General features: G+C 42.1%; 1 protein-coding gene and 4 long non-coding RNA genes across 10 annotated transcripts in view; 3 read left to right on the top strand and 2 right to left on the bottom strand.

The window, feature by feature from the left end:
* The first annotated feature begins 48,039 nt into the window (after positions 1–48,039).
* LOC309689167 lies at positions 48,040–50,614 on the top strand. 2 transcript variants are annotated; one of them, XR_014271282.1, is made up of 5 exons: positions 48,040–48,187; positions 48,293–48,405; positions 50,036–50,130; positions 50,239–50,297; positions 50,461–50,614. It is a non-coding gene; the product is annotated as an uncharacterized lncRNA (long non-coding RNA). The 2 variants fall into 2 exon arrangements; XR_014271283.1 differs by having other exon boundaries at positions 48,045–48,187; positions 50,239–50,614.
* Positions 50,615–54,271: 3,657 nt separating this feature from the next.
* Positions 54,272–94,735, top strand: LOC309688661 (uncharacterized protein; the record flags this gene model as incomplete). Its single annotated transcript, XM_082504533.1, has 3 exons — positions 54,272–54,627; positions 76,940–77,562; positions 94,657–94,735. The coding sequence occupies exons 1-3, from the start codon at positions 54,616–54,618 to the stop codon at positions 94,733–94,735; spliced, it is 714 nt and encodes a 237-aa protein (XP_082360659.1). The 5' UTR covers positions 54,272–54,615.
* A 27,944-nt stretch (positions 94,736–122,679) lies between these two features.
* LOC309689168 lies at positions 122,680–125,455 on the bottom strand. 5 transcript variants are annotated; one of them, XR_014271288.1, is made up of 7 exons: positions 125,024–125,455; positions 124,508–124,547; positions 124,316–124,362; positions 123,959–124,003; positions 123,520–123,588; positions 123,239–123,313; positions 122,680–122,843 (listed from the first exon to the last, which is right to left on the bottom strand). It is a non-coding gene; the product is annotated as an uncharacterized lncRNA (long non-coding RNA). The 5 variants fall into 5 exon arrangements; XR_014271287.1 differs by having other exon boundaries at positions 123,520–124,003; XR_014271285.1 differs by having other exon boundaries at positions 123,959–124,547.
* Positions 125,456–125,482: 27 nt separating this feature from the next.
* Positions 125,483–126,710, top strand: LOC309689178. Its single transcript, XR_014271298.1, has 2 exons — positions 125,483–125,885; positions 126,486–126,710. It is a non-coding gene; the product is annotated as an uncharacterized lncRNA (long non-coding RNA).
* Positions 126,711–143,808: 17,098 nt separating this feature from the next.
* LOC309689850 overlaps positions 143,809–144,179 on the bottom strand; it is a 616-nt gene continuing 245 nt past the window's right edge. Inside the window, exons 2-3 of the long non-coding RNA XR_014271530.1 lie at positions 144,141–144,179; positions 143,809–144,063 (exon numbers count right to left, since the gene is read on the bottom strand). The exon at positions 144,141–144,179 is cut by the window's right edge and continues 51 nt beyond it. This is a non-coding gene — a long non-coding RNA (uncharacterized lncRNA). The remainder of the gene's footprint in view (positions 144,064–144,140) is intronic.

The raw sequence follows: 144,179 nt of genomic DNA, 5'->3' as shown, positions 1-144,179 counted from the left end.
ATTTTTGATTTGTCTTTAGCTTTACTTGGCCCTTTAGTTAAGGCTTTAACACATCATTTGAAGAGCTACATTAATGAATGCGTTGGTGTCTTGCTTCAGAAAAAATCCTACCCTACCACGTTTCATCAGAGTAGATGTGGCACACTTCATCAAAATGATTTTCCAGTGGCCCTGTTTGAGAAAAAAACCCCTCATTGGGTAAAAGATTTCTGTTTGCGATTAATGGCACAACTTGTCAAGTCTAAATCCTTGGAGGAAGCAAGGTCCTAAAATGCAGCATTGCTATTGTGGCATTAAGTGGATTGTGTCAAGCATATGGCATCATTTTTGTGCCTCTATTCTGAGCGCATGTAAAAAAGTTTGCAAATGTACAAAAAGTACAAATGTTGCATTTTGAGGAGAAAATTATTTTGAGATAAGAAAAGTTTAATTTGAGTGAACAACATTAATTGCTGCGTGCAAGAAATGTATTTCAGTGTTTGCTATTATCCATATACACACAATACAGCGCCTCTCGCTCAGTTGTTGGCATTTGCTCTTACACAGATCTCTGCTTTGTGTGCTGACAGTCATCTGCAGACCTGCTCTCAGTGTGTCGCTCCTGCTCTCAGCATCTCTGCTGCCTGCACACTCAACTCTTTCTGTACACCATTAAAAGTTGCCACAAAACCAACCATTCCGATTGGCTGTTTGGTCTCCAATCAGCTCGCTAGCTACTGCATTCCGGAAACACTGTCCAAAGTGTAGCTAAATCCATTTTTGGTTAGTATGTTTAATTATTTTATATTAAAATATATAATTTTTAAGACCATTGTTGGTTTTAATCTAGTTTAAACCAAACCACTCCACTGGACCTAGGTACATTTTGGACTGTGGAAATAATCAACAGCCAGTCAAACTGGGCACAGGACAATACTGTGTCATGAACACCTGTGCCTTTGATGCTTTCTGTCAAAGTTTGTGCTATGCTTTCTGTCACAGTCTCTCAAAATATGTTGAAGAGTGCACAGGAGAATAAAGTATTCCAGCTTGTGAAATCCCTTGCTTCAAAAGGTGTCAACATACCTATTCTTTGAGGGCAGAAGCTCTGAATTCAATATTCTGTCCTGTTCAGTTGAAGACTGGTTTTCACCTTGCACAGTGCCATGTGTCCACAGTAATTCAAAAAACAATGATAGAAAACCCAAGTGTTCACTTCACAAGACAGTGTTCCTCCCAGTCCTGCAAACTTTACACACCAACCACACGGCAAGTACCTTTTGTCTCCATTGATTTGTCAGTCCGTTCAGCTTCTGGCATAGCTCACCTTCAGTCTGCTGTTGAACAAGCGGTCAACCTTGTACCATCTCCATGCCTAAGACCAATCCAAAGTCCAACATGATTTGAAACAGATTCATCAGGAAAGCTACTCTGTGTCAATCTAGACAAGTTCTCCCAAGCTGTAACTGTGACAAACAGTGAGCAAACCTTGGAAAATGCTCTAAAGAAAATCTGGAGCACAGTTTTCCCAATCCAAAATGGTTTTCGCTTAGTGGATTCCCATCCTCTCTGCTACTTCAAGGAGAGAAATTCACACTGAAAGCAGCCATTGCTTTTCAGAAAAGCCCAACACCAGAAACACTTTAATATGGCATCATATGACATTCTGTAAAGGACCCCATGCATCTGGGAGATGTATGATGACCTGAGAAAGAATGTAACCATAGCATCTGAAAACACCAACATATGTCCTCACACTGTGCTTTACACAAAGGAATGATGGCAAGAATTCATGGAAGAAGGTCTTTTTTTATTTTGTGAGTTAGATGATGGAGCTAAGTAAAATATGTTTTAGTCTAATTTAGTTAAATGAGGTGTATATTGATCTTCTGTGTTTTAAGTCATAAAGGCTGCACAGCCATTAGGGATCAAATCAGCTTCTAAAAAAATTTGGTGGTTTTTCTCCCTCGGCTTGCTTTTTGCTTTCTTTGAGCCTCTGGACCAGCACTCCCCACATTACATCAAAATCTTACAAGTCTAGAAATGAAGCTGTTTCGACAGAAAAGCCCCTTTTCCATTACTACCTTGCTTAGATCGACTTGGCACGGTTTGCCACAGTTTTCAGGGTTTTCCATTAGGTCATATTACGTCGTACAGGTCCTTTTTTAGTACCTACTCAAGTCTTTCACAAAAAAGCAACCATTATTATGGACCCCCCCAAGCTCCGTTGTCTTTACATAATTCTGGTCACTGCATCGAAGCCTACACCATCTGGTACAACACAGCAACATAACTACAAAGGTACACAAACTTTATTGTCTATATTTCATTTGACATCTCACAGCAATATTCCTGTAAGCACATGACAAGAGGCAAGAATAATATCATTAACTAGAGCTCAAGTACTTAAGCAGAGCGTCTCATACATGCCTGTTCTGCTCCTCCTCTGTACCTTACTCCACAGCAACCACAGACTCTTGTCCTGCAGCTGCAAGTACATCCCAAGTAGTGCCAAGTCTCTCCATGGTCTTCGCACAGATTATGCAGAACATAGCAAGTCACTGACATAGATTTCCCCAGTTGGACATCACAGTCATTTCTTTTCATGAGACAACGCAAACCAAACACATTTTCCACAACCAACCGTGCTCAATGGATTTTTTTTGATTGAACAACTGCTGTTTTGCTCCTCAGGTACCCAGTGTCATAGGAAGGTTTCAAGCCAGCCCTGCAGTGGATAAGCTGTGTCTCCAAGGATGTAATAGCCAGTATTCAACACACCAATACTCCTAATATGAGCTGGTAGAAAGTTTCCGCAGCTGGCCAATTCCCACAGCGTGGACAGTCTTAGAACACAAGCATCATGCAAGCTCCCTGGCAGTCCAGCAAATACATTCCAGAACATATCCATTCCATCAACAACACTCTGAAGGGTTACGGAGTGCCACCCTTTACAGATGAAATAGTCAGTGCGATAGTGTTGTAATAATCGATATGTGGGAACCATCAATAGCATCCACACAGTGTGGGAGTCCCTTGATGTAGGCAACAACAGTGTCTCAGCTGCAGCACAAACCTGCAAACAGTTGTATTGCTTACTCCAAAAAGATGTCCAATACCTCTGTACTTTGCACTAGTAGCAAGCTTCCACAGCGCAATAGCCACTCTCTTATTCAGGGCCACACACTGGTGGAAGGTCGTGTCTTGTCACTCCATAACATGATGCAGTTTGCTGCACAGGAAGCTTAACATTTCTTCAGACATCCTGAAGTTCTGCAACCACTGCTCGTCCATGAAGGACGGAACAATAACAGATGCCTGGGGCCCATGAAGATATGTGACCTTGGATCTTCAATACTCTTTGGCACTGCCTCTTGGATGCACGCTATTGGAGCTTCTTACCTTCCTAACTAGGTACTAGGTAACTGATGCCCCACAGTGGCACAGATACAGTTATAACATGATATTGGTATTAGTGCTTATGTTTGCATAAACATAAAAACAAGGCTTCAAGCCAAAATTGTTATTAATTTCAACAAAGAGAGATCACTTAAAAGAACTGAAAATGATTTACGAGTTACAGAAATTAATGTACTTGGGGATTAGACTTTAATGACCCAGGAAGGAGAATGGAAGAAGAATGGAATCCCACTGCTGATAGGATTTAGGACAGGACACCCCAGAGTCTAGATGCTAGTGGTAGAGAAGATGAAGACTAGGGTTGACTCGAGTTTTGACTTAGGTATTTGTGAGGTTGAGATTGTGAGGTGGTGGGTTACATGGCTGAGAGTCTAAGAAGATGGAGATTTAAACCATGCTCAAAATAGAAGGCTGCGAAGACGACTGGACTAGGGTAATGATGTCAATATTGATATTGTGAGAAATTGGTAGAGATGTAAAGAACAGAAAGCAGCCCTACACCCAGGAAAGCAGGCAGATGAGTGTTACAGAGCTTCCTTATTTAACTTGAGCATAAGTGTCATTTAAATATTAATCAGATATTCTGCCCCTAAACATGTGAAATCCAATGCTCACCAAGGCAAACATCATCTTTCAATGAATACGTCTTTCAGCGTTGCAACACTCTATTGCCAACTTTCTAGGCATCTAATGCTATACACCTGATCAGCTTTCTGCTGGTTGTCACAATGTTCCTGTGTTAAAGTGACATGACTGAAAGACAAACTGAAGTAAAGAGCATCTTTGTCCTTTTCTTCATACACAGCATGTAAGGTTTGGAACTAATCAGTGTAAAGGCAGCAGGGTACTTTTAATAATTTGGGTATGAGGGGCACCAGTAGAATATTCATGAAAATAAATTAACACTATTTGACCTTAATCTTATTAACTCCACTTGAGTTGGGGAACACTTTAATCACTTCAATTAATTGGTTTCTAGCTATGTTCATGAAGAGAAAAATGTACGGGCTTAATGGAGTGATGGGTTTGAATGGGGCCAATTCCAGCAGGGTTTACAGCTTGACAGGGCACAGGCCAGAGTGCTGGCCTAACCACTCCACTGATGTTTGTTAGTGCTTTTTGCAACAGGAGGTATTGTATTGACCACTTTCTTCAGTATGGATGAGCAGAAGAACCACGTGCCTCAAAGTAAAGAATTGTGTGCTTCAATAATGAATTATGCAATAAACTATGCATTTGTAAATTCAGTTTTAATTACACGTATTTATTTAAACCTTACTAATATATTTTCTTATTTAATAATTTTATTTACACTGCAATTTGTGCCGATTGCTTTACACTGCCAACAAGTGTGTGTGCTTGTACAAAGGACATTCAGCCTCAGTATTTACACTTACATTTACAGTGAAATGGAGAGCATCCCTGTTGAAGGTAATGTGCTAACATGGCTAACTCTAGCATCACTGCACATATGCTCTTCCCTTTTAAGATCACTTTAGCATATGAAAAAAGGCTCCAGCAGTATTAGTTAGCTATCATTTTTAATAAACTAATGTGCTCTTCACAAATAATGCTTGAAGCAGCTCAAACTGTAAGAACCAGGACTCAGCTTTGTTACATTTATACACAATGGCTGCACCCTACAGCCTGATAAAAATGCAGTTTGTAAACGCATCGGTCCAGATGTTACCACGTAGCTTTCTAATACTTTCAGTTACAAGAACTGAGACAGGGTGATTACAGGGTGTAATTTCTGTCATTCCTCACATTACTTAGAGCTAACACTTTTTATTCAATTTAATTTATTTTAATTACACAAGTGCGCCCATTCATTCTCAACTGGACATAGATGACCATCAAGGACCATGTTCACCTAATCCCAACCTCTAATATAGTATGATTAATCTTATGTGAATAAAGCAGAAACTGCACACCTAGCATCAAAGGTTTGGTAAAGTAGCATGAGTAGTGTCAAGTTTTATAGGTTCCTGTTAAAAATCGTGCAAACCACATCTGGTACTGTGTTTAAATTCTAAGCTGTATAACCCAGTCGTTTTTACTTATTGCAGCAGTATTTCAGTAAAGTATGAATGGTGAATTTCACTACTACACTAAAGTTGTTATTGTCCTGGGTCGTTGACCCAGCTTTTTGTGTTTCCTTTTGACTTCATCTTGGGTTTGGTGTTTATTCTGATTTTGTATTAGTTCTTTGGGTTTGGTTGTCGTGTTTATCGTCCCTACCTGTGTCTTCCCTCTATGCTCTGTTCGTGTCCCCGAGTTTGTGTTGTAAAACAGTCTGTGTGTTTCCTGTTTTACTTTGTAGGTCTGCTTCTCGTTATGTCCATTAGTTTCAGCTGTGTCCACCCCTGCGTGTCATCTCCTCATTACCTGGTGTGTATTTATAGTGTGTGTTTGCCTCTGCTCGTCGTTGGATTGTTTGTGTTTCTCTGCGTAAGTCTGCGTAAGTCTGCGTAAGTCTGCGTAAGTCAGTGTGTCCTGCGTCTCGCGTCTCTCTGCATCCTCTGTTCTCAGTCCCCAGTCCCCAGTCCCATGTTCAGGTCTGTTCTTTGGTTTCCTCCAGTTTAGGTCTCAGTTAGCCCCCCACCCTTCTTTGCCTGTTTTTGTCACTGCCACTTCTGTAAATAAACGTCACTCTCATCACCAGTCAACTGCCTGCATTTTGGGTCCTTTTCGTCCTACACCACATGACTTGCCCTGGCAGCCGTGACAAAAGTGCTTATAACAAACTGTTTCTTGTTTTTGTAGAATTCATTAGCATCTGTGGAGAGATGTATCTGAATGTCTTTTGTTCCACTTTTCCTAACCTCGAAGCTGATGATGACTTAATCCTAACAGAGACAAACCTCGGCACTTTACCCAGATGTTACAGCATCTGTCCAGTAATTCAAGAGAGAGATCAACAACTCATTAAGATCAGCCAGAAACCTGCCCCTTTCTACAGCTGTGGCTGAGCAAAGCAAGATCACAGAGAACAGAGAAAATAATAAATACCTCAATTATTAGGTAGATGATGATGAGACCTGTGACAGAGCTAACATCTCCGAGCCGTCCTAGAGAACTGTTAAATGCTTGCATTCTTTGTAAAATAGTATGTATGATTGATCTGAGACTATGTGTCTTCATATTGTAATGTTACATTTTGACTTTTTTGCATCTTCATTCTGCTCAAGTAAGTGCTTTCAATTTGTTTAAATATGGAGGCTTTGTGTTATGTTGTAAAAGAAATAAACCCATTGTCCTCATATGAGCATACCTTTTTATATGACTTTTTAATCAAAGTTGATTCTTAGTTATTATTATACTTACAAGGTCCAAATAATAAGAGGGGGGAAATTGGAAATGTGAATAAACAAGACTTTGAGTGTTTTAGGGTGATGATATGTAATCAGGGAAAGTGGTCAACTTCACATATATTGTAAGCTTCATTCTCCCTATGCTTTAGTGAGGTTTATTTTACCATCTAACAACTATTTCTTTACTCTCAAAAAGTTCAAGATTCAATTCAACTTTCATCAATTCATCACTCATCCACTCAGACTGGACAATACTTAAGTAATCATTTGGATGAGTATCCAAAGGAACTCAGCTTTTGGGCAATAATTCATGCATTGAGATATTTTTGTGTTTCTTCAGTTAGAATTTCTCCTGCCTTAATTTTAGCCTTTGCAAGAAGCAGTTTTCAGAAGAAAACCATTTTAAACTATCTGCAAACCAACAGACAAAAGGACCAGGTGTTATTCTCGGTGGTTTAAGACCAAAACTGAGCTCAAACAGTGAATTTACTTTAGATTGGAATTCATAAGATGGGAAAAGATGCACCTTTAAATTCAGCATGACTAGTGATTACTTTTCTTAAATATAACAAGTAACAGGTAAAACTAAAAATGTGTTTTTAGACTTCTTTATAACTGTACATGACTGTTTTGGAATGTTTTGAATTGTGGGTTATAGGCAGAGTTGACAAAAATACATGCATTATGTAAAGTCTGCACTTCATCCTTCAAAGTAGTCATTTGGAAGATTATTCTATTTTTGTGTAAAGCTAACTGAACCTTGTGCTATATTAACATAATGATATACAGTAATAGTATCGGTAGATGGGAATACAAGCTTTATTCTCATTTTTTTTAAATTTCTAATTATACTCAGCTTGAATTTGAAGAACAAGAAGACAAATAAAAAAATGTACATCTATTTTCTGTTGCCTGCTTTGTATAAGGTGACTTTACCTCTAAACAGGAAAATGTGCCCACTCAAGGGTTAAAGTGGGATTCAGCAGGTGATGGAACCTTAAAATTAATCATAATGGCTCAGTGTGGGGAAAAGAATAACTCACAACAATTTCCATTGAGAGCTCCAGTAGATGCATCGTCAGCTAAAAGTCATATGAATCTCTGCTACACTTGATGTAACCTAACTCTGACCATGAAACCACAGCTACTGTGCACCAGTCAAACACTGTTCTTTATTTTAAATTTATCTGACATTGTGAGCTAGTAGAAACGCTGCATTGAAATTACCTGTCACTGAAAAAAGTCACTCCCTTCATTAGTGTTAGCTAGATGCCAGAGTAACACAACTGCAACTCGTGGTCACTTGGCAAAAGCATTTTAAAATTAAAAAATAATTCCTTTTGACATATTCATTTATAAATGATGCTATTATTTTTAAGTTAAATTATTAAATAATAAATTACTTTAGTAATGTTCAAATAAATCCAAGAATTGAGAAGTGAAATATGAATTTTCAAATACATATTTTATTGCACAATTCATTACTGAAGCGCACAATTCTTTATTTTGATGCACGTGGCTCTTCTGGTCCTTTATAGTTATCAGCTTGATGCTCGCATGTTTCCAAACACAACATCCCTGTTTCTTAACCTTCTTCATTGGTGACTTCAACCACATGTTTCTCTCCTCCATACTTTCCACTTTTCACCACTTTGTCACATGCAACACAAAAGACAATAGAATTCTGGCTCTGCTACAAATGTCAGAGATGTCTGCAGCTCCACTACCCTTCCCCCACTGGGCCGTTCCGATTGCATTCTTGTCCTGTTCACATCAGCATTCAGCAGGAGTACCTACAGAAAGAAGTTAGAGGTAAGATTACAGGGAAATAGGGTCAGGGATGTGTGGAGATGCCTGAGAAAAATCACTGGCTTCCAGAAGAAAAGTGAGGAAAGAATCTGTGGGGGATGTGATGTTACTGAATGAGATAAACCAGTTTTTCAACAGGTTTAACTTCAGCTCCATCTCCTCAAACGTCATCACCACTCCCAGCTGCCTGCCTCCCACTGCCGATCTATGCTCCTGTGACCCCTCCACATTTACCTCTACCCTCACACTCGACACCAGCAAAGCATCAACTTGCACATCCCACTCCACTCAGAAGAGAGCTGGAGAGGCTTAGACTGCGCAAAGCAGCTAGACCCAATGGCATCAGTCCCAGAGTGCTAAGGGCTTGTGATAGCTAGCTGTGTAGGGTACCCCAGAATTTCCCTCTGTGAATAGTAAAGTTTCCCTGATTCTGATGAAGGATCCCAAAAAGGCATGACACCATCAAAATACAGGCAGATTATCAGCCTCTCAACAACATGGAAGTTCCTCCAGGGATTGTAGCATTCAAGGTAAGTAGACACATCAGTCAATGCATGAGCACAGGTCTTAAAAGCATTACAAGATGACCAAAGCAGAGGGCTCATGGTTGATGGAGCAGTGCCCCAGGACTCTAAGACCTCTTTTCCATTAATACCTGCTCGGAGTGACTCAGCACAGTTTGCCATTGTTTTCAGGGTTTTCCATTTGCAAAGGACCACCAGTGTGTCTGCAAATGGCCTTGTACTGGCGCCTGTGTGGGCCACCTCTGGCAAACCAGATCTGGGCCATCGAAGGGCCGTCATTCTTTGTGGTATGTGGGCCATGTGTAAGCACATTGTGTGGGCCAGATCCAGGCCATACCAATTTTGCTATGTGGAGAGAAGTTTAAAACTGTGAAAGACTGGTAATACCAGTAAACAGCAACAACGAGAAGAAGAAGCACAAGAAAATAGAGCAGGGGCTAAAGGAATAAATGGAGAAAGAAGGGAACCTTAAATCCAAAGTGGTCCAACTGTCTTACTCTGCAAAGCCCCCCTGAAATTCCACAGTGGTGAAATGGTCAGTGGATAAACATAAGGGAGATGGCTCAAGATAGTCTACTTGTATGTTTGACTCTATGTAGCATGTAGCATGTAGCTGTAACGATAATGACAAAAGAAATACCAACACTATAGATTCAGGCTGTCATATCATGTAAAGACTAAAAAAATATTTTGTTTTTCCACTGCTGATTTGTGAAAACTGACAGTTGTGGAACACCCAGGGATATCTACTGCTGCTGTCTCTGTCACTGCAGCATGATGAACTTTTGGTACTTGCTCTTATCTTCATTTGGTCCTTCTGGAGAGAGTGATTAAGGGAGCCTCCAAACTGGCTGTGCTTTGGACAGATGAAACAGGCTTGATGAGCAAAGGGGCCAGCAGGTCCTTAGATGTATGGACATTTTTGTCTTCATTATAATCCACACAGGGCTTGGAGGGCAGCATTGTTTAGGGAGGCAGCAGGCATCTCATAAAGCTAATCCGCAGATGCACCAGCAGGAGCCAACTGTCTGAGCACTGCGTCTATGTATTCTCTTGTTACACATCTGTCTTCCTTTGTACGGTGAAGAAAAGAAGACCCTAATCTAAAATTTAAAATAAACAAATGTTCTTTGAAATATATAATTAGTGTCACAGAGAGTAGATAGGATAAAGTGTAACACATTCTTCTATACACTCAGCAAGCTAGATATTAATCATATTCTTTATTACAGGAATCACTCATCTTGGTAAAAGGTATATTCTGTTTGTGTTTGCATTAGTGTTCTGTTTGGCAACAGTGCATGTTAAAAAATGTATGAAGATTTAATGGATACAGTATGCTGCTATCCTGGCAATGCAGTGATGACAGTGCATATTTCCTTTGAAGTAAACTTTTGAACTTTATTAGTGCACAACTTCTTTCTTTGCCACAAAAGACCATCCAAGCCAATTAGTCAGTCTAACCATTTAACATCCTCTTAATGATAGTGTATGTCCAATTTTGAGTATCAGAAAATGGGGATTTATATGTAAGAATGCAGAATTTTTTAAACCCTTTGAACTGAAGTTGAAAAATCTGCATTTCAGTTCATTTTTTGTTTAAGTGGAATTAAAAGTCTACCGTGATAGCGTACAAAGACAAAATTACTAACATTGTCCAAAAGAACAGTTAACCTAACAATATATTGGCTGGTTGCTTTCGACCATGGCTCAGGGGGTTGGGAAGTGCATCTGTAACCGGAAGGTCACCGGTTCAATCCCTGGGCTCTCTATCCTGGTCGTTGTGTCCTTGGGCAAGACACTTCACCTACCGCCTACTGGTGTTAGCTAGGGGGGCCGATGGCACGATATGGCAGTTTCGCTTCTGTCAGTCTGCCCCAGGGCAGTTGTGGCTACAACTGTAGCTTGCCTCCACCAGTGTATGAATGTGAGAGTGAATGAATAGTGGAATTGTAAAAGCACTATATAAATGCAATCCATTATTATTATCACATCACAAGAATCTGTGTTAATGACAATTGGCCCAACATCCTCATGTTTTTAGCAAGGTTACTCCAGGGTTAGACCTTTTCACCATTATTGTTTATGCTGTCATTGACTGTCAATGTATTGCTGAGTCAAGGACATCATCGTTTCAGATCATGCACTTTTTCACTTTCACTTGAGTAAATGTAAAGTACAATTTGTACTGAATGTCTGTACGTTTCCTATCTCTGCTAGTGAGAAAAGCAAATGAGAAACAAAAACAATATGGATCTTCTTCGTTTGCCTTAACGAAGAAGAGACCTTCCCTTCTGCTCTTTTGATTTGTGACCATGACACTAAACTAATCATTTGTATGCTGACAAAGAGAAACTACCAGTTGTAGTCAAAAATAAAGTGGTGAAAATTGAGATTTTTTCACCTTTTTTCATAATTTTTCTACAAGGGTTGACCTTTGGGTAACATTGGAGTTATTTGATTTTGATTGAATACCACGAGGAATATACTGTAAAAGTGTATTCTGTTAAGTGATTGTATTGAAAAATGCAACACTTTGGCATAGCTATGTAAAATTTACAGTGAACAGTGTGTTACAATCCACACAGTACTATTTGCTTTAAACAGGTTGAATTGACATTTTAATTACATAATTTGTGTAATTTGATTGCATTACTGCTTCAATTAGCCAGAAAGTATTTCTGCATAGTACTATTATTTCAAGCATGAACAGCTGATTAAGTGTTATATTCTAAAAGCAGAGTGAGACTGGCAACTATAACTATTACACTTGAAATAGAGCAGCACTGACAACACGTTGTTGCTGACCAGAAACACACACACAATATATCTGCAAATTCCTTCATGGTACTCTGCACTATATTTTGACATAGAGTCACCCCATATATGAAATATTAACTTCAACCAAATGTCCACACTTTACTGAGAATATGAGCATGTTGCTGCCTTTGTGTGTTGATGACTGTGGTGGGAGTTGGACAAAGAGCTGTAAATAAAAGAATCACGTTGCTCACAAATAATATGCAATTATCTTATTATACAGATAAATCTGCTAGCTTACAGTGTCAACATTAGTGTGGACTGGAAAACTGGAAAAATGTGAAGCTTGAAAGGTCAAGCTTTACATTTTTCCAGTCAAAGTACTTACTTGAACATTGACATTATTTTTTTAAGTAAAACATACCACTGCTTTGAATGGGTGAAAACATAGTACAGGCTAAGTTCAACCCAGCCAGAGCTTAAAAAAAAAAAAAGTTATAATTTGACCATCTTGGAATCACACATGGTTTCATGTATGTGACGTATGTTGTTAATGCCACCTCTTTGAATTCAACTGGCTATTTCACATTTGGCTGCATGCACAGTGTGTGTATATTTTTTCTTACATAGAAAAGGATTTCCAGAAGAGAATCAGTGTCTTTTACGATACCTGTGTGTAAATGCTTAACTGGTGTGATGTTTATATAACTTCCAACACACCTTTTTTTTTCTAATTAATTTTGCAAGTGAATGGACATTGTAGAAATGCAGTATGCAGCAGCATACAATTAATATGTTGTGTGAAGTTAACATGTAGCAGCTGGTGAGCAAAACAAGAAATGGAGTACGATTACTGAAAGCAGCAGTTGTGTTCATTAAATTTAAATGTCACTGATACAATGCAAGATTAATAAAAACAGAGGTAATGTAGAAAACAGGATTTATGACTGTTAAACAATCACTGAAAGAGTATACTGAAAAGACATGCCTTAAAAGTAGAACATATTCTGTATCATAAATTAATAAAAAGTCAAAAAAGGAATTCTGTCCAAAGGTCTGAAGACAAAGTTTTTTTTTCCAAAGTAAACCTCTGTGAGAGAATACGACAGCTCTTTATGCCTCGCTGGTAAGCCAGATTTGCAGAGTATGTCAGGCTGGAAATTTGTGGTCTGAAACCTTATCCTCTGCAATCTATGTCAGTCAAATCCATTTGACATGTGGCATTTGAGATAGAGGGCTTATTTCTTCATTTTTGCACAATCACAACACTTTTGTCTGGAGGAAATGGTTTCTGATGACTGAGGTATTTAAGCATGATTACTGAGTCTTTCATCTATCAAAATGGTTTTGCCGTTAAATTGCAACTAAATTTTTTTAAAATAATATTCCGATTGACAAGCTGGTCACTGGAAACATCAAACATAAAGAATGCTAGGAAGCAAAATAAAGAACTGGATTTTGCCAAATGGTTTTCACATTCAAACAAGGGTATCTTTCCCTCAAAGCACAGGCAGACACAGCATTTTATTCATTCTTAAAAATTTTCCAAATCTCACTGTAAAAATCCCAGGTTCCTGCCCTACACACCTGAGGATCATCTCTCACCTTTTCCTGATAAGTTGTTGCTCCCACTATGTAAGGTAGTGGCTGATTTTCCTTCCTTGCTGAATCATTGAAGTATCTCATCAGTGAAACTGTTGTTTCTCGAATTTTGAGAGATTGCTCCGTTTGTTTTTTCCTGGATAACTTTCCGTTTGACTTCCCCTTGTGTGGTGTGTGAGCGTTCCAGAGTCTGAGAGAGAGAGCTTTGTCGTGAACTGGATGTATGGACCTTCTTTACCACCTCGCTTGACCCCTTGGATAACCATTCCCCAGTGTTTTGTTTGGATGAGGTGACTGTAAATGAACCTGTTGAACATTTATGAGAGAGTGAGTATCATGTCTGAGTACTGCCTGCTCCACTGGATGTGACAGACCAATCCAACCTCTATCATGGCCTTAGTGGGCTCAGATCTGGTGCCCCTTTCCCTCTCCACCAAGGAGGTACAACCAACCAGCCAACCAATCCACTATGAGCTCCTCTGCCGCCAGTCATTTTCCATTTGGATCTTCTATTGGATATCAACCTCTGGTCTTCCCCCCAACTGTACTGTACTTTCTCAGGAGGCTGAGGTCTTTTAACATCTGCAGGAAGCTCCTGAGGATGTTTTACCAGTCGGTGGTTGCTGGAGTACTTTTCTATGCTGTGGTGTGCTGGGGGAGCAGCACAGCAAAGAAGGACTCATCCAGGCTGGAGAAACTGATCAGGAAGGCTAGCTCTGTGGTCGGCATGAAGCTGGACACTCTGGTGACAGTGGCAGAGAAAAGGACATTAAAGAAACTGATGGACATTATGAACACTGCTGGGCATCCTCTGCACACGGCCATTAACAACCAGAAGAGTCTGTTCAGTGACAGGTTGCTTCTCCCCAAGACAAGAACTAACAGACTTAAAAACTCCTTTGTCCCACACGCCATCAAACTGTTTAACTCCTCTCTGGAGGGGAGAGGGGGGGGGGGGAACAGGAGGACAAAGGAGGGGGGAACAACTAAGCTGTAGTGCCTCTTCACCTCACTGTACAATACCTTGTGCGATACTTTTTGTAAATAGACAATGGTGCAATAGACCTCAATACTTGAAATGTGCAATTCACTTGTATTTTAATTTTTATTCCTATTTATTCTATTTATCCCCTTCGTATATTTTATTTATATTTGTCTCTGTATTTATATATGTGTGTGTGTATATATATAAAAAAAAAAAAACACCCAGCGCGCCCCTGCGGGCGGTTTATCCTTCAAGCTCGGGTCCTCTACCAGAGGCCTGGGAGCTTGAGGGTCCTGCGCAGTATCTTAGCTGTTCCCAGGACTGCGCTCTTCTGGACAGAGATCTCCGATGTTGTTCCCGGGATCTGCTGGAGCCACTCGCCTAGCTTGGGAGTCACCGCACCTAGTGCTCCGATTACCACGGGGACCACCGTTACCTTCACCCTCCACATCCTCTCGAGCTCTTCTCTGAGCCCTTGGTATTTCTCCAGCTTCTCGTGTTCCTTCTTCCTGATATTGCTGTCATTCGGAACCGCTACATCGATCACTACGGCCGTCTTCTTCTGTCTGTCTACCACCACTATGTCCGGTTGGTTAGCCACCACCATTTTGTCCGTCTGTATCTGGAAGTCCCACAGGATCTTAGCTCGGTCATTCTCCACCACCCTTGGGGGCATCTCCCATTTTGACCTCGGGACTTCTAGGTTATACTCGGCACAGATGTTCCTGTACACTATGCCGGCCACTTGGTTATGGCGTTCCATGTATGCCTTGCCTGCTAGCATCTTGCACCCTGCTGTTATGTGCTGGATTGTCTCTGGGGCATCTTTACACAGCCTGCACCTGGGGTCTTGCCTGGTGTGATAGACCCCAGCCTCTATGGATCTTGTACTCAGAGCTTGTTCTTGTGCTGCCATGATTAGTGCCTCTGTGCTGTCTTTCAGTCCAGCTTTGTCCAGCCACTGGTAGGATTTCTGGATATCAGCCACCTCCTCTATCTGCCGGTGGTACATACCGTGCAGGGGCCTGTCCTTCCATGATGGTTCCTCGTCTCCCTCCTCTTTCTTGGGTTTCTGCTGCCTGAGGTATTCACTGAGCACTCGGTCAGTTGGGGCCATCGTTCCTTGTCTCATCCTGGACTGTGGTGCTGACACTCACCAGTCCCCGGCCCCCTTCCTTCCGCTTAGCGTACAGCCTCAGGGTGCTGGACTTGGGGTGAAACCCTCCATGCATGGTCAGGAGCTTTCTTGTCTTTATGTCAGTGGCTTCTATCTCCTCCTTTGGCCAGCTTATTACCCCAGCAGGGTACCTGATCACGGGCAGGGCGTATGTGTTGATGGCCCGGATCTTGTTCTTACCATTCAGCTGACTCCTCAGGACTTGCCTGACCCTCTGCAGGTACTTGGTGGTTGCAGCCTTTCTAGCGGCCTCTTCATGGTTCCCATTTGCCTGCGGGATCCCCAGGTACTTGTAACTGTCCTCTATGTCTGCAATGTTGCCTTCTGGTAGTTCAATCCCCTCAGTTCTGACTACCTTCCCTCTCTTTGTTACCATCCGACTACACTTCTCCAGTCCGAACGACATTCCAATGTCATTGCTGTATAGCCTGGTAGTGTGGATCAGTGAATCGATGTCTCGTTCACTCTTGGCATACAGCTTGATGTCATCCATGTACAGGAGGTGGCTGACAACTGCTCCGTTCCGTAGTCGGTATCCGTAGCCAGTCTTGTTAATGATCTCACTGAGGGGGTTCAGGCCTATGCAGAACAGCAGTGGGGACAGAGCATCTCCTTGGTAGATCCCGCACTTGATGGTAACTTGTGCTATGGGCTTGGAGTTGGCCTCTAGTGTTGTACGCCACATCCCCATTGAGTTCCTGATGAAGGCTCTTAGGGTCCCATTGATCTTGTACAATTCTAGGCATTCCAGTATCCAGCTGTGGGGCATTGAGTCATAGGCCTTCTTGTAATCAATCCAGGCAGTGCACAGGTTGGTCAGTCTGGTCTTGCAGTCTCGGCTGATTGTTCTGTCTACCAGTAGCTGGTGTTTTGCACCTCTGGTATTCTTGCCAATTCCTTTCTGTGTCCCGCTCATGTATTGACCCATGTGCCTGTTCATCTTAGCCGATATGATGCCTGACAGGAGCTTCCATGTAGTACTGAGGCAGGTTATTGGTCGGTAGTTGGAGGGGACCGGTCCCTTCTTGGGGTCCTTGGGGATCAGGACCGTCCGGCCTTCAGTTAGCCATTCCGGGTGTCTCTCGTTAACTAGCAGCTGGTTCATTTGTGCTGCCAGACGCTCGTGGAGTGCAGTCAGCTTCTTCAGCCAGTAGGCGTGAACCATGTCGGGCCCTGGTGCTGTCCAACTCTTCATACTGGAGACCCTTTCTTGGATATCTGCCACTGTGATGGTTACTGGACCCTGTTCAGGGAGGTCGCTGTGGTCTGCCCTCAGATCCACTAGCCACTGAGCATTGCCGTTATGGGTTGCATCCTTCTCCCATATGCTCTTCCAGTATTGCTCCGTCTCCAGCCTTGGTGGTGCTGTTCTCTTATTGTTCCCTTGCCACTGAGAGTACACCTTTGCTGGTTCTGTGGAGAACAGCTGGTTTATTCTCCTGCCTTCTATCTCTCTGGTGTACCTCCTCAAGCGGCTGGCCAAGGCTGTGAGTCTTTGCTTGGCAGTTTCCAAGGCCTCAGGTATGGACAGCTTGCTGTATTTCTTAGGCACCTTATTTGTCGCACCTTTCTGCAACTCCGTTAGTTGGCTAACCTCCCTCCGTGCTACTTTGATCTTGCCCTCTAGCCTCCTTCTCCATGGAGGGTACTGCCCCTTGTGGCTGTTCAACTTGTAGCCAAGCATCTCACTGATCACTGCTGCCGTATTGTAGATCAGCTTGTTAGTGTCGGTAATCGTGGTTGTAGGTATTGCCCGTAGTGCTGCATTAACATCATCTAGCAGACCTTCTGAGGGTACTTCACGTAATCTTGGTAACCGGCTACGGGGGATCCAGGTTTCAAGCTTGGCCATGATCCTATTTTTCAGGTCAGCTCCTCTCGCACTCAACGATCCTTCTCCTATCGCACTTGGGGCTATGTACCCAATCTCGGGTGGGGGTGATGATATCTCCCCCCTGACCTGGCGTCCTGACTCCTCCTTGCCGTAGCATTTGTGTTGTACCTCGTCAATCTCTAGCTGTGAGAGCAGTCCCTTCTTTCGAATGTTGGAACACTGAGCTACTAGTTGTTTCGCCGTCATTGTGGATGTTGGGTATCGAAGAATCCATAGGTCCCTCATCCTATTCATGTAGCCCCTTCCGCCGGGGTTACTTGCGTAGTAGCATTCCAACAACGCCCTGTTTTCGTCCCTTGCCCACCGATGCCTTCTTGTTCCAGTAGCCCACTTTTCGTCAGGGTGCCCTGGTTCCTCAACACCTGACGCGGACCTTGTTGATCCGGGCGACGTCCGAGCCGGCATGCCTTCATATTTATCTGTCTCGCTCATGTCTGCGGTAGGCTTGCTTAGCATAGGGGGTCTAGCCTTAGGACCCTTACTGGATACAGACGCCCCAGGCAGGAATCGAACTTGCGATCCTCTGTTCCAAAGGCGTGTAGTTTAACCACTACGCTATCCAGCTATATATATATATATATATATATATATATACATATATATAATATTCTGTAACTCTGTAACTTCTGTCGGTGCTGTGCTTTTTTGGAAATCGAATTTCCCAGAGGAACCCACCCGAGGGATTAATAAAGTTCTATCTTATCTTATCTTATCTTATCTTAACTGAAAGTGAGCTACTTGTCCCATCTGTTCAACATCATCGCTGCAGATGCCAGCACCTTTGGAAATCCACCCTTAACTGACACAACATCTGAGACACTGTTTAAGTAAACCTGTCTTTTCTCTACTGTGCAGGCAATTTTATTTTTTTTAAATCAAAGACACAGGTCAGATGATGTCATTTCCTATCAGCAGCGGAAGCAGTTCTTGTTCAAGGTTGCTTTGCACCCCGTGCACTAGTGATGTTCACCACCAATTTCCTCTCTTATCTGATATCAAGTAAAATTCAGCCTGGTGTCGACAATATTGGTCAGATACCTATACAAAAACTTACCTATACAAAAACTTTATGTGTTTGAAAAAACAAAATAAAAAGTATTGTATTTCAAATCACACCTGAATACAAGGCATTAGACTGAAGACAGACTGAAGAAGTCATTTGGATGAGTGATGAAACGTTTCTTCCACTGAAAACATTACATCCAGATGAACAGAATCAACTTTTGGGGACAATAATTAGACTACTTGTGTCACAGTACCAGGTTTGGGGACCCAGAGTTTGTGTTTTCAGTTTTTTGTTTATATTCTCTGATTTAGTGTTAATCATGTCATAGTCTTTTCTTTAGTTTCTAGGATTTCGGTTTTGTCTCTGTGCCTCCCATGTTCCTTGTGTCATGTGTAGTCACCATTGTCTCTATGTTCCCTCTGTCTTCCCAGTCAGTCATGCTCCATGTTTCATGGTCTAGTCTGTGTTTTTGTGAATTTCTCATGGTTCCTGTTTTACTTTGATAGTCTTGCATCCTTTGCTAATGTTTTCAGTTTTGCTTCCTTCCCGTCTCATTATGTGTGATTACTCCCAGCTGTGCTTTCCTCCTGTGTTTCTCGTTTCCTCGCTATCCCTCTGTATATTTAAACCCTGTGTTTTCCACTGCCCGTTGCTCTGTGCGTCATCTGTGCTCCTGGTTTTCTTTGTCCTTTGTCTCCCGTAAACTAGTTTTCTAGCTTCCCACTGTTTAGTTCGTAGTTTGGTTTGATTTTCTCGAGTTTATTTCATGGAATGTTTTTCTCTTTCCCATAAATCTCACATCAATAATCTCACCCGTTCTGCCTACTTCCATCTACGTAACATTAACAGATTGCTTCCTTCTCTTTCCACCCAGTCTATGTCCATTCTTGTCCATAGTCTTGTTACCTCCCGTATTGACTACTGCAATTCTCTTTTGCATGGTCTCCCCCAAAAATCCCTCCATAAGCTTCAACTGGTTCAGAACTCTGCTGCGCGCATTATCACCAGAACCCCCTCCTACCAGCACATCACCCCTGTTCTTTAGGAACTTCACTGGCTCCCTGTGAAATTCTGGATAATTTTCAAACTTCTTCTGCTCACCTTCAAGGCCATTCATAACCTCGCTCCTCCTTACCTTTCTGACCTGTTAACCACCACCTGTTCTGCCCGTTTACTTCGTTCTTCTTCTATCCAGCTTACTGTACTTTCCTTCCGCCTCATCGCCATGGGAAGCAGAGCTATCAGCTGCTCTGCCCCCAGAAATAAGAAACATAGGTTCTCTCCCCCAGTTTAAATCCCAACTCAAAACTCATCTGTTCAAATCTGCATATTCACTGTGAATCCACTGTTTGTTAATTTTATCTTGTGCTTTTATTTTATTGTTCTTATTCTGCCATTGTTTTACTAAGTGTTTTATCCTATTGTAAAGTGTCCTTGGGTGACTTGAAAGGCGCTCATAAATAAAATGTATTAATTCAATTCAATTAAATTTTATTTATATAGCGCCAAATCACATCAAAAGTCGCCTCAAGGCGCTTCATAGATACAGAGAAAAACCCATCAATCATGGGACCCCCTATGAGCAAGCACTTTGGCGACAGTGGGAAGGAAAAACTCCCTTTTAAGAGGAAGAAACCTCCGGCAGAACCAGGCTCAGGGAGGGGCGGCCATCTGCTGCGACCGGTTGGGGTGAGAGAAGGAAGACAGGATAAAAGACATGCTGTGGAAGAGAGACAGAGGTTAATAACAGATATGATTCAATGCAGAGAGGTCTATTAATACATAGTGAGTGAGAAAGGTGACTGGAAAGGAAAAACTCAATGCATCATGGAAATCCCCCGGCAGCCTACATCTATTGCAGCATAACTAAGGGAGGATTCAGGGTCACCTGGTCCAGCCCTAACTATATGCTTTAGCAAAAAGGAAAGTTTTAAGCCTAATCTTGAAAGTAGAGATAGTGTCTGCCTCCCGAATCCAAACTGGAAGCTGGTTTCACAGAAGAGGGGCCTGAAAACTGAAGGCTCTCCCTCCCATTCTACTTTTAAATACTCTAGGAACAACAAGTAGGCCTGCAGAGCGAGAGCGAAGTGCTCTAATAGGGTGATATGGTACTACAAGGTCATTAAGATAAGATGGGGCCTGATTATTTAAGACCTTATATGTGAGGAGCAGGATTTTGAATTCAATTCTGGATTTAACAGGAAGCCAATGAAGGGAAGCCAAAACAGGAGAAATATCCTCTCTCTTTCTAGTCCCTGTCAGGACTCTTGCTGCAGCATTTTGGATTAGCTGAAGGCTTTTCAGTGAGTTTTTTGGACATCCTGATAATAATGAATTACAGTAGTCCAGCCTGGAAGTAATAAATGCATGAACTAGTTTTTCAGCGTCACTATGAGACAGGATATTTCTAATTTTAGAGATGTTGCACAAATGGAAGAACGCAGTCTTACATATTTGTTTAATATGTGCGTTGAAGGACATATCCTGGTCAAAAATGACTCCAAGGTTCCTCACAGCATTACTGGAGGCCAAGGTAATGCCATCCAGAGTAAGAATCTGGTTAAATACTATATTTCTAAGCTTTTCAGGGCCGAGTACAATAACCTCAGTTTTATCTGAATTAAGAAGCAGAAAGTTAGCGGCCATCCAGGTCTTTATGTCTTTAAGACATTCCTGCAGTTTAACTAATTGGTGTGTGTTATCTGGCTTCATGGACAGATAGAGCTGGGTGTCATCTGCATAGCAGTGAAAATGTATGGTATGTCTTCTAATGATGCTGCCTAAGGGAAGCATGTATAATGAAAACAGAATTGGTCCTAGCACTGAACCCTGTGGAACTCCATAATTAACCTCGGTGTGTGAAGAGGACTCTCCATTTACATGCACAAATTGGAATCTATTAGATAGATATGATACAAACCACTGCAGTGCAATACCTGTAATACCTACAGCATGTTCTAATCGCTCTAATAGGATATTATGGTCAACAGTATCGAATGCTGCACTAAGGTCTAGCAGGACAAGCACAGAGATGAGTTCACTGTCAGAGGCCATAAGAAGATCATTTGTAACCTTCACTAAAGCAGTTTCTGTGCTGTGATGAACTCTGAAACCTGACTGAAACTCTTCAAATAAACCATTCCTCTGCAGATGATCTGTTAGCTGTTTGACAACTACTCTTTCAAGGATTTTTGATATGAAAGGAAGGTTGGAAATTGGCCTATAATTAGCTAAGTCTGCTGGGTCTAGAGATGGCTTTTTGAGTAAAGGTTTAACTACAGCCAGCTTGAAGGCCTGTGGTACATAGCCGATTATTAGACATAGGTTGATCATATTTAAGATCGAAGAATTAATTAATGGCAGGACCTCTTTGAGCAGTTTTGTAGGAATGGGGTCTAAAAGACACGTTGATGGTTTGGAGGAAGTAATTATTGAAGTTAACTCAGAATATTACCGCGGAAGCACTAGCTGGTAGTCGGGCCGTACGCATGTCTTAGAGCAGTTGAACATAATCCACAAAGTCCGCTTGTAGTCGAAAAACAAACAGGCAAACATTTATTTCCACAGTTTTGAAATACAGTGATCCATTTGAATGTTCCAGTACACTGCAAACATGGTAAGAAACTGTTTTTCTCCACAGCTAGTTAAAGCCCCCGTTGCTCCACACTGCCTGTCGCCAACCCTCCCCCCGTGCACAGTTACCGTGTGTTAAAGGAACAGTACGTAAAAATTAAATAAGGCAAGAAAAAAATACAATTTAACTGTAAATCTTACACTAAACAAATCATAAAGTAAAAACTGAAATTCCCCATTATCTTACACTTACCTTATCCAAAATGATTCAAATTATTAACAAATATACACTCTGTGCAATCTGAGTAAACTAAGAGATGATTAGACCTTTATCCTATACATTCCTGGCCCCTAATTGTTCTATAAACGTATAAACAATTATTAACAATTTGGCACAATGATCATATTAACAACATAGGCATTCAGTCCTTAGAACATAATTTCTTCTTTCTTCTGATGTCAGAGGTCACCAGTACATGACATACCGTGGGAGTCCAGCCTTTACCACTGACTCATACTGCCTCTAGGAGCAGAGAGACCTTAGTGATTGGTCTATCCAGTTCACTTGTTTTGGTCTTCACACGAACCCTGCGAACAAGGCCATGTTCATCCGGCATGGCTTGAGTGACTCTACCAATGAGCCAAGAGTTTCTCGGTGCTGTTTCGTCCACGAGCAAAACGATGTCTCCAGGCACAAAGTTCCTAGACACCCGTGTCCACTTCTGCCGTGTCTGAAGCTGAGGCAAATACTCTCTCACCCAGCGCTTCCAGAAAACATCTGCCATATATTGAACTTGCCTCCATCGTCGGCGGGCATAGATGTCCTCCCTTTGGAACAGTCCTGGGGGAAGAGATGGCCTTGCTTTTAAGAGCAGGAGATGATTTGGAGTGAGTGCTTCCAAGTCATTAGGGTCATTGGAGGGTGTAGTAATAGGCCGACTGTTGAGGATCGCTTCGGTTTCACAAAGAAATGTCTGAAGGCTCTCCTCATCCAGACTCTGAGTTTTAAGGGTGGCACCAAGGATTTTTCTGACTGATTTAATCAAACGTTCCCATACCCCTCCATGGTGAGAAGCAGCTGGAGTGTTAAAGGTCCACTTAATGCCCTTTTGCGTCAACGTGCTTTCTATTTTACCGGTGTTCCACTCTTGAATAGCCTTCCTAAGTTCTCGTTCTGCACCGACAAAATTGGTCCCGTTATCTGAGCGCAGCTCTACCACTTGTCCTCTTCTTGCGATAAATCTGCGAAGAGCATTGATGAAAGAGTCGGTATCCAAAGATGCTGCCACCTCTAAGTGTACAGCTCGAATGGCCAAACAGGTGAAGATTACACCATATCTCTTCACAGTGCTTCTTTCACGTTTGACTTCAAAGGGCCCAAAATAGTCTACTCCTGTCCTCGTGAATGGCGGTTCGTCAGGTGTAACTCTGTTTTGTTGCAAGTCAGCCATCTGTTGTTGCCCAACGATGCCATGCAGTCGTCGACATACAGTGCATTTGGAAAGAACTTTCCTGATAGCGCTGTTGGCTCCGGGAATCCAGAACCTTTGCCGTAGCTTGGACAGGACATGGTTGCGTCCGCTGTGACCCACCTCCTTGTGTATTTCTTGTAGAATGAGCTCAGACACCCTAGAGCTCTTGTCCAGAATGACGGGGTGTTTGAACTCTTCCGGCAAGGCTGAGCGACTGAGCCTTCCCCCAACTCTCAAGATCCCATCCTGAAGAAGCGGATTGAGCTTGTATATGTGGCTGCTCCTTTTAACAGGCTCACCCTTTAGTAGGGCAGTGATTTCTTCTTGAAATTTTTGTCCTTGGCAGTGGCTTATAATCTCAAGTTCAGCTTCTTTTAAGTCTTCCACTGTGAGGTTTTCTTTGCGATGGCTTAACCTGATGTTTGTCAGGGTTTGACTTTGCCGTGCTTTACTGATGTCTCGTGCAGTGTCAGCAGTCTGTTCTAGCCGTTCTTTGGCTCGAACCAGCAAGATATTCTTTACCTTAAGGATCCATGCCACAGCTTTCTTAAGGCGTATCCATGAGGAGTAGTGTTCTATCAACTGCTGCAGTACATCCGGTCCTTTATTTAATGCAAAGGTGCTTATGGACACATTCTTTTTGATCTCCGGGTCTGCTGGGTTAAGAGCTTCTAGATGATCAAGAGTCTTTGACCAACTGTTGTTTGGTGCCGTGAGAAAGTCTGGTCCAGAAATCCAGATGTGGTTCCGTAGGAAAAGGCCTACGTTCTGTCCTCTTGAGACACAATCAGCCGGATTGAGATGTGAGTTGATGTGTCGCCATTGAGAAGCCACGGACACTTTTAGGATTTGAGAGACGCGGTTGGCGACAAAGGTGCGGAACCTTGTTGTCTCGTTGTTTATGTACTTTAGCACCGCTGTACTATCAGTCCAAAACACCGACTCTGCAAGCTGTAGTTGTAGCTCTTTCCTTAACATCTTGTCCATTCGTCCTGCCATAGTTGCTGCTGTTAATTCCAGGTGTGGAATGGTGGTGTGTTTGAGTGGCGCAACTCTTGCCTTCCCCATAACAAAGGAACAATGGACTTGACCATTCCAGCTTTTCTGCACCAGATAGGTTACAGTACCATAAGCCTCCTCACTAGCATCACAGAAATGATGAAGCTGAGCAAATGAAGTGCCTCCAAAATGTGCTGGCTGGAAGATCGCTCAACTTCAAATCCCCGGAGTAACTCCAAATCGTTAAGCCATTCATGCCACTGCTGAGCAAGATGTTCTGGAATGACGCTATCCCAGCTAATCTTTAGCCTACAGCACTCTTGCAAAATCCTTTTAGCCGGCAGAACCACTGGCGCCAAGATGCCTAGTGGGTCGTAGATGGAACTTGCAATAGAAAGAATGTTCCTCCTTGTGGGCTTTTTCTCCTGAATGGCAATTCGGAATTTGAAGCTATCAGACTGGACACACCACTGTACTCCCAGTGCTCTCTCTATGGGCAGTACATCCTGATCCAAGTCCAGATCTTTAACTTCCTTTGCCCTTTCAGTATCAGGAATGGATGCCAGCACCACGCGACTGTTGCTTATCCATTTCATCAACCTGAATCCTCCTGTTTGACAGGCCGCTTTCACATTGTGGAAAAGCAACACAGCTTCATCCTCAGAGCCAACTGACTTCAGGCAGTCGTCCACGTAAAAGTTCTGCAGTATGGTTTCAATAGCTCTACTGTCAAACTGGTCCCTGTTGTCCTCAGCACACCGTCTCAGAGCATAGCTGGCACAGCTTGGTGATGACGTTGCGCCAAATAGGTGCACAACCATCCTGTATGCCACCAGAGCTCGGTTAATGTCTCCATTTGGCCACCATAAGAACCTTAAGAGGTCTGTGTCTTCTGGTGGAACCTTTACCTGGTGGAACATGGCTTCCACATCGGCCATGACAGCTACAGGTTCTTGGCGAAATCTTGTGAGAACTCCAATCAGAGTACTGGTAAGGTTCGGCCCTTGAAGAAGTTGCCCATTCAACGTGAACCCCTGATAGGCAGCTCCACAGTCGAATACAACACGCATTTTGTGCTTTTTGGGATGGTACACTCCATGGTGTGGGATGTACCAAACCTTTCCATCACTGTGCTTGAGGTCGTTGTCAGGGACCTTCGCGGCATAGCCCTTGGAGATCAGATCCTCCATGAAAGCAATATAGTCCTCACGAAATGTGGGGTTTTTCAAAAGCTTCTTCTTCAAATTTAAGGCGCGCTGTTCTGCTAGCACTCGGTTGTTGGCCATTTGAATCCCTTTGTTCTTAAGAGGTAGACCAATGCAGTAATGTCCGTTAACCAGCCTGGCAGAATGTGTTACATTGTCCATGAATTGGAGATCTTCCCTAGACATTTCCAGTTGCTCTTCCTGGTTGCATTCAGGAAAGTCATATTTGAGCTGCTGTTTCCACAGGTCATCCAGTTTGGCCACAGATATTTGATTTGATGTGATAGTTACTGCTTTGCTCCGTGCAGCTCTGCAATTGCCATCCCGCAGCGGCCCATTCACTGTCCAGCCAAGGCTTGTTTTTACTGCATAGGGTCCGTCGTCTATGCTGTGAATGACTTCCTCTGGCTCCATAGCCCTTGGTACATTAGTTCCGATTAGCAGACCTATTTCTGCATCGATGTAGGGTATTTGAACCCGCTTTAGATAAGGCCATTTGTCCACGTCTGCCTGCAGTGGAATGTTCCTTTTGTCGGCTGGGATTGCCTTCTGAGAAAACACCTTCTGCAGCTCAATGAAGTTGCAATTTTCTAGGCTGCTAACCTCTAGGCCTGTAACAAGATGACTGCTGACCATTTTCTGTTGCCCCATGATTGTCAACAGTATGTCCATTTTCTTTCGACTGAGATTAAGCTCATTCATTAGCCTTTCAGTACAAAACGTTGCAGTGCTGCCTGGGTCTAAGAAAGCATATGTGATAGCCGCCTTGTCGCCTTTCTTTGCCTTAACTTGGACTGGAACAATAGCAAGGATGCTATCTGCGTCTCCGGCCCCAGTACCAGAGCATAGTGTATTAGCTGTCTCTACAAACCCACTGCTCACAGACTGCTTCTCATCATGTTCTGGTGACTCCTCCTTTGGTGCAGGCTTATCCTTGGTCCTGATGTGCAACACGGTTGGATGAGTCAGTGAACAGAGCTCACAGCTCAATTTCTCCTCACAAGACCTACTCATATGGCCCTGTTTTAAGCAGCTGAAGCAAAGTCCCTTCCCTCGAAGAAATTCTAGTTTCTCTTTGTGTAGAGATTTCCTCAGTCTCTTGCATTGTGCCATGGTATGTTCACTGTGGCAAAACAAACATGGTGTTTTGAATGCGGAGATAGGATTAGTGAGTCCCTTTTTGCCTCCCTTTGCCTCTGCATCGATGCTGCCCGAGTGGTTTACAGGTGTGGCTGTTGTTGTGAAAATGGTCTTGCCACTCTTCCTCCCTAAAGTGACATTTGGTGGAGACTTGGTTGGTGCCTTGTTGCTGTCTTTTATATCTCCAAACACTGGGTGTAATGCTACTTCAGCCTGCGTGTTAATAAACTTGACAAGGTCCATAAACTTAGGCCGCCGAGCTTCTGTCTCCTCTATTTCAAAGGCGACACTCCTCCACCTTCCCCTGAGGTTGTACGGTAGCTTATTCACAATGGCACGCATGTTGGCAACATTATCCAACTCCTCCATGTACTCCATGTCTGACATTGCATTCCCACAGCTGGTGAGGAATAGTGCCAATGCGCCGAGGGCTTCACCATCTTCTGCCTTTATTGGAGGCCAGCCTAGAGCCTTGTTTATGTATGCCACAGAAATCCTGTATTCGTTGCCAAAGTGCTCTTTCAGGAGCCTTTTTGCTTCACAGTAGCCCTTTTCTGGATCCATGTGCAGACAACTGCGTATTAGCTCCCTGGGCTGTCCAGAAGTGTATTGCTCCAAGAAGCAAAGACGATCCTTTCTGCTTTCTGTTTTACACTCCACTCCATGCTCAAAGGCTCTGATAAACAGTCTATATTCCAATGGATCCCCACTAAAGATGGAAATGTTCTGAGGACGTAGAGTAGAAAGTCTTTGTTGCGTTGCAAGGACTTCTGCAATGTCGTTCTGTCTTTGCATGACAGCTATCAACGTCTGTGAAGCTTCCACGCCCGTTGAGTGAGCAGAACTGTTGCCTGAAAAACAATGGCTGTTCTTTCTGATAACTGGCTGATTGACCTGTACAGTGTTAGCTGATTGAGGCTGGATGATGGGCATCCTGTTTTGCTCACCACCACAATCCTCAATAGTCACTCTGTGATGATCAGTCTGTACCCTAGCTGGCTGCATTTGGACGAAAGATAATTTGTCATCCCTATGTGACACATCTGATCCCTCAAACCTATGCAAAATCTTAAGTTTAGCATCAGTTGCTGCTAAAGCAGTTCGTAAGTCAAGCTCTTCCTTCTCAGCCTTAAGTTTAGCTTCTTGCTCCTCCAAAGTTCGCCGTTCCTTTAAAGCTGCTGCCTGTGCCAAGAGTGTAGCCTTCTCCAATTCTGCCTTCAAGCGAGCTGAAGATGCTGAAGATTGGCCAGTGCTGCTTTTGGACATTCTAGACTTCCTAGATGCTGCTACTGATATGCTGTCAGTGGGCTGAACACTCTCATCAGCCATTTTTGCTTCCTTCGTACGTTGATGGACTTCCTATATCCAAGCATCCACGTTGTCAACAAGGCTTCTCATTGCATCTGCTTTGGGCTCAAACCAATGCTGTTGATCATTATCCATGTCCTCTCTTGACACAGCTTGCTGAAAGAGCCCCTTTACAGATTTATTCAGTTCACAAAACTCTCCAAAGATGTGATTAAATTCTGTAGACAACTTGGTTTTAACTATTTCCACATTGCCATCATCCTCCATTAACTGCAGCATCTCATTCTTTTTCTCTGTTAGCTGACCCAGCTTAGCCTTTCTTGAGCCTATTTTCCTTTGTAATGCATCCTCCATCACCTTAGCTGTAGGCTTCACCTTCCGCTTTTCCACTGTTGCTGAATCTTTATCATCTTCCATGATTCTCCCATTAGTTTGTTCCACTTAGCTGGGAGCTCAATACAGCTAACTCCCCAATCTCCTCCGTGTCCACGAGTAACTGCACTTACTTTCTGTGCTGAAGGGCTGACTGGTGAATCCTCTCCTCGTATTTCATGTCCATGTGTTGCAGTTACATTTCCAATCCGAAGACTGCGGCCGCGAGGAGACAGTTTCTTACGAATATCACCGCGGAAGCACTAGCTGGTAGTCGGGCCGTACGCGTGTCTTAGTGCAGTTGAACATAATCCACAAAGTCCGCTTGTAGTCGAAAAACAAACAGGCAAACATTTATTTCCACAGTTTTGAAATACAGTGATCCATTTGAATGTTCCAGTACACTGCAAACACGGTAAGAAACTGTTTTTCTCCACAGCTAGTTAAAGCCCCCGTTGCTCCACACTGCCTGTCGCCAACCCTCCCCCCGTGCACAGTTACCGTGTGTTAAAGGAACAGTACGTAAAAATTAAATAAGGCAAGAAAAAAATACAATTTAACTGTAAATCTTACACTAAACAAATTATAAAGTAAAAACTGAAATTCCCCATTATCTTACACTTATCCTTATCCAAAATGATTCAAATTATTAACAAATATACACTCTGTGCAATCTGAGTAAACTAAGAGATGATTAGACCTTTATCCTATACACAGAAAAATCAATTGGAGAAAAAGAGTCTAACTTAACATCAATGGTACTAAGAGTAGCTGTAGATAATATTACATCTGTGGGATGATTATTGGTAATTTTTTCTCTAATGATAAAAATTTTATTTGTGAAGAAGTTCATGAAGTCATTACTAGTTAACGTTAAAGGGATGGTTGGCTCAAAAGAGCTCTGACCTTTTGTCAGCCTGGCGACAGTGCTGAAGAGAAACCTGGGGTTGTTCTTATTTTCTTCAATCAGTGATGAATAGTAAGATGTTCTGGCTTTGCGGAGGGCTTTCTTATAAAGCAGCAAACTATTTCTCCAGGCTAAATGATGATCCTCTAAATTTGTGACACGCGTGTTGCTGCCATGAATAGTGCTATTTACTGGTCAAAGAACAATCGAATGGTTAACGTAACTGCTTTTGAGAGGTCTCACGTGTCATTTCCTGGCTTGGAAACATTCATGGCATTAATCATAACATAGTACCCACCTACAGTGGCTTGCAAAAGTATTCGGCCCCGTTGAACTTTTCCACATTTTGTCACATTACAGCCACAAACATGAATACATTTTATTGGAATTCCACTTGAAAGACCAATACAAAGTGGTGTACACGTGAGAAGTGGAATGAAAATCATACATGATTCCAAACATTTTTTACAAATAAATAACTGAAAAGTGGGGTGTGCATAATTATTCAGCCCCCTTTGGTCTGAGTGCAGTCAGTTGCCCATAGACATTGCCTGATGAGTGCCAATGACTAAATAGAGTGCACCTGTGTGTAATCTAATGTCAGTACAAATACAGCTGCTCTGTGACAGCCTCAGAGGTTGTCTAAGAGAATATTGGGAGCAACAACACTGTGAAGTCCAAAGAACGAACACACACACACACACACACACACACACACACACGTCAGGGATAAAGTTATTGAGAAATTTAAAGCAGGCTTAGGCTACAAAAAGATTTCCCAATCCTTGAACATCCCACGGAGCACTGTTCAAGCGATCATTCAGAAATGGAAGGAGTATGGCACACCTGTAAACCCACCCAGAGAGCGGCCCAGCCAGGCAAGATAAACCTGTCTCTGTCAGTCCCTGCATCCTTAAATGTTGTCTTGAGTTCTCTCTGGCTGTCACTTTGGTGCATTTAAACCCCTGTTCCTCCCTGTCCTCATCATCTGTTGTCTTCGTCTCCATTATCAGTCATCATAATTTTACCATCTCTCTGCAAGTCTGCAAATTTCTTTATTAAATCATAAGATTCTTAAATTCATCAAGTCTCTCTGTGCCTGGGTCCTCGTCACAAAACATGACATCACTGTTTTGTACATTTTAACACAATTTAATCCAACATTTGTGAAAGAAAAGCAAAACACTTTTTTGAAAAGTCTGGAACAAAACCATCAAATCTGATAAAGGTTATTTAAATGCTGCCAAAGAAGAATGGATTGGAATAAAAAAAAAATACATATCCTAACCTTAATTACTGGGGGAGAATAATGAATGATACTCATAGTGAGTAAAAAGTAAACTGAGTGCATTTTTTTGGACAGAGATTCACTTTTAATGTGTATGTATAATATAATACAGATACATAAAAATACACTCCCAAAACAGAATCAATTATTACAAATAAATTATTACAAAATATTAATATAAAAACTATAAAAATGAAGGCAACTTTGCCTGTGGTAGAATGTATACAATGTATGAAAAAATCTTTATTGCAGATACTAATTTTACTAATTTAATAATACTAATTTTGTGTTGTAAGCTTTATGACTTTCATGCTTTCATCGTGGTCCTTGGGAGAGCTTGACATTTTTTTTATCAGGTGGTACACACTGTAAAAAGTTTGAGAAACACTGATAAGTTGAGTGTATGTGTGCTTTTGGAAAACATTTAAAGCTGCAGTACAGAATCTTTGAAACAAGCTTAAAACATTTTTAGAATATAAACAGAGCACTCTGCTTCTCTTTACAGCTCCTCACTCCACCAGGGCTGTTTGGCACTTTCTGATAGTGTGCAAATGTGATGTACGTACTGCGGCAGTCATACAGACAACTGGACGGTCCAAAAGTTGGCCTACCTATTACTGACTGAGGTTTTAGTAGAGTTGTGGCTGAACCACATAAAAATATATCATTAATTTTAATCTCCCCAATCAATTTTAAGTTATGTTGGAATGTTGTTAAAGATGGTCAAAAATGTTTCAACCTAGTTTGTTTTGCAGATTCTGTATAGCAGCTTTAATATCGGGAGAACACAACTTTCAGATTGTGTGAGTAAAATCAGGTTTTTTCTCTTTGTCAGTTTAACAGTTTCTGTTGTGCCTGTCACTATTCCCTGTCTGTTTTCTTACCTGGTTCTTCCTGACCTTCCCCTCTTTCCTCTCTCCCTCTTTGGACTGACAATCATACATAAATAGATTGTATTCAATTAGTTGATTCTATTAAGATCACTAACAAAAAGTCCTCTCTCAGTCTACTTTCAACCAAAAGGCAAATAATCAAACCACATGAACATCTAATAAAAGATATAAACATTGAAACACTGATCCAACATTATTCTTGATTGATGGATCATTTGATCTTACACTTTTACCTGAATGTGGCTCCTTTTTTTGAAAAAAACTTCCTTATATCCATCATGAACCTGGCTGTCTCTCTGTACACAAACACACACACAACAGGAGTTATAAGGTTAATGGGCATTCAGTCAGTTAGCTAGTTAGTATCCATTTCAAACAGGACAGTGGTAACAACAGTAGGCGGCGGACAATTTAAAGTTTTAGATTTTAAATAGGCTGTATACATTTCAATGGGAGCAACAGGACGGTCAAATGTCGCTGAATTTACTACAGAGCAGGACAGATTGTAGGGTAGCAAACATTGTCGGAAAACACGCTTTCAACACTGCAGGTTACCTGGGTGTAATGTTTTTCAGCTAAAAAGAAACATGGTCTGACTCCTACCTAACTATATAAAGAGTAACTGAAGGTTAAATGCAGCTAACATGTCCTGTTTTAAGCCAGGCACCCCCAAAAATGGGGACACAGCAAACATGTGGAAGAAGGTGCTCTGGTCAGATGAGACCAAAATGGAACTTTTTGGCCAAAATGCAAAACGCTATGTGTGGCGGAAAAATAACACTGTACATCACTCTATACACACCTTGGAAGAAAACCTCTTGGAGTCTGCAAAAGACTTGAGACTGGGGCGGAGGTTCACCTTCCAGCAGGACAACGACCCTAAACATAAAGCCAGGGCAACAATGGAATGGTTTAAAACAAACCATAACCATGTGTTAGAATGGGCCAGTCAAAGTCTAGATCTAAATCCAATCGAGAATCTGTGGAAAGATCTGAAAACTGCTGTTCGCAAACGCTGTCCATCTAATCTGACTGAGCTGGAGCTGTTTTGCAAAGAAGAATGGGCAAGGATTTCAGTCTCTAGATGTGCAAAGCTGGTAGAGACATACCCTAAAAGACTGGCAGCTGTAATTGCAGCAAAAGGTGGTTCTACAAAGTATTGACTAAGGGGGCTGAATAATTACACACACCCCACTTTTCATTTATTTATTTGTAAAAAATGTACGATTTTCATTCCACTTCTCACGTGTACACCACTTTGTATTGGTCTTTCAAGTGGAATTCCAATAAAATTGATTCATGTTTGTGGCTGTAATGTGACAAAATGTGGAAAAGTTCAAGGGAGCCGAATACTTTTGCAAGCCACTATATATTTCATTTAGGGATAAATCCACATCTTCTCAGTATTTGAAAGTACTCAAGCTGTTTTCTTTCAAGGGCATGGGATAAAAGAGTGAAGCAGTGTGGCTGCTCACAGTTAATGGACCTTGAATGTGGAACGTTCCAAAGGAACAGCCTCCTCACTCTGAAGAGTGACAGGCCCGGATTACAGAAGTGACAGTCTGGACATCATGAATAATTACTGTGATTGTTCTCCTGTAGTCAAAAGAAAGGAGAGAGCATAAAGGATAAAGCACTCTTTATCTAGTCTATCAGATGATTCCATAGTGGAAAGAGCAATAACAATTTCTCTATGAGGACCCAGAGTATTGTGTGTGTTGCACCCATCAGTTTAAGAACCAGTATAGATAAACACAAGCTTTATTATGGATCTGAATTAGTTTTGAATCTGCTTTCTAAGTTACTTTTACCTGATGATTCAGTAGGCTTAAAAATTCAAAAAGAATACATTTGAATCATTTTGAGGTCTACAAACTGCCAAGCTCACTCCATGAGCTTAATGTGCTGCTTCTTTTGCTAATCCTTTTGTCATGCGCCGTGGTGCGCGGGCACGAAAGGATCCAGGCGCAGACTCCGAGCTAACAAAAAGACACTTTATTAAAACAACGAAAGGCGACCCGGGGAAAGTAGAGAGCAAAACAGAAACTAAAAATCCGGGGAAACAATGACACGAGGAAGGGGGGCTGCAATAGAAAGGGGAGATGATTACTAGGGAGCCAGGAAGCGGGGAGAACATATCAGGACTGAGTTAGAGTAGGGGCTTACGATAGAACGGAACCGTGGGAGCTCGGGAGGGAAGTGTGGCAGTCCGTGGGGGCAGGAAGTCCGTGGAATGGCGAGTGGGCCAGGTGAGCGCCGCGAGATCCAGTTGAGCCGGAGGACAGGCAGGTAGCAGACGCCGAGTAGAAATCTGGACAGAAGTAGGCAGGTTAAACAAAGTTCCAAGCAGAAGAGAATGCACACTTTTCGTGGAAGTCTGGTTACCACTGTGGGGATGACTACGGACTGGCGTGGAGCATCCGTCAGCGCCGGATTAAGTGGATCTCCGTGTAATCACCGGGATGGAGAGCAGGTGTGCTAGTGATGGCCCAGCCCGGGGGTGTGGCTACCCGAGCATCACGCATTCCACAGACCATGACACCTTTATTGCCTTGAGCTTTTGTGACATTGTCAAGGAGAGTAGATGTTCTGTAACATCTAATCCAAGATGTTACAGAATATGGCCCCGTCCATTGTGAAGTCTTCCTGTACCCTTAGCAATAATAATAATAATAATAACAGCCCCAAAACATAATGTTTCCAACTCAGTGCTTGACTGTGGGGATGCTGTTCTTTGTACCCAACATTTCTCTTCCTCTGAACACAGTAGGTTAAGCTGATGCCAAAGAGGTGGATTTGATTTCATCTGACCACAACACTTTCCTCAAGCCTTTTTCAAATCATTTAGATTTTCACTGGCAAACTAAAAGCCAACGGGAAATGATTTTTCAAGTGGCTCATTATGGCATATGGCACATGATAAAACTCTGGAGCAAATAATTGAGCCATTTTATTGGCTGGGCATTAGTGTCAGCTGGTTAACCAGCCAGCCATCCCAAAAGCACCTTTGCAGCCGTTACCCTTAATGGAGGTCATATTTTAGTACATTGACATGGAGATCATCGGGCCATTTCACCAGAGTGCAAGTGAATATTGCTTTGTATTGGTTCTGGTGGATTATGCAATGTGATAACCCAAAGCAGTGCCGCTGAGGACCACTTCTGCAAAGAGTATGGCGCAGGCGCTGTTTCAGGTCATCTCCCAAGTTGGCATTCCAAAAGAGATACTGACTGACAAGGGCACATGGTTCATGTCTTGTATACTAAAGCAGCTATATGAATTTTTTGGGCATTAAATTTGTTCGGATCAGTGTCTACCACCCTCCGGCTTATGGGCTGGTGGAGCAGCTTAATATAACTTTAAAGTCCATGATTCATAACCCCATTCACAAAAATGAACGCAGCTATTTTTTGCAGTACGGGAGGTGCCCAGGCCTCCACAGTTAAGCTGGAGTTATTGCTCAGCAGAAAGTCACAGGGTTTGGACCTGATTAAAGCAAGCTGGGAAGAAGGTCTGAGCCAGGTTAAAAATTAAATTCAATACATTCTTGACCTGAGAGTAAAGCTGCACACTTTTGGGGAGGTTGTTACGAAAAAATTTGCTCGAGACCAGCAATGTCAGCACCACCTGTACAACAGAGGGTCTAGATTCAGGCAATTTTTGCTGGGAGATAAAGTGCTTGTATTACTCCCTTCTTCTAGCTCAAAGTTACTCACCAGTAACTTGCGCTTTTAAATGTCCCCCACGGGTGGCAAGGACCCTTTGCTGTCACACGGTAGGGGGGGGGGGACATGGACTGTGAAGTGGTACAGTCAGACAGGGGAGGCCACACAGATATATCATCTCAATCTCCTTAAAGCAAGGAGAGAGGCTGAAATCACTTCTCTGCTGAGTCTGGTGAAGGCGATAGATGATCTGGGGTCAGAGGTCCTAAATTCCACCATTCCTGCCTCCCTCCATTGTGATGACCATCTCACACAAATCCAGAGAGTGGATGTTGTTGCATTGCAACAAGGTTTTGCAGATGTGTTCTCCCCTCTGCCCAGCTGAACCAGTCTCATAGAACACCATTTTGAGACGCCAGCCATCTTCCAACGGCTCATGGACCAGGTGACTATGTGTCTGGGGTACCACTTTGATGGCAAGCAGGTGGGCCTGTAAATGGATGAAGCACCAGCCATTGCATCCTGCCCACGTCCAATGACCAAAAGGATGCAAGGCGGTTCTTGGGGCTGGTTGGTTACTACCGCCAGGCTTTGTGGACATGATCAGGCCCCTGGGTGATCTCACCCAAAAGGGTTGCCAAGATCAGGTCCACTGGAGTGGATTGAGCAGTGCCACATGGCATTCTTGCAGGTGAAGAAGGCTTTCTGTGGGGAACCCTTGCTCTACACCAGCGGTCCCCAACCTTTTTTGCGCCACGGACCGGTTCATGCCCGACAATATTTTCACGGACCGGCCTTTAAGGTGTCGCGGATAAATACAACAAAATAAAACTAGTACCGGTACCGAAAAAAAGAAGATTTATTCATAACACACGTGAAAAGACCCAGGAAAACCAAGTTAACGATAAAAACGATAATAAAATAACGCTGAAAACCGATAAAAACCCTGAAAACCATACATTTCACACCTGAGCCTCAACTCTCGCGGCCCGGTACCAAACAACTCACGGACCGGTACCGGTCCGAGGGGGTTGGGGACCGCTGCTCTACACACCTAACTTCTTCCTCCTTTTTATTCTGTAGACTGATGCCTTGAACGGAGGGCTGGGGGCCATTTTGTCCCAGCAGGTAAGGGGGGTCGACAACCCACTTGTGTACATTAGCAGGAAACGGTCTTTCACCCTCTGTTCATATCTCTCCAAACAGGGGTGTGGTTTGTGGCTCATCTGCAGGGGAGGGGTGGAGCAGTTAGTTCAAGGTGTGGTGTCAAGGGAGGCTAGCTAACACAGCTGTTCTCCATCACACTTTCATGCCACCCTACTTAAGTATGATGCCAGGACCTGACAAGGTTTACCTTGTTTCAAACCCCTGCGTCCCTCTCTATGTGTTTGTGTTTATAGGGAGTGCAGAATTATTAGGCAAATGAGTATTTTGTCCACATCATCCTCTTCATGCATGTTGTCTTACTCCAAGCTGTATAGGCTCGAAAGCCTACTACCAATTAAGCATATTAGGTGATGTGCATCTCTGTAATGAGAAGGGGTGTGGTCTAATGACATCAACATCCTATATCAGGTGTGCATAATTATTAGGCAACGTCCTTTCCTTTGGCAAAATGGGTCAAAAGAAGGACTTGACAGGCTCAGAAAAGTCAAAAATAGTGAGATATCTTGCAGAGGGATGCAGCAGTCTCAAAATTGCAAAGCTTCTGAAGCGTGATCATCGAACAATCAAGCGTTTCATTCAAAATAGTCAACAGGGTTGCAAAATAACTGCCCATGAACTGAGAAAAGTCAAGCGTGCAGCTGCCAAGATGCCACTTGCCACCAGTTTGGCCATATTTCAGAGCTGCAACATCACTGGAGTGCCCAAAAGCACAAGGTGTGCAATACTCAGAGACATGGCCAAGGTAAGAAAGGCTGAAAGATGACCACCACTGAACAAGACACACAAGCTGAAACGTCAAGACTGGGCCAAGAAATATCTCAAGACTGATTTTTCCAAGGTTTTATGGACTGATGAAATGAGAGTGAGTCTTGATGGGCCAGATGGATGGGCCCGTGGCTGGATTGGTAAAGGGCTTAGAGCTCCAGTCCGACACAGACGCCAGCAAGGTGGAGGTGGAGTACTGGTTTGGGCTGGTATCATCAAAGATGAGCTTGTGGGGCCTATTCGGGTTGAGGATGGAGTCAAGCTCAACTCCCAGTCCTACTGCCAGTTTCTGGAAGACACCTTCTTCAAGCAGTGGTACAGGAAGAAGTCTGCATCCTTCAAGAAAAACATGATTTTCATGCAGGACAATGCTCCATCACACGTGTCCAAGTACTCCACAGCGTGGCTGGCAAGAAAGGGTATAAAAGAAGAAAAACTAATGACATGGCCACCTTGTTCACCTGATCTGAACCCCATTGAGAACCTGTGGTCCATCATCAAATGTGAGATTTACAAGAAGGGAAAACAGTACACCTCTCTGAACAGTGTCTGGGAGGCTGTGGTTGCTGCTGCACGCAATGTTGATGGTGAACAGATCAAAACACTGACAGAATCCATGGATGGCAGGCTTTTGAGTGTCCTTGCAAAGAAAGGTGGCTATATTGGTCGCTGATTTATTTTTGTTTTGTTTTTGAATGTCAGAAATGTTATATTGGTTTCACTGGTAAAAATAAATAATTGAAATGGGCATATATTTGTTTTTTGTTAAGTTGCCTAATAATTATGCACAGTAATAGTCACCTGCACACACAGATATCCCCCTAAAATAGCTAAAACTAAAAACAAACTAAAAACTACTTCCAAAAACATTCAGCTTTGATATTAATGAGTTTTTTTGGGTTCATTGAGAACATGGTTGTTGTTCAATAATAAAATTATTCCTCAAAAATACAACTTGCCTAATAATTCTGCACTCCCTGTATGTGTGTTTGTGTGTCCTTGTGTCTTGTTTCCCTTTTCTGTTCCCATGTTCCCCCTCCTTATGTTAATTCCATTTCGCCCCTGTCTGTCATGTTTTTCCATGTTTCCCCAGCTCATCATTTCTTGCTCCCGCTCTCTCCCTCTTGGTTCTCTGCTCCCTCACTCTCTCTCTGTCTTATTTCCTTCCTTATCTCCCTAGTCCATCTAACTTCCCTGAGTGTTCTTTCCTCCTACCTCCCATGTCATGTTGTATGAATTAGTCTACGTCTCAGTGCATCCTGTTTTACTTTGATAGTCTCCTGTCCGGTGTACATAATGTTCAGTTTTGTTCCCCCTGACTCTTAGTTAGATCACATTCAGCTGTGTTTGATTTTTCTTATGTTTTTTTTTCTTATTTTAAATCAAGTTTCTTTCCTCCTGTGGTTTGTTCCCTTGTTTGCCCTTGTGTGTATTTATCTCTGTGTCTCCCTCTGTCCAGTGTTGCTATCTCCCTCATACCTTGCTGTGTGTTCCATTTGTTGGTTTAGGTTCCTGTAATCTCCAGTTCAGTTTTGTTTCTTTGACATTCCAGCAATAAAGCTGTGCTTTTGTGTTAAGTCCTGCCCACTGAGTCTGCATTTTGGGTCCAATCGTGCCTCCCTCACACACAGTTCATGACAAGCGAGGCAGCAGCACAAGCAATTATCACATTGTAAGTAAAGCATCCATGTACTGTCAACGCTGTGTGCCTTGGGTCTTTCATACCACAATGTACTTTTTCAGCTTTGGTTGAGTAATGAAATTGATTCATTACTTTAACTTTTACTGGAGTATTTTTTTTTAACACAGGTATCTGTACTTCTGGTTCAGTACGGGTATTAACTACAAACCCATACGGTAAAAAAATACATTTTTCCTGGCCAAAATATATTTCAAATATATGGTAAATATATGTTGTATTTGTGATGCTCAAAAATTGAAATTGAAAATATAATTTTTTTCAAACCAAAATACATTTCAAAAGATATTTCAGAGTGAAGAAAATACATTTCCAACCTTACAGTAGAATGTATATCAAAGTATCCTTTATTTAAAATGTATTTAGTGCAATAATGATGATGATGATAACAATAATAATACTAAAAGTAACATGTTTTATGTACATCTGCAAAAAACAGTTGGATTCAAACAAAACAGAGTCAAAGGTTTAGCAAGAATTAGGTTGTTTATTCATTTTCTTACAGTATTTCACATTACACAGTATCTCACGTTCACTGTAGCGTTCACTTGACTTTGAAATTATCTGTCAGTGATACAGTAAACAAGATACAACAACTGCTATGTACACTTTAGTTTTTGACAATATATACAATATAGTACTTAAAGGAACACACTCCACTTTTGTTTTTTTGGAAATAGGCTCATTCTCCATCTCCCTCAGAGTTAAAAAATGCAGCGTCTTCTTTCTAGATCTGTACGTTAATAGGGCTCTGGAGTGTGATCTTACCGGATGGGGCATAGCCAGGATTTTTGGTTGAGGCGCTATATTAGCAGGCCAAACAAATTTGCTGTGTGATCGGTTGTAATGTTAGATTGCACTACCGGCAAGGGAATAAGCTTGAAAATGGGCTCTCTTTTCATTGTTTCCTCACCTGGAAGCATCATGAGGGAGCTTATGTGTTGGATGTTACCAAAAGAAGGTGTCTAGCCTGGATAGCAGCTGTGAGACGAGCTGATATTCAGTTCTCTACCATCCACAGATATCTGTTGGTGTGCTTCAGTATTTTCATTCTGGTAAGTTCTAAATAAGTTCATATTACTCTTTTTATTTTCAATGCACTCTGAGGTCATAGCAAATTAGAACAAACATGCAGAACTACCTTTATTTCTAGAGTTGCTAATTATTTGGCATTATTGCAGGCAAACCAGCCTATGAAATGAATGAAAGAAATCCAACACTACACATGGTTCACTACGAAATCTTTGTACATGCTACATACCAATCAGATTACTTCTTCCATGTGAGGGTGAAAAGGTGACCTTTCTGGATAAAATGGCAAAGGTTTGCTGCGTTTTGGTGAACATGTGCCCCAGTGTGTTGGTAAAACCAGGGAAAATGCCCTTGTTAAATACTCTTAAAAGTCTTGTGCTGTATATGTAGTGATACATTTTCAAAAGACACAGTAAATTACAGAATGCTATTAGTGGGTGATATTATATAAATGCTGTCATGATTTTATGTAAACATTTTGTCATTTGTAAATTATACATGACATTGATTCTACATTATAACTGATGTGATGTTCTATAAAGTGGTTTTAATTAAAAATAGGCAAGCATTTGTTTGTTTCTTTATTCAACTTTTGAACAGTGGTAATTAGTAAGTACATAATCAGTAAATGCAAATTATTTACAGCCCCCCCCCCCCCCCCCCTCCTAAATTAAAACATTATGGGTTATTCAGAACAGAACTATGCTTGGAAAAATATTTTCCTATCAGTTGATCCAACTCCTCCACAGTAGCAGGTGGAATTCTTTTGTTTTGAGGACGGCTTCTTTTACCTATTACTACAGATGGTCTGTTTATGTTTTGATTGAGAGCCTTTTTTTTTGGGCAGCTGAAGAGGAGAAGTCTATCTTATGGCCAACCTCTGACTGTATCTTGGTCATATTACCCAGCAAAATCCAGTATGCAGGTTCATCTGTAACAGTCCTTGTGCCACAGATCAACACTGTTGCTTCTACATTAAACAGAAGAGCAGTGACGTGGGTGCAGGTCTCCACGACTCCGGCCATACAGCTGCAGCGGGCGCCTTCAACCTTCCCTGTGATGCTCACAATGACCCATGGCTGCAATGCTGGTTGATTCAGTCTTTGAGAGTGCAGTACCTGAAACACACACAGACAAAGTTCAAGACACGAACTTTAATAAGCCAAGGCCAACACAAATGTGTTGTATCTACGTTCAAATACATTAATCATAAATGTAACAAATAAAGTGTTTTTATGTATCCATCTATAGAAAGCTGCACGTTATATTTTAAATCTGCATATTTCTTTTTAGAAAGCATAAAGTTTGACTTTAAGTGACAATTGTGGACACCTAATATGATAAGCAGATTCTGCAGGTCATTAACCAATGTATAAAACTAAAATAAAATGTATTTTTAGTGACACAGCACACAAACACGGAAGCAAGATGTGTAATTAGGATTATTTATAATAAATATGAATTAATTAGTGCAATTTCTTTAACCATAGAGAATAACTAAATCCTTCAGAACAATGTCACATCAGTGCACTGAACTCACTATGTTATCCATCTAACAGAGCTTCCACATGTTCTTACTGTAATCTCCCCCTCATGAATGAATTTATGCTTGCACTAATCTGAATGTTCAGAGGGAAATCAAACGCATTTTATTCGCAGTACTCAGGCTGACTTACCTTTGTTTGAATGACGGCGTACTCACAATTGTACCCAGTCCTTGGTGAATTGGATGTGGGCCTCCAGAGATTTATAATGGCGAAATTGGTGCTCCGTGTATGCGCTGACTTTGCAAACAAGGTACAAGAATAGATCATGCTAAGTCAATAGTGGTTTGGTCTTCAGGGTTTCTACTCCACTGCCGGATTTCATACGGGTCCACATTTCCAATGCACGCTATTTTTTTTTTTGCAATTACAGTCTCTTTGCATCTGGACACAACCTGTCTCTATACCGTCCTTTTTCTTTTGAGCTACTTTTCAGAATTGCTCGTCCTTCCAACACAGTGGCTGTGTCCGAATTCAGGGGAAGGATGCTTAAAATGGCATATTTGGATGCAATGATGTCACAGCGACGTGGCGAAGGCTGTCCGAATTCAAAGAGCACTCAAAATGTGGCGACAAATGCGTCCTACCTCTCCGCAAATTTGAGGGTTAGCCGTGTCCGAATTCTGGGGAAGGATGCGCCAATGCCACATTTGGAGGCAATGACGTCACAGCGACGTGGCGAAGGCTGTCCGAATTCAAAGAGTACTCAAAATGTGGCGACAAATGCATCCTACTTTTCCCTGAATTCTAAGGATGGGTCCGATGTATCCTTCATGTCCTACTATATCCCAGGATTCATTGCGGGCCACCTGCCGCATAAATTCCAAACCAGTAGAAGCATTTTGGACCGGAACAATGGCGGGCAAACCGGGCGTGACAGTGGGAGAGGAATCTGCATTCACATGTAAGTACTTGAAAATCTGGTGTTACAAAAGTTAAAGCCCCATAGCGGTTCTGTTGGTAGTCTCTGGGCATATGCCTGTGTTTAGCTTATAATCCATAGAATCCCCGTGATAGATTGCACTTGAACTAGTATGGTGACCCCAGCAGTTTGTCATGCATTGCCACTCTCATACAGCTACGTTATATCTTGCTAATTAATCATTTTGTGATACGTTGCAGGGAACAAAGAGCAAACAACTCTCCTCATCAGATTGCAAGGCGAAAACGACCACCTCTTCACTGCGGTGAAGAATTCTGCCACTGTGGCATGGAGGTACAAGAACAAATCAATTCACACCCATATATGAGTGTAGTTTCATTAACCCTCATGCTGCACAGAACCTGTGATGTCCATTCGGTATCACTCTGGCGTGCTGCTGTGCAAACGTCCGGATGTGGGGATCAACATAGTTGCCAACGTTTCTGTCTGCTCTTATTTTTCAGGTGTGATCAGGACTATACTGGAGAAGATGGGTTTGCAGGGGACAGTCACCCCCTTGCAGGAAAGGAAAAAGTGGGTTAACCTCAAGACAAAATACAAAGTATGTTGTTCTCAAGCAGATAAGTCATGAGGACACAAGTTAGTAAATGTGCACCTACTAAGAATTGTTGTGGTGTTATCATGTGTTAACTGTTGTGTTTTTATTTCCTCTGCCATTAGGACTGCAAGTATCCAGGGTCAGGAGAGGGTGTAAGTGGGAAGCCCACTGCTGCCACTTGGCCCTGGTTTGCCCTCATGGACGAGGTAATAGTACAGAGGCCGTCCATCAGGCTCCCTGTCCTACTGTCCACTCTCCCTGAGGACACTCCAGGGCCAAGTTCAGCAGTGGGTGACCAGAATGTAGCAGAATCTGACACTGATGAGGGAGACAGTCAGCCACCGACAACAGCAAGGAAGAGGAAACGGGATCGGGATGACGAGCTGCTCAACCTCATCAGGGAGGATATGCAGCAACAAAGGGAGGCTGAGGAGAGAAGGGCACAGGAGAGCAAGGAGCGAATGGACAGACTTTTTACAATCCTGGAACGTCTGATCCCAAAATGACTGCTGCGTCCCTCTAATTTCATTTGACAGTTCTGTGACATTTGTGTGTTGAGATGATTTTCCAGGCACCAGACACCTTCTTTTTCCTGCATTGCAAACACTTTCCTTTAAATTATTTTGTTACATTGTGCCCTTTGTGTTGGATGTTACAAGTCTCATTTTCGCAATAAATAAATAAACAACAAAGAAACAAAAACAAAAAACAAATGTGCAATGCATAAGCAGCATTTGAAGACTAAAATATTTGCAGCTATGTACATGTGTTCACACAAGATTAACCTGAGTGTCCTGTTCCCGGATCATTTCTTTCACAACTCCAATACATGCCAGGAAGTCCCTGGCAGTGTTGCTGGATCTGCTGAAGACAGATCAGACATGGATGGGGTGCTGCAACTGTGACCTGCGGTTTGTCTCTTCTAGTCGACGAGTGGAGATTCACACAGGGTGGTCTGCAAAGAGAGCTTAAGGATGCATTCTCCCACTGTCCACTGCAACGTCCATCCACAGGTTTGCAGGGCTGGCTCTATCGACGGCTGCTGCACCACTAAGATATGTAGACAGAGATATGTAAGCAGGAGTGCCATGAAGTGCCATATGCCACCGGAGAAAAGGTTCCTAGACAAATTTGCACTTGCCTGTTAACAGTAGTCGTGGTCTGGTGGTACCTCCTCCAGGGCTGACACCTCAGATGACAGTTGGTCCTGCCAACATATATATATATATATATATATATATATATATATTAGGGGTGCAACGATACACAAAATTCACGGTTCGGTTCGGTTCGATACTTTGGTGTCACGGTTCGATATTTTTTCGATACAAAAAAAATGTTCATGACTTTTTAATTTGCCATTTATTAAAATTATAAATATATATTTTAACTCAAAAGTACAGTTTTTAAATTTAACCCTAACGCTTGTGCGTGTTTTTTATTTTGACAGCGAATGCGCACCTGCGGACCACTTATGTGCAGCCCTGGTTATTTAGCTCGTCATATTGCAGCCACAGAAATTCTTTTGTCCATGAAACCATAAAGCTGCACTTTCTTTTTGCCTTATAGTCTGATTTGTCATAACTTCTCCGTTTTGTGGTAAGCTTTTCTTTGGCTGTCACTTCTTCACCCTGACCTGTCTTATTTGGCTCAGCAGAACTAAAATATATATCTGTCTGTGAAGGTTCTCAGTCATCCAGGTCATCGTAGTCAAATATAAATCCTGCTGCTTTTACACACGCACTCACATAAGCTCAGCGATTCTCTGCGATCAACCTCTCACATGTTTAAGCTGCGGGAGATTTCACTTGTCATGTTTGCACAGTAAGCTAACAATTAATAAGACGATGTCAGAGGAATTGGTGCACAAATTATCATCACTCACAGATCAGTGCTGTCGCTCTCTATACACAGTTCACGCGATTGCAAAGTGAAAGCAAAAAAACAAGCGCAAATTCAAACGCAATTTCAATATGTCACATATTGACAGTGGCTCACCGATGCCAATGACATAATTACCCAGCTACATTTCCGAAAGAATGCAAAAGCATTGACATATATTTTTCCTTCCTACAATAGCCCGACGGGCAGGGCAGAGATAGATTTTGGTACCCTGACTGAAAAAAACGCTAGCCCCGGGACGTTGGGCTAGCGATATTGCGAGCCCTGTATCTGATTGAGGAATCACTCATCTTTGGAAAAGAGAGTTTATTACAGAGAAATGTCTCTTTCCAAAATAAAAGCTATACTATCCACTTCTTCTGGGCTATATTCTCAGCAGCATATTAAACAGCTGTCTAAATGACTCGGCTAAAGTTAGTAGCATGCTTGCTTGTTTTTTTTCTGCTTCCACTTGTCTTTGCACTAGGATGATGTCGGCGTAAATGTGCAGTCATATTCGTTGTGTTCCCACTAGTGCTTTCAGGTTAATCTCGTTGAAATGACCTTAACGCCACAACACGGCAAATCTCCGTTAACGAGCTACCGCCGATCGCCCCGTGCATGGGGCTAGACGGCCAACACGTTAACGAGCTAACTGCGCTAACACACTAGTTCCCACTAGGGTTGCCAACCGTCCCTTAAAATATGGAATCGTCCCGTATTTAGAAACAAAAGTACACGTCCCGTATTGAGCTAATAAGGGACGCACTTTGTCCCGTAATACAGTGAGAATCAAAAGTAGTCTATAAATGTTTATGGAATTAACGCTTTGTTTGAAAACATAATTCCCAGCCCCTCTCCTGCTTTGTGACCAATGAGCTGACAGCACACTTATGACAATTCGAGTATGACAATTCAGATTACCGCTCATCTCATTGGTCGAGGAAAGGTCGCTTACGGAGAAAATACCGGAAGACAACAGATGACCACAACAAGAAGCATGGCCAACAGGGAAACAAACGCCGTCACTGCGGTGCAAGTCTCGGACGACAGTACACCTAAAGCTGGGCAGACACTGTGCGATTTTTTCAGTCGCGTTATTCAGCTCCTGCTCAAACTGCACGATTGACTCGCAGGGGTTAGAAGTTGGTAGGTCACGATGCAGGTCTCACACTATACCGCCCGATGCTCTGATGCGACCTGAGTGCTCACACTGTGCGTCCATAAAATTAAGGTTATAACAGAAAATCTGTCGCTCGCTCTCTCTGTCTCTCACTCACACAGACACACCACTACCATCAACTTTGCTAAATTGCTAATGAAAAACATGATCAGGCAGCTGTGATTTAGCAGCGATGTAGATCCAACTATTTTCACGGTTGTTGTGGTCGTGATAATTTTGTGAGGCCACATCGAAAAGGCTCGGATGAGCTTTTCAAAGTTCTACAAGTTGTGCCTCCATCGCTTGTGTCCAGATCACACGCTGCACAGCCGTGCTGCTCCATCTTTTTCACGGCGTTTACGTGTTTGCGCGCGAGCAGTGTGAGCGGCTCACGAGCGATTGATGATCGGGAGCTGGTCGTGAGGTGTTAATCACTTCTCGTTACCCCACGTATACTACACGACGCACGATGAAGGCCAAAATCGGTCCGATCACTCAAAAATCGGCTCAAAATGGGCCTAAAACCGCACAGTGTGAGCCCAGCGTTAGAGCAGCAATGTTTGTTCCCCTCAGAGAAAGGGAAGAATGGGAAAAGGAAAACACCTGGCTGGAAAAAGTTAATATGGGCATGTGCAGTGAATATCAGCGCTATGTGGCCAGAAGTGTGATAATATAATTTATTTTGTGTAATAAACGACTGCAAGGATAGATGATTACAACAAATAGATGACTAATACATAAAAGTAATACATAGATGAATAATGATGATGAGTTAAGATGCGTAATCATGGGAACAAGCGGGTTTTCAAACGGGAGCAGCTGATTAGCATTAGAAAAGCTGAAATAATACCTCAGCTGAAGCCAATTGTACTAAATGCACTAAATGTGCACTGTTACAAGAATATTTTTCTTTCTATTGTTTTCTATTATTTTAAGTTAAGCAGGACAGAGTTCTTTTAAAGAAAGATTTACTTATATTCTCAAAAGTTAAGCATGACAGGCTTCTGTTTAAGAAAGAGACCTGTTTTATGTGTTAATGTTGTCATTTTGAGCTAAAAATAAATGGCTAAATGATCATTTGTTTCACATGTGTTCATATCACAAAGAATACACATCTACTTAAATCAAATTCAAGTCAAAGGGTTAAAAAAAATAATTTCACACACAAAAAAAGAGCTAGAAAATTCACCACACTGGGAAGGGTGAAGACAACTGGGTCGCCCGGCCCTGGCCACGAGGTGTCCCTTATTTATTTTTCAGGGAGTTGGCAACCCTAGTTCCCACCCATGTAATTGAGCATTGCATGGCACATCCAACATACTGTTTTACTTTAGTCCATGACTCACTTACCTTCAGGGTCATACGTCACATGAAAACCAAAATAATTCCAAACGCCAGATCTGAATGAGGGTGGGGGAGGTCCATGTTGTAAGGAGAGCTTAACTTCTGTCTCGCTAGCTTGCCCTGCGCTCTTCCTTCTGACGATGCTGTCTGTGTTGAGCGCTCAGTGAATCTGCGTTCGACTACTCCGCCTAGGCTGCACTGTCGACCCTAGGCGGAGTAGTCGAACGCAGATTCACTGAGCGCTCAACACAGACAGCATCGTCAGAAGGAAAGTTGATAAAATAAATTACAAATTTTGTATTGTTCGATACATATGCGTACTGAACCGAAAGCACTGTATCGAACGGTTCAATATCGATACGAATATCGTTGCACCCCTAATATATATATATATATATGTATATATATATATATATACACACACACATACATATGTGTGTAATATATGGAAGAAATATAGTATCATCAGAATTCAAGTATTTTTAGACATTGAATTTATGACACTGAATTTTTATCCTCCAAATTTCCCTGCAAAAATATTCACCTGCAAAAATTCACCTGCAAAAAATTCACCTGCAAAAAATTCACCTGCAAAAATTCACCTGAAAAAAATTCACCTGCAAAAATTCACCTGAAAAAAATTCACCTGCAAAAATTCACCTGCAAAAATTCAACTGCAAAAGTGATGAACTTTAATGACCCAAGCCAGAGCAATCAGCACCAGATCGAGTCGAGTGGCTCTCAGCCAATTAAATTACGCTGTTTGATCACATGACACCGTTAGCCAGCAGTGTGTCTCCTAAAAGAGAGCTGTTTAAAGGTGAGTGATTAAGTTTTTCTCCTAAATAGAGATCATTACAGAACGCCTAGTCCTACTTAAAATCCCATTTATTATTATTTTTTTTTATCATCTACTCGAACTAAGGAAAACGTTTGACTAACTCAAAGACAATTTCCACGCCTCCCCTGCCTGACTGCAGAGGCAGTTTTGAATTTAGGAGCGCCAAGATGGCAGCGGCAAACCCTGGCGGCTCTCCGGTGAGTATATATATTTTTTTATCTTCAAGTTTGTCTTTTGAAACCTTAATTTTATTTAAATCCGTTGCTCATGTATAAAGTACACAGACGGGGTCTTTGCTCAACTCGTCTGAGGCGTGTCTCACTAAGCGCTACATGCTAGCATCCTGCTAACCGAGCTACCCTTTACATGCTGTGCTTTAGAAAATGGGATACTCGTTAAAAAAAATACTCCGCAGATATTGATAGATAGACGAACACTGCAAATATAATGTTGGAAACGAGAACGGCCTTTGGTGAAGGGGTAAAATACACCATGAATAGAGCCATAGAGTGAATGGCTGCCATGGTTGCAGAACAGCCTGATTTAATGACAAGAATGGGGAAGAGTGAGGTGAAGTGAACCACAGCCACAAAACACGGTCAGACAAGGCGGCAAAAGGGCAGTGATCTGTCCGTCAGTATGAAGTTGGTGTGCTTTGGTGAACAAAAACTCCAGACTGGTAGCAGGAAGATGGGAGACTCGTGTTTCACTGGAATAGTGGTGAATTAAAACATCCTTTGTTGGGGACATTTCGGTGTAAATGCATCCATACAGGCAAGACAGAGGCAGACTAGACAGTGAAGAAAACAAGGCAAACATTAGAAATATAAAAACGGAAATATAGGATGAGTCGGGGATGAGTTCCTGCCCCAAGTGGAGGAGTTCAAGTATCTCGGGGTCTTGTTCGCGAGTGATGGGAGAAGGGAGCCGGAGATCGACAGACGGATTGGGGCTGCAGCTGCAGTAATGCGGACGCTGCACCGGTCCGTCGTGGTGAAGAGGGAGCTGAGTGTAAAAGCGAAGCTCTCAATTTACCGGTCGATCTACGTCCCTACCCTCACCTATGGCCACGAGCTGTGGGTAGTGACCGAAAGAACGAGATCGCGGATACAAGCGGCAGAAATGAGCTTCCTCCGAAGGGTGACTGGCCTCTCCCTTAGAGATAGGGTGAGAAGGTCGGCCATCCGGGAGGGGCTCAGAGTAGAGCTGCTGCTGCTCCACATCGAAAGGAGCCAGCTGAGGTGGTTCGGGCATCTGACAAGGATGCCCCCTGGGCGCCTCCTGGGTGAGGTGTTCCAGGCATGTCCCACCGGGAGGAGGCCCCGGGGCAGACCCAGGACACGCTGGAGAGATTATATCTCTCGGCTGGCCTGGGAACGCCTTGGTATTCCCCCGGATAAGCTGGAGGAGGTGGCTGGGCAGAGGGAGGTCTGGGCCCCCGCGACCCGGCCTCGGATAAAGCGGATGAAGATGGATGGATGGAAATATAGGATTAATATAACATACAATTAGGGAAAATGTAAGGAACACAATGTAAATGATATTGTAAAGTCATTAAAACGGCATACTCTTGATTAAAAGAAACGCATAATTGGGTAGGATAATAACAATAATAATGTTAAAAAACATGTACAAGATGGGTATGTATACTTGTAGCCAGAATACTATAAAGTTGTAGCATGCCAGACCATCTTGATTGAATGTAACTTCGCTCCACACAAGTTTTATGGTAGACATATTCATATTGGTATCTAATAAATGATTAATTCTTAGATTTTATCGAACGTTAATTTATAAATTGTTTCTGTCTTTATGTGTTTGTTTCAGATTATGCAAGATGAAATTATTCAGTCAGCAAGACACTTGCTGCAGTTGCTGACATCATCCAACTGAACTGCTGCTGTGATGAATCAGAATACAAGGTTTACTTTAGCGAGACTTATGAGTTAATGCTACATTTAACTAAATTGTTATATATTTTGTGTCCAATATTGTCTCCATATGATTTTGTTTTTTGCAACATCTTGCAGAGAACAGAGTCAAGGTACCAGCTTGGTCAACCCTAAAAGACCATCTGTTCAATGACCAGGTGAAAAAGTCATAAACTAAACACTCTGCATGAGCATGGAATTTAGGATGCAACTTTATATCTTACCTGCTCTACACTCAGGGCTTGAATTACAACAACAGTCAATCACATAAAAAAATATACTTTTGGTAGTTCTGTGTCTGTCTCTCTCCTCCAAACCCAGATGGCTGCTGGTACTGAACCGGGTTCTGGTTCTGCTGGAGGTTTCTTCTTGTTAAAGGGGAGTTTTTCCTCTGCACTGTCACTTCATGCTGCTCAGTGTGAGGGATTGTTGAGGTTGAGTCCATATGTCCTGCGAACAACTGCTGGGCAATGACACCATGCAATTTTCTGGGATTCCTTGGATAGAAAACCTGTGAACTGCACTTGTTCTTGGTCTTCACAGCTCACCTTTTCACTGTTTATTGAATCAAAATGCTCCAGTGACATGGATTCTACATTGTAACTGATGTGATGTTCTATAAAGTGGTTTTAATAAAAAAAGGCAAAAATTAGTTTGTTTCTTTATTCAATTTTTGAACAGTGATACTCATTCAGTAAATGCAAATTATTTACATGGCAGTGCACTATAGGCATAAATCTAGACCCCTAGATAAAACATGATGGCATTATAGCAGTGACAACTCCTCCACAGTAGCAGGTGGGATTTCTTTTTTGAGGACGGCTCCTTTTACCTGTCACTACAGATGGTCTGTTTATGTTTTGATCAAGAGCCTTTTTTGGGCAGCTGAAGAGGAGAAGTCTATCTTATGGCCAACCTCTGACTGTATCTTGGTCACATTACCCAGCAAAACCCAGTATGCAGGTTCACCTGTAACAGTCCTTGTGCCACAGATCAACACTGTTGCTTCTACATTAAACAGAAGAGCAGTGACGTGGGTGCAGGTCTCCGTGACTCCGGCCTTACAGCTGCAGTGGGCGGCTTCAACCTTCCCTGTGATGCTCACAATGACCCATGGCTGCAATGCTGGTTGATTCAGTCTTTGAGAGTGCAGTACCTGAAACACACACACAAAGTTCTTGTCTTTAAATGAACTATGAGCCAAGGCTGACATAAATGTTTTATCTACTTAATCATTAATGTAACAGCGTTTAGAAAGTTAGCACATACATGTAATTTTTCATTTCTTTATGTGTCCATCTATAGAACGCTGCATGTTATATTCTAAATCTGCCTGTTCTGTCAGAAACCTGCCTGCAGAAAATGAACCTAAAGGATGTAATCACTTTCAAGATGGAGAAAGCATAAAGTGACAATTATGAATCACTTAATATGATAAGGAGATTCTGCAGGTCATTAATCAATGTATAAAATTAAAATAAAATGCATTTTTAGTGACACAAGATACAAATATGGAAGCAAGATGTATAATCGCTCAGTTTGGGGAAATTGTGGGTAGCCTGCAAGAGCCTCAACTTCTCCATACCCACAATGTGCAACAAATGGGCACAGCTGATCTTCAACAGTGGAACATCGGCCAGTTACTTCCAACTTTAACGCAGCTTGTAGTCTTGGAGAGCAGCACACCAAAACTGCATGCACAACTTCTGCTAACAGTGGAAACGGATTAAGAAATCCATGCAAACAGATTCATAAACCGAAAGAATATTATTTTACAGGATTAATGATCATATCAGCCGCTGGCTGATCACAAACCCTGAGGGTGTATACGAGAAGCAGAAGAAGCAGAGGGAATATCCCGTTTAAGTTTAGATAGTATTTGTAAAGATATTGACCATATCCTTTTCTGAAAGTGTGGATATAATGGATGGGGTAAGGTACTGACATGCTACAACTTTATAGTTGTTAAATTCTGGCTACAAGTATACATACCCATCTTGTACATGTTTTTTTTTCGTTTTTTTAAATTATTATTATTGTTATTATTATTATTATTATCCTACCCAATTATGTGTTTCTTTTAATCAGAGTATGCTGTTTTAATGACTTTACAATATCATTTACATTGTGTTCCTTACATTTTCCCTAATTGTATGTTATATTAATCCTATATTTCCATCCATCCATCTTCATCCGCTTTATCCGAGGCCGGGTCGCGGGGGCAGCAGCCTAAGCAAAGAGGCCCAGACCTCCCTCTCCCACCTCCTCCAGCTTATCCGGGGGAATACCAAGGCGTTCCCAGGCCAGCCGAGAGATATAATCTCTCCAGCGTGTCCTGGGTCTGCCCCGGGGCCTCCTCCCGGTGGGACATGCCTGGAACACCTCACCCAGGAGGCGCCCAGGGGGCATCCTTGTCAGATGCCCGAACCACCTCAGCTGGCTCCTTTCGATGTGGAGCAGCAGCAGCTCTACTCTGAGCCCCTCCCGGATGGCCGACCTTCTCACCCTATCTCTAAGGGAGAGGCCAGTCACCCTTCGGAGGAAGCTCATTTCTGCCGCTTGTATCCGCGATCTCGTTCTTTCGGTCACTACCCACAGCTCGTGGCCATAGGTGAGGGTAGGGACGTAGATCGACCGGTAAATTGAGAGCTTCGCTTTTACACTCAGCTCCCTCTTCACCACGACGGACCGGTGCAGCGTCCGCATTACTGCAGCTGCAGCCCCAATCCGTCTGTCGATCTCCGGCTCCCTTCTCCCATCACTCGCGAACAAGACCCCGAGATACTTGAACTCCTCCACTTGGGGCAGGAACTCATCCCCGACTCATCCTATATTTCCGTTTTTATATTTCTAATGTTTGCCTTGTTTTCTTCACTGTCTAGTCTGCCTCTGTCTTGCCTGTATAGATGCATTTACACCGAAATGTCCCCAACAAAGGATGTTTTAATTCACCACTATTCCAGTGAAACACGAGTCTCCCATCTTCCTGCTACCAGTCTGGAGTTTTTGTTCACCAAAGCACACCAACTTCATACTGACGGACAGATCACTGCCCTTTTGCCGCCTTGTCTGACCGTGTTTTGTGGCTGTGGTTCACTTCACCTCACTCTTCCCCATTCTTGTCATTAAATCAGGCTGTTCTGCAACCATGGCAGCCATTCACTCTATGGCTCTATTCATGGTGTATTTTACCCCTTCACCAAAGGCCGTTCTCGTTTCCAACATTATATTTGCAGTGTTCGTCTATCTATCAATATCTGCGGAGTATTTTTTTTAACGAGTATCCCATTTTCTAAAGCACAGCATGTAAAGGGTAGCTCGGTTAGCAGGATGCTAGCATGTAGCGCTTAGTGAGACACGCCTCAGACGAGTTGAGCAAAGACCCCGTCTGTGTACTTTATACATGAGCAACGGATTTAAATAAAATTAAGGTTTCAAAAGACAAACTTGAAGATAAAAAAATATATATACTCACCGGAGAGCCGCCAGGGTTTGCCGCTGCCATCTTGGCGCTCCTAAATTCAAAACTGCCTCTTCAGTCAGGCAGGGGAGGCGTGGAAATTGTCTTTGAGTTAGTCAAACGTTTTCCTTAGTTCGAGTAGATGATAAAAAAAAATAATAATAAATGGGATTTTAAGTAGGACTAGGCGTTCTGTAATGATCTCTATTTAGGAGAAAAACTTAATCACTCACCTTTAAACAGCTCTCTTTTAGGAGACACACTGCTGGCTAACGGTGTCATGTGATCAAACAGCGTAATTTAATTGGCTGAGAGCCACTCGACTCGATCTGGTGCTGATTGCTCTGGCTTGGGTCATTAAAGTTCATCACTTTTGCAGTTGAATTTTTGCAGGTGAATTTTTGCAGGTGAATTTTTTTCAGGTGAATTTTTGCAGGTGAATTTTTTGCAGGTGAATTTTTTGCAGGTGAATTTTTGCAGGTGAATTTTTGCAGGTGAATATTTTTGCAGGGAAAGTTGGAGGATAAAAATTCAGTGTCATAAATTCAATGTCTAAAAATACTTGAATTCTGATGATACTATATTTCTTCCATATATTACACACATATGTATGTGTGTATATATATATATATATATATATATATATATATATATTAGGGGTGCAACGATATTCGTATCGATATTGAACCGTTCGATACAGTGCTTTCGGTTCAGTACGCATATGTATCGAACAATACAAAATTTGTAATTTATTTTATCAACTTTCCTTCTGACGATGCTGTCTGTGTTGAGCGCTCAGTGAATCTGCGTTCGACTACTCCGCCTAGGGTCGACAGTGCAGCCTAGGCGGAGTAGTCGAACGCAGATTCACTGAGCGCTCAACACAGACAGCATCGTCAGAAGGAAGAGCGCAGGGCAAGCTAGCGAGACAGAAGTTAAGCTCTCCTTACAACATGGACCTCCCCCACCCTCATTCAGATCTGGTGTTTGGAATTATTTTGGTTTTCATGTGACGTATGACCCTGAAGGTAAGCGAGTCATGGACTAAAGTAAAACAGTATGTTGGATGTGCCATGCAATGCTCAATTACATGGGTGGGAACTAGTGTGTTAGCGTAGTTAGCTCGTTAACGTGTTGGCCGTCTAGCCCCATGCACGGGGCGATCGGCGGTAGCTCGTTAACGGAGATTTGCCGTGTTGTGGCGTTAAGGTCATTTCAACGAGATTAACCTGAAAGCACTAGTGGGAACACAACGAATATGACTGCACATTTACGCCGACATCATCCTAGTGCAAAGACAAGTGGAAGCAGAAAAAAAACAAGCAAGCATGCTACTAACTTTAGCCGAGTCATTTAGACAGCTGTTTAATATGCTGCTGAGAATATAGCCCAGAAGAAGTGGATAGTATAGCTTTTATTTTGGAAAGAGACATTTCTCTGTAATAAACTCTCTTTTCCAAAGATGAGTGATTCCTCAATCAGATACAGGGCTCGCAATATCGCTAGCCCAACGTCCCAGGGCTAGCGTTTTTTTCAGTCGGGGTACCAAAATCTATCTCTGCCCTGCCCGTCGGGCTATTGTAGGAAGGAAAAATATATGTCAATGCTTTTGCATTCTTTCGGAAATGTAGCTGGGTAATTATGTCATTGGCATCGGTGAGCCACTGTCAATATGTGACATATTGAAATTGCGTTTGAATTTGCGCTTGTTTTTTTGCTTTCACTTTGCAATCGCGCGAACTGTGTATAGAGAGCGACAGCACTGATCTGTAAGTGATGATAATTTGTGCACCAATTCCTCTGACATCGTCTTATTAATTGTTAGCTTACTATGCAAACATGACAAGTGAAATCTCCCGCAGCTTAAACATGTGAGAGGTTGATCGCAGAGAATCGCTGAGCTTATGTGAGTGCGTGTGTAAAAGCAGCAGGATTTATATTTGACTACGATGACCTGGATGACTGAGAACCTTCACAGACAGATATATATTTTAGTTCTGCTGAGCCAAATAAGACAGGTCAGGGTGAAGAAGTGACAGCCAAAGAAAAGCTTACCACAAAACGGAGAAGTTATGACAAATCAGACTATAAGGCAAAAAGAAAGTGCAGCTTTATGGTTTCATGGACAAAAGAATTTCTGTGGCTGCAATATGACGAGCTAAATAACCAGGGCTGCACATAAGTGGTCCGCAGGTGCGCATTCGCTGTCAAAATAAAAAACACGCACAAGCGTTAGGGTTAAATTTAAAAACTGTACTTTTGAGTTAAAATATATATTTATAATTTTAATAAATGGCAAATTAAAAAGTCATGAACATTTTTTTTGTATCGAAAAAATATCGAACCGTGACACCAAAGTATCGAACCGAACCGAACCGTGAATTTTGTGTATCGTTGCACCCCTAATATATATATATATATATATATATATATATATATATATATATATATGTTGGCAGGACCAACTGTCATCTGAGGTGTCAGCCCTGGAGGAGGTACCACCAGACCACGACTACTGTTAACAGGCAAGTGCAAATTTGTCTAGGAACCTTTTCTCCGGTGGCATATGGCACTTCATGGCACTCCTGCTTACATATCTCTGTCTACATATCTTAGTGGTGCAGCAGCCGTCGATAGAGCCAGCCCTGCAAACCTGTGGATGGACGTTGCAGTGGACAGTGGGAGGATGCATCCTTAAGCTCTCTTTGCAGACCACCCTGTGTGAATCTCCACTCGTCGACTAGAAGAGACAAACCGCAGGTCACAGTTGCAGCACCCCATCCATGTCTGATCTGTCTTCAGCAGATCCAGCAACACTGCCAGGGACTTCCTGGCATGTATTGGAGTTGTGAAAGAAATGATCCGGGAACAGGACACTCAGGTTAATCTTGTGTGAACACATGTACATAGCTGCAAATATTTTAGTCTTCAAATGCTGCTTATGCATTGCACATTTGTTTTTTGTTTTTTTTTCTTTGTTGTTGTTCCTGACATGTACTCTGTTTTTGAGTGAATGTCCATTTGCCATTATGACTTGGCATCATGTCAATACCTGTTGATTAAATGGATTCAGTGACTATTACTATTTGATTCCATTTTATTGCGAAAATGAGACTTGTAACATCCAACACAAAGGGCACAATGCAACAAAATAATTTAAAGGAAAGTGTTTGCAATGCAGGAAAAAGAAGGTGTCTGGTGCCTGGAAAATCATCTCAACACACAAATGTCACAGAACTGTCAAATGAAATTAGAGGGACGCAGCAGTCATTTTGGGATCAGACGTTCCAGGATTGTAAAAAGTCTGTCCATTCGCTCCTTGCTCTCCTGTGCCCTTCTCTCCTCAGCCTCCCTTTGTTGCTGCATGTCCTCCCTGATGAGGTTGAGCAGCTCGTCATCCCGCTCCCGTTTCCTCTTCCTTGCTGTTGTCGGTGGCTGACTGTCTCCCTCATCAGTGTCAGATTCTGCTACATTCTGGTCACCCACTGCTGAACTTGGCCCTGGAGTGTCCTCAGGGAGAGTGGACAGTAGGACAGGGAGCCTGATGGACGGCCTCTGTACTATTACCTCGTCCATGAGGGCAAACCAGGGCCAAGTGGCAGCAGTGGGCTTCCCACTTACACCCTCTCCTGACCCTGGATACTTGCAGTCCTAATGGCAGAGGAAATAAAAACACAACAGTTAACACATGATAACACCACAACAATTCTTAGTAGGTGCACATTTACTAACTTGTGTCCTCATGACTTATCTGCTTGAGAACAACATACTTTGTATTTTGTCTTGAGGTTAACCCAAAGGTGAATTTTTTGCAGGTGAATTTTTGCAGGTGAATTTTTGCAGGTGAACATTTTTGCAGGGAAATTTGGAGGATAAAAATTCAGTGTCATAAATTCAATGTCTAAAAATACTTGAATTCTGATGATACTATATTTCTTCCATAGTAATACACACACACCATTACGCACAAACATTATATGTTGCAATATTCACATGTCATGGGGTGGTCACTTACGTGGGGTACAAAGGTGTGGTGCACCTCCAACGCTTGCAGGAAGATGGCCCTGAACCTCGTTATCATCATTCCAAACACACGCTCTATGATGGAGCGTGCCCTGGAATGGTGGCTGTTGAAGCGCTGGGCTCCCACACCTCGGACTGGCCTCTTGTAGGGTGTGATGAGGGGGAGTGGACGTTGGAGGCATGGGTACCCTCCATCTGCGAGGATGAAATGTTCTGGAGGAGGGTAGACTGACTGTCTGTACAGTGGGCTGTGGCGGAGCACCCTGGCCAGCCCACGCAGGTGTCGATGAAGCAGCCCTGATGGTCACAAATTGCCTGCAAGATGATAGATGGAAACAGTTTCCTGTTTCTGTAGCACTGACCATCAGGGCCGCTTGGACACTTGATGCGGATGTGGCAGCCATCGATTGCACCCACCGCTTTCAGGAAGGCTCTGTGGCGTGCTAGTCCTGCAAACCCAAGGGACACTGCCTCCAGGTCCTCTGGTGTCTTTGGGAGGTGGATGACCTGGTGGCGAATGGCCACCACTTCTTCTGTGACACGGTGGACAATGGTGTGGACAGTAGAACGAGGCATCCCAAACACTCTTGACACCATCCTGTAGGATGCTCCACTTGCCAACCAGAAAATGAACACCAGGATCTCAATTGTGGCACCCCAACCATGGCACCGATCCTGGTCCAGAAGATTTAGCAACACTGCCAGGGACTCCCTGCTTAGCTGAAAATCGGGCCTCGTGTCCTCCTGGTTGAAGAAACGGGCCAGGACGGGAACACTCAGGTTGATCCTGCGGTATACGGTTCTTGTCTGCTTGGATGAAAGGTGGAGAACAACATGAACAGTTATGGTGGAAGGGTATGGTTTCATTTATTTTGAGGGATCCAAGCATTATTCTGATTATTATGCATTAATGTATTTTTAAGTGACATGAATTTTTTTCTTACAGATGTCAAAGTCTCAACCTCATGCTCATACATACATATATGTATATATGTATATATATATATATATATATATATATATATATATATATATATATATATATATATATATAAATAAATAAACACCCAGCACGCCCCTGCGGGCGGTTTATCCTTCAAGCTCGGGTCCTCTACCAAAGGCCTGGGAGCTTGAGGGTCCTGCGCAGTATCTTAGCTGTTCCCAGGACTGCGCTCTTCTGGACAGAGATCTCAGATGTTATTCCCGGGATCTGCTGAAGCCACTCGCCTAGCTTGGGAGTCACCGCACCTAGTGCTCCGATTACCACGGGGACCACCGTTACCTTCACCCTCCACATCCTCTCGAGCTCTTCTCTGAGCCCTTGGTATTTCTCCAGCTTCTCGTGTTCCTTCTTCCTGATATTGCTGTCATTCGAAACCACTACATCGATCACGACGGCCGTCTTCTTCTGTTTGTCTACCACCACTATGTCCGGTTGGTTAGCCACCACTAGGGCTGGGTATCGTCACTGATTTCTAGAATCGATTCAATTCCGATTCACAAGGTCCCGAATCGATTCGATCCACGATTCGATTTAATTCGATTCGATTCGATTTAAATCTGGGAAATTTTGACAGTCAGAAATATTATAATTCAGTTCAGTACATTTACATATTTTTGTATCAATAAAAAGGAAGCTGATACACGCAAGACTTTATCACAGGTGTAAGCGTCACAGCAGATGCCTTTGTGTCAAAGTAGCTGAAGATAAAACACAGAAAAACATGAAGGTTTTCCTGGCCTGGGATTTATAAAAATATTCTGCAGTACATCAAAAACGAAAGAAAACCATTAATCAACATATGAACATCACCTCTGAAGTTACAGCAGTTTTACTAGAGACACGTTAAGCGTTTTGCATTTTGAATAATTTTAAAAAGTTTAAATTTGTTCAGTATTGAACAGCAGAAATGAGGTTTTCTTTTCGGAAGAATGTAAAAGGGAAAAAAAACAGTGTCCGACAGCGCTGTAAACGACAGTAGACTTGTGCGTAACAAGCAAGCGAATAATGAAGAAAGGGAAACTGTTCTTGAAGTACAGAGAGAGAGAGAGGGAGAGAGGGAGAGAGAGAGCTGTGCATCGCGGTGGAAGCAAAACAGTAAAAGTCAGAGTGAATTCATGACGATTTTGTGTGAAGCGTTTGGATCTTCTTTTGCTGCTGGTTCGGTCAATATTGTTTGGAGAGAGATCAAACTAACAGCTTTAGAATCGGCGCATAAAGGGCGTGAACACAAAGCGCGGACCCGTCGACAGATCAGAATCAGCGAGCTGTCGGCTTTCAGCCCCGACTGTGAGAAAGGCGACATCTAACTGATTCTGATCCGCGGGTCGCGCTGTGTGTTTAAGTCTATGTGCAGAATCCGTGTACCTGCTCTCATTTACTGTCTTAACTGTTTGGTGGTTCTTGAAATTTTGTGAGATGTCACCAGAGATTCTGGCATTTTGGGCAAAATAAATTTATATTAAAAAATCGATTCAGGATTTTAATGAATCGATTTTACGTTATCCAAGCCAGAATCGATTTTAATCGATGAATCGATTATAAAAACCCACCCCTAGCCACCACCATTTTGTCCGTCTGTATCTGGAAGTCCCACAGGATCTTAGCTCGGTCATTCTCCACCACCCTTGGGGGCATCTCCCATTTTGACCTCGGGACTTCCAGGTTATACTCGGCACAGATGTTCCTGTACACTATGCCGGCCACTTGGTTATGGCGTTCCATGTATGCCTTGCCTGCTAGCATCTTGCACCCTGCTGTTATGTGCTGGATTGTCTCTGGGGCATCTTTACACAGCCTGCACCTGGGGTCTTGCCTGGTGTGATAGACCCCAGCCTCTATGGATCTTGTACTCAGAACTTGTTCTTGTGCTGCCATGATTAGTGCCTCTGTGCTGTCTTTCAGTCCAGCTTTGTCCAGCCACTGGTAGGATTTCTGGATATCAGCCACCTCCTCTATCTGTCGGTGGTACATACCGTGCAGGGGCCTGTCCTTCCATGATGGTTCCTCGTCTCCCTCCTCTTTCTTGGGTTTCTGCTGCCTGAGGTATTCACTGAGCACTCGGTCTGTTGGGGCCATCTTCCCAATGTGTTCTTGGATGTTCGTTGTCTCATCCTGGACTGTGGTGCTGACACTCACCAGTCCCCGGCCCCCTTCCTTCCACTTAGCGTACAGCCTCAGGGTGCTGGACTTGGGGTGAAACCCTCCATGCATGGTAAGGAGCTTTCTTGTCTTTATGTCAGTGGCTTCTATCTCCTCCTTTGGCCAGCCTATTACCCCAGCAGGGTACCTGATCACGGGCAGGGCGTACGTGTTGATGGCCCGGATCTTGTTCTTACCATTCAGCTGACTCCTCAGGACTTGCCTGACCCTCTGCAGGTACTTGGTGGTTGCAGCTTTTCTAGTGGCCTCTTCATGGTTCCCATTCGCCTGCGGGATCCCCAGGTACTTGTAACTGTCCTCTATGTCTGCAATGTTGCCTTCTGGTAGTTCAATCCCCTCAGTTCTGACTACCTTCCCTCTCTTTGTTACCATCCGACTACACTTCTCCAGTCTGAACGACATTCCAATGTCATTGCTGTATAGCCTGGTAGTGTGGATCAGTGAATCGATGTCTCGTTCACTCTTGGCATACAGCTTCCAACTCACCTGGAAGAGCATGGTAGCTATGTGCGGATGCTCTTCGTGGATTACTGCTCAGCTTTTAACACCATCCTTCCACACAAACTGGTGGCCAAGCTACAAGACCTGGGGCTTCCATACAGCACCTGCATGTGGATCAATAGCTTCCTCTCGGGCCGTAGACAGAGAGTCAGAGTTGGCCATCACACATCCTCAGCCCTGAGTCTCAGCACTGGCTCACCCCAGGGCTGTGTGCTCAGTCCACTGCTCTACTCTCTCTACACACACGACTGCACTCCTCGCCACCACAGCAACATCTTTGTGAAATTTGCAGATGACACCACAGTGGTGGGGCTCATTTCCAAGGGAGACGAGTCTACGTACAGAGATGAGGTGGAGCAGCTGACGTCATGGTGTAAGGCCAATAACCTCCTCCTCAACACTTCAAAAACCAAAGAACTCATAATAGACTTCAGAAGGAAAAAGGCAGAGATCCAACCACTATTCATAAATGGGGACTGTGTAGAAAGGGTGGCAAGCTTCCGCTTCCTGGGAGTCAATATAGAGGAGAACCTTTCCTGGAGTGTGAACACCTCCGAGCTGCTGAAAAAGGCCCAACAGAGACTGTACTTCCTGAGAATTCTCAGGAGGAATAACATCACACAGAGACTGCTGGTGTCCTTCTACAGAGCCACCATTGAGAGTGTTCTAACTTACTGCATATGCATCTGGTACACTAGCTGCACAGGGGCTCAGAGGAAAGCATTCCAAGGGATCATTAACACCGCCCAAAAGATCACTGGCTGCCCTCTCCCCACACTGGAAGTTCTACACAACGCCCACTGTTTTAAAAAGGCCCAAAACATCATAAAAGACACCTCACATCCTGGCCACTCCCTGTTCGAACTGTTGCCCTCAGGCAGACGGTACAGGGCAATCAGAGCAAGGACTAATAGACTCAAACACAGCTGTTATCCAACTGCAATAACACATCTGAATACTACAAAAAAATGTCCATCACGCCACTCTTGTGTTAATCTATGCACGGTCTGAAGCATGTGTGTGGGAATGTATGTGAATGTTTTACTGTTATATCTTATTAGTATTTTAAGTATTCTATCTATTTTATTTATTGAATTTTATTGTTTTATTTATATTTTGATATTGCTAGGGATGATGCAATGATCGGGGACCATTCTTAATTTCGTTGTTCTCATGACAATGACAATAAAGTTTCTGATTCTGATTCTGATTCTGATTGATGTCATCCATGTACAGGAGGTGGCTGACAACTGCTCCATTCCGTAGTCGGTATCCGTAGCCAGTCTTGTTAATGATCTCACTGAGGGGTTTCAGGCCTATGCAGAACAGCAGTGGGGACAGAGCATCTCCTTGGTAGATCCCGCACTTGATGGTGACTTGTGCTATGGGCTTGGAGTTGGCCTCTAGTGTTGTACGCCACATCCCCATTGAGTTCCTGATGAAGGCTCTTAGGGTCCCATTGATCTTGTACAATTCTTTCAAACCAGTCCAAATGCTTTGGACTGGTTTGAATCCTATTTGCATGAACGATCCTTTTCTGTGGCTACCTCTAAGTACAGTTCCTCTTCTACTTTTCTTGCCTATGGTGTGCCACAAGGTTCAGTTTTGGGGCCTTTATTGTTCTTACTGTATTTACTTCCTCTTCAACACTTATTGAGCACTTTTAAGGACATTTCGTATCACTGCTATGCAGATGATATTCAGGTATATATCTCCTTTAAGCCCCATGATGTTTCCAAGCTACAGATTTTGCACAAGTGCATAGACTCCATTAGATGTTGGATGGCTGGAAACTTTCTTCAACTAAATGAGGAGAAGACTGAAGTTCTTGTTTGTGATCCTAAAAATTTTGTACCTAGTGTTATGGAAAACTTGGGTCCACTTGCTACATTTGCAAAACCGTCTATCAGGAGCCTTGGTGTTAGTATTGACTCAGCTCTGACTTTGGATGCCCATGTAAAATCTTTGGTTCGCTCCTGTTTTTATCATTTGAGAAACATTGCTAAGCTGAGTCCCATTGTATCGCGCTCCGAATTAGAAATTGTCATTCATGCATTTGTTTCATCTTGTTTGGACTACTGTAATTCTTTGTTTACTTGTTTATGTAAAGCCTCTTTGGAGCCTCTCTAAGTTATTCAGAACGCTGCTGCAACGCTTCTGACCAAGTCCTCCAAGTTTTCCCATGTCACACCCCTGCTGATTCAGCTGCACTGGCTCCCCGTTAAATTCAGGATCCAGTTTAAGGTTTTGACCTTGACTTTCATGGCCCTGCATGGACAAGCACCAACATATATAAGTGAACTTTTGCATCCATACATTCCCAGCAGGTCCCTGAGGTCATGTGACCAGGGCTTGCTTGCTGTCCAGCACACAAGGCTGAAAACAAAAGGCGACAAAGCTTTTGGAACTGTGGCCCCCAGATCTGTGGATTCAGTGGTCGCTTTTAAAAAACAGCTAAAAACCCATCTTTTTAAACTTGCTTTTAGTTGATTTTTATTTTTAGGTTTTAGCTTCTGTGAAGCACTTTGTGATTTTTATCTTGAAAGGTGCTATATAAATAAAGTCTTACTTACTTACTAAAGTCTTACTTACAATTCTAGGCATTCCAGTATCCAGCTGTGGGGCATTGAGTCATAGGCCTTCTTGTAATCAATCCAGGCAGTGCACAGGTTGGTCAGTCTGGTCTTGCAGTCTTGGCTGACTGTTCTGTCTACCAGTAGCTGGTGTTTTGCGCCTCTGGTATTCTTGCCAATTCCTTTCTGTGTCCCGCTCATGTATTGACCCATGTGCCTGTTCATCTTAGCCGATATGATGCCTGACAGGAGCTTCCATGTAGTACTGAGGCAGGTTATTGGTCGGTAGTTGGAGGGGACCGGTCCCTTCTTGGGGTCCTTGGGGATCAGCACCGTCCGACCTTCGGTTAGCCATTCCGGGTGTCTCTCATTTACTAGCAGCTGGTTCATTTGTGCTGCCAGACGCTCGTGGAGTGCAGTCAGCTTCTTTAGCCAGTAGGCGTGAACCATGTCGGGCCCTGGTGCTGTCCAACTCTTCATACTGGAGACCCTTTCTTGAATATCTGCCACTGTGATGGTTACTGGACCCTGTTCAGGGAGGTCGCTGTGGTCTGCCCTCAGATCCACTAGCCACTGAGCATTGCCGTTATGGGTTGCGTCCTTCTCCCATATGCTCTTCCAGTATTGCTCCGTCTCCAGCCTTGGTGGTGCTGTTCTCTTATTATTATTGTTCCCTTGCCACTGAGAGTACACCTTTGCTGGTTCTGTGGAGAACAGCTGGTTTATTCTCCTACCTTCTATCTCTCTGGTGTACCTCCTCAAGCGGCTGGCCAAGGCTGCGAGTCTTTGCTTGGCAGTTTCCAAGGCCTCAGGTTCCGCAGCCGTCCCGCTGCCGTCAGGTCCAGCCTCCGTGTCTTCGTCCACGCCTGGTCCAGCCTCCGTGCCTTCGTCCACGCCTGGTCCTGCCTCGTCTGGTCCTGCCTCGTCTGGTCCTGCGGTTGCCACACCGCTGTCAGAGCCAGCTCTACCTGTTCCGCTTCGCCTCTGCCGGCCATTTTCCAGGCCTCTAAGTTGGCATCATGGCCATTGTGGACGGCCTCCGGAAAGAGTTCATCACCGCCGCTGGCATCGCGGCCGACCTCCGGACCTGCTCAGTGGCCGCCACTGCCTTCCAAGTGGTCGGCCTCCCGATTGGTTTTGCCTGCGCCGTTGCCGTGTGCACGGTCGGCCCCCAGAACTGTTCGCCCGTCGCCGCCGTTGCCGTGTGCACGGTCGGCCCCCTGATCTTTTCATGGACTCTTGTTGAGCTCTAGTTTGGTTTTGTTTTTGATCTGTCTTCCTGTGTTCTTGGACTGTTTTCTTGTGTGTTTGGACTCTTGTGCTCCTTGTTTTTTGTTTCGGGCCCTCCTTCCTGGACCCCCTCCGCCTGCCCTGGTCTGGTGCTCTGTTTTTTTTTTTTGTTTTGGGCTGTCGGGAGCCAGCCCTTGGAGGGGGGGTACTGTCACGGTTCTGGGTCAGTTTGACCCAGTATTTTGAGTTGTCATGTTTTTGCAGGTTTAGTTTAGTTCCATGTGTCATTTTCTGTCTGTCTCTCTATGTCGAGTCTGGGTCTTAGTGTGATGGTTTCTTGTTCCTGTTTTATTGTGAAGGTCTGCGTCTCATGTGAGTGTGTTCAGTTTTACCTCTGTCTCGTCTTGTTGATTATTCCCAGCTGTGTCCACCACCTGTGTGTAATTCCCCTGTGTTTCTCTGTGTATTTAAGTCGTGTCCTCTGTCATTGTAGTTGCTGGTCCGTCTGGGTTTCCACCCTGCTTCATTTTATTTAAGTTTTATTTATACAGTGCCAAAACACAACAACAGTTACATGAAGGCATTTGACGACGAGACGACGAGTGGACATGCGCTGCGACTAGTTGGGGGTGATAACTCAATAGACAAAAACTGTGGTATTTTGTAAATATAATAATAAACATGAATTCACTGTGTAATTGCGTAACTTTATTAGCAGCATCCTCCTGAAATGCGCCAACAACATTGAGAGTAATGTCCTCCTTTCTGCCTCTTAATGCTCTCTGGTCGCTATGGTAATGCGTAAATACTTCTTTCAAAATAAGACACAACTACAACATGGGAAAAGACCCAGTTAATCAAGTTAACGATAAAAACTCTGGAAACCATAAATTTCACACCCGAGCCTCAACTCTCGCGGCCCGGTACTAAACAACTCATGGACTGGTACCGGTCGGTGGCCTGGGAGTTTGGAGTTGGGGACGGCTGTCTTAAAGTATTCTGTTACGTCCTTACGAAGAGGTCTAGCGGTGTGAGTGTGGGGCCAGTAACAAATGGGTCCAGAAATGGAATGAAAAGGAAAACAGACAGATGTGTTCTGTAATAATATATTTTATTACAAACAATATGGTTTTCTTACAAATAACCTTAAGTTAAAGAGCCAGCAACGCTGTTTTACCAATAATGACAAAGAAACATAGGAAGCAGTCACAACAACAAAAGAAAAAAAACTAACAAACAAATAAGGGAGGCACTTCCCACTCCTCACCATGGGAGACACTTCCGGGGCCCACAAGCCCGTCTACTCACTGTCCAAAACCTAGGAAAACCCATATAGCGCAACAGGGGGAGGAAAAACCACCTCACTCACACTTCAACCCCAGCTTATATAGCCTCAGAGAGGTGATTGCTGACTGGGCCCAGGTGGTAAACGAGGATAATCAAAAGCAGCTGTGTCCTGGGGAGAGAGAAGAGTGAGAGAGACAAAGGGGGCAGGAGTGGCGAGAGAGGAGAAGGCGGAGAGAGCAGGCAAACACCCCACCCACACGCTCCCACAGCTTCACTGGATGTAACATATTCATTTTCAGTATTTTCTGTATGATTTCATATCATTGTGGAGCAATTTTAGCCGCTCTTCTTTACAATATTGCATCAGTTCACTGTGAGTAATCTGTATCACTTTGGAATGATGGGCTTCAAATTGTTTGTGAATGGCCTTCCCAGACTGATGGGCAGCAATAACTTCCTTTTTAAAATCAGTGACAATTTTTGTTCCTTTGCATTGTGTTAACATAGACTTTAATGCCCCAAATCACCAACTTGCAAAAAGATCTGGATTTATAGAGGTGATCAAACTTGCCGATTATCAAGTGTATTTGACCTTACTTGTCATAACCAATGTGCAGGCTGGACTTGAATGCAGGACCCAGAAGGTCAGATTCAATAATTTTATTTAGAGGCAAGGTGAAAAGACATATATTTGATGAAACTTTCAAACAAAGGAAAATCTACGGTCTTTATTTACAAGGTTCTCGAATCGGGTTATCCCAATAGTGAAATCCAAGGTTTTTGATCACACTTGACACAGGAGCAGACTGTCCTTTACAGATCTCTCAAACACCAGCTCAGAGATGGTTTCACTACCTCTGTTCATTCGTGGTTAGATACAAACACAAACACATTGCAAATGTATATACATATAGAGAGAAAACCAAAGAGGAGAGAGAAAGAGAGAAATGGCAGAGACACACAGGGAGACTGGAGAGCCATGGCATTACTCCTTTAATTCCTATAGATATAGTATATTTTTTACACACTGTGCACTTTAGCTTAATCTTTAAAAATAAATAATGACATGGTGTGATGTGTATATTTTCTTGTTCATCTAAGGCTATATTTATCTTTAACTTTATTTTAAGATCTGCTAAGGACCAGATGATTTTTTTTTATTGTGTTTTGATTTGTAAAATCTTATAAATGAAAGAGGGTGTGTTTTCTTTTTACATTGACTGTACAATGTTAGTTGTATGATGTACAAAGAGTATATTATACAAGTTCATTCAATACACAAAGAACACTAACAGGATTAGTCATGTCATCCAGACTGTAGGCTAGCCTAAGAGAAGAAGACCAAGACTCATCATGATTGTATTAAAGACACAAAATATAACAAGATTCCAAACAGTGTTTATATTTTGTAGTGTTATCACCTCAGCTGATGATTGGTTACTGTTACATTTATTAGCTTTAATGAGTAATTTGACTCAGTCTGCTTATGCTTTGTCCTGCCAGAACAACAGTAAAGTGGTAAAGTTCTTAAAGGGACAGGTTTGAGTTTTCAGTTGGATCTTTCACCCCAAACTAAATCTGCTTAGCTGGTTCTTATAATAGTGGTGACCAAGGTCACAAACTTGTTGTAATCATGCCTCTTCCTCTGTGTGGTAAACTTGGAAGTGGCATTTTCCTTTCCCATTCAATGCAGCCCTACGGCCAATCAGGTGTGTCAATTTATATTTGACTTTGTTATTTAAATTATTATATCATAAATAGAGATGTTTCTCATTCTTAGTTTACTGTAAAACTATTTCAAGGAAGAATAAAAAATGTTAAGCAAAAACAAAACTAGTATGAGCTGATGTTTTATATACCTCATTGTTTTTTTTTATGCTTTCAATGGAACATCAACCTTTCATCCTATCATCCTCACTCAGTCTGATTGTGGGATAGGTACACTATGGTATGGTGTTGAATTTATTAGAAAGTGTGTCTTAAAGCCAAATTTAATAAGGAGAGATCATTTGGATTGCATTGAAAATGATTCAGAGATTCAGAATTTAATTAAGCTTTTGGTGATAAAGACTCTGATGCCCCCATCACAGCAGAATGGAAACACAGTGGAGAGAAATTAAGAGTGGTCTTCTAAGCACTGGTGAAGATAGAAATGGAAGCTTGGATAGGGCTCTGAATGACCAGAATGAGACAGAAATAGGAAGGAGACAGATTGTACAAATCTAAAAAATCTATAAGAGAGAAGGACAGCAGAAGACTTAAATTTAAAACATGCAGAATGGAAGCTGATTGTATCAGAGAAGGTGGGATAGCAAATGATTGGACTAGAGCAATGATGTCAGGACAGCATGGGAAAGTGAAAGTGATGTAATGTATAGACAAGCTTTTCATCATTGAACGTACGCATAGGCTTCATTTCTACTAGAATTGTCTAATAATAATATAAAAAAACAGAGTTTGCCGGTTTAGTTTAAATAAGTCTGCAATGTTTGACCTGACCACTTACACTTAAATTATGCTCACTGTTGTCACAACGTAGTCCTCACCAAAAATGATGTGATGCCACTCGATGTGCTTTGGTATGGTTTTGTTATGTACCTTTCAAATGAGTTATTGCCAGAAGTTTTGGATGGGATTGCAGGCTGATACAGCACGGAGGTAAGTGTTTGGCATTTTAAGGAGATTGGAAACTTCTTTAAGTTTCTTGAAAACGTTTCACCTCTCGCCTCAGTTCTAAAGTTCAGTTCTAGTTTTAGAACTGAAGAAGCTTCTTGGATAAGAGGTGAAACACGTGCTTCCCTATGCTTTTTCATCCTGTTGGTGATAGCAGAGATTACAAGTGCCTGTTTTGTTGTTGTTTGTGAGGAACAGAATGTCAGTCTTTTGTTCCCTTTTTCAATCTCAAAAACAAGTGCCACATGCTACTCAGACAGGCCTTTTCTACTATATTATTTTACCCGTTGCCTTTGATTTACCTGACCGCTTCAAAAAGCAATGCATAGTCACCTTACTTCCAGAGATGAGGTCAAACACATACAAAGCATTGCACACCACTCTTTCTATTACCATAAATGTCAGTAGTTCTCTTCATCCTGTGTTCATCCTTTTATTACACTGGTGGAAATGTCAGATGTATTTGAAGTACTTGATGTATTTATAAGAAATACTCAATGCATCATGGGAATCCCCCCAGCAGCCCACACCTATTGCAGCCTAACTAAGGGAGGATTCAGGGTCACCTGATCCAGCCCTAACTGTATGTTCTAGCAAAAAGGAAAGTTTGAAGCCTAATCTTAAAAGTAGAGATAATGTCTGTCTCCTGAATCCAAATTGGAAGCTGGTTCCACAGAAGAGGCTCCTGAAAATGATAATCTGAATCTTACAACCAAAGTTTTCATCTGATGTAAAATGTATAGTCCATTATTGTATGCAATAACCATTAAGTCTGATATATACCCTAGTATGCAATAGTACTTTTTCCTTTGGGAAGGTACCATCTGTGCAGTCTACAATTCTGTTGAAGAAAAATGTTGAATCTATTTAATTATTGTACAAAAGAAATTGATTTCTGTGCATTTGTTTTAGACATGCATTAAATTAAAGTTGATTACGTCGAATAAGCATCATGAGGCAGAGGGTGGGGGGTGGTTCCCTTTTTTTTTTTGTTGGGAGTTTGCAACCCAATTAGTTAGGTGGTTTAATATTTTTCCACTAAGTACTCTTTAAAATACCAGAATAGGGAGTAGTGATGTGTCGGTCGCGAACGAAATGGATCTCCATTTTGGAAGCGGTGTTTTTTTCCCCCCTTTCTCTCACCCTATATCTCGCACTTTTTTTCGCTTCCATCAGAGGTGTTATTTTGGCCAGAGTCCTTCTGTCTCCCACCACCTGCACTGGGTCCAGGGTGCATCCCAGAACAGAGCTGGCCTTCCTGATGAGTTTATCCAACCTCTTCCTCTCAGCTGCCGAAAAACTGCTGCTCCAACATACCACACTGTAAAAAATGACAGATGCCACCACAGAGTCATAGAAGGTCTTTAAAAGCGCTCCCTGTACTCCAAATGACCTCAGTCACCTCAGCAGGTAGAGTCTGCTCTGGCCCTTCCTGTAAAAAGCAAAGTGTTGTGGCTCCAGTCCAGTTTTATTCAGGTGAACACCCAGGTACCTATAAGAGTCCACTATCTCAATGTCCACTCCCTGAATGTTCACCGGTGTCAGTGTGGTGGGTCTGCGTCTCCAGAAATCCACCCCTATCTCCTTGGTTTTCCCGGCGTTGATCAGCAGGTGGTTCTGCTGACACCAGTCCACAAAGTCCAGAATCCACTGTCTGTACTCTGAGTCGTCCTCACCTGTGATGAGGCCGACTATGGCAGAGTCGTCAGAGAACTTCTGTAGGTGGCAGCGTGGGGAGTTGATGGAGAAGTCTGCAGTGTAGAGGGTGAAGAGGAACGGTGCCAACACAGTTCCCTGTGGGGCCCCCGTACTGCAGACTAGTGTATCAGAGACACAGCCCTGTGACCTCACATACTGTGGGAGTTCTGTGAGGTAGTCCAGTATCCACTGGGACATGTGGTGGTCCACTCCCGATAGCTGCAGCTTGTCTCTCAGAAGTCGTGGCTGGATGGTGTTAAAAGCACTGAAGAAATCAAAGAACATGATCATGACAGTGCTTCCAGGCTTCTCCAGGTGAGTCAGAGCTCGGTGCAGGAGGTAGATGATTGCGTCCTCCACCCCAATGCCAGGCTGGTAAGCAAACTGTAGCGGATCCAATGAAGACCTCACCAGGGGGTGCAGATGGTTTAGAACCAACCTCTCGAGGATCTTCATCAGGTGCGATGTCAGGGCTACCGGCCTGTAGCTGCTGAGGTCCTTGGGATGGGAGGTCTTTGGTACCGGTACCACACAGGAGGTCTTCCACAGCTGTGGTACTTTCCCCAGTGACAGGCTCAGGTTGAACAGATAACCTAGGATGCCACACAGTTCATCTGCGCAGCATCTCAGGAGCCTGGAGCTGATGTTATCTGGACCTGCAGCCTTTTGCACCTTGATCTTGCGAAGCTCGTTCCTCACTTGAAGTGCTGATATAGAAAAAGTGGATTTTGGGGGAGGGGGATGTATGTTGGAGTCCACAGAAGCCGTATATATTTATATTCAATTCAATTCAGTTTTACTTATATAGCGCCAAATCACAACAACAGTCGCCTCAGGGTGCTTTATATTGTACAGTAGATCCTACAATAATAGATACAGAGAAAAACCCAACAATCATATGACCCCCTATGAGCAAGCACTTTGGCGACAGAGGGAAGGAAAAACTCACTATTAACAGTAAGAAACCTCCGGCAGAACCAGGCTCAGGGAGGGGCGGCCATCTGCTGCGACTGGTTGGGATGAGAAAAGGAAAACTGGATAAAGACATGCTGTGGAAGAAAGACAGAGATTAATAACGAGTATGATTCGGTGCAGAGAGGTCTATTAACACATAGTGAGTGAGAAGATATATAAACATATATAAATAAAACCACGTCTTTTTTACGTTACTAATTCATTTTGTGCATAATTTTATATTGTTGTTGATAATAAATTAATTAAAGCAACAAAACAACCTGAAGTGGGGAGTCGATTAGAGCTGGCTGTTTTTAGTGAGCCGGTTTTCTAAAAAGAGCTGGAATTCCCATCACTAATAGGGAGGATAGTGTAGGTTTAAGTTTATTAGATTGATCAGTATTGCTGAACTATGAAATAATTTGGGTGTAGTGTATGTTTTGCATAAAGGTATAATAGAATAGGTTTAGTGTTTTGTTTTTTAAAACTTGAGTATGAACTTATAAAATGTAGTAAAATATTTTAAAAAACAGTTTTATTCATTATAAAATACACTATATCAGATTCCTATCCGTATTGGCAGATGTCTAAATTTATGATATCGGTATTGGTATCGGACATAAAAAAAAGTGGTACCGTGCCATCTCCAGTTAAATGTTCACTTTCTATTCCATATGTTAAAAAAGATCTAGAGTGTGAACAAAGTGGTGGGTGGATTCTTTTACATTTTTAATGAAGGCAATATGCTGTCACAATGAAAGAAGTCATTAAAACTATAAGTACCAGCACAGGCTCTAGAGTGTGCTGGTAAAATTAATAATAATATATAATAAAAATCTTCATTAGCTGCTGTTTCATTTTAACATGAGCACATAACTCCCTCCTACACAGATCCCTTGTATTTTGAGGAGTTACTGTATGTGGTGTGAAAGATTTCCTATACCTGTACTTGGGGCAGCAAAGTTGAATCAGTCTCAAAAAAGTGCTCTACTACTTGTCCAGTAAGTGGTGTAGAGGTGAGATGGATAACAGTCTGTTCAGTGACTGTCTCCTAAATATGTCCTGTCACAGAGCAAACCTTCCTGGTCAATTTACTGAGTCTGTGTTGATGCTGATCCCCCTGTAGGCCTCAGAAAAGTACTGCATACTCACCACAACTCAGTGATGAATGGCCAACATTTTGCTGCGCGTGACACAAGACACCACAACCAAAGACACCTAGAAAAAGTGGGTGAAGAACTTACCACACAGGAACCTCACTGAACCTGAAAAGGAGGTACTAACCAAAGGACACAATTTTGCCTTTATCTCCACAACCTCTGGGCTTATTGGATCTCATGACACCCACAAAACAGCGATATGGATTAACAAATCAACACAACCTGCAGCAAAGCAAATCAGAATGAAGGTTTCAGCTACCCTCTCCAGTACAAAAGTTCCTCCTTTCTAACCTCACAATACAAGAAAAGAAGGCCATCACAAAGAATACCAAAACATCACCATATTACCAGCTGACAAGAGGAGGTGCGCTGCTGTTCAAAACACAACTGATTATCACACAAAAATTACTATACTCCTCAGTGCAAAAATACCAACCCCACAAGCAACTACAAAAAGAAAGTCACTGACCTCCCTACATACCACCATCTGTACCCAGGAGATGCTAAACCCTGTATATATGGACTTCAGAAGATCCACAAAGAATCAGCAAATCAGCAAAGATGAATAGGAAAGAAGGTAAGACACCAACTAGGGAGAAACCAAACGACAAGTGGAGCAACATCGTCATCCCTGATGTAACAGGTTTATCAGAGACACTGAAGAGAATTTTCTACAAGCATGAAATCCCAGTGCACTTTTAGACTCAGCCACACTCTCAAACAAAAACTGGTTCATCCCAAGGACAAATCTCCAAAACACAAGCTAAACAATGTTGTGTATGCTGTGCAGTGAAGTGAGGAGTGCTCAGACCTATACATTGGAGAAACTAAACAGTCACTTTTATAAAAATAGAATGGCACAAAATAGAAGAGCCACCTCAACACGACTCAGCTGTACATCTGCATCCAAAGGATAGAGGGCACTCTTTTGAGGCTGCCAGTATTTACATTTTGGACAAAGAAGACAGATGAATGACCATCTTTAAACAGAGAGGGTGGCTTATGACCAGTGTTGGTCAAGTTACTTGAAAAAAGTAATCAGTAATTAAAGGAGCTTGCAAAGAAAAGCGTCTGGACTTCTTTAAGTTGCTTGAAGACGTTTCACCTCTCATCCGAGAAGCTTCTTCAGTTCTAAGGTCAAATGGTGGAGAGTCCCAGATATAAACCTAGTGGGAGTGACCCCCCACAGAGGGACAAAAGGACCCCCTGATGATCCTCTAATCGCCTGAGCCAAGGTGGGAAACTGGGCGTGGGTCCCAATCAGCCAGAGTTTCGGGTGTGTTCATTGTGAAACCTGGCCCCACCTTATCATGCGAATTCCTGAGGTCAGATGGCCCAGGATGTGAGTGGGCGTTAAGGCGTCTGGGAAGGGATCTCAAAACTGGATTATAGATGGCAGAGAGTTGGTGTCGTAAACCCCCGCCTCTGTTCAACGATGGTCGCTCACAGTGGACATAGATGGCTTCTTTCACTCCTCTTTCAAACCATCTGTCCTCTCTGTCCAAAATGTGAACATTGACATCCTCGAAAGAGTGTCCTTTATCCTTAAGATGCAGATGGACTGCTGAGTCTTGTCCTGTGGAGGTGGACAAGACACAGAAGAGCCACCTGTCCACCTCCACCTTGGCTCAGGCGATTAGAGGATCATCAGGGGGTCCTTTTGTCCCTCTGTGGGGGGTCACTCCCACTAGGTTTATATCTGGGACTCTCCACCATTTGACCTTAGAACTGAAGAAGCTTCTCGGATGAGAGGTGAAACGTCTTCAAGCAACTTAAAGAAGTCCAGACGCTTTTCTTTGCAAGCTCCTTTGACTACGATGACCTGGATGACTGAGAACCTTCACAGACGTAATCAGTAATTAATTACTGATTACTTCCCCCAAAAAATAATCCCGTTACTTTACTGATTACTTATTTTCAAAAGTAATCAATTACTTAGTTACTCAGTTTACTGCTGACTCTGATCAGGAAAGTGAGACGTCGAAAGAGAGGTAAGCGAGCCGGCGTACTCGTGCGTTTGAGGAAACGCGGACTGAGAACGGCCCTTCCTGGGATCTTCCTTTCTAATGTACGCTCACTCTGGAATAAGATAGACGAACTGGCCCTGATGAGAAGCATGAACAAAGACTTTGCCTCCTCCTGTGTCTTATGTTTTACGGAGTCGTGGCTCAGTGAGGACATCGCAGACTGCGCGCTCAAGCTGGAGGGCTTTCATCTGCTGCGCGCGGACCGGCAGGCCGCTCTCTCCGGTAAAACCAAAGGTGGAGGTGTCTGCTTCTACATCAATAGTGGCTGGTGCACAGATGTAACAGTGATTGCTCAGCACTGCTCTCCCTCTCTGGAATATCTTTTTATTCACTGCAAACCGTTTTATTCTCCGCGGGAGTTTGCTTCATTCATCCTGGCCGCTGTTTACATCCCGCCAGACGCAGATGCGCAGGCAGCTCAGTGCGCACTCGCGGAGCAGATTCTCCACACGGAGCGGACATTCCCGGACTCTCTCATCATTGCTCTTGGGGACTTTAACAAAGCCAATCTGAGCCATGAGCTTCCAAAATATAAGCAGCATATTAAATGCCCGACCAGAGAGGAGAGAACATTAGACCACTGTTACAGTACGATCAGCGGGGCCTATCGCGCGGTGCCCCGCGCTTCACTCGGACTTTCTGACCACGTCATGATCCACCTAATCCCCGCGTACAGACAGAGGCTGAAGCTCTCCAAACCTGTCGTGAGGACTAAAAAACTGTGGAGCAACGAGGCTGTGGAGGAGCTTCGCACGTGTTTGGAGTCTACAGACTGGGACACAATGAAGGCTGCTTCTAACAGCTTGGACGAGTTTACGGACACTGTCACCTCCTATATCCACTTCTGTGAGGACAGCATTGTGCCATCACGCACCAGGGTGAGTTATAACAATGACAAACCCTGGTTTACTCCTAAACTCAAAAAGCTGTGGCTGGAAAAGAGAAAGGCGTTCAGAAGCGGAGACAGGGACTGCTACAGAGAGGCCAAGTACAGGTTCACTAAAGAAGTGGACATTGCCAAACATCAGCACTCTGAGAAGATGCAGCAGCAGATCTCAGAGAATGACTCGGCCTCTGTGTGGAAAGGTTTTAGGAATATAACAAACTACAAGCCTAAAACCCCCCACTCCACTGATGACTTGCTCTTAGCCAACACCCTTAACAACTTCTACTGCCGTTTTGACGAGCCATCAGGCAGCCTTCACACCTTCAACGACCCCAACAATAGAGGCACTTTGGACACTCATTCCCCCACCTCTCCCCCCTCCATAGAGCCATCACCACCTTCAAACTGTTCACCTGCAACACCCGCCCCCTCACCCCACACAAAAGAGGATTTCACACCACCTCCTCCGACCACAACTCTTCATATTCATGAAGCAGATGTGAGGAAGCAGTTTAGGAGTCTGAATGCTCGGAAAGCTCCCGGCCCAGACGGTGTGTCTCCTGCCACCCTCAGACACTGTGCAAACGAGCTGGCCCCAGTGTTTTCTGGCATCTTCAACTCCTCACTGCAGGCATGTCATGTGCCTGCCTGCTTCAAGTCCTCTACCATAATCCCTGTCCCCAAGAAACCTAGGATCACTGGACTAAATGACTACAGACCCGTGGCTCTGACATCTGTGGTCATGAAGTCATTTGAGCGCCTAGTTCTCTCCCATCTCAAGACCCTCACGGCCCCCCTCCTGGACCCCCTGCAGTTTGCATATAGAGCCAACAGGTCTGTAGACGATGCCATCAACATGGCCCTACACTTCATCCTGCAGCATCTGGACTCCCCAGGAACCTACGCCAGGATCCTGTTTGTGGACTTCAGCTCTGCCTTCAACACCATCCTTCCAGACCATCTCCGAGGCAAGCTTTCCCAGATGAATGTGCCTGATCCCATCTGCCGGTGGATCACTGACTTCCTGACGGACAGGAAGCAGCATGTGAGGCTGGGAAAGAATGTCTCGGACTCCCGGACCATCAGCACCGGCTCCCCTCAGGGCTGTGTTCTTTCTCCTCTGCTCTTCTCCCTGTACACCAACTGCTGCACCTCCACCCACCAGTCTGTCAAGCTAATCAAGTTCGCAGACGACACCACCGTCATTGGGCTCATCTCGGACGGGGACGAGTCTGCCTACAGGAGGGAGGTTGAACGTCTGGTGTCTTGGTGCAGCCACAACAACCTGGTGCTGAATGCCCAGAAGACAGTGGAGATTATTGTGGACTTCAGGAAGCACACAGCCCCACTCCCCCCCATCATCCTGACTGACACCCCCATCACCTCTGTGGACTCATTCCGCTTCCTGGGTACCACCATCACCCAGGACCTGAAGTGGGAGCCCACCATCACCTCCGTCATCAAGAAAGCCCAGCAGAGGATGTACTTCCTGAGGCAGCTGAAGAAATTCAACCTGCCAACACGGACGATGATGCAATTCTACACTGCAATCATCGAGTCCATCCTCACCTCCTCCATCACCGTGTGGTACGCTGGAGCCACTATCAGGGACAAACAGAGACTGCAGCGTGTTGTGCGCTCTGCTGAGAAGGTGATTGGCTGCAGACTCCCATCTCTGCAGGACCTGTACACCTCCAGGACACTGCGGCGTGCAGCCTGGATCTCAGCTGACCCTTCTCACCCTGGACACAGTCTGTTTGACCTGCTCCCCTCAGGCAGGAGGCTCCGGTCCATTCGCACCAGAACCTCTCGCCATAAGAACAGTTTCTTCCCCTCTGCTGTTGGACACATGAACAATAACCACATGATTGTCCCCGCCACTAACACATGACCCTACGCTGTGGCACTGCATCATTTCATGTTTGGCACTGATCACCACCTGCACTCATGTATATATCTTTCTACGTAGCACTCATAATTCTTATTCTCATGTATATATCTCATGTATATCTCATGCACATATCTTTCTTTCTACATAGCACTTTAATTCTTATTGTCTGCACTGAAGCACCGCAGCAATTTCCTAATGTTGTAAACCTCAACATCTGGCAATAAACCCATTCTGATTCTGATTCTGATTCTGATTAGTTACACTTTAAAAACACGATTTACAACCTGAATAGGTGATAAAGCGATAGATCTTTCAGCCCAATTCTACTTTTTCTACATAATCCATCATACAAAATGTAATCAAATTGAAAAGTCCCTTTTTAAAACTTGTTTTATTAGTTTTAATCTTTTGAATTTATGCATGTTGAAAGATTTTGAGTTTTGTGTTATGTTTATTTGTAGCTTCATTTAAAGGAAGAAGAGCTTGTGAATTGGACAATTGCAGGAAAAGGGAGTGAGACATTGTGTGCAGAAAAAATGTGCTTGACAGCCAAAAAGCTACCACCTGTTTCAACAGATAAGCTAACGGTCTCTCCTTTTAAGGAGATGTTATTGAGTTCTATATATATCAAGCTACCTCCTGTTTCAACAGATAAGTTAACGGTATTTCCTTTTAAGGAGATGTTATTTGAGTTCTACACATGCCACACCTATTACTGTGAAAGCTTGTTTGAGTATAAATAAAGAACGTACTAAGAGCCCCGGTGCGATTCTGTCTGTGACGGGGCATCGTACATGTACATGTAAAATCTTTGAGTCTGTATTTCTTTGCCTCCTAATAGGTTTCTCCTAACCCCGCATGGGTCTTTAGGACTGATCCGCCGAAAGGATCTGCGCGATTGTGTAATAAATGTTTGTGTTTTCTGTGTGTTGAGAGTGAATTGATTTAAACAGCACAATACGCTGCTGAATCACTCTCACTGTTATTGTTATTTTATTTCCTGTCAGTAGCCAAAATACTGGTGACAAAGGAGAACGGTTGAGTTCCGTCTCATAAAACTGACCCCGCTCCACGAATAGCGTGGAGTAGAAGGGCGTGTCTGTAGCCACTCCTGAAGTCTAATACCAGAGAAGGCTCTGCAGTTTCTGTCATAATGGGTAATCAGCCCACCAAGTTCACTGTTGACGAGCAGTGGTTAGAAAAAAAAATGTCCAGACGCCGGACAAATTAGTGTGCAAAGATGGAGAAATGCTAAAAAGACCAAATGTCCCACCTGGGAAGGAAAATGTAGCCCATCTGCACTATCACAACTTAAACAAGCCCTACTAAAAGGAGTAGGGGAAACAAAAAATTTAAAGAAAAAAGGAAAACGCACGTGAGAATTAGAATATTTCCAAGTGTGGAAGCGAGAGGCAGATAGACGATGTGAGAATAAACAAAAGAAACAAAAAGAAAATGAGACAGCGTCCGATTTTTTAGACCACCTGCGCCCAGTTTTTGGGGCAACATTCAGGAATGGATTACAATGAAGGTCCTGACGGTCCTTACCAACAGAAGCTATAAAATGCATTCCTGAATGGCCTGCTACCCCCAGTGAAATCCCACGTCAAAAAACACTGGGTCACAATGAATACGGGACCACTATCTGAAGCATTGCAACATGCCGAGCACGCTCTCCGTGTAATAAAGAAAAAAACTGCAAGCACAGGTACTTTCACATTAGATCCAGAAACAGGGTTTATCGCATTCTCAGGAGCTTGTAAAACCGTTTTGAACAGAAAACCACAGGAAGTACAATTCTCAGAAGATACAGTGGGGCAAAAAAGTATTTAGTCAGCCACCGATTGTGCAAGTTCCCCCACCTAAAATGATGACAGAGGTCAGTAATTTGCACCAGAGGTACACTTCAACTGTGAGAGACAGAATGTGAAAAAAAAATCCATGAATCCACATGGTAGGATTTGTAAAGAATTTATTTGTAAATCAGGGTGGAAAATAAGTATTTGGTCAATAACAAAAATACAACTCAATACTTTGTAACATAACCTTTGTTGGCAATAACAGAGGTCAAACGTTTACTATAGGTCTTTGCCAGGTTTGCACACACAGTAGCTGGTATTTTGGCCCATTCCTCCATGCAGATCTTCTCGAGAGCAGTGATGTTTTGGGGCTGTCGCCGAGCAACACGGACTTTCAACTCCCGCCACAGATTTTCTATGGGGTTGAGGTCTGGAGATTGGCTAGGCCACTCCAGGACTTTCAAATGCTTCTTACGGAGCCACTCCTTTGTTGCCCGGGCGGTGTGTTTTGGATCATTGTCATGTTGGAAGACCCAGCCTCGTTTCATCTTCAAAGTTCTCACTGATGGAAGGAGGTTTTGGCTCAAAATCTCACGATACATGGCCCCATTCATTCTGTCCTTAACACGGATCAGTCGTCCTGTCCCCTTGGCAGAAAAACAGCCCCATAGCATGATGTTTCCACCCCCATGCTTCACAGTAGGTATGGTGTTCTTGGGATGCAACTCAGTATTCTTCTTCCTCCAAACATGACGAGTTGAGTTTATACCAAAATGTTCTACTTTGGTTTCATCTGACCACATGACATTCTCCCAATCCTCTGCTGTATCATCCATGTGCTCTCTGGCAAACTTCAGACGGGCCTGGACATGCACTGGCTTCAGCAGCGGAACACGTCTGGCACTGCGGGATTTGATTCCCTGCCGTTGTAGTGTGTTACTGATGGTAACCTTTGTTACTTTGGTCCCAGCTCTCTGCAGGTCATTCACCAGGTCCCCCCATGTGGTTCTGGGATCTTTGCTCACCGTTCTCATGATCATTTTGACCCCACGGGATGAGATCTTGCGTGGAGCCCCAGATCGAGGGAGATTATCAGTGGTCTTGTATGTCTTCCATTTTCTGATGATTGTTCCCACAGTTGATTTTTTCACACCAAGCTGCTTGCCTATTGTAGATTCCCTCTTCCCAGTCTGGTGCAGGTCTACAATACTTTTCCTGGTGTCCTACGAAAGCTCTTTGGTCTTGGCCATGGCGGAGTTTGGAGTCTGACTGTTTGAGGCTGTGGACAGGTGTCTTTTATACAGATGATGAGTTCAAACAGGTGCCATTCATACAGGTAACGAGTGGGGGACAGAAAAGCTTCTTACAGAAGATGTTACAGGTCTGTGAGAGCCAGAGATTTTCCTTGTTTGAGGTGACCAAATACTTATTTTCCACCCTAATTTACGAATAAATTCTTTACAAATCCTACCATGTGAATTCATGGATTTTTTTTTTCACATTCTGTCTCTCACAGTTGAAGTGTACCTCTGGTGCAAATTACTGACCTCTGTCATCATTTTAAGTGGGGGAACTTGCACAATCGGTGGCTGACTAAATACTTTTTTGCCCCACTGTACTTTAATAGTAAAATCAGCATCAGGTCACACTACAGTGCAGTGACTGACAAAACCCTTATTAAGTGAAAACTAGAGATCAAAAGTAGTTTAAAGTAGTTTAAAAAGGTTGGAAACAGACCCCACCGAATAGATATAAATATAAGAAGTACAAAAATAAAATAAACAAAGGCAAAATTACATTAGAACTTATTTTTAACGTATTGAAACTAATAATAGCAAAGATAACAACCTGTAAACTGATATTAACAATGAAACATAGTTGGCATGACGACCATGCCCAAAATGTATAGAAAGAATAAAAGGGAATAATTCGCATGAAAACCTATTAAATAAAATAGAGAGATGCATAAGGTACATTAAGGCTTTGTCATTGTTCAGCCAAGGAAAGTGTGTGAAAAGGTAAATGTCTCCAGCTTGGGAAGTGGTGAAACTGCAGATCACCCGAAGCCCTTGATGGATACAAAATAAATATAAATAATATATTATAATAAACTGCTTGGTTCGCCATGCAACAGAGAGAACGAATGTGGCCGAAGGTTGGATCTGAGATGAGGCAAACAGAAGACCAGTTTAAAAATGTAGGCACAAACCTGTTCAGAGAAAAAGCAAATTTGTACAGATTGGATGAATTCTAAATTATCTGTTTGCTGAGTAAGATGATCCTAACTATTAAATTGGCTCAGTAGTAGTATAGTGATATACACTAATAAAATATTGTAATATACTATTGTTATGATATAGAAAGAAAAAGATGATAATATTAATAATGACATAATATTAATATTAATAATAAGAAGCATCTTAGTCAGTTATGATGTGAGGTGGACGATTGTTATGAAGTAGTCTGCATCAAGCTTAAGGTTTGCTCAAACTCAGTAAAATGAAATATGAGATGAAGAAAATAAAGAAAATATCTAAACTAATTAAGTGCATAGAGGCACTTGACCTGCTTGAAAACCTGTCATTCATCCTAGATAAAACATTACTGAAATATAGGGCACACCTATAATAATAACTAATAAGCCTTTCTACTTACGTGTAGATGGAGGAGCAGGTTATATGAAAGCTGTGATAACACAGGCATTTGGAGAAAAATAACGCCTGTTAGCATCCCTGGTGAAATTTAGACTCGTGTAAATTAGACTCTGTTGCGTCAGGCCTGCCTGTATGTGCAAGCCTGTGCAGCCGCAGCAGAGGCAGTAAAAAAAGTCAGCTGCACATATGCAGTCATATGTGCATGTGAATTGTACGCAGGCCAAAATATAAATATATACACTTACAGCCAGCTTGTTTTTTCAGCAGTGCACCACTTTGCAAAAATTTGGCATAACAGTGGTATGGTTACCTCTACGGGTAACCCAGTGCAATGCGGCAGCTTATTAAAAATCTTATTGGAAGTGATCACCCTGCCAAAACAATTGGTGCTTTGCAAATGTGCAGCACATTAAAAAGACAACTCTATTGTCATAAAAGGAAATAACTTTGTAGATTAAACAGCAAAACAGGCTGCACAACAAACAACAATGCTTCTAACATCCGAACACTGTGCACAAATACCACTTGACGTACTAAAAACTGAACAAAAGCTGCAACAACCACTGAAGAGAACAAGTGGCTGAAATGTGGAGCACAACTGAAAGACGAATTAATGACTTGTGAAGGTAAACCAATATTACCAGAGTCGTTACACAAGACAGCGGCTGTAGTGACACATGGAGAAACACATGTGTCAACAGGAGGGATGTATAGATAATCAATACACACTTTTACACTATAAATTTTGAAACTTCAGCAAAAAAAAAAAATTGTAAGAACATGCCTATTCTGTCAAAAACACAACTCACAAGGAAAGTTAAGACCTAAGAGAGGCCAGTTCCCCACACCACCTCATCCATTCCACACCATCCACATGGATTTTATTGAATTGAATGAATGTCAAGGATCAAAATATGTCTTAGTGATTATAGATGTGTTTTCAAACTGGCCAGAGATTTATCTTGTGTGCATGATGCTACATTTTAGATCAAAAGTTAGTAGAATTACAGAGTGTTTGTAGATTGTAAATACAAAATGATTTTGATTAGCCTGTAGAAACACAAAAGAGAGTAACAGGAAGTGTGTGTGTGACAGGAACTTTGCATGCCCATAAAAGGAGACTCACTGTCAAGTGAGCACCCAGAGAGAAAAACAGAAGAAACAGACTAGCCAGATGAAGCAAATGGAGGTTTTAAGAAAAGAAATGAAAATGATATTAATGGTATGGTTTAGTGTGTCAATACAGGTCACAAATAAATAAAGGTGGACTTTTCTCAAACCATAGATTAACATAATTGGGAGAAAACAGGCCAGAGTTTGGCTTAAAATTTTACAGCTTGACCTCCCACTTGTCCCGATCCTGAGAAGAAGCTCAAAGGACAGTCAATCTCCTGATGAAGACCAACAGAACACCGTGGACTTGAAGAATTAACAGCAGGCTGGTAAGAACAGTGTGACATAACTGTTTAAAGGCACTGAATATGATATTTTGCCAGGCTGGGACTTAATCTAAAAGGAAAATACTGAAAAGAAACGGAGAAGAAACAGATCTCAGTGAAAAGATGCATGAATTGATGCAAGTGAACCAATAGATAAATCTGTTAGAGAGACGACTTTAGTAGAATGGATGGCAAAACTAATAGAAAATAAGGATATTGTTTTGAACTGCCGTGCGATGCTTCTCCAGTCTTTTGCAGATTACAACCAGGTGATCAGGTTCATACCAAGTACTCCTAACGACACCAACAGCTTGCAAAATCGCTGAGAGGCCCTCTTGGATCCACCAGAGCCATTGCAAAAAGGTGGAAGTGAGTGACAGCACAACCTAAAGATACCACCACCCCGAGTCTTTGGTGATCTACAAGGTGAAGAGAGGGCTGATTGGGTATATCCCGCCTTCTACTTCTCGCCTGTAGTCTACTCACCAGAGCAAATCGGTGTGTCTAGTCATCATGAAGATTATTCTGCTTACCACCTTGGCCCTACTGCTTATAGCATGGACCCTGATGCACTTAATGGATCAAGAAGTCAACTTGCATAGAAGGGAATGGACACATGACAACTCACACCTGGTCGAAGTGACACAGGAGCACATCAATCCCTGGATGAACAGCGCCTGGTATAGATACATATATAATCGCACAGAAGGCAAAGATTGTTATATATGCTCACACATGCCTGCTACAATACAGCATGCTACATTATATGGCAGACCTATGAACATGACCCAAGTGACATGCGCAGCAAGTTTTGCCAGTCTAGGTTATCAATATTCAGGAATTGTCCTAAACCACAGCGACCCCCTGACTATTGGACTATCGTTTTGGGCTGTTTTTAAATGCATCGACCAGCATCAACAAAGAGCAAAATCTGGAAATTGATGCCATAAGAATAACTGTTATGCAACACCGAGTTGCCGTGGACATGATCTTGGCAGAAAAGGGTGGACTGTGTGTTTTGTTTAATACAACTTGTTGCACATATATTCCAGACAATGTGCATTCTGACAATATGACAAATGCTCTACAATTACTTAGAAACATTCAACAGGCACAGGTAACCGATTGGGCAAATTCACAAAGTAATTGGTGGGATTGGCTTATGAGCAGCTCATGTAAAATGCTGATGTTTAAGGTTTTGATGTTTATTGGCATAATACTTATCATGTTTTGTATCTTTACTACATGAATTATTCCCTGTGTGAGAGGAATGGTATCAAGAATGATGTTAGGTTTTGTATTGTTGATTGTCATTTATGCTTAGAAATATTTAACCATATATGCTTAGAGGTGTATAATCAATTGTGTAGTGATAGGCTGTGTGATCTTTAGCAGGCTACAAAGGCTTGGTGTGTATTCTACACTAGAATGCACACCTACATCCTGGGAGCATGGGAAGAGGTCGTACCTTATCTTATTGTTTTATGGTAGGATAAACGTGGCTATATTTGTTTTAGGCTAAGTGCCTTTTGTTTAGATGAACTGTTGGACTTCCAGACCAGCAGGTTTAGGGAAGTTATTTATGGGGTCACACTCTGACCACACACACACACACACACACACACACACGGTACTCTTTGTTTGTATGTAGACGTCATATGTTAATGAACCTATGCATATTCATGTAACCTCAATAAAAGAGCAGTGTTACGGGGGAACGGACGAGAGCAACTGGGGTCAAGCGAAGGAACGGCGTTTGTCCGGTTCTCTCCCGTGCACAAGAAACATGAAGAACTTTGCCTACTTCGTGTCTTGCTTGCTGTGTAATTATATTGTCTTCAACGTTCCAGCGAATAAGTTCAAGCTACAAACCTATCAAATGATATCCCAATCTGTTGTTGCATATGTCACTGTGCCAGACGAGGAAGAAGGAGAAGACGATGAGTATGAAACTAATGTGATGAATGATTATGTTTGAATGATACACATTTTATGACGACTTTATGACTGTCTGAAACACATTGATGTATCTGCTGTATCTTTTGAATTCGCTACCAACAGGAGGGAATGTTGAAAGATTTTGAGTTTTGTGTTATGTTTATTTGTAGCTTCATTTAAAGGAAGAAGAGCTTGTGAATTGGACAATTGCAGGAAAAGGGAGTGAGACATTGTGTGCAGAAAAAATGTGCTTGACAGCCAAAAAGCTACCACCTGTTTCAACAGATAAGCTAACGGTCTCTCCTTTTAAGGAGATGTTATTGAGTTCTATATATATCAAGCTACCTCCTGTTTCAACAGATAAGTTAACGGTATTTCCTTTTAAGGAGATGTTATTTGAGTTCTACACATGCCACACCTATTACTGTGAAAGCTTGTTTGAGTATAAATAAAGAACGTACTGAGAGCCCCGGCGCGATTCCCTCTGTGAAGGGGCATCGTCCATGTACATGTAAAATCTCTGAGTCTGTGTTTCTTTGCCTCCTAATAGGTTTCTCCTCACAATGCATCAAGCAAAAAATGTAATCATATGCAACATTCTCTGACTGGAAGAAATTTGTTTAATATTTAAACCTATTTTCTCCACATCCCAGCATATAAAATATATATATATGTATTTTTTGTGTTTACACTCACTCTTTCAGATGCAAGTAAAACACAGCAGAAAATAAATAAAGTCAAAGACTAGCGGTCCTTTTGCTCTATTTTCACCTGTAAAGCAGGAGTAGGGGTAGGCGGAGGTTTACCCTGGTGCAGGTGTGCCGCGGCGGTCAGTAGAAGAATCCGAGAGTTTCTCTGTGAATTTCCCATTACGTCGTAGCGCACTCCCAGTGCTTGCTTGGAAGTTTAGGGGGTTTTTTCGCTGTAAAAAGAAGTTTTCTTCCCACGCACAACGGACACTAATGTTTTTGTCACTTTTTATGGAATCAAACTCAAAATAAGGTCAGTACTTCCACGCTTTAAACGCTGCACGCTCATAATCTCTCCCGCACTCGATATATGATCCCTTGTTGCTCTGCACACAGCTGTTGTCACAAACGTTGCACTCGCTTACGTCACTGTCATGAGACATTCTCGCAAAAAAAATCACGGTTTTAGTAACGCAGTAACGCAGCGTTCCTACGGGAAAGTAACGGTAATCTAATTACCGTTTTTGCAATAGTAATCCCTTACTTTACTCGTTACTTGAAAAAAGTAATCGGATTACAGTAATGCATTACAAGTAATGCGTTACTGCCCATCTCTGCTTATGACACCAACTGTCTGCCACCTACAATGCAGTTTTGAGATCCTTTCCCAGGCGACATAACACCCACTCAAATCTTGTGTCAGGTGATCTTAATAGGTCATATGATAGGGTGATGCAAGGCCTCACAATGGTTTCATCCAAAATCTCTACTGATAATGACCCCCCCTCATGCCTTGGCTCATGTGATGAGACACATGATCAATTGTGGATCAAGGAATGTCTTAAGGAACAACTCCCACTAGGGCTTAAATACCTGGAACTCTCCACCATTTGGTTTCAGAACTGAAGAAGAGGTAAAAACATTTTCAAGAAATTTAAATAAGTCCAGTCGCTTTTCTTTCCAAGCTCCTTAAAGATTATTTTATTGTTATAAAGGAATTAAATACTTGGAACATATATTGGAAGGAACAGACTTTATTTCATTTGACAGACTAGTTATACAATATGGGATCAACAAGAAAAGATTTTTGGAATATCAACAAATTAAATCCATAGTAAAAAAGAAATTTAATCCCAGTGTTGCTGAATTACAAACACCACTAAGTGTGGTACAATCTTTTAATCTAAACTCCCCCAAATTATTGTCTAAAATATACAGAACACTTTCTAAAATAGATGAATCAATATCCCTTCCTATTGCAAAATGGGAAGCGGATTTATCGATCAGCTTAGACCAAAACCTTTGGTCTCAGATATGCTTAAAAACCTTTCAATGGATCAGAAATCCCAGTTTGCAATTAATACAATACAAGATATTACATAGAGTGCACTATACTGGTCATAGGTCATAGGATGTTCAAGATGGGCTATACGTCTTCCAACAACTGCTCACACTGTCAAGCAAATACACCGGACAATTATATCCACGCTCTTTGGTTCTTGCCACCAGTTCAGAAGTTTTGGCGCAAGATATGTGAAGACTTGCAGCTGAATAGTGTAGTGGTAAGACTACACACCTTTGGAGTGGGAGTCACAGATTCAATTCCCACCCGGTATCCAGTAAGGTTCCTGGCTAGACCCCCCGGGCTATGTTGGCAGCCTGTCTGCAGCTCGGACACAAGAATTTCACTACATGTTGTACTCTGTATAATTATGTATGTGACAAATAAAGGTTGTTTGTTTATCAAAGTGTCTGAAATGTAACATTCCAGCCTCCCCTTTAGTGTGCTTGCTGGGCAACTTGGATGAGGTCACTACAGAAAAAAAAAACAAAACACAGCCCACATTGTTTTTACGGCCCTATGCATTGCCAAGAAAACAGTCCTCATTAACTGGAAAAATAAAAATAATCTTAATTCTAACCAATATAAAAACCATCTAATAGATCACATTAGTCTTGATAAAGCCTCTTCCATCACATTTGATCAATCCCTCTGGGCTCCTTTCATCGGCTTCATCACCTAGTGAGGGTGGGGGGGTCATGGTTTGTTTCTGCCTTCGCTATTGTGGTTGATATGGGGGTAGGGACGGCCTTAGGGCGTCTGGGGGTTCCCTAGGGACATTTACCCTGGAGGGCCTAACCCGGGGGTTGTGGCCATGACCTGGTTAGGGGCTCTGGTGGCTCTTTCCTTGTGTCTGCGTACAGCGGAGATGGGGGAGGGTCTGTGCTGGCGGACGTTGGTTACTGGCCTGGTAGCCTGGCTGCCCCTGGGTGGGTCTGGGACAGGCGTGGAGGCTTGGTGGTCTGGGAGTGCTGCGCCCCCGGGCTGGCTGGGCCTTGGAGGCTTGGGTCCTGGTTGTTGTGTCGCTGGGGTTGTGGGCGGGTGGGTGCATGGGGACTCAGCCCCAGTGAGGGGGACCTCTCGTGTATCGGCCCAACTGGAGGGCTCTCTAACTGGTGGGGAAGCTGTTACATCTTTGCAGGAGGTCTCCAGAGTGTGGGGGTGCCTACTGAGGTCAGCGGGGGAGCTGGCCTGCCCCTCCCTTTCTTCCCTCCCCATCCTCAGCTGCCTCCCTCTTCCCGCTCCACCACACCCACACACACACACACACACGCAGGGCTTGGGGCACAGGTGTGTCACCAGGGTCCAGGGGAGGCTCTCCCCCTCTGTCCCCTTCTGGCGCCTGTGCCTTAATTTTTTTCCACATCCCAGTCGACCACATTACTCATACTCTCATAACACATACATATAGGGCCTTGGGGGTGGGCACGTTATACAGCGTCCAGAGGATGGTCTGTGTATTCAAACCCACCTCTGGCGTTGGTACCCTCAATTTTAAATGCATATAGACACTAAGGGTTTTCGGGAGGAGCCGTGCTGCTCTCTGGCAGGAAGCACCATGCACTCCTGTGTTTTAAATGAACAGCACCCAGCAACGTTACATATGAGCGGGTGGATGGAGGTTTGGGGTCTTCACTCACCCCCATTCTGTTAACCGTCGGGGCTGGGGGGCTGGGAGGAGGTGCTGGCTGTCAGATTGGGGTCTGGGATGTGGGGCCTCCCTGCTACTGCAGATAAGGAGGCGGTCTGCTTTCCTCCACTCCAGAGAGAAGGGTTACATCTCCTGGGTCTGGGTACGGGTACCTGGACCTGGGATATAGAGTATGTTTGGGGAGTGTGAATGTGTGTAGAGTGTCTATTTGTATCTGTCTCCACATCGGTTGAGTGCCAAGTATTTGTTTGTGTATATGGGGGTGGGAATGCACATTTGTGTCTGCGTGCGCCTGTTCGTTTATGTCTATATGTCAGCTTGGGTCTTAGACTCCACGTCTCTGGGAACATCTCAGGCTCTCCGGGGCATGGTGGTGGCTGCTGGTGGCTGATGCCCTCAGACGTTGGTGTGTTGGTGGTTCTTGGTGTCTGGGGCTGGGCGTTCATGTATGTACCAGCTTGTACCGATTGGCGGGGCCTGGCGCCTGTGGCCCGGCTGGGCCAATTCCGGGAGGTGAGGTGCCCTCAGGCCTCCGGCCTCTGGGCCTGAGGCCCGGTCCTCTCTGGCACAGCTGACTGCCGGCAGAGCCCGGGGGAAGGTCACTGCAACCCCCTCTGACCTCTGCTCCGTGGCTGCTGAGTGACCTCTCGTTTGGGGCTCTCTTCAGCTCTTCCCAGCAGGGTGGTACGGTTGCCCCTTTGGTGGTCCTCCTTGGGTCCTCGTACTCTGGGGCCTCTGGATGTCTGGGGCCTGGATCTCCTCCATCCCCACTTCATCCCCTGGGGGATGGGGATATGGCTCCCCACACTCCCTAGCAGATCGTTACATGGAGAAACCTTTTGAATACAAGCGTGCTGATCCACACAGGTGTGCACACAGGTGTACACACGGGTGTTCACAGACACAATCTACGCCTTACTTGGCTGCTACCTCAAAGCACATTGTGCGCTGTCGATCTTGTGTGCTGCACAATAACATGTAATATTTAGTATCTACTGGTAGCTAGTTTATTGTGATGGTGTTGTATTTATTATGTTGCTTTTTTTTGTTTGTTTTCTCTTCTGTTTTTTTTTTTTTTTTTTTTTTTTTTTTTATCTCCATACAGGTGATCCAGGTGTTTTGTTTGTTTTTCTTTTTTTTCTCTTCCCCACTTTCTCACCACCTCTTCTCCCCTCTATTTTTCTTTCTCTCCCTCTTTCTTTCATCCTTTCTCCCTGTCCTATCCCCCAGTCATGTCTGTCCTGTCTGTAACAACCAAAAATCAAATCAAATAAATACATAATTATAATAAAGGTCAATCAAATGGACCAATATGGCAAGGCCATGATGATCCACTTGGTAAAGTAAATCCGCTTGGCATCTTTCTTGGCCTTCAGACAACAATTCTGATGGCTAAAGATGTCATGGTTGGCTGTGTGGCAGGCGTGCAAGCAGGAGTGGTGGATCCAAAATGCAGGACTCAGACACAGAAGTTCAACTTAAAGCGCAGCTTCATTGCTGGAAACCCTCTTACTAACTAAAGGCATCAAAAGACAAACAAAAACGCTGGTGGACTAAAACACTGAAGCAGAAAACACTGAACTGGAACTGGAAACAAAACACTGGTAACACGGAGGCAAAACACACACAGCTTGTTGAGGGTACGACGCAACACTGACTCAGAGAAACACAGGGACTAAATACACTGGGAAGTAACGAGGAGAATGAGACACAGAAGGAGGGCACAGCTGGGGGAAATTAGAACTGACGAGACAAGCAAAGCAGGACACATTCACATAAGACACGGACCTACAAAGTAAAACAGGAAGGATCACACAGAGACGCGAACTTGACACAGTGGAGACAGCAACTAAGAAACACAGAGACATAAACCATAAGGCAGAGGACTCTAAGAACCGAGAGACACAGAGGGGAACTCAAACATGCAGACACAGACTTACACAGAACAGAGGGGACATAGAGAAACATGAAGGGCAAGGGATCGAAACTAGAAACCATAGAAACTCACACCAAGTACAATAATACAAAAATCACAATGAACTAAAACGCTGGGTCAGGAGACCCAGGACCCTGACAAAAGATCCAAATGGGACAGGCAAAAAAAAAAAGAAAAAAAAAGAAAAGCAGGTCAGACCTTTTGAAAGATCCAGTTTTGGTACATGCCTTTCTTACATCTAGGCTGGATTATTGCAATGAACTTTATTGTAGGGTTAGTGATTCATCTATCTTTTAACTGGAACAAAAAAGTCTAAGGAAATTACCTCCATTGTAATTTCACTTCATTGGCTACCTGTACATTTTAGGATCCTTTTAAAAGCTCTTTTATTGGTTTTTATATCTCTTAATAGGCTGGGTATGGTATGGTATTGTTAAAATTACAAACATTCTGTCTCAGAGTGATGCTGAAAACAAGTTCATGGTACTTCCAGTCAGAATCAAGTCTCAGGTTGTTCTGAAAGCTCAATGAAAAGCTAGAGCACTGACCGGGACTAGAAAGAGAGAGCTTTTTTTTTTTTTTTTTTTTTTTTTACATATTGGCGTCTCTTCATTGATTGAATGTCACAATGAAATGTAAAATTCTTCTCCTCACATACAAAGCCTGTATTAAGCAGACCCTATTTTTGCTTATAGACCTCATAGTACCATATCTTGGTCTGCAGGCTTGTGGTTCCTAGTCGAATAGGAGGCATAGCGTTCAGCTTTCAAACCCGTCTTCTGTAGAAACAGCCCCAAGTTTTGTTTCAGGAGATGGACATCCCTATCTATTTTCAGGCTTATAACATTCCTGTTTCATAAAGTTTATATTTAGCTCCTGATCAGGTACCTCTGAATCCTCCCTTAGTTGCCTTGCAATAGGCCTAGTGTTTCTTTTTCAATCACTATGTGTTCATACACCACTCTGCATTTCATTATTACTTATTATTAATCTCTGGCTCTCTTGCACAGTCCTGTCTCCTTCACCTTACTTCCAACTCATCATGGCAGATGGCTAATCATAGGGGGTCATTTGTTGTGGTTTTCTTTCTGTTATTATAGCGTCTTTAACTTACAATATATATCACTTTGATGCAACTGCTGTCATGATTTGGTGTTATATAAATTATATAATTTAGATTAAATTTAACTAAATACAACTGAATTTACTTTTATCATTATGCTGTGTATATTTTCTTCAAAACCACCACCCTACAATGACAAGTGTTCCTTTGAAATTAAAGCATCAGATTTAACAACAAGCCTTTTACAAACATATTAGAAAATGATAAACATAATTAGTTGATAGCAACTTGCTCTTTCTATATTATTACCTTGACAAAATGTTATTATACCACCATGGCCACATTTTAACCCCACTATAATAGAATCTGCAGCTAATGATTAAGTCAATTTGAAATCCAAAAGATAAAAAACTTGGCTATTAGGGTTTATGATTTTTTTTTCGTTTTGTTTTTTAAATACAGTCATCTCATTTTAATCCTAAAAATGTGACAAAATTAACTTATAGGTTGTTTCCTGATAACTTAAATACTGTTACTGTATACTGTTAAAATTGTTTGGGTTCCTCATTCATAGAGAAACACTAATATCTTTCTTATTCAGCTACAAAATCCCACTGAATATAAAATAAATTCAGAATGTCACTTTTACAGAGCAAATCTTTAGAGAAAACATCCTTCCTGATATGCATGTTAAACGGGACAGTATGCCTGCCAATGTTATCCATCCTCTTGTAGTGGACTTTAAAGGCCGTTTTGGGAGATTGTCATGGTCTGGGGTAATTTGACCCAGTCTTTTGGAATTAATGGTGGTTTGTGATGCCTTTCTGTGTAATATTTTGATTTTCTATTTTTGAGTATCTTTTGGCTGATATGTTTAGTTATATATCTGTTTCCATGTTGTCTTGTCAAGATATCTTGTCTCCCCTTCCTGTGTGTCATTCCAAGTCACCCCTGTCTGTCATGTTTATTCCATGTTTCTCCAGCACATCCAGTGTCTCTCTCTTGTGCTCTCACGTCCTCTTTCTCATGTTTCTTCCTCTCTCTGTCATCTACCTTTCCTCCTGTGTCAAGCTCATGTGGCAGTCTATGTCTCAGTGTTTCCTGTTTTCTTATAGTTGTCTCGTGTTTCATGTTTGGTTTGTCCAGTTTTGCTTCACCTGTGGCATCATGTTCATTTGTTTCAGCTTTGTTTCCACTTTCCTCATTGCCCTTCTGTGTATATAAGTCCTTAGTTTCCCTTTGTTCATTGTCAGGTCATCTCTCTGTGTTCATGTTCAGTAGTTTTGCCATTTTCCTAGTGTTCAGGTTTTGCTTAGTTGTTCCCCAGTTTAGGTTTTAGGTTGTTTATCTCGGTGTTATTTTGCCTTTGTTTCTCATGTTTTTTCAGCTTTCAATAAACGGCTTGTTTTTTGTTAAAAACGGATTCCTGCCTGAAGCCTATGCATTTGGGTCGTCTTAAACAGATACAGGGTCTGCCACCACAGACCCGTGACAGAGATAGCTTTCCACTCCCTAAATGTGGATCAGTGAGCCTAATATTTTGCTGATTGCTTTTATTTGGAGAAAAAGGCCTGAAAAGAGACCAGAGAGATATTTTTGCTCACAGCAGTTTACCACCTACCTGAATCATTCCCATCTGTGAGCCCCACATTATAGGACAAACCTATGTGTGACTGCTCCACTTGGGTATTTATATACACCAGAGAAAACTGATGGATGAGTTTCACATGTGCTTCCCAGGAGTCTGCGGGATGTTTCCATTTTTAGACTGGGGAAAATGCTCTGTACAGCTCCTGGGAATAGAGTATCTCAGGTGCCAATGCTTCTTTTTTTATTTGATTACTTCACCTGCTTCTTCTTCACATTCTATGTTTAACAATAATAAAAAAAAACAAATGGACTAAAATTATACAAAATATATGAGTTTATTTTTTAAAGTAGACACATTATGGAGGAGGCTGCTGTAGACAATTATTTATTACATGTGGCTAAAAAGTGTACTGTGGCCCCAGTCAGAGAACAAGAAATACACCGTGCAATATTATAGCTGCTTTGTTCCCCTTCTCCTTCATTTATCTCCACAGCATGCACTGTATCTTATTAGAGCTGTGCAAGCTTTAAAAGAGAAAAGTGTCATGGTCTCTGCTCCTCGTCAGCTGACAGCCGTCAGGTGTTTTGTTTTTGTTTACCTTTCTCTCTCACCTCTGCTCTCCCTTTCTCTCTCGCCCTCTTCCATTCTCTCTTTCTCCTGCCGGGGCGGAGCTCAGTATGGGCTCCTGCCCCTGGCCTACGCACCTGGAGGTGATCAGCACATCTGTCGCTGATCATGAAAGATTGGAACCCTTCTTAAGAGGGCGAGTCTGCTCTACTCGTCGCTGGATCGTTGAGTCATCAGCGTCAGTCGTCCTGTATTTTGTAAAGTCAGTTTATGAGCATGTCTGAACCAGGAGACTAATGGTTTTTTTTCTGCCTGTGCATAGATTGCCTCTGGACTTGTTCTTCCCCTGTGCCTGGCGACTGAACGGGAGCAAGAGAGATAAAGGAGAGGAGATGTGCTAGGACTGAATGGAAACTTTCCCTTCCTGGACTCCTGCCTCTTTCACTCCTGGACCCTGGAACCCCGGCCCCTTTTTCCTTTGACACTATTATGTGTATATATGAATTCCACTGTAGGAAACACTGTAAATAAATGCACCTTTTGAAGACACTAGTGGTCTGCGCGTGAGTCCGATCTACGAAACCTGACAGAACGATCCAGCCACAACATGGACTCAGCAGATCAGAATACCATCGGTCAGGCACTGGCTGCCCAAGAAGCGGCGCTGACTCGCCACGAACAAATGTTACATCAGCTGCGAGGTGAGATCGCTGCACTAACTCAAGCTGTTTCCGGTTTGACTACGCCAGGGGGAGTACAGCCAGGGACCTCCCAGCCGGCTCGCCCTGCCCAGCAGGAGACACTCGCGGCGGCTACGGCCGGTCCCTCATCGGCAGCCACCCCATCCTCTGACGGTCCTCTGCCTTCGCCTGAGCCCTTTTCAGGGGAGACAGAGAAGTGCTCTGGCTTTCTGGCCCAGTGTTCATTGATTTTCCGCGAACAGCGGCGTTTTCATAACAATGACGGGGCAAAGATTGCGTTCTTGGTACAGATGCTTCGTGACCGGGCTTTGAAATGGGCCCAGGTCGTGTTAAACTCCAACCCGGAGATCTCTTTTGAGAGGTTTGTGATTAACTTTAAGACTGTGTTTAATCAGGGCTCTGGAGTCGAGGCTGCGGCGCTCCGCCTCCTTAACTTTAAGCAAGGTAAGCGGAGTATGGCAGATTATTCAATCGACTTTTGGATTTTGGCAGAAGAAACCGGCTGGGGACCGGATGCGCTCAGGAGCACATTGTTAAATAACATCCGGGAAGATCTGAAAGATGAATTGATTATGCGGGACCTACCCACTGCTTTTGACGAATTGATGTCGTTATGTATTAAGGTGGATGAGCGGCTACGAGCTCGTAGGCAAGCACGGAACTCCAGTTCCCAGGAGGCCGCAGGGCCGCGATGGGCGGAGGCTTCGGCCGATTACCGGTCCTCCCGGACATCAGGGGGCGCCGACGGAGAGGTACAGCCCATGCAAATCGGCAGCTCTCACCTAACTGCTGCAGAACGTCAGCGACGCATCACGGCCGGTGAGTGTCTGTATTGTGGTAATAAGGGACACATGATTGCCTCCTGTCCGTCGCGAGCAAAAGGCCGCGCCCGCCAGTGATGGTAGGAGTACTGGTGGGCGGTTTGAATCAGGATAAATCTCCTCCACGTTTAGCCCTGCCGGCTAAGCTTCTGGTCCATTCCGAGTGTCATTCACTTTCTGTGCTTATTGATTCTGGAGCAGAACAAAATTTCATTGACTCTGAACTAGCTAAACGACTCTGTGTGACTGTGGAGTCACTACCCCACGCCTTACGCGTCACGGCTTTATCAGGGCAGCGCCTCCCCGACATCACACACATCACTGAACCGCTCACCCTCACACTGTCTGGCAATCATTCGGAGGAGATTAGTTTTTTTGTTTTTCACTCCACTCAGACGCCGTTAGTTCTCGGTCATCCCTGGCTCCAGCAACACAACCCCACGATTAATTGGCAGAAAGGAGGCATTACGGGCTGGGGAGAGGAGTGTCATATGACTTGCCTTAAGGCTGCCGTACCTCCTAACAAATCTGTCACCGGCCCAGAGCCACCGCGGTCTTCCGACTTAGCAGATGTGCCGTCTGTTTACCACGATCTCGCTGAGGTGTTTCGGAAGGACCGAGCCCAGTCGCTGCCACCCCATCGGCCCTATGACTGCGCCATAGACCTGCTGCCGGGAGCTCCCTTACCAACCAGCCGCCTCTATAGCCTCTCGCTGCCGGAACGGGAGGCTATGGAGAAATATATAACTGAATCTCTCGCTGCCGGCATTATCCGGGCCTCTTCCTCACCCGTCGCAGCAGGTTTCTTCTTTGTGGAAAAGAAGGATAAGACCCTCAGACCCTGTATTGACTTTCGGGGACTCAATAACATTACGGTCAAGAATAAATATCCACTGCCTCTGCTCACCTCCGCTTTCGAACTTCTCCAGGGCGCCGTCATTTTCAGCAAGCTGGACTTGAGAAACGCTTACCACCTGGTCCGGATTCGGGATGGCGATGAATGGAAGACGGCGTTTAATACCCACCTTGGACATTTTGAGTATCTGGTCATGCCGTTCGGCCTCACTAACGCACCTGCAGTATTCCAGGCTCTGGTCAATGATGTTCTAAGGGACTTTATTAACCGATTTGTGTTTGTCTATCTAGACGACATTCTGATCTTCTCTTCCTCCCAGGCGGAACACGAGACCCAGGTCCGGCTGGTGCTGCAACGCCTTCTGGAGAACCGGCTGTTCGTCAAAAGCGAGAAATGTGAGTTTCATGTGCCCTCGGTTGCCTTCCTAGGGTACATAATCGAGCGGGGAGATCTTCGACCCGACCCTGTGAAAGTCAAGGCTGTTGTGAACTGGCCAGAACCAAACAACCGTCGCCAGTTGCAACGCTTCCTTGGCTTCGCTAACTTCTACAGGAGATTCATACGGGACTTTAGCAGGATTGCCTTACCATTAACTCAGTTAACCTCTCCCAAGCTTGCTTTTCAGTGGAGTGACGCTGTCCAATCAGCCTTTCAGGAGCTCAAGAAACGGTTTGCTTCAGCGCCCATCCTGGTCCAACCTGATACCACTCTTCAGTTCGTGGTAGAGGTCGACGCATCCGACTCAGGGGTGGGGGCCGTCCTTTCCCAACAGAGGGAAGGTAAGATGCACCCTTGTGCCTATTTTTCCCGTCGTCTCACCCCTGCAGAACGTAACTACGACGTGGGCGATCGGGAGCTCTTGGCGATTAAGCTCGCTGGAGGGCACCACTCAACCCTTCGTGGTCTGGACCGATCACAAAAACCTGGCCTACCTTCAAACGGCGAAACGTCTCAACGCTCGACAGGCCAGATGGGCCCTGTTTTTCACCCGTTTTCACTTCTCAATCACCTACAGACCCGATTCCCGAAATGTCAAGCCGGACGCTCTCTCCCGTCAGTTTTCCGCTGCTGACGAAAAGGCGGATCCGGATTCCATTCTGCCGGCAACCTGTACTATTGGGGTCATCACCTGGGAGATCGAGGCGGCCATCCGGGCGGCTCAGATAGCCGAACCGGATCCGGGAGGGGGGCCCGTCCACCGACTCTATGTTCCGCGCTCTGTCAGATCCCAGGTTCTGCAATGGGCTCACACGGCCCGGTTCTCATGCCACCCAGGGATACATCGCACCGTCAAGTTTCTCCAGCGGTACTTCTGGTGGCCCTCACTCACCCAAGATACTCGGGAATACGTCACTGCTTGTACGGTCTGTGCCCGAAACAAACCATCGAACCAACCCCCGGCGGGTCAGCTCCATCCGTTATCCACTCCTTCCAGGCCATGGTCTCACATAGCACTGGACTTCATCACCGGGTTACCTCCATCAGCAGGTAACACTGTCATTCTCACCATAATCGATCGTTTCTCTAAAGTGGCTCATTTCATTGCTCTGCCTAAGCTTCCCACAGCTCTAGAGACTGCACGCCTACTCGCCACTCACGTCTTCCGCCTGCATGGGATCCCGGAAGACATAGTGTCCGACAGAGGGCCTCAATTTACTTCTCGGGTCTGGAAAGAGTTCTGCAACTCCCTGGGCGCAAAGGTCAGTCTATCCTCGGGTTATCATCCTCAGAGCAACGGCCAATCCGAGCGGGCCAACCAAGAACTGGAGACCGCCCTGCGCTGCGTCGCCTCCACCAATCAAACCATCTGGAGTGAGGAGTTGCCGTGGATCGAGTACGCCCATAACAGCTTGACTGCCTCTGCCACCGGCCGGTCTCCATTCGAAGCTTCCTTGGGATATCAGCCTCCTCTTTTTCCTGCTGTGGAAGGTGAGCACTCTGTACCCTCCGTCCAGGCTCATCTGCGCAGGTGTCGCAGAGTTTGGCGGGCAACTCAAGCGGCCCTACTGCGCACGAAGGAGAACAATAAACGCATCGCAGACCGGCACCGGACTCCAGCACCCGAATACTCTGTCGGCCAGAAGGTATGGCTTTCTACCCGCTTTGTTCCGGTCAGGACTGAATCTAAGAAACTTACACCCACCTTCATTGGCCCTTTTGAAATCTCCACCTTGGTCAATCCTGTCTCTGTGAAGTTAAAACTCCCTCGCAATATGAGAATCCATGATGTTTTCCATGTTTCACAACTCAAACCTGTCCGGTCTAGTCCTCTGTGCCCTCCTTCCAGGCCCCCTCCTCCCGCCCGGCTCGTGGATGGCTTGCCGGCCTACTCCATCACTCGCATCATGGACTCTCGGCGCCGTGGGCGTGGCTGTCAGTATCTGGTTGACTGGGAGGGTTATGGCGTGGAGGAGCGCTCCTGGGTCCCTCGGGCGGCCGTTCTGGATGTGCCCATGCTCCGGGAGTTTCACCGCCTGCATCCGGACAATCCTGGTGGGTCGCCGGGGGGCTCCCGTTGAGGGGGGGTACTGTCATGGTCTCCGCTCCTCGTCAGCTGACAGCCGTCAGGTGTTTTGTTTTTGTTTACCTTTCTCTCTCACCTCTGCTCTCCCTTTCTCTCTCGCCCTCTTCCATTCTCTCTTTCTCCTGCCGGGGCGGAGCTCAGTATGGGCTCCTGCCCCTGGCCTACGCACCTGGAGGTGATCAGCACATCTGTCGCTGGGCATGAAAAATTGGAACCCTTCTTAAGAGGGCGAGTCTGCTCTACTCGTCGCTGGATCGTTGAGTCATCAGCGTCAGTCGTCCTGTATTTTGTAAAGTCAGTTTATGAGCATGTCTGAACCAGGAGACTAATGGTTTTTTTTCTGCCTGTGCATAGATTGCCTCTGGACTTGTTCTTCCCCTGTGCCTGGCGACTGAACGGGAGCAAGAGAGATAAAGGAGAGGAGATGTGCTAGGACTGAATGGAAACTTTCCCTTCCTGGACTCCTGCCTCTTTCACTCCTGGACCCTGGAACCCCGGCCCCTTTTTCCTTTGACACTATTATGTGTATATATGAATTCCACTGTAGGAAACACTGTAAATAAATGCACCTTTTGAAGACACTAGTGGTCTGCGCGTGAGTCCGATCTACGAAACCTGACAAAAAGTGGATCTGAGCAGCTTTGTCTTTAATTCTGTAATGTCACTTCCAGCTACTGTTTGCTTCATCCTACAGGTTTCTGTTTCAGTAATTCCTAAAATCAATGTGTCTGTGGACATGCTTATTGGATTTCATAACAATGCCATTGCAGCAATGCATTGTTGTTTTAAACAGAGAGCTGATCAGTTTTGATACTATAACCAAAAACTGTAAAACTGTTCCATTGTGAATATTTAGTTTTCTGGAACCATCATAACCACCTGCACTCATGTATATATCTATCTACTTAGCACTTTTAATTCTTATTCTTATTTTTATTTATTTATTTATTTATTTATTTATTTTTTCATGTCTATTTATGCGTAATTTATGACAGTATGTTTGCACTGAAGCACCGCAGCAATTTCCTAATGTTGTAAACCTGCTCAACATTTGGCAATAAAACCCTTTCTGATTCTGTATATTCTCCATACCTGAACAAAAAACAAAGAAATAAAGAAAAACATTTTTAAAAAGAAATGAAAACAGGCTGTGTCTCATATTATTATGAGTCTATTGGAGAGCTAATGCAGACAGACAAACATTCAAAGTCACATTTGCACTCATAAACAGCAGCAACATGTCTTTGGACCAACACGTTCTCATCCCAAAACGTAACATAAAGACGCTATGTGACAAATCGTCTGTATGTTACACTTTTGGCCACCCAACCTGTCTGTATGTTACAAGTTCGGAAACATGAGAACCATTTGAAGTGAATCTGTACATTTATTTTACTTTCTCATCATGAATCACTTTGGAAAACACGATCTAATAAGGTTGTGGTTAAATGAAAATAAACAGTATTACAGGAAGATAATAAAAAAATCATCCTGTAATCTAATTAGAAATGTATTTAATTGAATATTAATTTCATTGATTTAACCCCCAAAATTTCCATGCTCAGAGTTAGTATAGACTGCACGTTTATTATGTTTCGGAGTTGGGCTTGCAGGCATTGTATATTTAACTGTACTGTAACTCCTTGAACTGTGACACAAACAGAGATCATTCTTTAACATCTAAAGCCTGCAAAAGTAGTGGAGGACAATACTAATACATTTGTCCAGTTAACATAGTGTGGGAGCAATTCTGAAAACTTTTATTTAATTTAGAGGGGCACCAGTATCCATTGAAAAAATCTAAAAATCTAATTCCATGTATCCAAGAACAGACACACTACTTGTCCAATAGCCTGTGGGTACTACTGCTAGCTGCTTGCAGAGTTTGTCAAGACTTATTCTTTGGTTCAGTTTTTTAGTGTCTTTGTGTGAAATCTGAACAATCAAAAACTTTTTTTTCTCTCACTGCAGCCTTAAGCTGGGAGAACAGCACACTTTTTAACACACGCAAAGATGATGGACAAAAATAAGGATTTGGTGTATGGTAGGAAACGTGATAAATGGTAAGATTTTAACCTTAGAAAGTGAACCAAATAGAAAAGTTTCTTCTTATTTTTATTAGCAGTAACCCTTATAAGATGATCAACAAAATAAGACACATCTTCTTGTAGCATCGATTTTCTGCCCATAATTTTCTTAAAAGTGCACAACTACGCCAAATGCAGACAGTAAAGCAATTTCTTAATTCAGTAAATGGAAGGAGCATTTCAATGGGAAATATAGGCTACTTTTCTCTCCAGATTTCTTGGAATGACAAATTTTCTTTATCATACCAAATGAAAAACAAATAGCTATATGAACATAAAATTCAAACATAGAGAATTACCATTGTTTCTAAGTACTAATGGTTTGAAAAGCAACTCCTGTTTGCTCTGTATTCACCCTACAGCTAATACTGAACTAAAGCTAAGAAAATGGGAAAGTGTTGCTTAGGAACTAAGATCTAAAATGAGATTCACTATTTGATAAGCATACTATGAATGTTAATCCTTGGGCCTGTTGCACACTAGAAACTCTGCTGTCAGTGATGTATGGAGAGAAATTTGCCTCAAAAGTGTGCACACAATATGATCCACAAACATAAAATAAAATTTACAAATGTGTACAGTGATTTGTGTAACTTTTGGAGACTCACAAATGTATGGTCAAATCCATAGAGGTAATTTGAACACAGGCAAATCTATTTTATAACTCTGCACATCCATACATCCACATACAGTTTAATTAAGGTAAGCTTCATGAATCTAAAATCACACGTAAAATCCCTCTCACTGACTTATGAATCCTTAAATTTGTGTGCACTAAGCGCAAGATACACACAGATCACTGTCACAGGCTGGGTCTCCGACCCAGCACTTTGAGCTTTCTTTGTATTGTTCTCATTTTTTGAGATGTTGTTAGTTTTGTGGTATTTCCTATTTGCCTTTAGTTTAGGCAGTTATTGTTCCTGGGTTTTCTGTTTGAGTTCTTGCATTATTCATCACGTATTTGGTATGTTAAGTTTGTATTGTCATGTCTAGTTTTAGTGTTTCCTGTTTTATTCTGACAGTGTCATGTGTTCTTTGGTCTTTGTATTTAGTTTCACTCCTCCTGGTCCTGTCATTAGATTCATGTCAGTCAGCTGTTTCCTCATGTGTCGCCACTTCCCCTGATCACCTCATGTCTGTATTTAAGCCTTTTGTTTTCTTCATGCCATTGTCAGTTCGTCTGTTTATTCTCACCAGAGTCATAGTCATAGCCTGTTTATTTTTCCACCTCGGTCATAGTTATAGTTTTTGGTCTTAGTACCTTTAGTGTTTTGTTTCTTAGTGTTTTGCCTGTTTGCTTTGGTCTCTTGGTTCATCTCCTGCCGTCATCGCAATAAAGGTTCACTTTTCTGTTAATCATTACTATTCCTCGTCATCATCTGCTTTTGGGTCCTGCTTCCGCACACATCGGCGCACCCCGCCGTGACAGAACGAACTGACCAGTCATGGACCCAGCGGATTCTGCTCTCACCGAGTGTCTGGAGGAGACTGCTCGGATCCAAGCGATCCTCGACCGCTTCTTTACAGCGCCCGATTTGAAGAGCAAGCTAGTAATGATCAACGCTGCTGAAGCTATTATGGAGAGGGATCCCCGCCTTCTCCAGCTCCCGGACTCACCTGCCATCGTTGATGCCTTTACGAGGATAAAGGAGATGCTGCAGGCCCAGGGACTGTCGAGTCAGGAAATGGCTTCCAGCACCCACCAGTCACAACAACCCCACAATCAGTCATCTCCATTGCTGCCTCCGGAACCTGAGTGTGTTCGTGTCGGTTCGCTGAGATTCGCCGCAGCGTCACCACCTCTCAGCTCACCAGTTTCCACGCCCTCATCACAGTCTCGCCATACTCCTGTCACAGTTCAGCGCGAGGAAGCGCCGCACACCATAGACTTGGACGACGACGAGCGCCAGTCTATATTCTGCGCTCTCTTGGAGGAGGAGCTCCGGTGGAAGCCGTGGCTCATTCCGGAGCACGAGCACTCTTTCCGGGGAACTCGACTGGCTCTCGGGGGACCTCGGAGTTACCAGGGACTTCCACCCATCGCTCCGCCGTCTTCCACTCCTAAGAAAAAGCGACGTGCGCGCCACCGACGCTCCGTATCACAAACGCAAGTGAGTGATTACATTTTGGCTCCTCATGTTTTCTCTCAGGAAGTTGTTGAAATTGACACTACTTTTCCGGTTAATGAGCCCGGCTATACAGAGACTGTTTGCCCTGGAAAAGCTAGCCATCAGGCTCAGCTAAGCTGCTGTGGTACTGCTATCCAGGCCGGTCTGGAGCCAGAGACGGAGGTACAGCTGGTGCGGCCAATTTCAGTGTCAGCCGGAGGGCCCGGGGAGCCCGTCCGGCCTCATGTTTCGTCTGCTGGAGGTTCAGGAGAACCCAGCCAGCTTCATGCTTCATTTGCTGGAGGTTCAGGAGAACCCAGCCAGCTTCATGTTCTGTCTGCTGGAGGTTCAGGAGAACCCAGCCAGCCTCATGTTTCGTCTGCTGGAGGTTCAGGAGAACCCAGCCAGCTTCATGCTTCATCTGCTGAAGGTTCAGGAGAACCCAGCCAGCCTCATGTTTCGTTTGCTGGAGGTTCAGGAGAACCCAGCCAGCTTCATGCTTCGTCTGCTGGAGGTTCAGAAGAATCCAGCCAGCTTCATGCTTCATTTGCTGGAGGTTCAGGAGAACCCAGCCAGCTTCATGTCTCGTCTGCTGGAGGTTCGGGAGAACCCAGCCAGCTTCATGTCTCGTCTGCTGGAGGTTCGGGAGAACCCAGCCAGCTTCATGTCTCGTCTGCTGGAGGTTCAGGAGAACCCAGCCAGCTTAATGCCTCGTCTGCTGGAGGTTCGGGAGAACCCAGCCAGCTTAATGCCTCGTCTGCTGGAGGTTCGGGAGAACCCAGCCAGCTTCATGTCTCGTCTGCTGGAGGTTCGGGAGAACCCAGCCAGCTTCATGTTTCGTCTGCTGAAGGTTCAGGAGAACCACATCAGCCTCGCCATGTCCAGCCTCACGCCACGTCTGCTGGCGGGCCCGAGGAGCCCGTCCAGCCTCACGCCACGTCTGCTGGCGGGCCCGAGGAGCCCGTTCAGCCTCATGCTTCGTCAGCTGGAGGGCCTGAGGAGCCCGTCTGGCCACCTTCTGCTTCACCACCTGTGGCTGCCTCACTGTCACCTGGTTCTGCCTCTGCTACGCCAGGACCAGCTCCAGTCTGTGCTTCGTCAGCCGCAGCTCCAGCCTGTGCTTCGTCAGCCGCAGCCTCAGAGCCTTCGTCCTCGCCTGGTCCGGCTTCAGCCTCAGAGTCTTCGTCCTCGCCTGGTCCGGCTTCTGCATCAGCTGCTCCTGCTCCACCTGGTCCGGCTCCGGCATCAGCTGCTCCTGCTCCACCTGGTCCGGCCTCGGCTTCAGCCTCAGAGTCTTCGTCCTCGCCTGGTCCGTCCTCGTCTTCAGCCTCAGAGTCTTCGTCCTCGCCTGGTCCGTCCTCGGCTTCAGCCTCAGAGTCTTCGTCCTCGCCTGGTCCGGCCTCGGCTTCAGCCTCAGAGTCTTCGTCCTCGCCTGGTCCGTCCTCGGCTTCAGCCTCAGAGTCTTCGTCCTCGCCTGGTCCGTACTCGTCTTCAGCCTCAGAGTCTTCGTCCTCGCCTGGTCCGTCCTCGTCAGAGTCTTCAGCCTCGCCTGGTCCGTCCTCGTCAGAGTCTTCAGCCTCGCCTGGTCCGGCCTCTGCCTGTGCTTCTGCTACGCCTGGTCCGGCCTCTGCCTGTGCTTCTGCTACGCCTGGTCCGGCCTCTGCCTGTGCTTCAGCGTCACCTGGTCCGGCCTCTGCCTGTGCTTCAGCGTCACCTGGTCCGGCCTCAGCCTCTGCTTTAGCGTCACCTGGTCCTGTGCCCTCCAAGCCTCGGCCGGTACGCCTGACACTTGGGCGCCGCCGCCGCCTTCCGCATGGCCGGCCACCTGAACTGTTTCTATGCCGTTGCCGTCCGCACGGTCGGCCGCCTGAACTGTTTCTACGCCGTTGCCGTCCGCACGGTCGGCCGCCTGAACTGTTTCTACGCCGTTGCCGTCCGCACGGTCGGCCCCCTGAACGGTTTCCATGTCGCCACCATTGCCGTCCACACGGACGGCCCCCGGAACTGTTCGACCATGGACTTCTGTGCCGTCGGCCTCCGGGCCGGCCCCCTGATCACATGAACTATGATTTTCTGGACCGTCACCCTCCGGGTCGGCCCCCTGAGGAGTCATGAACTGTTCCCTGCGCTCCTGTGATTTTGATGGACGTTTTGTTTTTGGTTTTTTTTGGCCTTGTTTCTGGCCCTCCGTCCTGGACCCCCACCGCCCGCCCTTGGTGGGTTGTTTTTGGTTTTGTTTTTCGAGGTTTTAGGGCGTCTGGAATCCGCCCTTGAGGGGGGGGCTCTGTCACAGGCTGGGTCTCCGACCCAGCACTTTGAGCTTTCTTTGTATTGTTCTCATTTTTTGAGATGTTGTTAGTTTTGTGGTATTTCCTATTTGCCTTTAGTTTAGGCAGTTATTGTTCCTGGGTTTTCTGTTTGAGTTCTTGCATTATTCATCACGTATTTGGTATGTTAAGTTTGTATTGTCATGTCTAGTTTTAGTGTTTCCTGTTTTATTCTGACAGTGTCATGTGTTCTTTGGTCTTTGTATTTAGTTTCACTCCTCCTGGTCCTGTCATTAGATTCATGTCAGTCAGCTGTTTCCTCATGTGTCGCCACTTCCCCTGATCACCTCATGTCTGTATTTAAGCCTTTTGTTTTCTTCATGCCATTGTCAGTTCGTCTGTTTATTCTCACCAGAGTCATAGTCATAGCCTGTTTATTTTTCCACCTCGGTCATAGTTATAGTTTTTGGTCTTAGTACCTTTAGTGTTTTGTTTCTTAGTGTTTTGTCAGTTCAGTGTTTTGTTTCTTAGTGTTTTGCCTGTTTGCTTTGGTCTCTTGGTTCATCTCCTGCCGTCATCGCAATAAAGGTTCACTTTTCTGTTAATCATTACTATTCCTCGTCATCATCTGCTTTTGGGTCCTGCTTCCGCACACATCGGCGCACCCCGCCGTGACAGATCACATCACATGGCCACATGGGGTTTTGAGACAAATTTCACACTGCCACCTTCCACAGATGTAAGAAGTGTAAAACTGGGACATGTGGTCTTTTTCGAAATAAACAGAACAGCTCATCATCCCTCTACTAGAAAATGCATTCATAACACTTTTGAGGCAAATTTCTCTCCATAGTGATGGAGGGATTGTAGTAATATGTCAAAATGCACAGGGTCTGATTTAAGGAACTTATTTGGCTATTATGGCTACTACCTGAATAAAAAGGTAATTTGACAACAGCAGGTTCAACTAAATTGAGTTAAGTTCGCTTCAACAGTAACAGTTGCCTCAAGTTGACAGCTTAACACTAAGGTTTGCACCTGCAAACCTGAATGAGTTAAAACAGCATCTGTGTAAATGACATGGTTGTCACTTCTGCTAGATTGTGAATCCTCTCTGTATGCTTTAGTCTAGCTGTGGGGTCAGGGATCTTAGGAATATCACTTTGCTGTCCACGGGTGATTACCTGTGCAGGTTGACCAGCAGCAGGAGCTTTAGAGTGACAGAGCCAGGCTCTGTACTGAGAGGAGGGCTTAGAGGGAAGCTATGGTGCCTATAGCCTACAATAATCTTGGCTTGCAGAGTTATCTCTGTTAGCTTCTCCCACCTGCTGTGCAGATTAGAGACACTGAGCTAACCACTCAGATGAAACACTTGAAAAATCTGAAGACTGCCAGAGACCCGAAAGGTGGGTGTGTCGAGAGCCCCAAGGATGAAAAGTCCATAGTAGGATAATCCTGTCAGTGTGTGTGCAGACACCATAAAGATGATGATGATCCATTACAATTGGATAAATGCTTTGCTATTAAAAAAAAAAAAAAGAAAGAAAGAAAACATGTAAAGTGACTCAAAAATTCGACTTGATTAAGTAATGCTAATAAAACTAAAGGAACTTAATTGATAACCTAAATATTTTCTACTGTACAAAATAGTAGGGAGAACAAGTTCAAATTATATCTTACTGTCTGTTTTTCTAGTTATACTTTTATATAATTGCTATGATACCATCATTATGATATGCCTTAGGATTTTTTTCATATGTACAAAATTGTTAGGGTTAAATGGAATTCAATTCCATTTAACCCTAATATCTGGCAGTTGGATTTAACAAAATGATCAGTTGCATTTTTCTAAACAATGTCATAAGAAAGTCATTGCTATAATTGGACATTATTCACTGTAGTTTTATTCAGATTGAAGAGTGTGTTTGAATCCTTAATATTTAACATATTATTCTTAGTGGGATGCAGAATAGGAGTAACTTAACATGTCAAAATAAAAAATATGACTTCCAATACAGAGCCTTCCTCAGCATACTGAATTCAGCGTGCTTGGAAAGGGCAGATGCAGTGGGTACCATTTACATGAGCAGGTACGTGGTTCACGTGTGGCAATTTTTTTCAGGGCTCAGCTCATGATAATCTATGTATGACAGCTACTATGTGTAATTGGTTGGATCCCTCTATAACCAACAAGCAAAACAATGTGTTCAAGTATTCTAATATTTTGTACATTCTGCTGAATCTCAACAATAACCTCTGATAGGCAGGTTAAACTATCTTTTGTGTTCTTTGTGGTGTTAGTGGACCAGTGTGTGTGCTGAAATTTGGAAAACACTCTATGTGGGACCAGGGTTGGCCTGAGCCTGGGGATCACTGAGCATCTGGTCATGTGGGTCTTTCCCTTTCCACCTCTAGATCTCAGTGGGGTATTGTTGCAGTCTGTCACTCTCATTTCATGAAACGTCATGAAACGCTCATACGCACACACTTACATTCTCGCTCTTATTTTTTTTCTTATTTTATTACACACACAGAGTACAATTGTATTTTGTTTGTGTACCTCTTTCATGTGCTGTGTATTGTTTGAGGGTATTTGGTTGCAGATGCAGGAGTTCTGTCTGTTTCATTGCTATTCTTCATTCTCGTGCTTTCTGCCACTTTTATTTTTCTATTCCTTTGGTTTCTTCTGTCTTTTGCTAACCTGACCTTCACCCCCTGTCTGCTTCACCATAATATCCACACAGATAATAATATAAATAACAAAATAAAATAAATAAGATAAAGATTTTAACATGAGGTACCCAGCAGAGTGTCCATAGTGCTTCTCTTGGGAAAGTAAGAGAAGTATATATTGTTTGACATAACAAAGCATTCGGACCATGATTCTGCTTGCTACAACCGTAGAACACGTGTTTAGACAAAAAGTGTATAGTGTATAGAAAAGTGTATGGAAATATGCCTTGTATGTAAAAAAAAGAAAAAAAAGAAAAAAGCCTTTTAAAAATGTTTTTTTGGAGTGCCTTGAGACTTCTGTTTTTTGGGTGGTGAGATTTATTTGGGTAACATGAGTTATTTATAAGGTTATTTAATAGAAAAGAAATTTTGCACTCATAAATACAAATTGATTAGTCTTAAAGCAAATTGTGTTCTCAAGCATACTTCTACTTCCTTTAAACGTGGAATGTGGTTTAATTTATTTAAATCTGCAAGAGATACCTATATAGAGAGATACCTAAATATTTAACATTTCCAGATTGCAGTGGGGTAGAAGAAGAATTATGTAAGGAGCAATTAATTAGAAGAACTGTAGCTTTTAATGTAATTGTTTTATATAATTACCTCAGGGAGAGTGGTTTGTGAGTGCTGGAGAAAAAGTAACACATCATCCGCATAAAGACTGATATTTTGTTCTATATTCAACTTATACCCTTAATCACTTTAGCCTGTCTAATTGCTGCTGCTAGTTGTTAAAAATTGCAAACAGTGAGGGGAGAGTGGGTATCCCTGCCTGTTCACCCTCTGGAGACAGAAGGTCTCCAATCCAATTTTATTTATAAAGCACTTTAAAACAGCCAGCACAAGACCAAAGTGCTGTACAGTAAATACGTTTAGAATGATAGATAAAATGAAACAGCAAAAAATAAATACTAAATAACAAATAATATGTAATTAAACTTTCCTATAATAAACCAATATAAAACAACATACAATCAAGTAAACAACAACTAAACTAAAAATAAAACTTAAAAAAACAACATCTTAGGTCAAAAGGCCAGGGTGAAGAGATGGGTTTTCAGAAGTGATTTAAAGACAGGGAGAGAAGAGGTCTGTCTAATGTCTAGAGGCAAATCGTTCGACAGTTTGGGAGTTTGATCATTTGTCCTGAAACATGCTTTTGGGAAATTAATTTTTAACCAGTTTATGAAAAAAATTCCAAAACCAAATTTGTGTAAAGTTCCAAATAAAAATTTCCAGTTAACTCTGTCAAACCATTTTTCTGCATCTAGAGACAATATTGTGGTTTCAATAATTTTACTATCAAATTAAGATATCTAACTGTATTTGTTGATGAGTGCCTACCTCTTATGAAACCAGTTTGGTCACAATTATGAATGGGGTTATCTTCTCTAATCTTTTTGAGAGAGCTTTGCAGATTATTTTTAGGTCAACATTATTAAGGGATATTGGAAGATACATGGTGGGAAAATACAGGAAAAAGAGGATCCAATTCATCTCAGGATGGTTAAAACATAATCTCTTAGATGAGCACTGGCTAAGAGATTATTGCATAGTGGAACAGGCACTATGCAATAATAAACTCATTTCTAGAAAATCCCACCATGCTGTAAGAGAGGAGCTGATTGTGATGCTTTCGAAGCATACATATCGTTTGAATTTTGGGCTAATCGTAGGTCTGAAATCTTTGAGTCTTCATTAATCACATGCAAACGTCCCCTCCTCCTTCCCTGGTCCTTCTTGGGTTCTCGTGCTCTGGGGGGCCTCTAAATCTGGGGCCTGGATCTCCTCCATGGCTGCTTCATGTTCTGCGGGGCCAGGCTATGGCTCCACACACCTAGTATTAGACAGTTACATGGAGAAACCTTGCGAATACAAGCTCGCTTATACACACAGGTGTGCATACCTGACACAGGTTTGTACAAACAGGTACTAACAGACACACACTATCTTGGTTGGCTGCTGTCTCTAAACATATCATGGGTTGTTGGTCTTGTGTGCTGCTTGGTAACATTCAATATTAATTATTTACCATTACTTATTTTTATGTTTGTTGTTGCTGTCGTTTCCCTACTGTGTTGTTCTCGTTTTGTTTTGTTTTTTTCAGCAGGTGATCAAACACTTTTTTCCCCATCTCCTTCTGTTGAGTCCAACTTTTCATTTCTTCATCTTTCTCTTTCATGTCCCCTGGTGCTGTCCATTCTGATTGTAATGACTTAAAAGTAAAAAAAAATAAAATAAAAAATAAAGCTTGAATAAACTATGACAATCAAGTAGACCAGTATGGCAAAAGCTGTAATGATGCACTTGAGAAAATAAATCTGTTGGGCATTTTTCTTGGCCTTCAGTCAATAACTCCGATTGCTACAGTGCTGGACAGGACAGGCAAAAGGGCCTGTGTGGGCATTGCATGCTTTCCCTGTTTAAAATAAACATATATAGAATAGCTTTAAGACGGTCATCTTTTAACATATTTTTAGACAACATCGGTCGGCAAAACCAGCAATTGCCATGGTCCTGGGTCTTTAGACCCAGTGTTTTGTGTTTCATGCCTTTTTGATTGATTGATTGATTGATTGGTAATTTATTTCAACATGTGAAGAATATACAAGTACATTTAGAAAAGAAAATAAGAGAGAGAAAAAATACTATACAAATTACATACAAAAAAACCTGTTCTGATTAATTTACATGTTGAAAGGGAGTGGGAAGAAGTAAACACTTATTTAATCCCACCCCTTTGCCATAAATTATCAGTTAATATTTAGTCAGCTTCCTTACTGATATAATTTGTAATAAAAATAGTGAACAGATTTCTGATATACTATATACTATAATATCACATCATGAGTTTTTTTTTTTTTTTTTTTTTTTTAAATAGAGACATTCACTTAATTTAAATATTTTCCTTTTCTTTATAGTTCGAGAAGATCATATTTTTATAACTCTTTTTGAACAGTTTTATGTTTGGACGTTGCTTTAATTCCATATTCAGACTGTTCCATAGTTTCACTCCATGAATAGAAACACAAAAGCCTTTTCTTGTAGTACGTACCTTCATTGTTTTGAAGTTACAAAAACCCCTTAAATTATAACTTCCTTCTTTAAAAAAAAACATACTCTGAATATTACCTGGCAGTTCTGTATTTTTTGCTTTGAATAGAATTTGTGCTGTTTGGAATTTCACTAGGTCGTCAATTTTCAATATTTCAGACTGCAAAAATAGTGAGTTTGTATGTTCCCTATAACCTGCATTATGGATGATTCGAATTGCTTTTTTTTTGAAGAGTAAAAAGTGAATGTAATGTGGTTTTATAGTTATTGCCCCAGACCTCTGCACAATAGCTTAAGTATGGTGAAACCAGTGAACAGTATAGAATATGAAGTGATGTTCTGTCGAATACCTGTTTTGCCGTGTTTAGTATTGCAATACTGCGTGATACTTTGGAATGAATATATCTTACGTGAGCTCACCAGTTAAGTTTTTCATCTATTATTACCCCCATAAATGTATTTTCACTGATTCTTTCAATATCAACACCATTTATTTGAATCTTTGCATTTGTATTTAAACTACTATTTCCAAATAACATAAATTTAGATTTAGTCAAATTTAATGTAATTTATTTTTATCCAGAACTTCACTTTACTTATTTCATTAGTCATATCCTCCAATAAATTCTGCAGATCATCACCAGAGCAAAAAATGTTTGTATCGTCAGCATTATTATGTTCTAGTTTGTATGGTTTAGGCCTTAGTTAGTTAAAAAAAAAAAAATTACATTTTATTTACACAGTGCTAAATCACAAGAAACAAGTGGTAGCAACAAGTAAGCCTGCAGTGTGAGAGAGAAGTGCTCTAATGGGGTGATATGGTACTATAAGGTCATTAAGATAAGATGGGGCCTGATTATTCAAGACCCTGTATATGTGGAGCAGGATTTTGAATTCTGGAGGGGAAGCCAATATAGGAGAAATATGGTCTCTCTTTCTAGTCCCTGTCAGCACTCTTGCTTCAGTATTTTGAATTAACTGAAGGCTTTTCAGGGAATATGTTGGACATCCTGATAATAATGAATTACAGTACTTTGTTTCTTGAGAGATCACTAATGTTGTCTTACTAATTGAGTTACTATCGACAAAAATTTGTCTGTTCTCTTAGACCTTGAAAGTTACAGATTTATTAGACTGAGTCAGTGAAAGAGGATTAGAGCTACCGCTTGGTGTGCATTAGTGGCAACCCAACAGGTGCCTATCTAGTTATTAAAATATGGCATACTTTATTAACCTGTTTATAAAGAGGGAATTCTTCCTTTGTTTATTGTTGTATTGTATTGTATTGTATCTTTATTTGTTTCAGACATATAAAACAAAAAACAATATATACACACTACATATATTTTCATTTACAGATACGAATATATATGTAGATATACACACACACACGTATGTGTTCAGATAAACAAAAAATATATAATGAAATAAAACAAAATCGTCTGACATAATGTAACAATGTTTGGTCTGAAAAGGAGTAGGAAGAAGTATGAACATACTTATTAATTCCTACCCCTGCTCAACATCTTATTGATCCCACATAATTCACCTAATTCCCATCATCACATACTCCACACGATACATGAGGAGAACCTATATAAACTTGGCTACCGTGATTGATATAATTTGGATATAATTTGATATTTTTATACATACAATGGGTGATCATCTTTATCGGTATCATATTCTTCCAGAATCAGTTTTCGAAGTATTTTCATGAACTTACTAATTCCTGAGCATTGCTGTAGATCTATAGTAAAACTATTCCACAGTTTTACCCCATAAATAGTGACACAAAAGGTTTTAACCTTTGACCGTGCTTTAAGAATCCTTAGATTCAATTTCCCCCTCAATTCATAGTCTCCTTCTCTGTCATAGAACATCCTCTGTATATTTCCTGGTAACATATTGTATCTGGCCTTGTACATAATTTTTGCAGTTTTATATTTTATAAGATCCATAAACTTCAGTATTTTTAATTTCAAAAACATGGTGTTAGTATGGTCTCTATATCCAGCTTTACTAATTATCCTGATTGCTTTTTTTTGAATTTTACATATTGGTTGAAGTGCAGTTTTATATGTGTTTCCCCAAATTTCCACACAGTATTCCAAATATGGCAATATAAGTGAACAATAAAGTACCCGGAGTGATTTGGAAGGCAAAAAATATTTAACTTTACTTAGTATGGAGATGCTTCTTGACAGTTTGGCTTGTATATGCTTTATGTGAGGTTTCCAGCAGATTTTGTTATCTATTATCACACCCAGAAATTTTGTATCCGAAACTTGCTCTATTTCAACATTGTTTACTAATAATTTTGCTCCTGCATCTTTTTTACAATTTCCGAATAACATAAATGTAGTTTTTTCCAAATTTAATGATAGCTTATTTCTATCAAACCATGTTTTCAGTTTAATCATTTCTTGTGTGACAATTTCCAAAAGCTGCTGTAAATTCTCTCCAGCACAAAAAATATTTGTATCATCTGCAAATAGAATAAACTGTAGTATATCTGATGTTCTGCATATATCATTGATATAGAGGATAAACAGCTTTGGTCCCAATACTGACCCCTGCGGAACTCCACAAACAATGTCCATACACTCTGATTGATATTCCCCAATTTTCACAAATTGCTGCCTGTCTCTCAAATAACTCTTTACCCATTCTAACACCACTCCTCTAATGCCGTAGTACTCCAGTTTATCAAGTAATATGTCATGATTAATTGTGTCAAAAGCTTTTTTTAGGTCAATGAATACACTAACTATACATTGTCTTTTATCTATATTGTTGGTGATATTTTCGATCAGTTCCATTAATGCCAATGATGTTGATCTATTTGATCTGAAACCATACTGACTATCCATTATTATTTTGTGTTTATCTATAAATTTGTCAAGTCTATTACTAAAGACTTTTTCCAGTATTTTTGAAAATTGAGAAAGTAGAGAGACAGGCCTATAATTTGTGAATTGGTGTCTGTCACCATTTTTAAACAGTGGTGTTACTTTAGCTGTTTTCATTTGTTTTGGGAATGTACCAGTTTGTAAGGACAAATTGCAAATGTGTGTTAAGGGTTTGGAAATGCCCTCTATCACTCTCTTAACGATTTCCATATCAATGTCGTCAGAGTCTGTAGAGTTTTTTGTTTGTGATTTCCCAACAATATCAATGATTTCCATTTCTTCCACCACCGTTAAGAACATTGAATGAGGATTGCGGTCAATGAGTCTAGTTTCTTTCTCTACCGAATCTGTCATATCAGGAATTGTTTCAGCCAAGTCTGGCCCAACACTTACAAAGAATTTGTTGAAATCATTTACCACATCTCTCATATTAGTAATATTTCTATCATTATTTGCGAAATACGAAGGATAGTCTGCCTGCCCCGAGCCCTTTTTGATGATGGTATTTAATGTTTTCCAGATCCCTTTAATATTATTTTTATTCATAATCAGTAATTTTTCATAGTGTTCCTTTTTACATGACCTTAAAATACTCGTTAATTTATTTTTATATTTCTTGTATTTATTTTCAGCTTCTGTACTTCTGTTCATTATAAATTCTCTGTATAAGGTATTTTTCTTCTTACATGCATTTTGCAATCCTTTTGTAATCCATGGGCACTCTGCATATTTTTGTTTTTTACTATATTTCTTTACTGGGCAATGACTATTATATAACAGTTTAAATTTTCCTAAAAAAATCTCATAAGCTTTATCAATATTTTTTTCCTTATACAGCATCTCCCATTCTTGCTTGAGTAAATCACTTTTGAATGCGTTTATTGACTCTTCTGTTCTCACTCGTTTGTATTTTATTGTGTTTTGCTGTTTAACCTTCCTGTAATTGCTGTTATACACTATAAAAACAGGTAGATGATCACTGATGTCATTAATTAGGAGACCACTTATGGTTCTATTTTCTATTTCATTAGTAAATATATTGTCTATTAGGGTTGCCGACTGTGCTGTAATCCTGCTGGGCTTAGTGATCACTGGAAAAAGTCCCAAGCTATACATTGTATTAATAAATTCCTCTGTCGCTCTCTGCTTGTTTGGATTTAGTAGATCTATGTTAAAATCCCCACAAATGAACATGACTTTTTGATTTGTCCTAATGAATGTTTTATCTACCCACTCCTTAAAAATTTCAATATTAGAACCTGGTGTTCTATATATACAGCTTACAATGACATTTTTCTCTTTTCCCATACTAATTTCTATTGTTACACACTCTAATATATTATCTACCGCCATCGTCATTTTTTCTACCATCTTGTATTTTAAATTTTTATCCACAAACAAGGCCACACCACCGCCATTCTTATTCTTTCTATTTGTAAGATTTAATTCATATCACAAAGTCCTCTCCTTTCTGTTTATTAATCCATGTTTCAGATACTGCAATCACACTGAATGGATGTGTAAATTTGCTTAAATATTCCCTTATTTTGTGAAAATTTGCATATAAACTTCTACTATTAAAGTGGATTATAGATATTTTGCCCTCGACCTTGACAGTTTTGTTGAATTGTTCTTCAGTATGATAGTAGCAGGTATTTTTGATGTTAAAAAAGTTCAGTTCTGGATCAATGTCCTGCTCTGTGAAGTGTGTTTTGTATTCCGTGTTTACTGGTGAATTTATCTCCTGATTAGCAATCCTTTGTGGTAGCAATGTATAATTCCCAGATAATGAATTAATTGATTGTTTCATCCTTGAATACGTTACGCTTTAGCTTCCGTTGTTGTCTTCTATTACCTGCTTTGATGACTGTAGATTGTTTGTCCCGCTCCTTGCCTTTGTAGTCAAGTGACCTGTTAATATTTTTCCAGATCCTGGATGCATTTGATGACCAGCACCTTGGCTTCCTCCGGTGTACCGTTGAGCTTTATAAATATTTTACAGTTTGCAGTCCAGGTGTTCTGAATTTTACCCAGTTTCTTTAGGTATCGTGCTTTCTTCGCTATGTCAGCATTGGATTTGGTTAGATGGTCATTCATGTAGACGTTCGATCCTTTTAGTTTCCTCCCCTGCTTCAGCAGTGCATTCTTGTGTTTCCTGTTTACAAATCTTATGATGATAGCTGGTTTATCACTAGCATTTCTCCTGGGCAAGGGGTGGCATGCCCTGATGTTATTACAGTCCAGGTCGATCCCTTTCGACTGCAAGAAACCAGCTACTTGTTGCTCCGCAGAGCTCCCATCCAGATCTCCTTGCTCCTCTTTACTGCCAGCAGTCACAGCCCGAGCATATGACCGGGGTTTTATGTACAGCCCTGTGATGATCACGTCGTTCATTCTGGTATATTGCTCTAGGTCCGCGACCCTGCTCTCCAGATAGACGATCCGTTTCTCCTTCTCTGCATTCTGGTTACGTAGCGACCTTATTTCCTCGACTAAGTCTAGGATATATTTCTGTTGTAGCTTGATAGCCGATGTTTCCTCAGTTAGAAAGTCAAATGACTTTTTGATGTCCTCAATTTCATCGGCGTTCGGTGTACTCTTAGGCCCCATTGAGCTTGTTGTCTTGCTCGCTCCGTTCACCGTCTTGTCACTGTTGATTTACTTGTTGGTGCCTTGCTAGAGGATCCTGGGCCCAGTGGCTGCTGGAGGATCCTGGGCCTGGTGGAGCAGTAGGATCCTGGGCCTAGTGGCTGCTGGAAGAGCCTGGGCCTGGTGGCTGCTGGAGGATCCTGGGCCTGGTGGCTGCTGGAAGAGCCTGGGCCTGGTGGCTGCTGGAAGAGCCTGGGCCTGGTGGCTGCTGCAGGAGGATCCTGGGCCTGGTGGCTGCTGCAGGAGCCTGTGCCTGGTGGCTGCTGGAAGAGCCTGGGCCTGGTGGCTGCTGCAGGAGGATCCTGGGCCTGGTGGCTGCTGGAAGAGCCTGTGCCTGGTGTTAATCTTAAAAGTTTCACTCAAAACTATACACTTAAAACTGCACTCTTCTGAGTGCAGTCGAGGAGTAAAAAATCACCAAAAAGAATATTTTCCATGTCCTATCTCATTCCTCATGACCAAGCCACATTAAACAATGGTCAATGGTAACATGAATGATAATGAATTATAGTAGTCCAGTCTAGAAATAATAAATGCATTAACTAGTTTTTCACTGTCACTCTGAGACAGGATATTTCTAATTTTATAGATATTGCACAAATGGAGGAAAGCCGTCCTACATATTTGTTTAATATGTGCATTGAAGGACATATCTTAATTGCCCCTTGGGGATAAATAAAGTGTCTCTGGCTCTGACTCTGATATCCTGGTCAAAAATGACTCCAAGGTTCCTCACAGTATCACTGGAGGCCAAGGTAATGCCATCCAGAGTAAGAATTTGGTTAGATACCATATTTCTAAGATTTTCAGGGCCGAGTACAATAATCTCAGCTTTATCTGAATTAAGAAACAGAAAGTCAGAGGCCATTCAGGTCTTCATGTCTTTAAGACATTCCTGCAGTTTAACTAATTGGTGTGTATGGCAACAGATGGCTTTTTAAGTAAAGGTTTTACTACTGCTACTTAAGTATTTTGTAGAAATGAGGTTAACTCAGAAATATAAAATTGGAGAAAAATGAATTTGAATTAATATCAATGGTAGCCTACTGAAAGTAGCTGTAGATAATGTTTCATCTGTGAGATGATTATGAGTAATTTCTGGGTTTTTCACAAATTTTATTTGTCATCGAAACTTATTACATTCAAAAATAACACTCATTAGCATGGTAGACAAGTGTCTAATTCTGAAATTCAACTGTAGTTTTATGCACGTCTCTTAAAGAGGCACTTGTATTCATGCAAGCTGAAAATGAGATGATGGTGGTAAACAGTGTAGTAGAAGTGAATTCCACCTGACTGTCGCCTCACAAATACTCTCCAGTACTCCTTCCTTTTTTGTAGCTAGCCAGTTCTGTGGTTGATGAATATAATGTGTTATTCAGGGACTAGCAATTGCAATTGGGCAGTTTAGACATCAGTTCCTTTCTGTATCCAAAAGCAGTAAAACATAGGTAAGTTCCAAATACCTCGCTACCTTACTTGTCTGTATTGTACTTACTGCCCCAGGCACTCATCTTTTGGGACAAATATGTCAGTAAAAAGAAAACAAAAACAAAAAGACAAACGAGATGATGGAAAAATGCTGTTAGATCTCTGTGTAGAAACTGTTTCAAATTAATACAAAGTTACAAATCAATGCAAAACCTTGTAACAGTGATCATCTTTAAACGAAAACACATGATACAAGGTGCCCCCACACACACAGATATATATATTGAATTACCACTGTATTGTGTTTCTAAGTGATCCCATTATTCTTGAGCCTCACAGCAATTACGATGCATTCAAAGACTCAAATGAAGTGTAACAAGAGATCAGAAACAGTTTCTGCTTGCTCCTTTCACTCATAACTGCTAGACTAAAAGAGAGGAGGATTCATTTTAAAGCGCAGGCATTTTGTCTCACCTATGCAGGGGGGAAATTCTTATCGGTCATAATCCTGCAACTTGATTTTCCAGCTGCAACTTCATACACATTTTCCCTTTTAGTTCATGCTCATGTGTTTGTAATGAAATAGCATGAAGACGGGTGTTTTTTTGCATCTCTCTTAGTGTAGAGTATGGTTGATCATTTACAAAACCATTTGTCTTCAATCTCTATACATGTAAGGAGTGAGTGCAAGTTCTAAGTTTTGCACAACTCAGAAACACCCAGTTATTCCACAGTAAATGTAATTATTTGAAATGTAGACTGACACTTAAATGCATTAATCATGATACTTTAAAAATTAGATACATTATATTTATTTGATCAATGGAATTGAGAGATGATCTTGTCTTACTCTCCCTTACTGGCTTAGTTGCAGAGTTACCTTTTTTTTATTTATTTATTTTTATGTCTGCCTTTTATGTTAATCGTCATGAGCCAAATACAGCATGGGGAACCTTTTGACAATGTTTTTTTTTTTTTTTGGTCTACATTGTGTATTACACAGCAACACATATGTTTTTGCCTTACTGTAAACATTTTCCAGTGTATTTTTTATTATTTCAGAGGGAAAGATTTACTACAAGATATAAGTCCCTGAACAATTAGGCTGACTATATGTGTTCATCAGCCATTTCCCTGCAATTTTGTTAGCCTCTCTTTAACTCCGATCAATTTTTTAGCTGCATCAGAAGTAAGCTACAGACCTAGTCCACCAGTAGCAACAGTCCCACCAAAGTTTCTCTTTTTTTCTATTGCATCTCTGTAATGATGTGGCAACAGTGGGATAACAGGCGGAGATTAGGTAATAAGATGGCAACAGCAAGATGTTACCACTTAATTACCAAATTAATTATCTTGTATCAACAGCTTTATAGATGAATAATTTAATTTATGTAACTGGGTAATGACAGGCAAGAAACTGGGGCTATTAATGTGGAACCAAATGTGTCTCTGTGACATATATATATATATTAGGGGTGCAACGATACACAAAATTCACGGTTCGGTTCGGTTCGATACTTTGGTGTCACGGTTCGATATTTTTTCGATACAAAAAAATGTTCATGCCTTTTTAATTTGTCATTTATTAAAATTATAAATATATATTTTAACTCAAAAGTACAGTTTTTAAATTTAACCCTAACCCTTGTGCGTGTTTTTTATTTTGACAGCGAATACGCACCTGCGGACCACTTATGTGCAGCCCTGGTTATTTAGCTCGTCATATTGCAGCCACAGAAATTCTTTTGTCCATGAAACCATAACGTCGGGCTAGCGATATTGCGAGCCCTGTATCTGATTGAGGAATCACTCATCTTTGGAAAAGAGAGTTTATTACAGAGAAATGTCTCTTCCCAAAATAAAAGCTATACTATCCGCTTCTTCTGGGCTATATTCTCATATTAAACAGCTGTCTAAATGACTCGGCTAAAGTTAGTAGCATGCTTGCTTGTTTTTTTTCTGCTTCCACTTGTCTTTGCACTAGGATGACGTCGGCGTAAATGTGCAGTCATATTCGTTGTGTTCCCACTAGTGCTTTCAGGTTAATCTCGTTGAAATGACCTTAACGCCACAACACGGCAAATCTCCGTTAACGAGCTACCGCCGATCGCCCCGTGCATGGGGCTAGACGGCCAACACGTTAACGAGCTAACTGCGCTAACACACTAGTTCCCACCCATGTAATTGAGCATTGCATGGCACATCCAACATACTGTTTTACTTTAGTCCATGACTCGCTTACCTTCAGGGTCATACGTCACATGAAAACCAAAATAATTCCAAACGCCAGATCTGAATGGGGGAGGTCCATGTTGCAAGGAGAGCTTAACTTCTGTCTTGCTAGCTTGCCCTGCACTCTTCCTTCTGACTATGCTGTCTGTGTTGAGCGCTCAGTGGATCTGCGCTCGACAGTGCAGCCTAGGCGGAGTAGTCGAACGCAGATTCACTGAGCGCTCAACACAGACAGCATCGTCAGAAGGAAAGTTGATAAAATAAATTACAAATGTTGTATTGTTCGATACATATGCGTACCGAACCGAAAGCACTGTATCGAACGGTTCAATATCGATACGAATATTCATAATAATTTGTGTGCCCTTTCCATTAATGGTCATCAAAGACTAACCATGGTGCAATACATAGACAAATCGTGATTTTACGAATATCGTTGCACCCCTAATATATATATATATTAGGGGTGCAACGATATTCGTATCGATATTGAACCGTTCGATACAGTGCTTTCGGTTCGGTACGCATATGTATCGAACAATACAAAATTTGTAATTTATTTTATCAACTTTCCTTCTGATGATGCTGTCTGTGTTGAGCGCTCAGTGAATCTGCGTTCGACAGATTCACTGAGCGCTCAACACAGACAGCATCGTCAGAAGGAAGAGCGCAGGGCAAGCTAGCGAGACAGAAGTTAAGCTCTCCTTACAACATGGACCTCCCCCACCCTCATTCAGATCTGGCGTTTGGAATTATTTTGGTTTTCATGTGACGTATGACCCTGAAGGTAAGCGAGTCATGGACTAAAGTAAAACAGTATGTTGGATGTGCCGTGCAATGCTCAATTACATGGGTGGGAACTAGTGTGTTAGCGCAGTTAGCTCGTTAACGTGTTGGCCGTCTAGCCCCATGCACGGGGCGATCGGCGGTAGCTCGTTAACGGAGATTTGCCGTGTTGTGGCGTTAAGGTCATTTCAACGAGATTAACCTGAAAGCACTAGTGGGAACACAACGAATATGACTGCACATTTACGCTGACATCATCCTAGTGCAAAGACAAGTGGAAGCAGAAAAAAAACAAGCAAGCATGCTACTAACTTTAGCCGAGTCATTTAGACAGCTGTTAGCACATGATTCTCCTTATGCTGCTGAGAACATAGCCCAGAAGAAGCGGATAGTATAGCTTTTATTTTGGAAAGAGACATTTCTCTGTAATAAACTCTCTTTTCCAAAGATGAGTGATTCCTCAATCAGATACAGGGCTTGCAATATCGCTAGCCCGACGTCCTGGAGCTAGCGATTTTTTTCAGTCGGGCTACCAAAATCTATCTCTTCCCTGCCCGTCGGGCTATTGTAGGAAAAATATATGTCAATGCTTTTGCATTCTTTCAGAAACCCATACGGTAAAAAAATATATTTTAAAATACATTTTGAAATATATTTCAAAATATACAAAAAATGGCCAAAAAATATATGTGCTAAAATACATTTTAAAATATATTATATATTTAAAATGTATTTTAGCACATATATTTTTTGGCCATTTTTTGTATATTTTGAAATATATTTCAAAATGTATTTTAAAATACATTTTGAAATATGTTTATGTATTTTGAAATGTATTTTAGCACATATATTTTTTGGCCATTTTTTGTATATTTTGAAATATATTAATAAAATATATTTCAAAATACAATTTAAATTTATTTAAAATCATTCAAAAAAATATAAATTTAACCCTTCATATATTTCTAAGAAAACACATTCACATGTAACATCTGAAAGAAATCTTTATTTGATGTTTAAAACATACATATAGCATATCAATCAAGCAAGGAATATTCATTTTATAAGTTTATTCTCATTACATACTTAAACATTCTAAAAGAAACACACACACATATACATATATGTGTATATATATATATATATATATATATACACACATACACACACACACACACACACATATGTGTGTGTATGTGTATATGTGTGTGTGATTGTATGAACATAAGTCAGCATACTTAAAATGTAATTTCTTTTCCTTTTCCAGCAGTCTCAGTTCCCCCAGCTTTCACGGCAATCCTCAAAGCCCTTCTGGACACGCTGGGAAACCCCTTCCTTACCGCCACTGTAACAAACAAAAGTCACAGTTCTATTACTTTTATCAGAGTTAAAATAAAAATGTGATTTATGTTAGCTGGCTTCATTTAGCAAACAGATATTTCTGTTTATATAGATACAGATATTAATACAGATATATTTTACGCATAATTTTACCTCTTTTTTTTCCTAGATGGGAAGTCTATCCAGTTCACATTACAGTAATGCTAACACCCCTTTTGGTCGTCTCTCCTTACCTTCCAGCATTCATAAATCTGTTGACCTTCTTTGTCTGAGACCAACCACTACAATGCATCATCACCTATTTGTATTGGTAACTTACTTTACAACCTATTTTAATGGTTGCAAAGTAAGTTACTTGTGCTGTATGCAATTTTAGATACACAGAAAGTCTTCACTTACTATATATGGCTGTCATAGTGTCCTTATCAAGGGCAGTTCTTCACTCTGCGCCGATGTCCGTTTTGCTCTGTCCTCCTATAAAAAGCATGAACATTTGAGTGTTTGACTAGTTTTAGATTTCCAAAAATTTGATATTTGTACAACTAAACATTTGAACTACAATATATGCTATTGAGCGATACTTTTATGGGTAATTTTTGGTAAAGAAACTGGTGACAGAGTTGTAGGCTTTTTAAAGTACTATTAGCTAACCATTTGAACTGACTTTCAAAGCTGATTACCTTTTAAATTGCTGTGGATCAAAACCTCCAGTGGGAAGGCGGCCATTAGAAGAACACGCACCATTGAACCTGAAAATAACAAAAACAAACAAAAAACAGAACAATATATAAGAGTCCGGTAGGGTAATAAATCTCTTCTGAAGCAATATAGTTCATTTTGGGTGAAAAACAAAACATTCCTCTAAAATATATATACTGACATCAGCAATCAACATCATGATTGTAATTATTTCCTTTTTAGTACATCTACTGCTGTTTGCATGTGTCAAGCACTACGACTGTATCTATGCATATGCAATGTCTAAGCAGTAGTATTGGTCTGAATGACAACAAACCTAACTAGTGTTTTGGAAAATCTGTTAGAAAACAGTTATTTCAATAATTATGATTAGCATGTGACACAGACACCGCATAAAAAACTACAACAACAAATACTTACTTTAGGAGGATGGGGGAGGGCAGCATGAGGTTGAGACTTTGACATCTGTAAAAAACAAATTCATGTATTACAAACAAGTCACTTAAAAATACATTAATGTGGCAGACTGTTCCCTGTTCAGATGCAGTGTATAAGTACAATCAGGGCTGTCACAACAATGGGGTGGGGCCAAGTGGCTGCAACCCTAGGTACAATGTGCAGGTATATATAATTACATATAATATATGTGAATAAAGCAAGAATCTGTTTAGGTTAGTCACTGTGCTGACTGATGCTTGCTAGGTTTATATGATTGCAAACTGCACAAAAACAACAACAGCAACAACATTAATGACAATGACAAACAAAATTACTTACATTTATGTAAATCTCACATTAGGAAGATCTGCATTCGATTTCATGGGCTGAAATAAATAGGCAGAAACATTACTGCTAAAAAAATAAAAAACAAAAACTCTAAAAAGCCTAAAAATGACTTAAAAAGCAAGGAAATGTGGAACATTGTAATTAGCGAACATTAATAAAGCATAACTGTTCTTTGTTTCTAACCTTGGTAAGTACTCTGTAGCCAGAAGGAGAGGTAGGATTTCTGTGAAAGCCAAATTAAATGTGAATAGGCTTTGATAGTTATTGAGAAGGCAGAATAATAAGAAAAGGCAAAAGTACGTCACAATATAATTAATTAAGTTACATATTTTGATTACCAAATTATGGAAGCGTGGAGCTGCCACCCAGGCAAAAGAAAAATAGAGCTGTATCACGTTATGACGTGAAATGTTTATTGTTCTAACATTATGCTTTTCATGTTTGTATAATATAATATCACGTTATTATAATATACATAATTGTCACGTTCGCACAATATTGTACGGACGTGATAATTATGTACATTTTTCGTACAATGTTGTTCAAACATGTTGTTCAAACATGATAGTATATTGTTAGAACGATAAACTTTTCACGTTATAACGTGATATACTTATATTTCTCTTTTGCCTGGGTGGCAGCTCTACGCTTCCGTTCCAAATACACGAGAATAAAGTAATATTATATGGGAAAAGGCACCTGCTAGCTTGATGATGGAGGCTTCTTAGACTGGCCACCCGCCTTGGCTTCTTGTCGCCACTCCATGAAATAAAGGTCCGTTTCCTCCATGCCGGCTAATTATTCATCCTCATTAAAATCTCGTATATGTTCAGTTGGCAGAATTGAGAATTTTACATCTTCCAACCACTTAATTAACGCGAACATAATCGGCTTGTTTCTTCCCGTCTCCTGTATCCGGCCGTTCCTCTCGCTGTCAAATTTCGCGCCTCAGAGACGTCGTTATTTTTCAAAAAAAAAAAAAAGAAGAAAGAAAGAAAGAAAGAAACAGCAACAACTACTAAAGAGAGTTTTTGCACGTTCATTGCACATTTGTGGGAATGTTTAAATATTTAATTTTTATTAATTACTTTTCATTATATCTTTATTTTTTAAACCACCGTGGCAATGCGCATGCGCATACACGCCTGCACGCAAAGGGCTTTGGAGTTGACGTAATGTCGCAATGCATTGTGGGAGCGCAGCACCATCTTGGCAGGTCACGAATCAAAACAAGATTGCTACGAACCATTCTGAAACGTAGCTCAAAAGAAAATGACGGTATAGAGACAGATTCTGTCCAGATGCAAAGAGACGGTACTTGATTGTTGAAATGTGGACCCGTATGAAATATAGCCGTGGAGTAGAAACCCTGAAGACCAAACCGCTATTGACTTAGCATGATCTACTCTCATACCTTGTCTGTGGAGTCAGAGCATACACGGCGCACCAATTTCGCAATTATAAATCTCTGGAGGCGCACATCCAATTCACCAAGGACTGGGTACAAGATTTGGCTATTTTTAAGCCTCCACGTTGTGAGTACGGCGTCATTCAAGCAAAGGTAAGTCAGCTTGAGTACTGCGAGTAAAATGCGTTTGATTCCCCCCAACATTCAAATTAGTGCTAGTAAAAATTCATTCGTGAGGGGGAAATTACAGTAAGAACATGTAGAGGCTCTGTTAGAGGGATAACATAGTGAGTTCAGTGCATTGATGTGACATTGTCCTGAAGGATTTAGTTATTCTTTATGGTTAAAGAAATTGCCCTAATTAATTCATATTTATTATAAATAATCCTAATTACACATCTTGCACACAAGAATTTCACTCACATGTGCTGTACCAATGTACCTGCACATGTGATGTGACAATAAAAAGTGATTTGATTTGTGATTTGATTTGATTTGCTTCCTTGTTTGTGTCCTGTGTCACTAAAAATACATTCATTACATACTTTAGGTTCATTTTTTGCTGATAGGTTTCTAAAAAGAAACATGCAGATTTAGAATATAACATGCAGCGTTCTATAGATGGATACATAAAAACACTTTATTTGTTACATTTATGATAAATGGATTTGAAAGTAAATAAAACACATTTGTGTCGGCCTTGGCTTATTAAAGTTCTTGTCTTTAAATTAACTTTGTCTGTGTGCGTTTTAGGTCCTGCACTCTTAAAGACTGAATTGCAGCATTGCAGCCACAGGTCATTGTGAGCATCACAGGGAAGGTTGAAGCCGCCCACTGCAGCTGTATGACTAGAGTCGTGGAGACTTGCAGCCATGTCACTGCTCTTCTGTTTAATGTAGAAGCAACAGTGAGGATCTGTGGCACAAGGACTGTTACAGATGAACCTGCATACTGGGTTTTGCTGGGTAATATGACCAAGATACAGCCAGAGGTTGGCCATAAGATAGACTTCTCCTCTTCAGCTGCCCAAAAAAAAGGTTCTTGATCAAAACATAAAGAGACCATTCGTTGTGACAGGTAAAAGAAGCCATCCTCAAAAAAGAAAAGTTCCACCTGCTACTGTGGAGGAGTTGGATCAACTGATGGGACAATATTTTTCCAAGCATAGTTCTGTTCTGAATAACCCATAATGTTTTAATTTAGGGGGCCATGTAAATACTTTGCATTTACTGAATATGTACTTACTAAATACCACTGTTCAAAAGTTGAATAAAGAAACAAAGAAATGTTTGCCTATTTTTAATTAAAAGCACTTTGTCGAACATCACATCAGTTACAATGTAGAAAAAATGTTATGTATAGTTTACAAATGACAAAATGTTCACATAAAATCATGACAGCATTTGTATAATATCACCCACTACTAGCATTCTGTAATTTACTGTCTCTTTTGAAAACTTATCACTACATAAACAGCACAAGACTTAAAAGTATTTAACAAGAGCATTTTTCCCTGGTTTTACTACCACACTGGGGCACATGTTCACCAAAACGCAGCAAACCTTTGCCATCTTATCCAGGAAGGTCACCTTTTTACCCTCACATGTAGCATGTAGTTTGAAGCAGGGATTTCGTAGTGCCCCATGTGTAGTGTTGGAACCCAGTCAGGATTTGTTTCATTCATTTCATAGGCTGGTTTGTTGCAATAATGCCAAATAATTAGCAACTCTATAAATAGAAGGTAGTTCTGCATGTTTGTTCTAAGTTTGTGCTATTGAAAATAAAATTAACAGGCTATAAATAATAATATGAACTTATTTAGAACTTACCTGAATGAAAATACTGGAGCACACCAACAGATATCTGTGGCTGGTAGAGAACTGAATATCAGCTCGTCTCGCAGCTGCTATCCAGGCTAGACGCCTTCTTTTGGTAACATCCAACACATAAGCTCCCTCATGATGTTTCCAGGTGAGGAAACAATGAAAAGAGAGCCTGTTTTCAAGCTTATTCCTTTGTCGGTAGTGCAATCTAACATTACAACCGACCACACAGCAAGCATTTGTTTGGCCTGCTAATATGGCGCCTTGACCAAAAATCGTGGCTACGCCCCATCCCGTAAGATCACGCTCCAGAGCCCTATTAACGTACGGATCTAGAAAGAAGACGCTGCATTTTTAACTCTGAGGGAGATGGCGAATGAGCCTATTTCCAAAACAGTGGAGTGTGTTCCTTTAAATACTAAATTGTATATATTGTCAAAAACTAAAGTGTACATAGCAGTTGTTGTATCTTGTTTACTGTACCACTGACAGATAATTTCAAAGTCAATGAACGCTACATTATAGTGAGATATTGTGTAATGTGAAATACTGTAAGCAAATGAATAAACAACCTAATTCGTGATAGACCTTTGACTCTGTTTTGTTTGAATCCAACTGTTTTTTGCAGATGTGCATAAAACATGTTACTTTTAGTATTGTTATCATTATCATCATTATTGCACTAAATATATTTTAAATAAAGGATACTTTGATATACATTCTACTGTAAGGTTGGAAATGTATTTTCTTCACCCTAAAATATGTTTTGAAATGTATTTTGGTTTGAAAGAAATACATTTTCAATTTCAAAAATATATTTTTTTGGAGCATCACAAATACAAAATATATTTACCATATATTTGAAATATATTTTGGCCAGGAAAAATGTATTTTTTTACCGTATGGGAATGTAGCTGGGTAATTATGTCATTGGCATCGGTGAGCCACTGTCAATATGTGACATATTGAAATCGCGTTTGAATTTGCGCTTGTTTTTTGCTTTCACTTTGCAATCGTGCGAACTGTGTATAGAGAGCGACAGCACTGATCTGTGAGTGATGAAAATTTGTGCACCAATTCCTCTGACATCGTCTTATCAATCGTTAGCTTACTATGCAAACATGACAAGTGAAATCTCCCGCAGCAAGCTTAAACATGTGAGAGGTTGATCGCGCAGAGAATCGCTGAGCTTATGTGAGTGCGTGTGTAAAAGCATTTCAGTTCTGCTGAGCCAAATAAGACAGGTCGGGGTGAAGAAGTGACAGCCAAAGAAAAGCTTACCACAAAACGGAGAAGTTATGACAAATGAGACTATAAGGCAAAAAGAAAGTGCAGCTTTATGGTTTCATGGACAAAAGAATTTCTGTGGCTGCAATATGACGAGCTAAATAACCGGGGCTGCACATAAGTGGTCCGCAGGTGCGCATTCGCTGTCAAAATAAAAAACGCGCACAAGGGTTAGGGTTAAATTTAAAAACTGTACTTTTGAGTTAATATATATATATTTATAATTTTAATAAATGACAAATTAAAAAGGCATGAACATTTTTTTTGTATCGAAAAAATATCACCAAAGGTAAACCGCCCGCAGGGGCGTGCTGGGTGTATATATATATACATTGTGGTGGACCACTAGAGGGCTCCACTCACACCCAGTGTAGAGGAAGTGTGTTCCTGTGTTTTGTGGCGCGATATGCGCAGTTGATGTTGGAGACGAATAAAGAAGGAGTGAGAACTGAGAGCTGTGTCGTTGATGCTTACCTCCACAATATATATATATATATATATATATATATATATATATATATATATATATATATATATATATATATATATATGTTAGGGGTGCAACGATACACAAAATTCACGGTTCGGTTCGGTTCGATACTTCGGTGTCACGGTTCAATATTTTTTCGATACAAAAAATGTTCATGCCTTTTTAATTTGTCATTTATTAAAATTATAAATATATATTTTAACTCAAAAGTACAGTTTTTAAATTTAACCCTAACCCTTGTGCGTGTTTTTTATTTTGACAGCGAATACGCACCTGCGGACCACTTATGTGCAGCCCTGGTTATTTAGCTCGTCATATTGCAGCCACAGAAATTCTTTTGTCCATGAAACCATAAAGCTGTACTTTCTTTTTGCCTTATAGTCTGATTTGTCATAACTTCTCCGTTTTGTGGTAAGCTTTTCTTTGGCTGTCACTTCTTCACCCTGACCTGTCTTATTTGGCTCAGCAGAACTAAAATATATATCTGTCTGTGAAGGTTCTCAGTCATCCAGGTCATCGTAGTCAAATATATATCCTGCTGCCTTTACACACGCACTCACATAAGCTCAGCGATTCTCTGCGTGATCAACCTCTCACATGTTTAAGCTTGCTGCGGGAGATTTCACTTGTCATGTTTGCATAGTAAGCTAACGATTAATAAGACGATGTCAGAGGAATTGGTGCACAAATTATCATCACTCACAGATCAGTGCTGTCGCTCTCTATACACAGTTCGCGCGATTGCAAAGTGAAAGCAAAAAAACAAGCGCAAATTCAAACGCGATTTCAATATGTCACATATTGACAGTGGCTCACCGATGCCAATGACATAATTACCCAGCTACATTTCCGAAAGAATGCAAAAGCATTGACATATATTTTTCCTTCCTACAAAAGCCCGACGGGCAGGGAAGAGATAGATTTTGGTACCCCGACTGAAAAAAATCGCTAGCCCCGGGACGTCGGGCTAGCGATATTGCGAGCCCTGTATCTGATTGAGGAATCACTCATCTTTGGAAAAGAGAGTTTATTACAGAGAAATGTCTCTTTCCAAAATAAAAGCTATACTATCCGCTTCTTCTGGGCTATATTCTCAGCAGCATAAGGAGAATCATGTGCTAACAGCTGTCTAAATGACTCGGCTAAAGTTAGTAGCATGCTTGCTTGTTTTTTTTCTGCTTCCACTTGTCTTTGCACTAGGATGATGTCAGCGTAAATGTGCAGTCATATTCGTTGTGTTCCCACTAGTGCTTTCAGGTTAATCTCGTTGAAATGACCTTAACGCCATAACACGGCAAATCTCCGTTAACGAGCTACCGCCGATCGCCCCGTGCATGGGGCTAGACGGCCAACACGTTAACGAGCTAACTGCGCTAACACACTAGTTCCCACCCATGTAATTGAGCATTGCACGGCACATCCAACATACTGTTTTACTTTAGTCCATGACTCGCTTACCTTCAGGGTCATACGTCACATGAAAACCAAAATAATTCCAAACGCCAGATCTGAATGAGGGTGGGGGAGGTCCATCTTGTAAGGAGAGCTTAACTTCTGTCTCGCTAGCTTGCCCTGCGCTCTTCCTTCTGACAATGCTGTCTGTGTTGAGCGCTCAGTGAATCTGCGTTCGACTACTCCGCCTAGGCTGCACTGTCGACCCTAGGCGGAGCAGTCGAACGCAGATTCACTGAGCGCTCAACACAGACAGCATCGTCAGAAGTAAAGTTGATCAAATAAATTACAAATTTTGTATTGTTCGATACATATGCGTACCGAACCGAAAGCACTGTATCGAACGGTTCAATATCGATACGAATATCGTTGCACCCCTAATATATATATATATATATATATTTATATTTTTATATATATATATATATGCAGGCTGGGCTAATGGGTGAGTTAAAGCCTGAGTAGCTGACTGTAGTGACGATTTTAGCAGCAGTGTATATATGTATTAATGCCCGTGTTACGGCAAAATGCCTGAGTAACGAAATCCGCTGACTCTGATTGGCTGAGCCTACAATGCCCACAATGCCTTCCGAATCATGTGACAACCCCTTGGCTTCCGTAATTGCGCTTTGCTGTTCCACTTGAACGACGTATTGTTGTTCTAGTTAGCAATTAGCCTAAAGCCTATCGTTCAGCATTGCCTCAGTCAAAATGCGCGGGTGCTTCGACTTACGAAAGACCCTCAGGAACGAATTAATTTTGTAAGTCGAGGTTCCACTGTATGTATGTATATATATATATATATATATATATATATATATATATATATATATATATATATTCAGGTCCCCGTGGTAATCGGAGCACTAGATGCGGTGACTCCCAAGCTAGGCGAGTGGCTCCAGCAGATCCCGGGAACAACATCGGAGATCTCTGTCCAGAAGAGCGCAGTCCTGGGAACAGCTAAGATACTGCGCAGGACCCTCAAGCTCCCAGGCCTCTGGTAGAGGACCCAAGCTTGAAGGATAAACCGCCCGCAGGGGCGTGCTGGGTGTTTTTTTTTTATTTATATATATATATATGTCTCTTTCTGGAAACAAAGTGAGGATCATATTATTCATATTATATTCTCTATCTTCGCTGACCCAGTGTTTTAAGTTTATTGTTATTATTTTCTTGTTTCTTCCATTTTGTATTAGTTCTTAGGGTTTGAGTCTTGTGTTTATTTTTTCTGTTATTTGTGTCTCTGAATTTGTGTTTGTAAAACAGCCTGTGCATTTCATGTTTTACTTTGTAGGTCTGTGTCTCGTTATGCCCATTAGTTCCAGCTGTGTCCACCCCTGCGTGTCATTTCCCCATTACATGGTTTGTATTTATAGTGTGTGTTTGCCTTTGTTCATCGTCGCACCTTTTGTGTAATTTGGTATCTCTGTGTCTCTCTGCTCTTCTTTCTCCATGTCTTCCCTGCGTGATTCCCCGTGTCCTTATGTTTTTCAGGTTTTTTTATTAGTTTTCCCAGTAGAGGCTTTAGTTGCTCCCTGTTCCTTATTTCCTGTCTTGCACTTTGCTGTCACTACAAATAAACGCTCACTCGGACCCCAACCAGTACCTGCAGTTTGGATCCTTTTCTCACATCACCACACAACTGCTGCCCCAGCCATGACAATCAATAACCTTTTTTAACTTCTTAATGTAATTTTTTTTTTTTACTTTTATTTTTACTTTTATAAGTAAAATGCTCTACTGAGTCAAGTCTGCTACCGGTAACTGATCCTTCATCATGGGCACGATAGGTGCAGCAGTGCTCCAGGGGGCCGTTTGCACAGGTCCCGGGTCTGCTTTTCTTTGCCCTGCAGTGAAGTGGGGGAAATAAGAGTGCTTACTGAGCAAGAAGTCCTGGCTCTCTCCTTCCAGGGATAATCTTTTACCTCCCAGTCTCACATATCCCATGCCTTCTACTCCCTCATGCTTCATCTGACAACATGTCACTCACACACAAAAGGGCTTGGAGGAACTATACACCGCAAAGGCCCCAGTCAGTGGAGCCATTTACATGGCTTTGCTGGATGTTCTGTGTGGCCATCCATCCTTCCTTTTTATTTATACTGTCACATCTATACATTATATCTCACCTCCTTTTTTTGTATCTCAAAATTTAAGATTTAGCTCCATTTATTAATATTGCATTAGTCCAATGGTGAGTCAGTGCACTGGAATTTCATTCTAATGCACACTAACTGATGTGTCTTCTAAATAACAATAAAGTAGCTATTCTATTCTCTTCAATTTTACACATACACACACACACATACACACTCATTTACATAACAGAGTGGAAGAGAGTACAATCTCTAAAGAGGGCTTGCAAATGTGACACAAATCTCCTAGCAACCACATCTGGGACCATTAAGAAGGCTGGGTGTGTGCAAGTGATTGCTTTAACGACATGACAGAGAACGAAAGAGGCTTATAAAGGATGGCGTTGCTGTGAGTGTGAATCAATTGGAGATTGTTCTGTTGTAAGTTGTTAATACTCTCATAAAGGCAAGCTGCTGCCATTGCTATTCTATGAACTGCCATGGCAGTTCTTTCTTTTAAGTAAGTAGATAACCTGGAAAACTATTTTACCACTTGCAGTTAATCTTTACATTTTATTCAATGGTAAATGGTAAATGGCCTGCATTTGTATAGCGCTTTTCTAGTCCATAGGACCCCAAAGCGCTTTACACTACATTCAGTCATTCACACACACATTCACACACTGGTGATGGCAGCTACATTGTAGCCACAGCTGCCCTGGGGCGCACTGACAGAGGCGAGGCTGCCGGACACAGGCGCCACCGGGCCCTCTGAACACCACCAGTAGGCAAACATGGGGTTAGTATCTTGCCCAAGGATATTTGACATGCAGCCCGGAGGCAGCCTGGGATCGAACCACCGACCTTCTGATTAGTGGCTGACCTGCTCTGCCACCTGAGCTACAACCACCCCATATAAACTGACTATAAAATAAAATTTTTATTAAATTCAGTCAATTTTAAGTCAATTTTGACTTTTTCGTTCCTGGATTCAATTCAATACAGAAATCAAACTGATTAAGAATATGGAACAGATGTAGTGGGGACACTTGTTGGAAAGTCAAAAACAGTTTCAATTTTTGATTCAGTTTTATTTATATATTGCCAAATCACAACAGCAATTGGCTCAAGGTTCTTTATATTGTAAAGTTAAAGAACCTAAAAAAATACAGAGAAAATTCCAATAATCAAATGGCCCCTATAAGCAAGCCCATGGTCATGGCTATAACAAAGGCTTATTTATGCATGTAAGCCTTTGTTATCAATGCATTATTTTTTTTCAAATTTCAGATGTGGGCCACTTGCATTTGTGGTCCCAAATCACTTCACTTCAATGTCGTATTCTGAATAAGGAAAGTTGTTGTGCAGCAGTTTGAGTGATTAAAAACAAAAATACCAACACACTAACACTTACATACTGTAAATGTTATAGGGTGACAGGCAGGTACACCCTGGACAGGGCACCAGTCAATCTCAGGGCTAACACAGAGAGACAGACACACCCACCTATGGGCAATTTAAAATAATCAGTTAATCTAACTGCCCGTACTACAGTTCTCAGAATTGTGGGAGCAAACTGGAGTACCCCTTGATAAATTCTTTTCCTTCTTTAGTGATCCCGGGGACTGGCAGTAGAGAGTGGAGTGGAGCCAGCTGGAAAGCTGGTAATGGAGAATTCAGAGGTGCCAAACTGGAAGCATTGTGCCATGAACGTTAAATAAAAACCAACCAAACAGTTACGTTGCGCTGTGTCGGTCCAAGTCTTTCACAGTGTAGAAGTTAAGAGCCCATTATTCATGTAAAGTTTTTAATTTGTCTTTTTATTTATATTCAAATAATAATGTATAATATATGGATTATAAATGTCAATTCATAACAAGGATTCGTAAAAGGGACAAACTTTGTAGAGGAAAACAAATGCTGTCACTACCAGTGTAGGCCTCTTTTTTTACTGTTGGTAAATGTATTTCTCTTTACTTTGCTGTATAGTTAATTAATTAATTGTTACATTTTTAAAAGAGAGAGGCTTATATGGGACTGTCATGGAAGATCTTTCTCAGTGGTTTTGCTGCTGTGCTCTATACTTTATATGTAACGGCCTCTAGCATTGTTTGTATATGCAGAGGCAAGTAGAGAGACAAGTCAACACACCCATCAAGCATATGAAGTCAGGCTAAAAATCTCTTTCACTAATGTGCAAAATGTCTTAAAAAGATGACTGAAAATGGCAATTGCAACTAAATTGATTCCACCACTTTAATAACTGACATTAATACCTTAGGTATTATTCTTACATAGTATATGTACGTGTGTATGTGTTACATCATCATCATCATCATCAGCGTGATTTGAAAAATGGGCATAAAAACATTACATGAGTGTTGTGCAAGAACATTTTGCTTGCACAATACACATGTAATGAGTTACTGGTCGCTGGCTGCGACACTCATCTTCACACTGCAATTCAAGGAGCTCCAGCTGCAGCTGATTCTGAGCATCATCAGGGTCAATGGAGAAGTGAGAAAAGAAAAACAGTATGTCCTCACATAACACATGTGATAAGTGTTCTTTCAACCAAAAACGCCAAATCTGCTAGCCATACACAATCTGACAATTTGTGTTTTGCTTGTCCCTTTTTCAGCAAAAAACTGTACAATTTCCTTCTTGAGAAAAAAATCACTGTATTTTGGATCCCCAACTGAGCCACCTCACAAAATTTTATATATTAGATCTTCACATTTAGCTCAAACAGGACATGCTGAAACCAGTGGTGGCACAGGGTTTTGTAAGAAATGAAATTAATGGTTTTCACAGGTTTCATAACATGATTAAATGTGAGATGTTTCAAACAGATATGTTTGACGTTTGTTTCATACTTGTTGGAGAATTATACAGTGATTAAGTAATAGTGTTGCGTCCTTCTTCAGAGACTTACAGATCAGTGTGGACAGTCCACTTCATTCACCAGCCATGACAAGTACGCCATCAGTAATAATCCAACTAACTTTACTCCATGGTAGCTTTATAAGTCAACATCATTATCATTAAGTATGCTGATGACACCACCATGGTTGAGCTCGTCGCTGATGAAGATGGGACAGCTTTCAGGGTGGAAGTAGAGAACTTGTCCCAGTGGTGTTCAGAAAATAACCTGAAACTGAACATCCTTAAAACAAAAACACTCATAATGGATAAGAGGCAAGGCCAGGTCAACTCCCCTCTCTTTATAAATGGAGAACGGATGAAATCTGTCTCCACTTTAAGGTTTCTGGGCACCCACATCTATGCTGATCTCACCTAGACCCACAACATCAATGCCCTGGAATAGAAGCTCCAACAGCTGCTGCACTTCTTCCGTGTGCTGGGGAACAATAACCTGGATCACAAGCTGCTGCTGGCCTTCTATTGCTCCTCAATGGAGAGTGTGCTTTCCTATTGCCTGGGTGTTTGGTATGCAGGAACCACTATTGAGAATAGGAAGGCTGTATGGAAGGTAATTAACACTGCCCAAAAATCATTGGTTGCCCTCTGCCAATCCTGGAGGCCATCACCAGATCCTCCTATCTCAGGAACACCAGGGCCATCGCAGGTGACCCCTTGCACACTGCCCACCACCTGTAAGATCCGCTGCCCTTAGGAGAATCAGGTCCCCCACCACCAGACTCACAAACAGCTTTTTTCCTTGGGCCATTCAGACTGTTGGCAAACACTATCCCCCCACACCCCACCCCTGCTCACCCACATTACCAATCTTAGTCATGATCTGAGTAACCCTCATCACTCAGAAGCAGTGCAAAAGAACTTGGTCTGAGATCTGAGTATAGAGTCCTTGTGTGACTGGCCTAAGCACTTTGTTCTCCAATTTGTGCCTTTCTATTGTTTTGTAATTAATATATGTATATATTGTATATTCAGTGTTGGGGAGTAACGGAATACATGTACCGCCGTTACGTATTTAAAATACAAAATATGAGTAACTGTATTCCGTTACAGTTACCGTTTAAAAAGGTGGTATTCAGAATACAGTTACTTTGTTGAAATAAATGGATTACGCTGCGGTACTTTCCTGTTTCATTTTGTCGCGGGTCAGGACTGTTTGGGTTTTGTTTGACAGCTACGTTCTGTTGTTCCAGGCGGCAGCGCTACGGTTGCCATGGTTACAGGGCGACGCTCTCTCTCTCTCTCTCTGCGACTGTGTGTTTGCTAGGTGAGAGAGCGCCTTTTCGTTGTTGTTGTTGTTGTTGTGCTAAGCTAACAGGCAAAATGTTACAAGCATAGCTCTAAAGAATGTAGCATCATGGGCAGTGTAGTCCGTGTTGCAGAGAGAATGGACTGCCATACACGTTATGGGTCTGTGAGCGCGAGGAGGGAGAGAGAAAAAGGGGAGTGGAAAGGTAGGTAAGGTAAGGTAACTTTATTTATACCTAAAGGCAAGGTAAATTTGCTTTACAGAAAAATGACAGCATTTGACATCCCTTTAAAAACACACATACCTAGTAAATATATAAAACTCACTGTGACACATACTTTAATATTTCGAATCAAAAACAGTTCTTATTTAATTCAGTGACAGCAACGGGGACAAAGCTATTTTTATAACGCTTTGTCCTGCATCTCGGAAATAGAAACCTCCGTCCTGAGGGAAGAAGCTGAAATTCACCCCTTAGAGGATGGGAACCATTTTTAAGGATTGATAAAGCCATCCTCTGTACCTGCTTAGAGTACAGGGAGGCTAAACAAGACTGTGGCTCACCTATCAGACGACTGGACCATCTCACTATCTGATTTAGAGAGTTTTTCTCTGTGACAGAGGTCTGACCAAACCATGCCACCAAACAAAAGGATAAAACAGACTCAATAAAAGAACGATAAAACAAAGTTAAAATTTTTTGGTCAATGTGGAAATGAACAAGTTTCCTAAGGCAATAAAGGTGCTGGTGACCCTTTTTACAAACTGATTTGCAATTTTGATCAAAGTTCAGTTTTTCATTTATTATGGTCCCAAGATATTTATATGATTGTACTTGCTCTATTTTCTGACCTTTAATTAAAGTGACTGCTTGCCCATTTTGTTGTTTCCTAAAATCAACAACCATGTCTTTTGTTTTAGATATGTTCAGCTGGAGATAAGACTCCTCACACCACTGAACAAAGTCATCAATGACTGGACCGTGGTTAATTTCACCCTCTTTCAGTAAGCTGACAATAACAGAGTCATCTGCATATTTAATAATGACCCTGTTTTCATGTCTGCCCTGACACATATTTGTATAGAGAGTGAATAATAAGGGCGATAGGACGCACCCTTGAGGAGAACCTGTGGAGGAGAACACTGGGTCAGACAGAACCCCATTTATTCTCACTCTTTGTGACCTGTCAGTTAGAAAATCTAAAATCCAGCCCACCAGGTTTTTCCTGATTTCAAACTGTTCTAAAAGTCTTTTAATTAAAAGGAGTTGTCATCGAGGAAAAACCGGAGCTGGAAGCATGTAAATATAATAATAACCACTTCAGCCAAGCTATTAAGACTCGACTGTACACCGTGTTCGTGTTTTCCTCCGAAAACAATAAGTTCCGTTGGAGCAGTCTTTCAACGCCTCTCTCTGTCTCTCTGTCAAGAAAAGTTGACCCACACAACAAAGTAAAGCTAGTTTTCGGCTACGAGCCGACAGGGACCCCGCCGTATTAGTCAGAGGTCCCTTTACTACAGTTCGGAGTCGCGGACCTTCAGTAATAGTAATAAATCACACGGCAATAGTACATTCACGTTGTAAAAAGCATGATAATATATTAAGTAATCCAAAGTATTCAGAATACGTTACTGTCATTGAGTAACGTAACGGAATACGTTACAGAATACATGCAAAAAGACAAAATGGGCATTTGCGGGTTGACCAAGAGTTAACCAATAGTGATTGTTTGGTTAACTGCTGGCAATAATTTTATTTATCCAGATTATGTTGAGTTCCATCATGGTTAAATGCTCTTCTGTAAAGGTTATGCACAGAGGTAATTTAAACCACCTTAAAAATAGACTTTTGCTGTTCACAGTGTTAATATATGGAGACATTAGCAAAGATCAACACTTATGTGGGGTGGTGAGGACTCCTACTGTTGTTTTTCCAGTTTGTTCCAAGATGCTGGATGATGTTGAAGTCAGGGTCTGTGCAGACCATTCATCATTCTTCAGTGCTCTTCGTGGTGTGCAGATAAACAGACATTTTGATATGTTATGGGGTGGCTGCAGCTCAGGAGGTCATCATGATTGGAAAGTTAGTGGTTTGATCCCTGATCCCTCAGTCTGCATGCCAGGTATCCTGGGGCAAGATACTAACCCCCAGTTGTTCTATATATTGCACCATTTACATGTAAGCAAACTTTTAAATCATAACATATATGACATATATGATAGTTGATGTGTGATGGTATTGTATCTTTTTTAACGATGAGATTGTGAACCAAGTCAACGTATCATCCACTCTGCCCCGAGTCTCGCATTGGAGAAAAAACAAAGAATGATGATGAGGAGATGACTACTAATGAGTAAAGGTAGCCAAGATATTCTAGTGAATGCAATGGCAAAACATGGCCAAAGTATCTAAAAAGCAACCAACAGCACCTATTATTTAAAAGGAAAACTCACAAATAAAAGAAATGACAAATGTGAGAACAGTTTATGGCTGCCCTCCCTGGACCTGGGTTTTTCCCTGAACCCGGTTTCTTCCTGGTGAAGGGGAGTTTTTCCTTCCCACAGTCCCCACAAGTGCTTGCTCACAGGGAGTCATGTAATTAATGATGCTTCTTTCTAATATTGTAATATCAACATTTCTTCTTGATTGGACCGATAAAGACTGCTGATTTTAATGTTCAAAGATCAATTATTTAACATTACAAATATTAATACATTTGCCAAGTTAGGGATTTACTGGTGTTTATCTAAAATACACCAATGAGCTAAATTAGTACTTCATAGCGATCTAGGAAAATCCAACCAATTTCTTAACTGATAATCCAACTTGGATGGGGTTCTGGTAGTCATTTCCAATAAGTCACAGGGAGAAGCAGGATCTCCCTACAGAGGTTAGTAGCCCATCACAGCACTAACACACAGAGACAGACAATTCACTTTCACATCCAAGCACAGTTAACGTTAGAATCACCAGTTAACATAACAAGCATAACCTTGGACTTGTGTCACAGCTTAAACCAATAACTTTTAGTTACTTAGTGACAGCCCTAACTGAGCTAACCACTGAAACACCATTGTGTTACTTTGTGTTACACTATCTCATACCGTACATTACCAAATCTCCATTTGCACTATTTGCCTATTTGCACGACTCTGCCTGGTTTGCACTCAATGTCATTTACCCTTATATTGTATATTGTATAGCTTTCTTGTTATATGTAAAATTGTATTATATTATTTAATTTTTTTTACTTTAAAATATTTCACTTGCATTTTTAATCACTCTTATATTTAAATGTTCATTTTCTATTTTATCTAGGGATTGAGAGTAACGAAGTTTCTATTCTCTGTATGTCCTGTACATGTGGCAGAATTGACAATAAAGTTGACTTTGACTTTGACTTTGACTTTGACCATGATGCCCCACTCACAGACTATATACTGTTTTGTTTTTTTTGTTACTTCTTACTGCAGGACTGGTCAATTAGATTTAAACATCCTGGTAAATTCTCCCTTCTGAGTTTGAACGTTTTAGTCAAAATTTGAAGAGGATAACTACAAAAGTGTCTTTAATGTTACTGTTGATATTATTCATAATTTTGTTGCTGTGGCAAGCTGCTACATCTATGTCTGATTATCATTTACATGAGGATGCATGTCCTTTAAAGACATCCTCTCTCACACACACACACACACACACACACACACACACACACACACACACACACACACTAGGTAACCCTAGGGAAGCCCGGTTTTAAACGTTTATTGACTCGGGTCAAAGTGTGTGTGTTGCTTCCTGGGAAGAAACAGGAAAAAGACTGCATCAGTTGCTCAGTGTCTCTGTGCCTCTATATCACCCTCATCCTCATCCTCATCACCCTCCTGTTTCTTAAGAAAATGAAGTCTTGCTTGAGTTTGAACAGGTGAGCTAGAAACCTTAACAATACAACACCGAGTATATAGTTCACTTCATCCAGCAGGCATCTATCCTATTTAAGCCAGAGCTCTCTGCTTTCTACTGCGGGACGTTAATCACTTAATCTTCAAGTCACTTCCACTGCAATTTCTCTCAATTATTCCCAGGATTTCCCACTTGCCATACAAAGTGATACCTATTTTTATGCCTCAGCCTGACAGCCTTTGTGTGAATTCCAGAGATATCAACAAGGGGAGTAGGAAAGGAAAAACGAGAATACTGATTCAACCAAATCTCTTACACATTTGCAACTGCCTTTAAGTTATTGTAGCACCTGTGAGGGTCAGACTTGTTGAGAGACTCATTTAATTCCAGACAGCAGCCATTGTATAATTTTTTTTTTTTAAAGTCTTTCTTTCAACAAAGATACAAAGCTTCTACCCTTGTTATGCCATGGCAGTTATATCCCAATAGTATCAAGTGTTTCCATGTCAGTCTAGTGTATGCTCGTTCTATGATTTTAGCTTTGATGGTACTTTATGTAACTTTATGACACTCTTCAGAGATATTATTTTAAGCGCATTAATTAATTTAATGTGTGTATGTGAGTGTAAGGTATAATACTGGAATTTATTATAATAACTGCATTCTCTTTTACTACATATTGTTATTCAATAACAGTTTAACATTATGAATATGAGAAAATTTAATTTCTTATATCAACAGTGAAATTTACAATGGAAAGATTTACTATTTAGATATCACTTCCTGATATCACTCATAGAACTCAACCTATTACACTATCCCTTTCTGGTAACCATGTGGAGAAAACCAGTATGTTTTTGTTCATCACACCAAGCGCTTCCCTGGTCCCCGGGTTCCCCTGGCTGAATACACACAATCCAAACATAGACTGGTTTAAGTGTTGTATTCCTAGGTGGAGTTTGTGACGCTGTTTGTGATGCTGAAAAACTGTTTGCCATCAGTTTTTTGTCCACAACTCAGTCTGTTCTAGTTGAGCCACCTGATCCAACTTCTGTCCCTGCAGTGTATCATGACCTAGCAGAAGTGCTTAGTAAGGATCTAGTCCTCCCTCTCACCACACTGTCCTTATCACTGTGGCATAGACTTACTCCTCAGGTTTTTTGGTGTTTTTTTGAAAAGAAAGAAGTTGCTCCGTTCATGCATAGATTATTGCGCCTTAACAAGATCACAATCAAAAATAAGTATCCTCTCCCTTGTGAATTAGTCTGACTCGAACGTCAAGGAAGGTGGTAGGTAAGCAGACTGAGCAGACATTTTGGGTTTCTGAGATGAGCAATTTTTTTTTACAGTAACCTCCATTATATGTGAAACTTAACAAAACGCCACCATAGCAACTAAATTAACAAAACTCAAAAAGCACATTATTCAGTAACACAGCTCATCTCTCCTCCCTCATCTGAATCAAGCAGAGACTGATTATATATAGGGCTATCAATTTACCTTCAATTAGTCTAGCCAGTACCACTAACTTGAGCCGAGGAATCTAAAACTCAACACAAATAAATTACATAAAGCTCCCCACTAAATGGCTCTATATAAGAAAACATATTCAACAAATCCCTTTGTATCCTGAAACAAACAAAATAAATCCTTCCTGTGGTAAAAGAAACCCCTCCTCTTGGTTTGACCAGGTGACATCAGACATGACATCATCAGTGCTTTAAAAATCAGGAAATGCTGGGCAGGCCTTTCTCTACATGAAGACTGACAACAAATAAACAATGTATGTATGCACAAATGAGTAATTCTGCAGCATTATAAAATTAGTATTTGGTCATGCCCTTACCAATGCCCCCACTGTGTTTCAGGCCCTGATCAACGACATTATCAGAGATTTCATGAATCATTTTGTGTTTTTGTACTTGAATAATACCCTAATCTTCTAAGTCTGTTTCAGAGCATGAGTCCATTTAGTCTTGCAGCACCTGCTGGAAAAAAAAAAAAAAGAGTTCCTTGTCCAGTCCAGTCACAATGTTCAGTTGCGGGCAGACCCGCAGTAGTCATCAAGGCAGTAGTGGAATGGCTGGAGCCACTAAATAAACGACAGCTCCAAAGACTCCTAGGGATTGCAAATTTTCACCAACGTTTTATTCGTGACTTCAGCCGCATTCCCTTACCTTTGACTCATCTGACCTCCCCAAGGTTACCTTTCAGTAGTGCACCTCTGCCCAGCAGGCTTTCGATACTATGAAACAATGCCTCGCCTCTGCGCCCATCCTGGTTGAGGCTGACCTCTCCAAACCGTTCATTGTGGAGGTGGATGCCTCCGATTTGGTGATCAGGGCTGTGCAGTCCCAGGAGTCAAATGGTAAAATCCATTCATGTACCTTTTTCTCTCACCATCTCTCCCTCAGATAGGAACTATAATGTGGGTCATTGGGAGCTTCTTGCGATAAAGCTGGTGTGGAGTGGAGGCATTGGCTGGAGGGGACAGAGTGTGACCCGTGGTAGGTACCTATTTAAAATAGGACAGAGCCGTAGGCGCACAGTCAGTTTAAAAGAGTTTAATTTTTTAATACAAAATAAAAGAAACAGTGTAACAGCGGCACCTCAAACCAATTAAAAACGTTACCTTATTAGAGACGATAAAACTGTGCGATTGCCCGTAAGACGGGACAAGCGCTGCGGGGAACCGTTTAAAAACAAATCGACATAGCACACAGGTTAAACATGGACGGCAACTCACACATGACCCCAAATGGGTAAAACACTATAGAAAAAAAGTCAAATCTTCAGTGCCGTCTTCACTCGGGCCCACCGCTGTGCATGCAAAAGCGGGGAGACAAAAAAGGATTTGTTTTCCCTGCAGCGCCTTCACCGTCTGCGACAATATATATATATATAAATAAAGGGGTTAAAATACTAAAAGGATCAATATCTGTGGTGCCTACTGATACAGAAAAAGTAAAACCAAAAACCAAAACCATCGACAGCCGCAGCAGTCAGTCTGTCGGCTTACACCAGTTTAAAACAAATTAAAACACACTGATGTGTCGGGTCCTTTGCCCGCAGCCAGAAATCCACCTGGCAAAGCAGCAGCTCGGTACTCTGTGAATAAAAGACAGGAGATCACTAGCTGGACAATAAAACACAGGAATATTCCTCCACTGAATTGGTTTTGTTACCTGTCCACAAGTTCGTGTCACACCCTAATAAATGTGGGT

The sequence above is a fragment of the Aulonocara stuartgranti genome (genome assembly GCF_965226115.1).
Source record: "Aulonocara stuartgranti genome assembly, chromosome: 15".
Taxonomy (NCBI): domain Eukaryota; kingdom Metazoa; phylum Chordata; class Actinopteri; order Cichliformes; family Cichlidae; genus Aulonocara; species Aulonocara stuartgranti.
The sequence above is the reverse complement of the archived record's forward strand: the minus strand, read 5'-3'. Positions and strand labels throughout refer to the sequence as shown.